The sequence below is a fragment of the Sceloporus occidentalis genome, unplaced genomic scaffold (assembly GCF_023333645.1).
Source record: "Sceloporus occidentalis isolate IW3139 unplaced genomic scaffold, rSceOcc1.0.p SCAF_53, whole genome shotgun sequence".
NCBI classification, from domain to species: Eukaryota; Metazoa; Chordata; class Lepidosauria; order Squamata; family Phrynosomatidae; genus Sceloporus; species Sceloporus occidentalis.
In genome coordinates, this window is record NW_028317033.1 from 6,058,585 (window position 1) to 6,202,763 (window position 144,179).

The window sequence follows — 144,179 nt, forward strand, 5'->3', positions numbered from 1 at the left end:
TTTAAAAGGCTAATTGATCGTTAGCAAACCCTTTCGCAATGATGTGACAGCTAGAGGTTTCTTTCCCAGAAAAACAGCTAAGTGACATCAAACTTTTGAACAGTAGTATATATATATATATATATATATATATATATATGTATATACAGGGATAGACAAAGTGTCAGTATAAGGACACTGGTGTCTGTGGCAAGGTTTGTGAGGTCCATAGAACTTCTTTAATCAGTAAATGTCCACCATAAATATTGTTGGTGCCTACAGATGCATATACAGTATCTACTGTATATAAAATACAGAAGTGGAAGAAAACACATGATTAATAGGTGGTCAAAGGCATTTAACACTTTAACTAGTTGTGGCTGGGTGCAGGACATTAACCAGACCTTTTTGCTTACTATGGGACCAATTGATTGAGTTGTTTATGCAACTGACCATTCGAAGAAGAATAATGTATTTTTTTAAATTACCACATTTTCGGTTGTTTATACACATGATTGTGACATTTAGGGCTACAGAACACTATATATATATAATACACTGATACTGAGCACCCCTTGTGAGTGAGAGGGGTTTGGGTCCCAAAGAGGGACTGACCCTCCTAAAAATGAACTCATGATATTGAATGGATTAATACATTGCTTATTGTTCACACTACACAATTGTATAACATTGTGTCATAGTTGTACTTGGATGCAGAATGGCACATTTTGGAAACATCATACATCATGTTGAAATCTGCATTATCATTTCATGCTATACAAAGAAGGATTGTCCATAGAGATTGATATGGCTTTCTTCTACTGCTTTGAGAAATGTGGATCCATGGACCATTTCTATTAAGCAAAAAAATCTATACTTGTTTCTAAACCTCTTAATAGCTAAAGATCCCATCCAAAAGAACCGTCACCAATTAAATCCAGTTATGTATGAAATAATGAAGCTCACTATTTTCTCCTGACATGCCCCAGAATCCTCTTTTACATTTTGTCTGCAGCTGTGCTGAGAAGGGGAACCAGATGAGCGTGCCAGAGCCCAGTGAATGGCGGGGGCTTTTGATGGGGGCTTGATTATGCCTAATTGCACACAAGGCTTGATAGTTTCTCTAGACAAGAAGTCATAACCCCCTCTAGCAAGTACCCCCAAGTTACTATGGCAACAGGGCAGTCTTCGTCCCCAAAGGCACACACTCCCATCTTTGTCCTGTTATGAAACATGCTGCTGTCTATCTCATGGGGGTGAGGAAGAGGACATGAATGTAGGGAACCCCCCAGTGAAAGAGCTCTGGTGATAGATATATTGCACTGCTTAAACCAGGGACTGGGACACTTAACCATCTGGCAATCTAAGAAAGGGAAGAAGATCAGCGCCGGAGAGCACTGGCTTTATCATTAAGGCTGAAGTAAGTAAATATAGCATTTTAGCGTATGTTCTCTTTATGGTAACACCACTAAACTTAACCCTGCAGAAATTATGATACGAGAAAGAACATTTCAAGAACAGAAACAGAGAATTTGATGACAGATACAAACTTTCTAATCTGACCATTTTCCTGATGTAAAGACCTTAACCAGTCTTTGGTCTTAGATTCCTCTTTACATTATATCTAAGCCTCTGACTCTCTAGTTTTAGAATGAGGGTGATATATGTATACGGAATGTGAGTTTATGCATAGAAGTGAAGTGGTGTGTGTTATGTCCCTGAACCTATATATAATTTATTGTTATTTAAGTATTTATAGAGAGCTGCCCGGCACCTCATTGGCTACGGTGCCCCCGACAGGTAACTCACTTCAGATGTGTGGAAGGAAAATGTCTGGAAAGATATTAAAGATAGTAGTCAAATATTGATTTAGGTGAGACATTGTGCAGTACACGTGTGTGGCTGCTCTGTATACTGAGTTTGAATGAGAGCGACATGTCACATGCTGTACTTGGTCAGGTTAAGAAGCACTCATGCTAAGTCTTATTCTTGGCTTTAAGAAGTGCACACTAGTGTAGGTGATTATTTGAGATGCTGAGGGTTGATGATGTGTATTATAAATGGGTTATAAAATATATAGCATGTTATATCTGATCAATTACAGCAGATTTTGTCTTCACAGCCCTCATTGTAGCCACATGCCACTGCAGAAATGCAAACTATTACCATTCTTTACATATATCATGGTGTTTTGGGCAATCACATGGATAGCTGCTGAGACCCTTAATGTAGACTAGTTGTGACTGTCTACAATCTCTCTAATTTCAGTTCTTTATCTGGTTTTTTTTTTAATTCACTTTCAAATATCTTTTCCTTAGCGTACCTCCCATATTCAATAAAGAACTGTATTGTTGGTAGGCAATTAAAGTTTATGAGCAAGACAGTATCTACTTTATGGTCTAGGAATTTAGTCCAAATTCCAACATTCCAATATCCAGTGGTAATCTGAGCAACTTCCTTATCCTATATGAACTCACAGCATTAAAGTGCCAAAGGAACATTGTATTATATAAACCGCCATTAAATGTGTAGATCGTATTACGGTATTTGCAATAACTCCTAAACGCACAATGCTGTTCTCCAGACAGAAAGGCCACATGTAGAATATTTACACAAATATTTCTTTATCATTGTTCCTTATCCTATATGAACTCACAGCATTAAAGTGCCAAAGGAACATTGTATTATATAAAACGCCATTAAATGTGTAGATCGTATTACTGTATTTGCAATAACTCCTAAACGCACAATGCTGTTCTCCAGACAGAAAGGCCACATGTAGAATATGTACACAAATATTTCTTTATCATTGTTAATAAAAATGTGTCTTCATTTAAAGCAGATTAATATAATTATATTGCTTACATCTTACATATTGCCAAATCCCCAGCATAATCATTTAAGGAAGAACAGTGTTTATCTTGATTAACTAAATTTCAACACACTGTGGTATTTATTTTTCACTATTATGTGAGTTTCTGCAGGAGGTTTGGAGATCCAGCTGCTTGACATCTGTGATTTTGGAAGGGCCAACTAAAGTGACATTCTTCAGCTAGAATGTCTTGGATGTCTCTTTATAATGCATAGTTAAATCAGTGATGTTTCTAAGAAGTCATCTGGCCAATTGAGCTATCCATTATGCCGTGCCAGCTTGCCCCTTCTGGCAGGAGAAACTTGCCAGGGTTGTCCTTGATAATGCATAATGTATCTAGTGAGCTAGAACAGTAGCTGGTAGTCCCCTGGGGAACTTGATCCACTGACCATGCTCTGCTAACCTACAACATGTTACCAATAAATCTCAATACTGGATGACAATTCAAAAAAGTAAAACAATGGCTTCTTTTTTTACATCTTCATTTTTTGCATGTATACAAAGTCATAGAATCGGAAACTAATTGATTTACTGTGTTTTTGTCATATCTCTTCCAGTCCTACTACCAAGGTGCCATGAGTAATCCTGTATTTCTCACAAACACCTCCAGTTTATCTTGGGTGGACCCCTGTGTCCAGGAAACATGGATTGAGAATGTTCTTCTGTCTGTATGCTACATCCTGGGCCTGCTTGTAGGTGGACTAGGAAACATTTTGGCTCTTTCACTGTTTCTCCGTGACCGCCAGCCTCACTCACCCTCTGATATTTTCCTCCTTCATCTTGCCCTGTCTGACCTCTTTTTGCTCCTTACTTTACCAACCCGTCTATTTTACCACATATCAGGCAACAATTGGCCTTTTGGTTCCATGCCATGTCGCCTGTCTGGATTTGTTTTTTATCTCAATATGTACGCCAGTCTTTATTTCCTGGCAGGCATAAGTATTGACAGGTACCTAGCAATTGTGCACCCACTCAATTCTATCAAGTTCCGCAGGCCTTTGCATGCCCATGTGGTATGTATATTTCTCTGGGCAATTGTTGCTTTTGCTACAGCACCATTGCTATTGGGTCGGCAGCAAGAAAAAGATGAAGGGGGATGTCGGCTACTCTATCGGGAGACACCATCATTGAGGGCATTGTCGTCTCTTAGTGCTGCATTTGCTATACCATTCCTGGGCACAGTCACTTGCTATGGGCTCATTTTAAGGCGACTCAGAAAAGGAGGTGATAGAAAGCCCAAGGAACGAGCAGTAAAGATGGTGCTTCTGGTTCTGACAATATTTCTTATCTGCTTTGTCCCATATCACCTAACTAGAGCTCTCTACCATGTTCTAATGCCTGGGGGTGAGGATGCAGCCACATCTTCCTGTGTTTTGCGCCAAGGGCTAGCTTTGGCCAATAGATTCACCTCCTGCCTAAGCACGCTGAACGCTGCTCTCGATCCACTGGTATATTTCTTTGCTGTGAAGAAGTTCCGTCAAATTCTGATTAAGCTTCCATGTAGACGTCAGGGAACTGTGGCAGGAAAAAACAGAGAGGATGTCCGGACAGAAGACAGTTCATTGAGTGCCAAGACAGAAGTGTGAGAAGGACGGGGGTTTAAGAAAGTTTAAAGATCAGAATGATGTTAAGGAAAACAGAACTGGTGGGTTCCGACAAGGACGGCTTGCCAAAAGTCTGCTGACAAAAGTTTGATTATAAAGCTGTAGATCTAAACTTGAATCTTTAGAGGTCAGTCTATTGCTTTAGCTATTCACTATAATCATCAAAATGGCTAAATTGTATTGAAAATAAGGAATACTCCAGTATTATTTATTCTGCTCATTAGTCATGCCTAAGCTTGGTTCACATTGTATCTAATTCATACCGGTCTTTGAATGGAACCTTGTGATGCATTTTCATAACAAGTAAATCAGCCCCAAGTAAAATCTACACATATTGGACTTATGATCACATATCATCACATTTTGTTCTTTCACTGATGTATATATTTAAGAACTCTTAAAGTTCATAGAGAAGATACTTAAATAATGGACATTTTAATACTAAACTTGCAATCAACTTAGATTTATTGTTAAGTCATATTAAATTTAGAGTCACACAGACGGCAGACCTCTAAATATTTGTCAATATGTGTGTCTACGTTAACCTGAGTATTTCTGTTTTGCCTCTAACGTGCAGTTCCGCGTACCGTGCGTGAGAAACAGCATTCTAGTACTATTCCCTGAAACAATTATTTAATCTTTTACCATTTTGTATTTTTGCTGTAGCACTTAATTGTCATGTGACAGAAAAGCAGGCACTGATTGGTTATTGTTATAAAAGCCAGCAAGGTTTCTAATGATGTGCTTTTTGAACCTTTGTTAATAAAATGACAGATCTGCTAAGGTTTAGTTGAATAACGTTTAAATTAATGTTTTGTCTTTCAGTTTAACTGCTACTTTAATGTCATTATTACCGGTCACATTATTGCAGGTGATAACATTTGCAACTGTAACTTACAAGAAAGCTCTGGAAAAGATGTAACAACTGTACATGTACTTAGAAACATAGAATGTGCCGGAAGATAGTCTGCCCAATTTCTGAATACGTTACTTAGTCCCTTATAACTCTTTCACTGTGTTAAGCTCTACTGCTTCTGTTGGAAGCAGTAGAGCTTAACACAGTCTAATTTAAGATTGTGTTCTCTTGTTGTGGTAGTTTTCCTTCTTTTAAATATAGTGTCCTCCTTTATCGTGTTGATTCTCTTTATGTATTTAAATGTTTCTATCATATCCCCCCGTCACGTCAAATTCGTATCTGAACTTGTTTTTTTAACAAAAACTGCACTCATACAAATCTCGGAAAACGAGGGCAATCCCAATCAAAAGTCTCCAAAATGAATTGCAAAAGTGGCAACATTGTGGTAGGATTCATCCATTCGTTGCCATGTGCAGCCGCTATGATTACAAGCCATTTTGGTGCCATTACATGCCATTTTGGCGCTCCTTGATGAGGTAAAGCGGGATGGACTGTGTGTAGGAGGGTACAATTCAATGACTGATAGGTAGAAGTAACCAAAAATGGTTATGGCTGTGATTGATGGGTCCAACAACCTGTGGGAGTTTCGCTGAATTTACCAAAATTCGGTAGATTTGCAATTTGTATGAATCCGAAAACACAAGTCTAGTATGTAGAATATTTATATATCACTTTCAGGGACTCCAGCAAAATTTTTTCACAACCTCTCATTTGAGGACAACACAGATTATTTTGTTGGATTTTTCTTCATCTTCATTTATAACTATTGAGGACAAAACACAGCATTTGACTGTGCTTGCTTACAGTGTGACTATTTTTTATTATCTTCAACTCATTGCTGAATAATAAATATTGCTGGAAAAAATCTGGCAAAAAGGGGTATACCTTTTAATTATTTTTTCATTTTAACTGGCTAATATATAAAACATTTAGAAATGTCCTTGAGAAGGAGTGTTTCTGGTGTTCGTGGCTTGGGCAGAGCTGGCAGACATGTACAAAAATGTAGTAGTCATGTGACTCCTGTTATCCCAGTCCCTAGTTGGCACAAGCCTTCTTGCACGCACTACCACGAATATCCTTGATCTACTACTAGTGCTAAAATTTGTCCACCTACCAAAGCAAGGTGTTACTCCTTACGCTCTGCAGAATCAAAAGCAGAAACAGCAGCGTACCTATGCCACAGTTTTACCTACATGCACTGGAAGCACTCCCACCACCATCACAAACACAATTATGGAAAAACAACAACGAAAAAACTCTTATACCACTGCTACCTCGTCTGGAGGGCAACCTTGTACTAAAGACTTCGAGCATTTTGAGACTGTGGACGCAGATGGACGCAGTGAGCAAGGGTAAGTTGAAAGGACATTTCCCCAATTCTGGGATGAATCAACACATACGTACACACCACAGTGCAGCTTTGCTTCAGGGGGAACAGAAGGCATTGGCGACAACAGCAAACTCACAACAGCCACCAGCAGCTGCTGCCAGAGCAAAAGGGTATGGTGAGGCCTCAGCCTTCTCAAGGAGTGTGACTGATTCCCAGAGACAGGTACACAAAGCTACTGCACCAGCCAATCCTAGGGCACTTTCCATTCAAGGGGCATGTCAAAGCAGCAGTTGGAGGTGCTTCAACTGCTCAGGCAGACACTACAAGCAGACACAGCAGTAGAAATGGGAATGATGGTGACTGATGGGGCAGTTAGAGATGGGGACTTTGTGGGTTTGTGTTGAGCATCACATAAGCTACACTTGGTGGTAGTGGCAGCTATTCCAACTGACGGGGAGTGTATGCTTCCGAAATTGAAAATCTGCAGCGTGAAGGCAAGCCAGTAATTGGGGAGGAGCAGGCACGTCTTCCCCACTTCAGGATGTAGTCAGGTCATCTCTCTACTTACGTACCTTAAACATGATTACATGCGGAGGTTGAGAAACTAGTCAGTAGGCTGATAGAGTAGCGGAAAGGTCGCATACAAACCATCATGTATCCCAGAGTATATGCTGGCCACCCTCTGTGACCCAAGGGTTAAGGGTAAATGTGCCCTTAAAAATGCTTGTCCATAGGGTTCATGAGATGCAGCACAAATGGGACACGCAAAGCGAAGAATAGTTGCAGGAGTTGGAAATGGAAATTCAAAAACAGCTGTGGCAGTAGTGCCAGCAAGATGTCCAATTTTCAATGCCTTGCACTAGTGCAGAGCAGCTGCACTAGATCCAATGGAGCATCAGCCATATAGATTTTATTTTTTCCTTGCATTATACATCCCATCTTGGGCCCCCAAACAAAAACGCTATCCACCTCCATGTCTAGCCAGGAACAGAACGTGACTCCCAACATGTCAATTATCTACATTCTGTATTTATCACACCCTGCCACCACTTCTCCCATCATCATCCAACAAACCTATTGTACAGTGTGCTGATCAGAGCACTGGATGTTTATTTTGTGGGAAGTATTGGGTGAAAGATAATTGTTAACCAATTTGTCTGTATGTATGTATATAAACATGTTAATATTTTCCCTTCTTTTATAATCCACCTCTTATCTCCTAATCCCCTTTTCTTCTCATCACTCCTCCCCACCCCTCTCCTTTCTTCTAAAACTTTGTTGAAAGCTATCCTCCTGTTACGTTGTTTCTTGACTAGTCTCTTTAGGTAGGTCCTAGGTTATTCCTGTATAGGATCTTGTTGCTGGATTATTTCTGTTATTTACCAGGAGGTGTTTTGAAATGTTTATTTTACTGCTTTACTTGTGTGTGGTGGAAGGGGATTAATATTTTCTTGCCACAGTGTGTGTCTCATCTGTTTTTTTTGTGTTGTCCGCCACAACATTCTAAATAAAAAAAATTGTGTGGAAAAGGGGTATTGGTGGTGGTGGTGGTGTTGGCTCAATCCGGTGACGGAGAATGTTTTTTTAGTGCAACTGCCCCTAAAATGCGTTACAACTGTGCCCTTCCAGTGTTCGTGAGAATTCCGAACCAGGCGTATTCAGGGCTTAGGTTCAGTGGGATTCTAAGGGTGGACATTGCATATCTTTGTACCTGTCTCCAGAGGGTTTGTATGTGGGAAAGTGCCATAGGGTCTTTTTAGGGCATTTGTCTGAAGGTGTCCAGCCCATCTTGTGGCTACAGGTGGGTGAGATGCAGACTCTGTGCATAATCTTGCAAAACATTTCTCTATGTATCTAGGCAGAAACAGAGTCTCATTTGTGTGTATGCCTTTAGTATGTCTGCGATTGTTAGATTTTGGAAGTGCACCAGCTAATTTTTGAGACCTGTTGTATGCAAATAATTCAAATAGAATATCCCACATCGGGGCATTCTCTATTAGGTTGTCTAGGGGATTGGACCAGTCACTGTATGTGAGTGCTTGAATCTGGGTGTGGATGAAGTGCCTGACTTGATGGTAGGTTAAGTATAGCACAGGAAGATCAGGGAGTTTTTGTTGTATTTCGGTTAAAGACCAGATAGATTTAGCTTTGCAATTCAGGAATGGTGTTATATCTTTAACGTTCATACGTGATCATTGCAGAAAAGGATTAGTGTCTTGGCCCTCCTGGAACGTAGGATTAATGGGAAGAGAGGGACAGTTTTGATCTTGTTAGTTACCAATAATCAGTGATAATCAGTAAGGGGTTTGAATGCATTTCATTTGTGAGCTGTCCTATTGGAGTGTGTAGTAAAGATGTGAGATTCCTTGATTCGTCTAGGGAGGGTATCGTGTATTTTTGGGTCTTTTATTGTTCCACATAGATCCTGCAACTGATGAGTTTAATGTTTTACAGTCTTTGTGTTTCAAGAAAAGGAGGGGAACGTTTGCAGGTTGCATTAGTTGAGTTGGCATTAGAATAAGCCTATCAGGAAAACTGGGAAGTTGTACAGTAGGTGAAAGTGAGGTATCTGAATGTAAAAGCCATACAAGTTGCTTTCCAATTGGTTTTCTGGGGCTCTATTTGAGTATTTTTTTACTATCTGTGTGTTACTTGGACACAGAAAACTGATAAAAAAATCAAACAGCTGATAAGGAATGATCAAGTGATTTGAAATCTCTCCAGGAATGGAAACCTCCAAGAAGAGACTTCTGTCTTATCTTCTGGACATCTTCTGCTATAAAACCCATCAACCATCTAGAAGGCCACATCCCAGCATACAGGTAGCATAGATGTTGGTGGAAAGACATGGTTGGAGCGGAGATTCAGCATGTAGCAAAATGATTTCTGCAGCATGGAAAAAAAATTACACCAGAAAGAATGGAGTGAACTTGGTGTTTAAGACTGAGTGTTTTTTATTTAAGTAAAAAAGTGATGAAACGAGGCATCACAGGATATGTTTCCTCATTGAGCACCAGCTCTTAAATGAGAGCAGTAGCTGCAGTGTGACATATTGTTTACAATGTCACAGAGGGCATGATGTCATAATTGCTTGGTATCCAAGGAGCATGTTTCTCTTGAATAAAAACAAATGCTTATGCTGTCACAATGGTTATGATGGCAAATTTCCTTGGAATGGGCAGTGCAGTGCAGACACACTACTTTTAAGCATTCAAAACTGACCATGGTCATTACTGACCATCCTTTAACCATTCACTTTTCAATAAAAGCTTTGTTTTTACAACAATATTACGGTTTGCATTAAGTGGAACAGAGCTAAGTATGTACACTCACATATGGGTAAGATTTACAAAAACATCAACCTGTATATCGAAGATCTTGTTAAAATAAGTATTTTTTATGTCTTAAAGGTAACATTGGTGTGTTTCAGAAAATTATCAGGTGTTTAAGTATTTCAACAGACTTTACCCATAAGAAAACATTGCTGGGAAGCTGTCTGATGGGTGAAAGTGAAGTATCTGAATGTAAAAACCATACAAGGTATGGAAACCTTCAAGCAGGGTCGAGTGTCTCTTCTTCTGGACATCTTCTGTTATAAAGGCCACCAACCATTTAGAAGACCACATCTCAGCATATAGGTAGCATAGATGTTGGTGGAAAGACAGAATGGATGTTTTCAATTCATAGACATGGTTGGAGCGGAGATTCAGCATGTAGCAAAATGATTTCTGCAGCACAGAAAGAAAATTCCTTAGAGCAAAAAGAATGGAGTGAACTTGTTTAAGGCTCTGAGTGCTTTTTTATTTAACTAAAAAAGTGATGAAACGAGGCATCACAGGATATGTTTCCCCTTTTAGAACCAGCTCTTAAATGAGAGCAGTAGCTGCAGTGTGACATATTGTTTACAATATCAGAGGGGTCATGATGTCACAATTGCTTGGAATGGGCAGTGCAGACACACAACTTTTAAGGATTCACAACTGACAGTGCTCATTACTGACCGTCCTTTAACAATTCACTTTTCAATAAAAGGTTTGTTTTGAGAACAATATTACGGTTTGCATAAAGTGGAACAGAGTTAAGTATTTACAGTCATATATGGGTAAAATTTACAACAGCTTCAACCTGGATATGAAAAATCTTTTCAAAATATATATTTTGTATGCCTTAAAGGTAACATTGGTCTGTCAGAAAATTAGCAAGTGTTTAAGTATTTCAACAGAGTTTATCTGTAAGAAAAGATTGCAGGGAGGTTGAATGATGAGTGAGAGTGAATTGTCTCAATGTAAAAGTCATACAACTGGCGTTACATGTGATTTTTTGGGGCTATATTTGAGAACATTTTTAACCTCATGCTGTCACATGGAACACATAAAACTGAAAAGACAATGGAATAAAAAAAAAACTGATCTAGAATGATTGAGTCATTTAAAATTTCTGTAGAAATAGAAACCTCCAAGCAGGGTCAAGGGCCTTATCTTCTGTACGTCTTCTGCTATAACAGCAACCGTTTAGAAAACCACATCACATAATAGATGTAGTTTAGAAGTTGGTGGAAAAATAGAATGGATGTTTTAACTTATTAAAATCATCTTTAAATAAGTATTGACTTTGTGGTTACATCTACAGGTTGCAGTAATTGAGTTGGCAGAATAAGTCTATCAACAGAGTTTACAGATAAGAAAAGATTGCAGGGAAGTTGTACGATGGGTGAAAGTGAAAGTAAAAGACATACAAGGTGTTTTCCAAATGATTTTCTGGGGATATATTTAAGTATTTTTTTTTACCATCTGTATGTGACTTGGACATGGAAAACTGATAAAGAAAATCAAACAGCTGATCTAGAATGATCAAGTCATTTGAAATCTCTCCAGGGACGGAAACCTCCAAGCAGGGTCTAATGTCTTATCTTCTTGACATCTTCTGCTATAAAAGCCACCAACCATTTAGAAGACCACCTATCAGCATACAAGTAGTGTAGATGTTGGTGGAAAGACAGAATGGATGTTTTCATTTATTAGACATACACGTAGTTGGAGTAGAGATTCCGCATGTAGCAAAATCATTTCTGCAGCACGGGAAAGAAATTCCTTACAGCAGAAAGAACAAAGTGAACTTATTGTTTAATATTGTTTTTTTGATTTAACTAAAAGAATGATGAAAAGAGGCATCACAGGATATGTTTCTCTTCGAGCAACAGCTCTTAAATGAGAGCAGTAGCTGCAGTGTGACATATTGTTTACAATGTCACAGGGGTCATGATGTCACAATTGCTTGGAATCCAAGTAGCATGTTTCTCTTGGAATGCTGGCTCTTGAATGAAACCAATTGCTTATGCTGTCACCAGTGGCGTCTCCAGCTTTCTTATTTAGGGGGGGCACATGGGGGGCCAGGGACCAAAGTAGGGGGGCAAATAAAAAAACGGTACATATACACTATGTATGTATATATATATATATATATATATATACACACACGTTAGACGTGCATTTTTAACTACATAATATGTATTTATCTCTTTGAAGTAAAGACCGTGATTGAAATATGATTTCAAAATAACAGCTAAACTGGCAGTTATTTCTCATTCTTTAATATTAGCCCCTGCTGACGATATATATAAATATTAGAACCTGCTGCCGATATATAGAAATATTACACCCTGCTTCTGATATATATTAATATTAACCCCTGCTGCGGATATATATTGATATTAGCCCCTGCTGCAGATATATACTTATATTATACCCTGCTGCCCATATACATAAAAATTATACCCTGCTGCCGATATATCTTAATATTTGACCCTGCTACCAGTATATATTAATATTAGCCCCTACTGACAATATATATTATTAGTCCCTGCAGCCAATATATATAAAATTAGCCCCTGCAGCCAATATATATTAATATTAGCCCCTGCTGCCGATATATATATATATATATATATATATATATATATAAATACTAGACCCTGCTGCCAATATGAATATAAATACTAGACCCTGCTGCCAATAAATATTAATATTAGCCCCTGCTGCCAATATATGTTAATATTAGCTCCTGCTGCCAATATATATTAGCTCCTGCTGCCAATATATATTAGCCCTTGCTGTCGATATATATTAATATTAGCCCCTGCTGCTGATATATATTAATATTGGACCCTGCTGCTGATATATATAGTATTAGTCCCTGCTTCCTATATATATTAATATTAGCCCCTGCAGCCAATATATATTAATATTAGACCCTGTTTCCAGTATATAAATAAATATTAGCCCCTGCTGCCAAAACATATATAAATATTTGCCCCTGCTGCAAATATATATATAAATATTAGACCCTGCTGCCAATATATTTTATAGTGAAAAAATTGGACCCTACCCAAGCATTTCCTTGGGCCCCGCTCAACGCTTCCTTGCATGCAATCACTCCTTCTGCTACCGTACTAAAAAAAAAAATATTTCCCACACTGACTGCAGATCAGGGGAAGACAGTGAGAGTCAGTCCTGCACCGTGACATTGAGAGGTCCTCTCCCCTGTAATCATCCCCAGAGTCCCTTTGTCCCCTCATTCACTAAACCATAGCGCTCTTTTACTTACACCCTGTAGTTCAGGTATAGATCAAACAACATGGAAACAGCACATGCAACTCAATGAGATTAAAAAAAACTTGTATTTGCAGGTATACATAAATAATGTATGGAAACATAGCATTGCAGGTATAAACCAACAGAACACACAAACCCAGCATTGCAGGTATATATCAACTGGAAATCACATGTACACTCAGCACTGAAGGTTTAGATCAAATAATCAACACATGAAAACAGCACTCCAGGTATTGATCAACTGAATAAGACATGCAAATCCTATATTTGCAGGTAAACATTAATAATGTATGAAAATATAGTCGATACAGATGAACAGAATGACACAAAACCCAGCTTTGCAGATATAAATCAATTGGAAATTACATATAAACTCTGCATTAAAGGTATAGATAAAACCCCCTAAATTACAGGCATAGATCACTGGTCACACACCCCAAAGCCAGCCCTGGTGTCCACACTGCCCACATAGAACCTGACCAGCACCTAAGTTACACATTATGTCAACTTTGTCCCCAAACAGCTGAACGTACGCCGTTTTTGTCCCATAAAGACCTCTCCCTCCCAATCTATCCTATCTACCCCCCTCTCCCTCCCAATCTATCCTATCTACCCCCCTCTCCCTCCCAATCTATCCTATCTACCCCCCTCTCCCTCCCAATCTATCCTATCTACCCCCCTCTCCCTCCCAATCTATCCTATCTACCACATCTGCCTCCCTATCTACCACATCTGCCTCCCAATCTATCCTATTTACTCCCTCTCCCTCCCAATCTATCCTATGTACCCCCCTCTCCCAATCTATCCTATGTACCCCCCTCTCCCTCCCAATCTATCCTATGTACCCCCTCTCCCTCCCAATCTATCCTATCTACCCCCTCTCCCTCCCAATCAATCCTAACTATCCCCTCTCCCTCCCAATGTATCCCATCTACCCCCATCTCCCTCCCAACTATCCCTTCTCACTTCCTATCTACCTCTTCTGACTCTCTAACCCCCTCCTAACTTTCTAACCCCCCCTTTGAAGTTCACTTACCTTGGGCTTGTCCAGCGGTGAGATCGCGAGGTCTCTGTATCCCTGGTTCTGCCGGCTTCACTGCTGGGCGCCGGATATGACGACATATACCGGCGCTCGGCTTGAAATGCCGGCACTGCGAACCAGGAAGAGGCCTCGCGGTCGCGGAGAAGAGTGAGAGGCGCCGAACGGTTGCTGAGAACTTATTCCTCAGCAACCGCTCGGCGCCTCTCACTCTCTCCTCCGGGTCTATAAAAAAAAAAGAAAAAAGACGGCGTTTCAATTGGGGGGGCACACCGGGGGGCACAGCATGATGTAGGGGGGGCCATGGCCCCCTCTGGCCCCCCCCTGCCGACGCCACTGGCTGTCACAAAGGTGATGATGTCACAATTAGTTGGAATGGGCAGTGCAGAAAAACTACTTGTAAGCATTCAAAACAGACTCTTGGAGAATGACTCTTTGTGAGTCCAGAGGTAGCCCCTTCTCCGACCTGCTTTAAGGTTGATTAAATAGAAACAATTTGATTAAATAATAAGTTTATTATTATTCTCATAATCGTTGTTTGAAGTGTTCTTCCAAGTAGTAAAACTGCTTTTTTTTTTACCTTCAATTGTTGTTTTCCAATTGACGGAGGAAAAACAAACTAACTAAACCTTTAAAGGGTCTTCTGTAAGACGTATTTTGTGAGGATCACATTACTCACAAATTACTCTTCACAGTGCAGATATATTTCAGTTATTAAAGTCTGATAGTGAAGTGATAGAGCAGCAAATAAAGGAAAAGCTACATTTTACATGGCAATAATTTTGTGACTGGGGTGAGTTTACAAATTGGGACTGACTTGTACTGGGACTTTTATATTAATTTGGGTGCTATTGATATTTAGTTATATAAACAGGTAAAGCATTTAGACAAAGCAAAAAAAAACAGATGGGAAGAATTCATTCAAACCATTCAAACCATTCCACCTGTTGTGGTATCAATACCCAGCCCAGACTGAATCTTTGGCACATTCCAGGCGGTCGCTGGTTGGATAATCCAGGTGGCACAATGCATGAGTGTAAAAGCATATAGTGCAGCCTCTTAGATTCAGCCATCAGCTGCTCTTGTGTCATAAGCGACTACTGGCCTTAAAGTGCCAGTGCAGCCTTATTAGCCTTAATCTGGCCCTGATCAAACCATGATTTACTTTCCTTGTAAGGGTCAACATGTCTAATTTTCAATTTTTCAGTTTTTTTTTTAACTCAAAGTATGCAGTTAAAAACACAAACTGAATCGCCCACCGTTATCATTGGTCAATGGGGCATCAAGCATGTAGTGAAAGGTCTTGTTCGACAGGGTCAATCAATACAAACATGGGGAGCAGAGAAACCAATAGGGAAAAACCAAGTGTCAGCCAATAACTATCCATGTTTAACCATTAACAGCCTTGTTGTACTTGCTACATATAATACTTTTAAAGGCACACTCCCACCATCATTTACACTTCAATGCATACGATAACTGTGTGGCCCACAGTTTCATGATAGTTTCCCAAATGTTCATGACGTCTCCCTGCAGAATCACCCCACATGCAGTTGTCCCTCTCCACACCCTCCAGCTATTTTATGGACAGGAAATGTGCTCTGCTGAGCGTATCTCCTTGTCTGTGATAAGGTTAATTTGATTAAAATTCTAATAAATATTCTGTGGACGTCAGCGGTCCCAGTGTGGTGCCCTCAGCTGCTCCTCAAAGTCGTCATTCTAAGTTCTCTCTTTAGCCCCTTTCAGGGACAAAGTAGGATTTTGATGTTTGATGTCAACATGGGCAGAAAAAAGACACCACTGGCTTGCAATTGAACATACTTGTAATTTTTAGTTGAAGCTACATCAAAACACACCTGAAAATAAAATGGTTGAGGGGCAGAAAAAGAAAAGTGAAGAGAAGTATGAAATGTACCAGTAGAGAAAAAAAGGTGGCCGGGAAAAAATGGATATCACATAAAAATGGATTTCACATAAAAAAATTGGGAGAGGGGCATACACATTAATTGCTAAAGAAAAAGAGGAAATACCTGTAATTTTTAAATAATGTATTTTCAAATATTATGCAGTGGAGTGAATGTGGAGTACACTGCTGGTCTTACAGCTTTTCCAGGTAAGCGCTTTCTTTCCTTACAGGTAACAGAACTTCCCATTTATGTAGAAGCCGCAGAGCTAACAATATAACATAAACCGGGCCTTTTTCATGAAGATCGACACGGTGCACGTCATCCTTAAGGCTTTGTGTCTTTGTGTGGTTAGGTTAGTGTGTGTCTGGGTCTTTTATTGTGTAAACATTGTTAGTGTATGTTAGTGTGTGTCCAGGTATGTTAGTGTGTGAACATATTTTTGGGTATGTTAGCTTGTGTGTCTTGGTATATAAGCATCCAAACATATGTCATTGGGTATGCTAGTATGTCTGTCTGGGCATGTTAGCATGTGATCATGTGTTTGTGTATGCTAGAGTGTGCATTTGGGTATGGAATTATGTGCTTGTATGTCACAGTATGTGTGTGAGTGTATGAGGGGGAAGTACAAGAAGTGGCAAGAGAAGAAGCAGAGCTATGAGAAAGTAGACAGGGACACTGAAGTAGTCAGCAGGAAGGTAGAAATATGCAAAGTGAATGCGAGCCTGAGGGCGTGAGCATTAAAAGCAACCCCTGGCTATGATTAAACTAAAGTATGACTGTGGCGTCTCCATTTGTGGTGTGTGCAGGTTGGGGAGGCAGGAGCAGCCCCACGTGTATCTGCAGGGTCATGTGAGCAGGCATCATGTGACCTTGAGGTTAATCATGAGGCTATTTGCTAAGCTTGTGGCCAGCCAAGAAGATCTACAGACTGTTGCTGAGCAAAGGGTGAGAAAAGGAGGAAGAGCGTAAGGGGGAAGGAGGAAACAATGCATGTGTTTGTGACCATTCATCTATGTATGTATATATTTGAGCATGCATGTGTGTATGCAAGCACAGATGTGTAAATGTGTGAGTATATGTGTGTATGAGCACATAGTGAATGTTTAAGCATGGATGTGTATTTGTGTTTGTGAGCAAAGATGTGAATGTGTGAGAATGGATCTGTTTGTGTGTGAGCATATATGTGTATGTAATTTAGTAACACAAATAACCACTCGTTACAACCAAGGTATGCAGAATTCCATCTCTGAATGCGCAACACGTCAAACCTTGAGGCAGATGGGCTACAGCAGCAGAAGACCACACCAGGTGCCACTCCTGTCAGCTAAGAACAGGAAACTGGAAGACTGGAAGAACGTTGCCTGGTCTGATGAGTTTCAATTCCCGCTGCGACATTCAGATGGCAGGGTCAGACTTTGGTGTAAACAACATGAAAGCATGGATCCATCCTGCCTTGTATCAAAGGCTCAGGCTGGTGGTGGTGTAATGATGTGGGGGACATTTTCTTGGCACACTTTGGGCCCCTTAGAATCAACTTAGTATTGTTTAAACGCAACAGTCTATCTGAGCATTGTTGCTGACCATGTCCATCCCTTTATGACCACAGTGTACCCATCTTCTGATGGCTACTTCCAGCAGGATAATGCACCATGTCACAAAGCTCACATATTCGCAAACTGGTTTCTTGAACATGACGAGTTCACTAAACTCCAACGGCCTCCACAGTCACCAGATCTCAATCCAATAGAGCACCTTTGAGATATGGTGGAACGGGAGATTCACATCATGGATGCACAGCCAAGAAATCTGCAGCAACTGTGTGATGCCATCATGTCCATATGGACCAGAATCTCTAAATTTCGCTAGTTTTTACCAAATTTCTCATCCTAAATTTTCAGCTAATTATCTAACTATGGTATCAAAAGAAAGCTCTATCTCACCTTGGGAAAAAACAATATATAGTTTACATAGGTACACTATTTGCAGGAAAGGAGAATAATCTCTAAACCGACATACCGCAAAAATGGCAAAATTGCTCCGGGGTTTTAGGTACCAAAAACCCCTGGGACTGAAAGAGTTAAATTGTTTGGAAATGGCCTTATAACCCTTACAAGAAACAATTGCTTAAGATCATTGCTCATGTCTTTCCTCCTTGGCACTGCGTTAACACACACCTGAATGCTCCAGAACAGCAAACTGCTAAAATGTTGGCTTTTATAGAGGCAGTGACTTGGTGATGTCAATTAATCAAGGGCATTTGATTAGCAGCACTTGTCTGCTAGTTAGCATGTTAATTCCTATGGATGCAGTAAGGAAGTACTTCGTTTTTCACACATGGCTTCTCCATTTTGGCTTCATTTTTGTTGAATAAATCATGAAACAGTGTAATTATTTAGCTATTTTTTAGAGCTGCTAAGGGACAGATAAATGTCCTGATATGCAAAACCATAGTGTGGGTGTATTATCTTTTTCACACGACTGTATATGTCATATTAAAGGGACTAACGATGGTTGAGCACAACATTAAACAGAAGGGACAGGGGCAATACGATCAAAACTTTTAATATATGAAAATAAAGGCATGATTGAGAAACTACATTCTTGGGCCGGCTTCTATATCAAAACAAATTTGTCGATCCCTGATCTAGATTGTTTGGGGGGTGTGTGTATATATATATATATATATATATATATATATATATATATACACACACATTTTTGTTAAGTAGATGGCCATTTTGGACTGCTCTCACTCCTTTTTGGTTAGTTGCGCACCAGTGAGGGGCAAGGCAGGTGCCTATGAAAGGTATTGGATCCTGGTGAGCTGCAATTTTTGCCCCACTTTGCAGACAGCCTTGTGAGTGGTTATTTTCATGACTCACAGTAGAATATGGATTTTTGATCAGTCCCTTGTAAAGGCAAAATGCCGTTTAGTAGAGTGTGTATAGCAGCAAACACAATAGGGTACGCGGATTTTCAAAAACACTGATGGCTTTAACAAGCAAGGTAGGTATAACGTAAACATACAAACATGCAACGGTTCATGAATAGGTTACAGCAGATGTTTCAGACTGCTTGTCTTCTAGCTAATGTACAAAATACAGCGCTAAACTGACTGTTTCGTTGGACAATGGCAGAACTACAGTCGCATAGAAAAATTACTGAAGACCATATCATTAGTCATCTTTCAAAGGTTATAAAGATTTGTTTAACCAATATCTGATATCTCTCACCGTTTACAAAATACAGAGGTTAGTTGGGTGTTTGTAGTCTGTCTATGTGTCAAAGTAACTAAACAGGCAGGAGACAATGAAAAGAGTCGGTAAAACAGAACTGAAATAAGCACTCATACTCCATGTTGCATCTTTTTGCAGTATGTTAATATCAGGTGTGCTGGCTGCAAACATAATATACAGACCTAAAATCCAGGAAACCTTTCCTATATACACACACAACAGAATCTTTCATATTCAGAATGTAAAATAAGGTCTAGGCGACTTTCTTTTTCATAGTTATTTCTTACATTCGGCATTGCATACAAAAAAAACACAACTCAATTCCTGACAACCTGTACAAATAGAAAGATCGTATATATTTTAGTTTTAAGCATCTCCCCACTGGTGCACAGAGTGATTGGAAGTGTGGATGTTTGCACTGTAACACCAGAAAAAAAACTAAACTAAAGAAAGGGGGGGGGGGGAATAAAAATAAAAATGTTGGTTTTGTTTGGTTTGTTCTCATTAAAGGATTCTTGTCTTGTGAAGGTGATTGATGCTTCCAGTGCTCCGGGGGTCATACATGTTAGAACCACAAGCAGGACTCCTTCTTTAGCACTGATACTGTTGTTGAATCCCTCTAAAAGTCCAAGTTCATTTGGTCCAATATGGACTTGAGGACAAGAGAGACTGTTACAGCTTGTTCAGGGTTTTCTACCGGCTCCTTCCACCTCCACTGCTTCCACTTGCCCTCGGACCTCCTCGCCATGACTGGTTTGAGTTCATGTTGCTGTTTGATCCAGAGCCACCTCGGCCCCAGCTTCCCGACCCTCGTCCTCCTCTTGAACCCTCGTCCTGCTCCAGTGAGCTGGAGCGACTCGGTCTTTGTGATCTTGAGTGGCCAGAGCTTTCACGACCTGTTTGTAAAAGCAAAATCCACAGTGTTGTAATAACCAAAGATGTCCAATTTGCATCAAATATCTACTTTGTATATTTAAAACAAATGCCTTACATGCCTGTATGATAACCGAGCTGATGATGAATTATCATGCATTGTACAACTCATTTCCATTGACAAATTTACAAATTTATCGGAAGCTTTGTCGTTTGGAGGCCATTTGTCCTTCCATGCTGCTCACTGTTCTAGCACTTTAATACTAAAATCTATTGAGGATCCTAATCTCAGCCAAGATAACTGTAGTGGCAATTTCAAATATAATGTGTGTTGCATACTATATGCCAGTTTACATGCACTAACCTTTCCCAGTTTCCTCAGGTAACCCGCCTGATGGGTCTATATCCCTGGGGTCTGGAGTACCTGGCCCATCATGCCAGGGTCTCTTGCGTGGTGGAAGAGAAGCCATATCCATTGCTTGTAATGAAGACGTACGTTCCCTGCTTGCTGGGGAGTGACTGTCAGGTGTTGGGATATCCCTTCGAGGGCTGCCATGAAAGTGTTCCATTCCTGAAATAGGATGGAGAAAGCGTGTGTAACAGAAGCAGCAGGGATATCACAGAACGTCCAAAATAAATAAATAGGAGTGAGAAATGGGAATGCTCTAATGTGCATGTTTTTTAAACTAAAAACTAAACCAACTCTTACTTTTCCATAAAATCTTGTTAAGAAAATGAGGTTTCCCTCTATTAGAGAGTTATTGTGATTTTCAGTAATAGTACATTTTGTTCTTTTTCCCCCATTTACCCTTAAATACAGTTAATGATTCTTCAGCCAACTGTCCTGTGCTAGGACTACTCTCTGAGGATGCTCAAAATACCTATATTATTATTGATGACTTAAAATTGTAACGGGATGAGGATGCAAAATTTGGCCTGGTCACACAAATTATGGATGTACTTCAGTTACTTTGCAAAAGAAAAACATGATTCAACGCACTTTTTGCTATATATCGATATATTTGGCGCATTATAATTTGAATTAAGATTAAGATATGCCCTGATAGTAACAGAAGCCATTTAAGGTTACACACATTCACTAAACTACTGGACAAAATCAACATACCAATTTCTCTCCCAGAATCTCGGGATTGGTGGTTTGGTCCGCGGTCAGAACTAGAAAACTGCTCTGGAGTGGGAAGGAGCCCCTTTCTTGCTTCTGTGAGACAATGCAGACAACAGGCATTCTTAAATATTTAATTTTTTTACCTTACAAAAGACTTCTAAAACAATTTTTTATATAGTCTAAATTAAATGAAAAAAAGATGCTGTAAGCTCATTAAATGTAAGCTATATGGACTCTAACGCTGGACTCTTACTGTAAATAAATTTAATCTTGACTAATTTGTATTTGAACAAAAAAAGGGTCGGACTGGGGATGATTAGGCGGCCTTGGTACTTTAAAGGCCAGCAGCCGCCAAATTACGCCAAAGTATGGATACACGAGGCAGCATGTTTTTATGCTAACACAGCATATGGCTGGGCATATCCAGCCGTTGACGGCACAATGATCTGCCACTAGGACAGCAAATCAGGTGAGTACGGAACATAGTTGGCCAGCAGCCCCCAGGGCATTTGCCCTGTGCGCCAGATGACCGGTCTAGGCTTTCCAACTGGCATTTAAACAATGCAGTAAATTTTGGGATTTAAAATGCTTGCAGGTTCAAATCACTGCAAATGTCCCCACCTCTGTGCGAGGCACGTCCACGTCCTCTGCCCCCTTCTCGCCCTCTTATAGGCTCATCCTTAGGATCAAATATATCATCTGTAGCAAACTCATCAGCATTGGAAAAGCTGTCTCTTCCTCGTGAACCCCGTCCTTCATGTCTCTGGGGCCCACCTCTACGGAAACTAAAATAAAATTATCGCAACATTACCGAGGCTGGCTGGTAACAACATTTAGCAAGAATTAGATATATCCAAACGAATGTAGTCACTGTGATTATATAACGACACAGAAACAATGCATTCAGAATACTGTTCATGCCTGGGACTCTAACTTGAGTGCAAAATCCCCAGTTGATTTCCACAAGGTAAATATTCCTCCCCAATGTTAAAACAATGCACAATAAATCAAATGCATTCTGCATCCAAAAGGAGCCACCCAATGTCCCCTCGAAATATAACTAGCAACTCAGACCTTAATTTTTAAAGATTTCATAACACTTACAGAAGTTTTGTGGGGAATTGGGGGGGGGGGTAAAAAAAATAAAATACAACCTTGCCATATGGTGCCTGCTTCACACATTATTTTTCAAACATCCATTGGCTGTGGGTCAATATATTTTAAAGCGAACACAGACATAGTTGGCGATGGAGGCGCATTTAGAAGAGTGTAAAAAAGTTTCGGTGAGAAACATGTGCCATGTAGCAGAGCCTGGTTTTTGATGGACAGCAAAGTTCCATTTTAAGACAGATATCCAACCCAAAGCTACTAAGTTACAGCGTAGTTAAGGGATTTGAAGATGAGAAACCATATTAATGTCAAAGTATTGGCACCTGGGCATAACGATATGTTCATTTAATGAGAAACCTTTAAACATAAAATATATTGCACTTAGATCTTCTGAAATCTTACAAGTTAGTTGCATATTCATTGTAAACACACATTGCAAAAAGTTAACTTGTGACTTACTGACCTCTCATCTCTCTGTCCCCGAAACCTCAAATCCTCAGAGTCTCTTGAGTATCTCTCCTCTGAGTGTCTTCTACCCTCCCAGCGGTTCGAATCTCTGTCTCGATCTGGAAAATCTCTATGATTGGAAGGATATGCAGGCCCAGGACCCCCACGCCTCCATTTCTCATCATGGGGTAGAGGACCCCCACCTCTTCCATCAAACTCTCGAGCCCGAGGACCATATCGATCATCTGAGTGGTAATCATCAGGGTGCTCGTGTGGATCAGTGTGCGGACCCCGCCTGTCAGGAGGTCCTCTACTGTCACAGGAGTCATTCCACTCTGGGCCACCTCTGTACGGACCACGCTCTGGGCTTGGGTCTCGTCTACGGTCAGGTTGTGAGCCTAACTGATGGTTTGTGGGCCCCCGTATATCACCTTGAGAATGTGTAAAAAGAGGACAGTTAGGAACTGCTTTTGGGAAAAAATACATATGGCACATTCTTACTTATGCGTTACTCTTTTGGGTCAGGTTTGTTACATAGATTGACAAACATACAACAAAAGCTCAGTACAATTAACTTAGAATTTACTGGTTAATTATACAAAATTACTAAACGTTTACAAAAGAAACATTGACGATTCACTAAAAGAAATAGTTACTAAGAAGAAGCAGACTGCACCTTTGTTGGGACTGGGCCCTTGATGACCTTGGTTGAGTGGTGGGGCACGTCCTTGTGGGCCTTGTTGCCCTAAACCAGGGAGCAGAGGAGGAGGCCCCTGGCTTTTTCCAACCTAAGAGGGGAGGAACACTGATAACTGAGAATCACAAAGGCATATTTTCAGACGGAAGAAAATTATCCTACACTGTGTGAGTCTATATAGATCAGTCTCTAGTGCCTTTAGCCTATTTATTGTACCTTTGCTGAGAGGACGCAGGTTTGCTGTGGGGCAGAAGAGCTTCAGAAAAGGAATATTGAAGAACTCTGTAAAAGGTACTCATAGTCAACTAAACGCGGTAATACTTTCTCTATACTTAAGTTTACCGACAAAATAAATGGATGATGCCCATGGGACAGACCGTTCCGTGCAGCACAATTATAATTGTAGAAAACAAACAAAAGTTTAACTATGCATTACCAGAGCTGTCCGAGTAGATCATTTATATGAACATGCAGTGTCTGCAAAGAGGCTGGCCAACAGGAGTAGTGTTTTGCAGACATGGATTAGTAAAGCAATCATTCTTTCCCCCCTTTAAACGCAGAAAGAAATCGGCACTACTGACCATTTTAAAGAGCTTTGCTGATGTTTATCAACTTATGAATGGTCTGAGAATACGCACTCTATTGTTACAGAGGGGAGACATGTCTAATACTACATTTTCTTGGTAGTTGCAGTGGAAATTGGTCATTAGCATTGCCCCGTAAAGATGAACTATAGGTACAGGTACTCGATTGGAACGCAGAAACGTATTGAAAAGATGCTTTACTTAAGCTGCATATTTTAAAATGACATTTTATTTCTCACGTGGATAGTGATGGAAATGTCCATAGAAACCGTCCCTTTTGCCAATATATTTAGTTAGTGTGAATATAACTATGTTACATAAAACTAGCTACATATGGAGCCTTTGTATTTGCTTGCTGTCTATGCTTTACATGGAATATAGGTTACCCTATAAGTTTAGTGAAATTTCAATTGTACGGTGTGTATTATTTTATGATTAATATATATTTTGGGAAAGTGAACCTTGTTTTCTGGCCAACAATGCGATTCTTGACTTTAAAGCCAAGATTGCCTAATTTTAACTCCTTCAGGAAAACACTACAGGAGGCAATGTTTGTTCGTTGTGCCCTTTTTGGTTAGAGACTGTACCCTATGATTTGCACAGAGCATCCCTCCACAATGTATTCATTAATTTGGCACACAGCAACAGTAAATAGAAAAAAATAGCAGCTTGGCCCCTTTCAAAACTCTTATTCCTGCAATTTTAAGCATACACACACTATATACAAACACTATTCTACGATGCCACCTATTGGTAAACATGCGTGGGGCGGGAGGAGCATTGAAGCCTTGGTTTCCACCAAAAGGACTGTAAACATTACAGGAATATTCAAATTAAATCTTTGAAATCTAGTCTGCGTCGGTGCCATTTTTCTGTACAGTGTTAACTTAATTTGTAACAGCCGGCTGTAACTACCAAAGTATGCCGATCATACACAGCATTTCACAGGCAAGCATTTCTGAAGGCAAAAGGCATACACTGCTTACCCGGACAAGGAAGTTCACATTCTCGGCAGCTTGGGACTTTTATTTATTACAATTAAGCCAAATGTGCCTCTAAAGCGGCTGGCCAGTGAGCAACATTTAGAGAAGCAGTGAAGTGATTTATTTGAACATTTTTAAAGATCAAATTTCACATTTCTGATTTACTTTCTTACACATACGTTTGCATATTCTCTTTTCCCATTTTTTTCTGCAGCGCTCTATGTGGGAGCTGCTCTATTAATGCCAAGATGTTGCTCTGCCCTTAGGTAGTCGTGTTAGATTTACAGAGCAATCATGAGGTTATGAACCGTCCCTAGCCGTCTTTCACGTACTCACAGAGTGCGGGGAATGTCTTAACGCTTCCTACTTCTACACCCAAGAGACACATACACACACAAACATATATATATATATATATATATATATATATATATATATATATACACACACACACATATATATATATATATATACATATATATATATATATATATATATATATACACACACACACTTTTGTTTTATAAAATCACATTTCCAAGGTGCAATAACCCAATAAAATAAATTTTTTTTCCTGAACAATTTAATTGTTAGAAAGTGAATATGTGTGACTGTTCAGCTGAATGAAGGCTCACTTTAAAGGGAAATGTTTGCTGGTGTGTAGGGGACAGGAGAAAACGTTCATTCTATTCAATTAATCAAAATAGTTTGGGCTACGCTTCTCGGCTCTTATATAACAAAATCCACAGGCCATACACACGGTCTGCTTTACACCACTGGGTACGACGTGCCGAACTACTGTATAATCTTATGCCGACCGCTATTCACCTCCGCTTTTGTAAGCGGGATCACAGATAGTCTTACTCCCACCAGCAACAATATACCGGTTAGTAGCAAGCGCCTAATCTCTCCTATAACAACTGGATTACAGAAATGAACTTCAATTCTGCCACATCGGTTAACAAAGCCACTGTAATGAGAAAGGAGCAGTCCAATGAAGTGCCGTGCCATCTAGTTATTCAGATACAATAGCACCATCTACGGTGGAAAAACCACCGGCTACAACACTACCTTCTGGGATTAAACGTACGTTCATTTATTTTAGTCACTTCAGTCTTTTAAAGCGTTTCTATGGAGATGATTAAATAGTGAAAAAACTACCGGATGCTGCAAGTTTGTTTGCCTTTTAATAAATCTCATACACACAAACATCATATATATGTATACACAAGGTACAAGCCCCAAGTAAGTATAAAATCCACAGCTTGTTGAAAAATATTTCTGTACAGAAAAGTGTGCACACTCAGCTTGTAAACTTTTTTTGGGAGCTAGTTTATTTCCCGATAATCATTTAGATTTGGGAAAATAGATGCAGTAGAGATTTTTTCTTTTATTGTCTGGCAGAGCATTTTAAGATAATACTAAGTCTCATTCCACGGGCAGCAAAACGTTTTGCTAAGGTAAGCAGTTTCCAATCCATCTCAAATCAACACGTTCCCTTAGTATTTATGGATTGTTAGTTAATTTTACACATTCCCTGATTAACCTGAACATAACACTGTTCCTTTCAGTCTACCTCCTGCCAACACTAAAGGCAGTTACCTGGTTAAAAGGCCTGGGCCCATCACCCAGTAATGCAGCTTTTTGTTGTGTTGGTTGAGATAATCTTGCTGGGTTCTGCTGACTGTGAGGTACCGGCTGGTTTCCTTGAGCTCCATGTGGTCCACGAATTTCTTGAGATGATCCCCCCCTGTTTTGAGCTCCTCTTACATCCTGATGCCCCCTTAATTCATGAGGTCCGCCAATGTCAGGATGTCCCCTCATTTCTGGAAGATGCATATCTTGGGGACCTCGCAGATCTGGGGGTGCCCTCATATCTTGAGAAACATGCAAATCAGGTGGGCCCCTCCCATCTTGAGAATTTCTCATATTTTGAGGACCACGTATTTCATGTCCACTTCTCATGTCATTAGGTCTTCTCATTTCCTGCGGTCCACGCATTTCAGGAGGTACCCTCATATCTTGGGGGCCACGCATTTCAGGGGGACCTCTCATATCATGTGCACTACGCATATCTGGTTGTCCTCTCATGTCAGGGGGTCCACGCATATCATGGGGGCCACGCATGTCATGGGGGCCTCGTAAATCTGGGGGGCCACGCATGTCTGAAAGCCCCCTCATATCCTGAGGGCCCCCTCTCATATCCGGAGGCCCGCGCATGTCAGGGGGTCCACGCATATCCATAGGACCCCTCATATCCTGGGGCCCACGCATGTCTGGAGGGCCACGCATGTCATGATGACCACGCATATCTGGAGGGCCACGCATATCTGGGGGACCCCTCATGTCTTGAGGGCCACGCATATCCGGGGGACCACGCATGTCTTGAGGGCCACGCATATCTGGGGGACCCCTTATATCATGATGACCACGCATGTCCTGAGGGCCGCGCATATCTGGGGGCCCTCGCATATCCAGGGGACCACGCATGTCAGGGGGGCCGCGCATGTCTAAGGGCCCCCTCATGTCTTGAGGCCCACGCATTTCTGGCAGACCTCGCATATCTTGTGGTACACGTATATCTGAAGGACCCCTCATATCTGGGACACCACGCATGTCTGACGGTCCTCGTATCTCCATGGGTGCATGTATATCAGGACCATGTCCAACCATTACGCCTGAGGGCCCTCTTATATCTTGTGCTGGATGTCCCATTAGCATGCCCTGATTAGGCCCTTGATTGTCTCTGAGTCCATGGGGCATTTGAACTCTTGGAGTAACTCCCATAGGCGGGCCTTGTGGACCAAGTGGTCCCTGTATTCCATGGTGAGGGCTCACTCCCTGAACACCTCTTGGACCTGCAGGCCCTTGAGGTCCCAAGTGACCCTGTGATCCAGGATTAGCTGGAGGACCTTGGGAACCAACTGGGCCATGCGGACCGGAAAGTCTGGGCATCCCAGGATGCATCTCTTGAGGTCTTATTCCTTGTGGACCTGGGCCCATGAAACCTTGCGGACCTGCAGGTCCCTGGGGCCCTTGTGGTCTGAACTGTCCCTGAGGGCCCTGTGGCATATTCATTGGCATCTGCTGGGTAGGAGGAGGTTGCTGGAATCCTTGGGGTGGCTGAGAATGAGGTCCTGTACCTTGAAAGGCTGGTGGCACATGGGGTGCTCCTGCCAAAGGAGAAGCAAGCCCCTGAGTCTGCCCTGTAGACTCCACCTGCTTCTGTGCTATTCTTTCAATCTTCAGTTGCTGGAAATATTACAAAAAAACATGAATGAGAAGTAGTAAAAACATACACTTAAAATTGACTGCACATATTCAGTAAAATAGGTTTTAAAGATACACTTAGCTTAAATGTGTACATTGTCCAAAACCTTAATTTTAAAAAGGACTTAAAAAAATTTCTTTTTTTAATACTGTAAAATTTGGTATAATCCTTGTGTATTAAAATGGTTTTATTAAAGTTACAGAAAAGCCAGTCATTCTCTACCTTAAAAGATCATTTAGAGTAAATGTTAATTCCTGTAATACCAAAATTGTTTGATCTAAAATATCTTAGGTGATGGGTCTACTTTAACCGGTAGTAAAGCACTATAATTTTAGGGGAGGCTCCTGTTAAGGTTAAAAGAAAAGTTGGTTGAGCACCTTAAAATACAGCGTATTGGACTGTAGCTATACATCAGAGATAAAACTGTACTTTTAGAGCAATATAAAAAGGGCCTGAACCTGCCTGCCTGGCTGTATGTCTCTAATGCATTATGTATTTATCTAAACTTTCCCATGTATGTGACTTCTATCTATATTGCGCTCTATTTCCATCAAAAGAACAGATGTTACACTTTAATTGGTTCTAGAATTATTATAGATTTTACAAAGTGGAACTACCACCAAACAGATGGTACATGTGCTCATGACCATTCAATGCTTATTATTGAATAAGTATTGGGAACTTCTTAGCTCCAGCTACCTGGAGCCTTCCCTTGCGGCTGACGTCAGCAGGAAATACTATTTAAAAGGGAAAATGGGCGTATCAAGACCCCGCTCCCGCGACCTGGGGGATTCGGGTCTTGACACAGAGAACCAGAGAAGAGGTGCTTCACATGGAGATCTCTGGGTCAAACCCGGAGAGTTCCCAGATGCTTATAATATTCTTTAAATGTCATCAATACCTCCAGCAACTGGGGATTTGTGTATTGCAGAGCTGCCATTTCCTGCTCAATCTCAGCCTGGTTCTTTTTCTTCTCATCATGTTTAACCTCTTCCTTCCGCTCGGGAACAGCTTCTGCTGCTGGTGCGATAGGTACCTTATTTTGCATCCAGGCCTTAGAGAGACAGAGGGAGAGCAATTATGATAAAGTCATAACACAGACCTACAAAGGTATTATTACAAAGTCAAGAATATGAACAAAGCAGGGCTATAATAAAAAATAGGCTTATGAAGAAGGTATGCTATTTAGGTAATTTACGTCTAAGGGATTTTTGCTTGTTCAAGCTCTGTTTGGCTTCCTATGGTAAATAGAGTATGCAGACTGCAACAACTTTGCATACAAGCACAAATCTCTTTACATGAATTCTTAAGTAAAGGAATTTATTTAGAAATTAGAAATTTAGCTAGCCCAAAATACAACTTAAAGTACCAATGGATATATATATATATATGTGTGTTGCACACCAAGTGCGAATACTGAAAACAAAGAAAGGAACAGAAGATACATATTGCATGGTGTATTGGTGTTTTTCTCCTATCGCACCTGTTGGAACTGCACCGGTATAGGTTTGGCATAAGGAACTTTTTTCTGGGGTACTTTCTTTTGATCCTTCTGCATCACCTCCTCCATTCCCCAGTCCAGCCCAGGAATGGTCATTTCCACGGCACTAGCTTCCTCCTTGCCTGAAGCCAGAGCGAAGGAAAAGATTAGGAAACACATGAAAACATTTAAGAAATGAACAGTGAAGATTCTGATAACAACTAACCCATCTGTTCCTGTTCCATTGCCATTTTCAGCTGTTCTGGGATTCCCATACCAGGAATAATGGCTAGATTGTTGGGTTCAACATCATCTAAAATAAATAAAACAAAAATGAATCCAGTATATATATATATATATATATATATATATATACATATATATATATATATATATACACATATACACACACACCAAATACGAATTCACTGTGTTATCCATTCATCATGGTTATCCAGCAGCCCTAAATAAATAGTTTATATGTGCACCTAAGGTCAGTGCTAAAGTGGGAGTGAGCGGACATACTTGGGCCAGAAGCCAATTGCTATCATTTGACCTGTATAAACCTTGAGTGCATAAAATTAGAGCTATTGCTGCCACCGATGTTAGAGTTAGATAACTCCTTTATCGAAAATATTCACATATTGTGTTTCTTGTTTATCGATCTGTGTGATCATTTTGGAGACATTTAGGAGAACTCCCTTCCTGATGTATTGAAGATCAGCCGCTCTTTATTTGTATTCCATTGTAAGGGTGGTATGTACAGATGCCACTTCATTTGCATATTTGTACTAAAAGTTTTTGTTTGAGCAATCACATTTTTAATTTGTCACAAAGCTATTTTTGCTAAATGTACATTGTTACTGAGTGGATATACAGAGGGTAGCGAGCACTCACATGCTTTAAGGACACATGTTAATATACATAGTATAGATAAGAGGGGGGCAAAAATTACCATATTCTACACCATCCTCTGACATGCCAGGCAGTAGATTCAAGTTGTAACGGTCACGCATTTTATCTCCAGGGCGATTTCTTGTCCAGAATTTGCTTTAAAAGAACAAAAAAGTTAATAAAAATATACAGAGGCTGCTGTATAATAAACACAATACAAAAATTCAGTTACCTGGTGTGATCATTAGATCCTGAGCACAGTATATGTCCCAGTGGATGCCAAGCAAGGCTCCAGATCATACCCTCATGAGCAATCTCCATGCCACCTACCTCCTTTTCTACCCTGTAGAAGACACAGAGATTATATCACAAATGTATATTAGTCCTAAAGCCTATAAATAGATTAGCAAAACTAGTACATACCCGACGTGCCAGAACAGAAGAGAGCCATCAGAACCCCCACTGGCAAAGAGACCCTCGTGCACTGGATGCCAGGCAACAGCTGAAAGAAAAAGAAAATAATAAGCATGTGAACGTATTCAGACAGGCCCTCTCGGAGAGAGAAAGAAGAACAAAATGACACCAAGGCTAACCAGTGGCTTCTTTTTTGTGGCCTCTGAAAACTTGCAACTCTTCACGAAGGTTGCGGATGTCAAACAGCTTGCAGAGATGGTCTCGGGAAGCAGTGAGCAGCCAATTTCCATTGAGGTTCCATTTCACTTCCATTACTGTGTTCTTATGAGCATGTCTAGCACAGGAAGAAGAAAGATGAACAGAAGTCTAGGTACTGACATTATTTTTCGCAGTTAAACACATTAAAGTAAGCTGAAAATCCCACCAAGGGAACAAAAACCTGGCATCAAACATTTATAGTACCAGGGATCATCGTTTGATAAAATATGAAGGAATAAAAAAAACTTACAATGTTGCAAGACTCTGCCCATTTTTTGGATCCCAGAATTTAATGGGCTGTTGGCTGTCCTTGCTTCCAGAAACAAGAAGTCCTTTGGTAGGATGCCAATCAACACATTTAACATCTGCACCATGCCCTGAAAAGAAGGGGAAAATACTGTACTGTCTACGTAGATACTGGCTGGTTTCATTCTTCAAAGTTTACATTTCAAGTGGGGGGGGGGGGTCACAAGCAGATTAATGATTTTCTCTGTTTCTGTGATGGAATTAGCTGCATTACAGAAAATGTCACAAAACCAAATTAAACTCTTGTGAAGAAATCCACCTGCACTTTGTTCCAGCAGCTGCTCCACGCTTTAAAAGTGCATTATGTCTCTTTCTACCTCTCTCAAAATATTGTGTTTCAGGATTCCAAGCAGGTACTGAAAGTAGTACTCTGGTCGGAGGGATGCTTAACCTTGGAACACCAGTTAAGACCTCGAAATACCGCAGGGTTAAAACTTCCCCCGTTGCAAAGGTGCCTCATCAACGGTAGAGACCTTGAATTGCAGGAGGGTCTCTAAGTTAAAGTTAATGCTTATTCAGTTAGGATAACTTTAGGGTTAGATAAGACTTGTTGAGATTGGGGTAATGGCGGGCAACATATGGCCATATAGTGTTATGCAATCCCCAATATTTATACTCTCATATGTTCGTTTACATGGTAATTGCTGGGTGCCCGTGGATTTCTTGTTTTGTTCTATGTTCATTTTAGTCATTAAGACAGAACCCCAAACTTGAATGTAAATGATTTTTAGGGCATGTTTACTTTTTTGTATTTTAGGAGGCTTTGACCAGACTTTAGCGTTAAGCACCCCACCTACCATACAGATGCTTCATTTATGGTGTCCACAGAGGGCTTTAAATTGCAGAAGAGTATCGGTGGGTTAAATGGCAATGCAGTCCCACTGGTTCAGCTCCATGTAAGCAATACCTTGCTTTGTTGTATGTACTTATTGGTCATTTCAGCAGCGCCCCAATTTGTTTTCATACTCTTGTTAGTGACCAATGGTACAACTTGCATAGGTTGAATGAAGAGGAATGGTATGCTATCCACAGGACAGTGCTGGCATTCTCAACTACTTCTATATAAATCAAAGAAATTGGGTATATCCTACGGTGGAGTTTTCTAACAAAAAATGTAAACTCAGGAAACACTGCCTCGTTCTTCCTATCAGCCACTGGTACAATATGGATCAATATTTTGGTTAATAACCACTGTTTTTTTTGTGACGTGTATGTTTTGCCTAACTGTAACTAGTGATTATTCTAGATTGACATATACTTTCTTATATTTCACTTTTGCAGTGCGAACTGTTAAATTATCAGCAATTTATGTAAGGTTTCCCTGCTCTACGCTTTCACTAATGATTTATGCGCCATCAAAATCAAAATTGTATTCCCGAACAGCAGCGGCAATAAAAATAGCCATATTGTTTTGAAATATATCCGTGTCTTTTGCGGAGATGCCATGTGTAGTTAATTTGCATTTCACAGTCATTCTTGAATATGAAGTTACAAATACCTCTTAATTTTATAGCACGATAAAAAAAAAAAAAAAAAAAAGACATGTAAGACCTATATTTAAACACCGATCCAACATATTAGCATTGTAACAGGACCTATGAGCACCTGGATTTGCTGATAAGAAGAGGTTGAGTAGTGTTTCCTTCCAACATGGTTCTTTATAAAATGTCTGTTTTATGTAAGAGATCTATTTTTCTTGTAGCCAGCCATTTTGTGTACCTCTTTTCACTTTACATCAACTTTAATAAATCAGGTTTACTTCTCAAAGTTAATTACATGTTTGTTTTTATTGGAAAGCTTCATACACAAGCTTATACAAAGTACTTTGTAGCTGTATTCACTCCTCCACTCAACCTCCCCACATTTTATATCATGGAAATACAACATACAGTGTAACTATAAGGCCATTGTGTCATGTGTAGCCACAACATATATTTGCACATATGTTACCAAATCTGAGAATAAAAGAATCGCTGTTAGAAAAATATGAAAACCCAACATGAAGGAGACATGGCAAACATATGGCATACGGTTCCACGCATGATCATTTGGTCAGGTGACAATGGATGGCAGTAGTCTCGAGTCTACTGGTAAGGATAAAGCTAGATACAGGGCAATTTTAGAGGAAAACTTGTTTCAGTCTGCAAGGAACCCAGCATTTAAGTAAAGGCTCCACATACTGAATGTGCAGCCAAATTGTTCTAAGAATTTAAATCAGAATCTAGAAGATTTTGGAACGGCTCAGTCAAAGCCCAGATTTGTAATAATGGTCCCATGAGTTCTTGTATTTTCCCCATTTGAATATTGCAGGATCCAGAAATGAAAGGCCAGCAAACGTACATGCTATCAAAAAGGTACTTCTAATAAGTACCAACTCTGGGGTGAATACTTGCATAAAGAAAATGTACAAAAAATACCTTTTAATTTGCATGAAATTAAAAATAAAAACGTAAGTGGGATAAAAAAAAGTTCTACTATAGGGATGCACCGAACATATCAGCCGAAAATGGCATTATCTGCAAAATGGCGAAAAAAAATACACCCAAAAATAATCTGGTGTATGAACGAGTATGCGTGATGGAGGGAATGAACGAGTATGCATGATGGAGGGAATGAACGAGTATGCGTGATGGAGGGAATGGATGTTTGTGAATGACTAAATTAATGAATGTGTGTGATAGCATGGATGTGTAAGTTGGGCAGCATTTTATCTGTGCTAGCAGCATCAATACACAAGGGGGCAGCTAGCCAGGTTTCAGTATGTATTGGCTGCTTGTGCATGATATTAGTGTGATTGCTATATTAAATATACCGTATTAACCCAAATATAGGCCACACACCCCCACACACACACACTTTAGCGGGGGCGCGGCCTACGTGCGGTTCTAGGCACCGGGCGGGTGTTTTAGCCCTGCTGCGGTGTCATAGAAGCCCCGGCAGCGGAGGTCGTCTGCACGTATCGCACAGACGTCCACCAGCCGGCCCCACTACACACTTATAGGAAGCAGAGTGGCACATCAGGGGGGCAGAGTGGCACTTCTATGGGGCATAAAGCATATATGGGGGGCAGGTGGGCATTAAGCATATCAAGGGGCATAAAGCATATCAGGGGTTATAAAGCATATTAGGTGGCATATCTAATTAAAGTGCATTATGAATTAAGGGGGAACTTAAAATGGCTATTGGTTTTCTGACAAACTGTATAATAGATTCCAAAAATGTTAATACATGTATTCCTGTTCATTGGATAAAATACTGTTTTACCATTCCACTGTGTATTTTTTCTTTAAAATAGCACCAAACTGTAAGGGTGCGGGCCCATATTCAAGCCAATATGGTATGTGATTGCTAACAGCAATCATACTCCTATCATGCCCAGGTTCCAGCATGTACTGTTTGCCTGGGCATGATAGGAGCGTGCTGTTACCAATCATATACCTATTGTGTGTGTGTTCTACATATACATATATATATATAAAATACATGGTGTTGGGGGGGGGGGGGGGTCATTTCCGGTTTCCGTTTTGCCCAAGTGCATCCAAAATTTTCATTTCGGTGCATCCCTAATATTTATATGTAGAGTTATTGTCTGCAAAGCCTATGGAATCTCTTGGCAACAGCAATAATAAGATTGTACCAGGATAGAAACTAATTACTAGAAAAATATAATTTGTACTTCAAAAGATGTCACTTTACTCTCTATTCGACAAATGTAACCAGAGTTTTCACAAAATTACCTACCTCTTAATATTCTTTCCTCGTGACAACGCAGAAAATCCCAGATCCTAACTGTGCCGTCGTCTGAGCAGGTGGCAAATTTATTGTCCGTTGGAGAAAAACTGTTACACGGAAACAAGCATCATTGGAGAAGTCAGAAATGCAATCGGCATGCAATCCTCCCCTTTGATAATATTACACTGACAACTTGTAGTGTCCTGAAAATCGGGTTAGACAGACCTAGGTAATATTGTTAAATATTGTCTAAATTCTAGACTCTGCAACTGTGTTTACAGAAACCTTAACCAGAGGTCTTCAGCTTAGTCCTCAGACTAAAACAAAAGCCCTATCTGCTTACAGTGGATCTGTTGAGGATGTTGCAGATAAGAGAAGCCATGTTAACTTTTTGTTCTTAGGAATTACTCCTCCTCGTTCATTTCTCTACCCTACCATTGTTGCTCGGGTCAGGCAGACTTTTTAAGCAAGGGAGGTGAAAAAGGAGATGTTCAGTGCAGTAACGACTAGATAAGCTAGTTTGTCCACCGTGTGCCAGAGTCTTCGCTTCCATGTTATACTATTAAACTAAATGTTCCATACAAGTAGAACGACTAAACAAAAATGCACAAGCTATTGGATATGAATTTAGTGCTAATAAGTGACAGTGGTACATGCCTTTTAAGCTTTTTGCCTATTTAATTACAAACAACCAGTCTCACTTTATGGTAAGAGGTTTCAGCTCAACATACAGTCCAATTTATGATTTAAGTCATATAAACCAATGTCAAAAATGATTTAAAACGCCAATTTTCTAGTGCAAACAGCAATCATGTGATCTTTTTGGTTTCGGGGGGTGGACATTCAACTTAAAAACGCCTGAAAAAAAAGAGAAACCTCAGAAAAAAATCCAATGCACACTAATAGAAAAATTGCTGAAATGTTTCAGATCATGGATTAGGATTAAACCCTTTGCTTCTACAGTCTGGGGAAACAAATAACCAAAACATTTGATTTGATGAGTTTGTAAACTTCCTCTCGTTCCCAGTTTCTTTATGAAACTTTCTTCATAATGGTAAGTTACAGAATTGATATTTAATTTTACTGAAATTTTTTATGCCAAATCTACATTGCCAAGTTTCAAAGAGCAAAATTAAATTTGTGGAAGAACAGTGTATGCATCGTCACTGCGGAAGGGGTATTTTCTTGTTGAAACCATTAAGTTGTTGATTTACTCGTGGTCTTTAGGTAGTTGCCCTGTTGGATCACCCAACTTCTATTTAGCTCCTAATGGGAGTCAGATGGCCTAACATTCTTACGTAGCATGTCTTCATAAAATAATATATTTTCCTTTTGAGGTAAATTGTCTCCATTGACAATTGTTTTATAGTCAACATCAAGGCTTTTAGAAATACTTCTGTAACTAACCCTTTACAATCAGGGGCAAGCTGCAGCGGGTGCACAGCACCCAGGCACATGGTAAATGAGGCGATAAGCAAGGTCATGTAACTCCAAGGTCATATGGCGAGCAGAGAGTGCAAGGGGCATGGAAAACAAGGCTCCACTAAGGGTAAGAGCGATGGGGAAGGACTGGGAGGGAGACGTGTGTGAGCCACATGTATAATGGGAGAGAGAGTATGTCTGTCTGTGTATGGCGTTAACCCCGTCACGACCAATGATGTACCAGGTACAGCATGAAAGATGCCCCTGAAGAACTGATGTACCTGGCATGCCAGTCTACAGCAGATACCCCGCATGTCAATGCATGTATCTCTACAATAAAATCACATGCATGAATACAAACAGATGCATGACAAAGCAAAGTCTTAGCCTCTATCCTCTTTCTTTATATATTATTTACAATACAACTTTTTTTTAATATATTTTTTGAACCCTCCTTTTTTTATATATTGTGTACTTGGCAGGGTTAGTTAGTGCAGACTAGTGCAGCAAAAAGGGTTAGCTATACAAAATCAAAATCTCTCATAATATATATATATATATATATAAAGAATACAGGGTTTTTTGTTGTTTTTTTTAAATCAGGGCACGTTAAAGATATATTGGTATTTCCCATTTATACTAGCTGTATATAATTTATATATCTGTAAAAAACTTAGTTATTCATGAAAAATAAACAAAATTTTGTACGCTAAATTAGAGAGGTAAGGAGGACATGGGTAACACGAAAAACTGCTCTGGTCCTGTAGCATAAAGTAGCCTCAGTACTTAAGGGGTTAAAGTAAGTTTGTGTAAGTATGGTATTATTTAGAGGTTTAGATTTAATGTAAGGACATTTTATTTTCCAGAGAGGTTGGTAGATAGAAGTGGTAAAGTGATGTACATTAAACATGCATAGGACAGGCATAAATCCATCCTGAAACTATGGCAAGACCAATGACTGATTAAGTTACATCAGGAAAAATGGGTAGACTAGATAGACTTAATGATCTCACCTGCCGACAATTTCTAAGTGTTAGAGAGTGTATGCATGGACGTATGTGTAAGTATGGTGTTAAAATGAGCATGTGCCACTGTATGACAGAGTATCAGCATATGGTACTAGAGCATCTTGGGTGAGCCTGGGGTAAGTGGTGTGAGGGAGAGGAGGGAGACCGTGTGTAGTGACTTAGCTGAAGATGAGATCAAATTTAATGATGAATATCTGCAGAAATCCAGGTAATTCCAAAGGGTTCATACTTTCTCCTGCAGCTGCATGTGACAGAAAACAAAGGCCACTTTCTCTAGTGACCTGTCTAAAATGCTGTGGATTGAAATATATGTTGGATACATTTGTAATTACTTCATACATTTTTGGAAACTGAATTTAGAGTACAAATCTTCATTTATCTTTCAAATCATGCATATTGGATACAGCCAGGTCCATAAACATTTGGACAGTGGCACAATTCTCATAATTTTGGCTCTGTAACATCACAACATATTTGAAATGAAGCAGTCGTGTGATTGAAGTGCAGACTTTCAGCTTTAATTCAAGAGGTTTAACAGCAACATCATAAGAACCATTAAGAACTACACCAATTCACGCACATAGCCCCCCCATTTTCAGGGGCTCAGAAGTAATTGGAGAGCTAACATAATCAAACAAAATGATCATTCTGAATACTTGGTTGAAAATCCTTTGTGGTAACGACTGCCTGGAGTCTGCATCACATGGACATCACCAAATTCTGGGTTTCCTCCCTGGCGATGCTTTGCAGGCCTTTGGATTTAGTAAACGAAATGCATGTTCAATTGGGTTGAAGTCAGGTGACCCGGCCATTGAAGATTATTCCACTTCTTTGCCTTTGGTTGCTTTCGCTGTATGTTTTGGGTCATTGTCCATCTGTGAAGCACCGGCGTATAAGCTTTGAAGGATTTGGCTGCATCTGAGCTAATAGTATAGCACTATACACTTCAGAATTTGTCCTGCTACTTCTGTCTGCAGTCACTTCATCAATAAACACTAGTGACCCAGTTCCATTGGCAGCCATACATGCCATAACACTGCCTCTGTGTTTTACAGAGGATGCAGTATGCTTTGGATCATAAATCATTCCTTCCCTTCTCCTCCCATCATTCTGGTTTAGGCTGATCTTAGTTTCATCTGTCCAAAAAATATTGTTCCTTCCTAGTCTCGAGGGTTATTGGTGGTTTGCCCCTTGTGGTATACCCACAGGTATTTATTTTCAAGTCTTCACTTGATTTTGGACAATGATATGCCTACTTCCTGGAGAGTATTCTTGAAATAGCTAGATGCTAGGAAGGGGTTTTCTTCCCCAAGGAAATAATTCTGCCATCATCCACTACAGTTGCCTTCTGTGCAGACCTTTTGGTGTGGCTGAGCTCACCAGTGCGTTCCTTCTTCAGAATGTACCAAAATCTTGATTTAGCCACTCCTAATGTTCATGCTGCCACTTTGGTTTCTTTCAGCATAATGATGGCCTGCTTTACTTCCATTAACAGCTCTTTGCACCTCATATTGAGTTCCCAGCATCAGTTTCAAAATGCAAATTCCACATTTGGAATCAACTCTAGACCTTTTAACGGCTTAATCGCTAATTAAATGGGGGAACAGCCCACACCTTGCCCCAAAATAGCATTTCAGTCAATTGTCCCTTGGAGAGAACTACATATAACAAGTGCTATAATTCCTAAACTATTCAAACTATTGGGCTGTAAAAACTCTCAAATGAAAGCCGAAAGACTGCACTTTATCAATTACATCTTCATTTCAAATTCACTGTGGTGGTGCACAGAGCCAACATTAAGAAAACTCGAAAAGCTTGGTACCTTACATTACTATCTACAAGTCAAACCATGGGATTTTAATGCCAAACATATGTTTGCATATTTTATTTTAAATATTTTACAAGATCATTTGCTCTACAGTTCAAATGTAGTTCTCACTGAATCAAAATTCAAACTGGTAGCCAAAGATTTTTCTGTGGGGAGGGCAATGTCTTACATTTACACAGCAAAATAAACATTTCCAACGTATGAACTGCATTCAAATATGCCTTTTATGTCAGTCCTCTAACTAGATATCTAGCAGCAAAACCTAGCTAATGGGGAGAGGCCAATAACCTTTCTCCAATCAATTTCAGTCTTTGTGGGTGTTTTGGTTTAGGTTAGAAATTTTAATCAAAATATGTCTAAATTTGCTTGAGGGCACATCATTTTGTTAAGGGCACCAAGTACAATTTTAAGCTTTGTTGAGGTTAAACTGGGCTAAACCCACATCCAACTAAGCTCTGTTGTGATGAGCTATTGAAGAATCCACAACTTTTCTCTGAAGAACATGAAAAAAACATTAGAAGTTTAAATTTGTGGTTACAAAGGGACAAGACTGAAAAAAACTATGCTCAAGTCGGTTAATGATTTTGGCTAAAAGGCGGGAGGCTATGCTTGCTTACCCCTTTAATCAATATGCGCTCTCTCTAGTTGCTGCTTTGTTTTCAAAAATGTTCATAGCTTAAAAAACAAAAGTATTCTCTTATTACTTTTCACTTGCATAGGTGTCAAATAGGAATGAGTTTCTTTTCATATAATTTAAAATTAGAAAAAAAAAAAAACTATGGGCTTCAAGTGTTGGCTGTGTACTTTATATTTTCCAAGAAAAACCTTCAGCCACATGGATCCACTCACTCAATTCACAAACTTTCTCCAACTTAAGCTATTTGATGACATCAAAGCAATTGCTGGAAGCAGCCATCATGGGATTTTTACTTGGTGATAAACTCAATGGAAGTGATTTGGTTTTGCCATTTTAATTGTCACAAGAAACTGTCTACATAAACACACAGATACGTTGAAATATTAGCACACAGTTGAATGGTGATTTCAAGGTTCCAACACATGAATTTCTTCTGCGAGGAGAAGAGTGTTTGTTCTTTACAATGCATACTTTTTAAGTAGCGAGGTAAAATGTTTCATGTCATCGCCGCTTACTGGGGTCTATTCACTAAAGATAGAGTTTGCAGGAGAGTTGTGACTTCACTATACATTAGGAAGAGCCAGCTCCAGTGAGCTTCTGCTGGAGGAAGAGGGTTGCTGGCCCTGTATAATCCATTAAGGTTCTTGACTAACTTGCTAGCGATGTATTATGCATAGTGACATGAGTTAAAACCACAGATCTCCTTTCGGTGAATATGCCCTAATGTCCGGTGAGCACCTGAGTGCTACAGGATTCTGCTGTCACTGACCATTTTCAGGGGGAGGGGGGTCAATGAGAAGTGTAATCAGAAAATAGTCTCGACAATCATTCATTGCTACTTCAAAACAGTTTTTAGTTATTGTATCATATTAACAAACTATATCTTAAGGCCACACAATTAAAAAAATAGTTTCTATTGAAGACCTTTTTTCTCAACACATCCTAGGCTGTATCCTTATTCTGGCCTACCCATGTCCTGTCTACCTCCATTTCCCCCCCCCCCACTAAAACTATGTTTCATTGACACTTCAGGTTAAGAGGCCATGTAGAAGAATCCCATGATACTTTCATATGAATTTGTTATTGTGCTACGGTTTTTAGGAATATGCAATGTTTATCACAAAGTTTCATAAAATAGCCACTATCTGTATATTTCAAGTGAGTACTCACCTATCCTTGATCCTCAAGGATTGAGTTATGACCTGGAACCATCTTGGAGATCAGAAAAGAGCATTGATCGCATCATTGGATGCAGCAGGCAATGTGATATATATATTTAAACAGCAAACATCATCAAACATCCTTAAGCGATGTAGTGTATTGTCACAAATTGCAAAACCGGTCTATTTTTAACAATATTCTCCTTTCCTATACCAGTGCATCAGGCTAATACCGCCCCTTGTCCAAATCTCAGATAGAAAAGGTCATACTCAGCCGAAGTAAACACTGGATATACTGTCTGTAAACCACACTTGGAATACCAGACATATCCATGTAATAGAAAGTATTAGTAAGTTTCCCTGCTCTTCTGTTACAAGAAACAAAAACCAACGTATTACTTACAACAAAATTGCAAGATTAAGATTGTGGGATTTATTCTTCAGCATCATTGCACCCCCTTACTCCCCTTACTATTTGTGAAGCGGTTCACTATAACTGGGGCACTTTTAGATTGAAACCTCACGGTGTCATCCTAAAACATTGCTATAAGGAAATTAGGAAAAGGCAGGATTATGTGCTGGCATATGTTTTAATACATCAGAAATTAGCTGCATGCATTGAGTAGAATATTAGCATAGGAATCTTCTGAAACAATTTCTGTGCGGGCAATCAAAATGGTACAGACATAACATGAATTATATGTACATTTGTTTTCCCTTGGAGTTTCTGTGAGTTATAGAAAAGGTACAGAAGTTATTAGGACCAAGAGAACCCCTGTCTGATGCATGTTCCACAAAACAAAAGAAATTAAACCCCTCCCCCTGCTGGCAGATCCTAAATTGTCCAATGGGCGCTGGTCTGAGTTGGACTGGCCCACAATGTACAAGATAGTAATGCATGAGAGTGTGAAATCTCTCGAAAAAGAACTGGGCATAAAAAATAAAAAAAGTCTATACAATTGGTCTTATATCCAGGATAGCCATGTGCACATATCTCAGTTACCTCTACCACTTATGTTGCAAAATTTTTCCACTTCTGAATCTTGGTGCCACGTGTTCCCCAGGTAAGCAACGAACACACATCCAGACGTAAAATAAATTCATCAGACCAGGCCACCCTCCGTGGTCCAGTACTTATGCTCACATGCCCATTGTATGTGCTTTTGGTAGTGGAGAGGGGTCAGCATGGGCACCCAGACTGGTCTGCAGCTAGGCAGCCACATATGCAACAAACTGACGTACAGTATGTTCTGCCACCTTTCTATCAGAACCACCACTTTTGCAGCATTTTGAGCTGCAGTAGCTTGTCTGTTGGATTTGACCACACGGGCCAGCCTTCACTCCCCACAAGCATCAATGAGCCTTGGCCGGCCATGACCCTGTCGCCGGTTCAACGATTTTCCTTCTTTGGAACAAGTTTGGTAAGTACTGACCACTGCAAACCTGGTGCTGCAGTTTTGGAAATGCTCTGACCCAGTCATCTAGCCATCACAATTAGGCCCTTGTCAAAGTGGCTCAGATCTTTATGCTTGCCCATATTTCCTGATTCTAATATCAAATTTGGGGACTAACTAACTTACTGCCTAATATATTCCACTCACTGACAGGTGCCATAAAAACAAGATTATCAGTGTTATTCACAGTCAGTGGTCATAACCTTTATGGCTGATCGGTGTATGTAGTCATGTGACACAAAGGAGGTTTTGTTGCCTTAAGAACAGAAATGATACATGTTCCAAATCAACACACAATTCAGTAAATACCTACAGCTTGACTTGTTTTTGCTTTTTTATCAGTGCCATTGTTCTGGAGACATTCTAGTGCAAAGCCCTATGTTATTTGAGTGAAACTAAATACAGTGAAAACAAGAGCAAAACAAAAAAAAAAAAAACAAACATGGTCACTTTTTTAGGTACACCTTGCCAGTACCGGGTTGGGCACCCTTTTGCCTTCAGAACTGCCTTCATTCTTCAGGCCATACTTTCTACAAGGTGCTGGAAACATTCCTCCATATGCAAATTTCCCGTTCTATCACATCCCAAAGGTGCTCTATTGGATTGAGATCTGGTGACTGGGAGGTCATTGAAGTACAGTGTCTTGGTCAAGAAACCAGTTTGACATTTTGAGCTTTGCAGCATGGTGCATTCATTACCCTGCTGGAAGTAGCCATCAGAAGATGGGCACACGGTGATCATAAAAAGGGCCATCCCTGGTCAGCAACAATACTCAGCAACGCTGTCACGTTTAAACGTTGCTCAATTGAGACTAAGTGGCCCAAAATGTACCAAGAAAATGTCCCCCACACCATTACACCACCACCAGCCTGAACGATTGATACAAGGCAGGACGGATCCATGCTTTCATGTTGTTTACACCAAAGCCTGACCCCTGCCATCTGAATGTCGCAGCTGGAATCGAGACTCATCAGACCAGGCAATGTTCTTCCAGTCTTCCATTGTCCAACGTTGATGCGCCTGTGCGAATTGTAGCCTCAGTGTCCTGTTCCCGCTGTGGTCTTCTGCTGCTGTAGCCCATCTGCCTCAAGGTTTGACGTGTTGCGCGTTCAGAGATGGTTGTAACGAGTGGTTATTTGAGTTACTGGTGCCTTTCTGTCATCTCAAACCCGTCTGCCCATTCTCCTCTGACCTAAACAAGCCATTTTCGTCCACACAACTGCCGATCACTGGATATTTTCTCTTCTTTCAGACAATTCTCTGTAAGCCCTAGAGATGTTTGTGCGTGAAAATCCCAGAAGATCATCAGTTTCTGAAATACTAAAACAAGCCTGTCTGGCACCAACAACCCTCTCTTCTCCATTCTGATGCTTGGTTTGAGCTTCAGCAAGTTCTCTTGACCACGTCTACATGCCTACAAGCATTGAGTTGCTGCCATGTGATTGCTTAAGACAAGTAGCTAATCTGCCAATTAAGCAGGTGTACCTAATAAAGTGGCCAGTGAGTGTATACATACACACACACACACAAAATGTTTTCTCCTTGATCCTTCTAAAGCTCAGGTTCAGCAAAAGGTGCTGAATAGATTAGAAGTGACAAGAAAATACAGCGCTACCAACAAAGTTGACAAGACACAAATATTAACCCCTTTGCAAATGCATAAGGGGTTCTTCAGAATCCCCCACATATGCATTTGCCATGGAAGAGATGTGTTTGGCTGAACACACCTCCTGACATATGGTTTACTTACTGCCAGTCAACTCCATCGTCAGCTCAGTGATCATTGAGTGTGTGTGGGGGGGGGTGTCTAATGAGACCCTCTCCCCAGACCTGTGATTGCTATGAGAGAGCTTTCCTATCACTTCCAGCCAATCAGTGCACAGAATCACCAGAGCATGTTATACTGCTGCTTATACAGAATTGCTGTTTGGAATCAGTGGCTGACAATTTCAAGTTCTTGTATTACTAGAGATAGAATTTAAATCTATGTTTCCAGTTAATATGTTAAAAACTGCACATACATCCCATTACTAAGGAAGTTGAGGTTATTTACACACACACTAATATATATATATATATATATATATATATATATATATATATATATATATACACACACACACATATATATATACACATACACACATATACATACACACATATATATACACAAACATACATACACATATATATACACAAACATACATACACACACACACACACAGTATATATTTTGAATAAAGACAGCAGAAAAATTATTTTTTTCACAAAACAGGTTCGCTATGGCAAGGACTACCTGGCACATAGCAGAAAGTTATGTTACAAAATACAAAAATATTTAACGAAGAAAATGGTTGTTCGGAACATTGCATGTTCTTTCTAAAGCAGCCGCGTTCATTCCAGAAAAATGGAACATTAGAACTTTACATTTTATATAGGAGCTTGGATTTATAAGGAAAGGATTTCAGTTTTGATTTTCAATTGCAAAACAGCATTGTAAATAAAGCAATGAGCAGCGTATCAGACATCTTTAAAAGACACATTGCAATTTCCAGTCAAAATAGCGATAGAATGTCTAAAATCACATAACTGAAAACTACTCATTTATTATTTTACTTAAAGTTCCAAGGGTACAATGCAGCAACACATCCTTACTGTTGCCCCTCGTATCTCCAGATGTGACGGCTTAGGCAGCTAAGTGAAGCATCACTCCCGGTGTCCAAGCGGCCGTCAGAGAATGGGGGCCGCACCCCGCAGTTGACTACCTCACTGAAAGGTGGCATGGATGTGAATGTGCGGTAAGTATTTTCTTAGGTGGTTTCGGAGGGGGACATCGTTCTGTACGTATTTCATGAGTTTAAAATAACTACATGCCTGGCATTCTTTAGAAACATAAGCGCAATAAGTATTGGAAAACGAAAGACAGCCGAGGCAGAAAACCATATAGTAAATACAGGAAACAAGAAGAGTCATGACTACCAAAGCAGAGAAATGACTTGTCTCTGATGGTGAGCAAACAGGTGGTTTAAATAATAAACGTAGCGGATACTGATGGCATGAATTGCCTGTGCTTCAGAATCATTCTATTCAGGAGTCCAATTCTAAATTTGGATGTATTCACAAACTATATTTATCACTCATCAAGCCCAATACTAACTGGAAAGTGATGCAAAACAAAATTTTTGAATATCTGATAAAGTGCACCCTGCTACTTTCATAGATAGCAAGCCTAGCCTAAACTAAGACTTCAGGAAAATAAACCTGTTTTATAAAGTTGTCAGCTATTAAGGCCAAAGACTTTTTGTTTGTTAGCGCTTGTCAATACGGTCAAGTGCTGCCAGACCAGGATTGACCCCTCATTAAAATGTCAGTGTCACTTTAACAGGCACATTGTAAAGTGAAAATGTATGCTTTAACCCGTCGATTATTCCTGCGCCATCAGGAAACCAGGATAGAGATAAAAACTACAAATATGGTTGCTGGGAGGTCCGTGAGTTTATGCCACAGGACACCCTTAGAAATTTAGTTGGCACCATGTATATAATAAGAAAAAACTAGTAAAACATTTTAACTTATTGGGACCCCCAGTGATGCCACCATGAAATAATCAGGGGTATTCCCTGCAGTATTCCCTGCAGTCACTTATCTTTGAACTGCTAAGTTTATTCCTCCAAAGAGGAAGCTACTAAACCCCCCAACTCTGCCTTCAAACTGCACCCTTCTTAAACTTTATTCCTCACCACTTACTCACCTCAACCATCCAAACTGACTGGCGTATGTCTTCTATGACCTTCCTTCTCCACACCGACCAACGCTGGACCCTTGCCCTGATTTATACACTTCATTTAAATTTCTGACATTAGTAGGACAAAGTGTGCAATCCGTATAAAGTCCTCGCAGAATGCCACAAACAGGCAGAGGCAGCGCTAGCTGCTAACAATCCACACAGAAAATGCCTCAGAACCACCACCTAATGCAAGGAGAAGGTGGAATCTAGTGTCTGCTAATGCTCCACGGTGAACATGGACCTGCCCGCTCAACAGTCAAGATGTAGCTTCCAACCTTTAATCTCAACTGCTGTGCCTGCCAACATCCAGCTCTATTTAATTATTTATTGACTTGTATAATGCCATCATATTACACGGTGCTCTAAAATCTGCCGGTTTATGTTCATGTAGCAAAGTATGCCCTGGAAGTCATTATGTCAAGAGGAACACGTACAAGGATAATATCTGCAGAGCTGAAACAGTCTTTGTGTAAAGCATTAATACTATAATTCAAGGGATTCTTGTTGAGATGTGTCAGAGAATTGTCTCCTCATGTCATTTATGAATGTAAATATCCAGATGTATATGGATATGCCATACTTTCAGATTGTGGTGGCATTGTTGACGGAAATCTGTTAACTATTTTGATGCAAACACGGTGTTACAAGAGAAAGGTGAAATGGTAATTTACCAACAAAGGGGCAGTATTTTTAAGACATTACTAAAGACCTCCTATAAACTTTCCCCGTGTGTGACTATTTTCTCAAAGCCTTTGTACTTAGGGAGATTTTTTTCTTTTATTAGCATGTGCATGAGAAGGTCAGCTTTTATTACTTGGATGCGCGCTTTATTTAGCATCTCCGGACTATTAAACATACTGAACTCTTTATTAATAAAGAAAAGATCTCGGCATACACAGTGCGAGTGAAAAATTATATACATTGCTGCATTAGTGCAAGAGGTAGAGGAGAAATAAATGTTCAGAAGATCCTGCACAAGGCTGGTTGAACCCTCCCACCATAACATCCTAAAGTGAAACCCACCACATTTGTTGGAAGTACATATAGACCACTTGGGGAGGATACCCATAGAAACTATGCAAAAGTGTAGAGTTGTTATAAACCTGGCTTCTCTAATCGCCTCCTTATGCGCCTGGAACATCTTGACGTTGTTCATGTTGGACTGCCAGTATTTCACGTAGCCGCTGTGGTCCGCAGTCAGCATCCACATGTCATTGTGTGACCATGTCATGGCACGGACTGGGCTATCGTGAGCCTGTAGAAGGTAAACAAGAGGGGGACGCCGAATTTACTAATACCATAGAGTCTACACATCTCTATAGGTAGCACGCTTGTACCTTCCAAACAATCGAAACCCATAACTACTAACCAACATTCACCACGTAATTTTACGTCAGGCCCAGAACACAATCGAAAGGTAAAATGTTCCGCAAACGAAATAATCATAGGACAATGTATGGCCTAAAGACTGTACACACAAGGTATACATTTGTCAGGTCTGCAAATTCTATTGTGAAATAAAAGTAATGTGAGACACCAATGCCTAGTGCTAATGTCAGCACTTACCTGTAAAATAGTTTCAAAATTAAAAGTGAGCCCATTCCACAAAGTAAATTCTCCACTTGATGCTCCAGTTACCAAGCGGCGGCCTTCAGGGGTCCACTAAAACACAGAGAAACATTACAAAGTAGTATTACAACACACTTCTTCCCAGAGCGTACACTCAATTAGGACACTGTGCTCACGAGAGCAGTCACATTCCTAATGCTGGATACTCACTCTGACTACAAATACCGGACATTTCACTTTGTTGGTAGATGTACGCACAAACTTGGTTGTCACAGCATTGAGTGGGTTGTTGACCATCCCAATGGGAGGAACCAGCTGCAAAACAAGACAGACTGAACTTGACCAACAGAAAAATTTAAAAAGTAGAGCTGTTTGCATAAATTGTGCAGAAATATACCATATATAGATCTCTATAGATCACGGGCACGCTGTGATGCACGGCACACAGATATCATTACAGAGTGGTTGGAAACAGAAGCCAGAAGAGCAAGGTTTGTCCACACTCTGCAAGTTACCAGTAGGAGAACCCAACAAACCAAACATTCAAATGCAAGTACACCTGTATAAATGCTCCCAAGGAGCATAAGATAACCAAGAACTATTAAACACAGTATATAAACATTTAGGAAACCCCGAGCAGATACTCACATCATTGTAATAGCCACCATCAGGCTGGATGGCTCTCATATCCCTTTGATCTCTCTGCCACACACGATTCTGAGAAGAAAACAAAACTAAGACCTTCGGTAGGCAGGCTCGCAGAATATACCCACAAACATTACTGCTTTCAGAGAACGCAAACCTCAGAGATAAGGTGTTATGATCTTTCACTCTAAAATATTGTGAACAAGAAGATTTCAATTTTGAGTAGTGGCTATACTTTAGTTAATAGATGTCATATAAATAAGCTGTAAAAAAACAAAAAAAACAACCACAAACCCCAACATGTCCCAGAATTAACCACTCAAAATATGTGATAGAGGAACAATTATAATGCCCACCGCACAATAATTCCATGTACTTTAGCAATTTAGTGTAGTGCTTACATACTTCACAAGCAGGTGGAATAGTAGACCAGAAAAAAAACTAGAGATTCGCACTCCGTAAGAAGTATAGTTATTAATGTGCACGGCACAATCCACACCTTAAAGTAGACACAGAAATCTGTACAGAAAATAAAGTACCTCGAGGTATTTGATGACCGAAGGGTTGTAGTCTATGGTCTTGCGGTTCACAGCCTTGCGCATGCGCTTCCCATCGAAGGTGAGCTGCTGCATGGCCTGTTGCTGCGCATAATCAGGGCGCTTGTAGAAGAGCTGACGGGGAGCCTGATGCTGGAACCGTGGCATGTGGAAAAACCGAGGTGGAGAACCAATTTCGGTTGCCATGGTAAAGGCGGACAAAATGAGAGATATACGGAAAACTGTAAAAACAAATGTGTATTTCGTTAGAAGACATGCATTCCATTTCAGATTTTCTAATATATTATACTGAAAGATGTACAACTATTTCCAAAACACACATGCCAGAACCCACTGGCCCCTTCTGACATTTGCCATATAATTCAGTGTATGTTACTTTAAGGTTGCAATGTCATGGTACACATTCCACTCCGCGTGTATGCAGATGACAAAATCACGGTATTATATAACTTCTTGCTGCTCAACCACATTATGCCACAACAATCTGCAATATAGCGGCAAAACATTGTTGTAAATACCTCTTGTACTGCTGATTAAAGTTAGGATTACTTTTGTTATTTAAAAGGCTTTTCCCGGGGGATGAGTCTGGAGGAACACATTTCCTGCTAGCCACTGCGCGGTCCCAGGGGTCTGCCGAGACCACCATGTGCATGTTCAGAAAGCACACCTACTGAGTTCAGGGCTGTTTTTTTAATCAATGATTGGCTGCACTGAGAAGCCAAGACCTGAGCGATAAATCAGAGCGCTGAAGGTCTGAGCACTGCAGCTTCTCCTTAACTGTTTATTAAAATTAAAGTCCTTAAGAGTACTTGAATATGCATTCTTCAATCGGTGGAGCTGCGTGGGACACTAGACTGCCTAATAACATATTTCATGAATGTTTACGTTTAACCTAAAGCAGCATTTTCTTACTAGGGCACCATGTATGACAGTAGGTTGTACAGTATGATGCAAACAACCTTCCCTCAATCGAAAAATGCTCATAATGTAGACGTGTAAATATGAAAGAGCAGGAATAAAAGGCAAACAGGAATAAGAACAGCGATTCCTATTCCAAATCCAAAAGTGGCTCAAGTTTTGACATCAGCAGTTAAATACAACATACATTGGTTTTCAGTGATGCTTATTCATTCATAAATTTATTTTAAATCATTGGGTGCAAATATGGAAAGCCGTTGATATTCGTAAACACTTAATTTTTGTAGGCAAGCCATACCTAACCTTCCCTATAGTAAGCTGGAACACAATCACATGTCGTCATCATACCAATCAGCATAACAAAATATGTGGAGACCAAATAACCTTCTCCCCTGTCCCTGAAGCTGCCTCTGGCAGCTGGGACTCAATTTCTGGTCTATAGACCAGCCATTGCAGGGAGGCGAGTCTTTGATGACTGCTGTAGGCTTCCATGCCTACAGGAATCAAAGGGCTTGTGGGGGCTCATTTTTGCTGTTGCTGGTCTGCCTGGACTTCCAGGCAGACCACCAGCAGCAGAGCCCCGTACATAACGGGAATTAACCCTTAAATGCCGCGATCGCGTCATTGAAGGGGTTAACGCTGCACTGTCGCTCTCATGGAGCGATCAGGCAGCAGGGGGTGTTGGGTCAGGTCCCCACACCAATCAACACACAACCCCCTTCCCTGAAGCTGCCTGTGGCAGCTGAAAACATGGAAATACAGCATCTTTCGGCCCAGGAAGTGGAGCCCGCCCTAGTAGAGTGGGCACGGATCCCCACAGGAGCAGTTTCGCCAGCCGCAGAACACGCCAAGTTGATGGCCGCAACAATCCACTTAGCGATGGAAGACTTGGAGATGCCGACACCCCTGTTGGGCCCTGAAGAGGCCACAAACGAGAGGACTGACGCAGTGGCAGAGCCCGTTCCAAATAGATGGTGAGGTATCTCTTCAGATCGAGCAGGAAAAAAGGTAGACAGCACGATCTCCTGGTTCTTGTGGAAAGCCGACTGAACCTTGGGTGCAAACTCCGGTGGTAAAGAGAGAACCACCTTATCCGGGAAAAAACGGAGAAACTGTTCCTTCATAGACAGAGCCTGAAGTTCACAAATCCGAAGTAACGGCTACTTAAAAGGCTGTCTTCAGCGATAGAAAATACAGAGAAACTGACTGAAGAGGTTCAAAAGGAGGTAACGTGAGTCTACGAAGAACGAGATTCAAGTCCCATGGAACCATCCTGGTGACAGAACGAGGACGCATCCGGATGATGGCCTTGGTAAAACGTCTAACCGCAGGCAGAGATATAAGCTCGAACCCCAGGAGAGCACTGATGGCAGAAAAATGCACCCTGAGAGTGGAAGGTTGAAGTCCACTGTCGAATGCCTCTTGGAAGAAGTCCAAAATGGAGGCCGAGGAACAGGAAGATGGCAAAATTCCCCTGGAACAACACCAACTGTGAAATCTCTTCCAGATCTTAATGTATCGCAGAGAGGTAACCTATCTACTCTGCAGAAGAGTCTCAGCCACAGGAAAACACGCGCTCAACCTCCAGGCCGTCAGGTGGAACACAGCAGGGTTTGGGTGCAGGAATGAACCCTGATGCAGAAGGTCTCTCCAAGTCGGGAGTTTCAGACGGGGAGAGAGGCCTAGAGTGATCAAGTCCGAATACCAGATACGCTTGGGCCAGTCTGGTGCTATCAGGATCACGGAGGCATGGTCCTTCCTGATCTTCTGTAGGACCCTGGAGATCAGAGCAAACGGAGGAAAAACGTAGGCGAGACGGAAATTCCACTCCTGGGCGAAGGCATCTATCGCCAAGGGATGATCCTGAGGATTGAGGGAAAAGAAGACAGGAGTCTGAGCATTGTCTCTGGATGCCATCAGGTCGATCTCAGGTAAGCCCCACTGTTGGACGATGAGGTCGAAGGCTGTCGGATGCAGAGCCCATTCGCTGCTCAGCACAGGAGTTCTGCTCAGGAAATCCGCTTGAGAGTTCAGAGAACCTCTGAGGTGGATAGCGGACAGAGTCATAAGACGGGACTCTGCCCAAAAGGAAATCCTGAGCGATATACGGAGAAGTCGAGGACTGCTTGTGCCCCCGTCTGTTGATATAGGCTACCACAGCCTGATTGTCGGAGCGAAGCAAAATGTCCTTGCCGGCGAGCAGATGTTCCCAGTGATGCAGAGCTTCAGACAGTTTGAAGGAAGAAGCTTCGCAGCTGGAGACCAGAGACCCTTCACAAACAGGTCCTGAAATGTAGCGCCCCACCCCTTGATGCTGGCGTCGGTGGTGAGAAGAACCTTGGAGACAAGAGACCATCTTCTCCCTGCAGCAAGGATGTTTTGTTGGAGCCACCAGGCGAGGGAGGCTCTGACATGCGGTGGAAGACAGACAAGCCTGTCCAAGGCCAAAGGGTTGTCTTCTAGATGGTTGAGGACAAATCCTTAAAGAATTCTCATGTGGGCCAGGGCACCGCATACCTTGCAGAGACCATCTTGCCCAGTAGGGACCTGCATAACCTCAAGGAGTTTCGGTGCGCAGAGCGAACCCTGCGAGCTAGGAGCCCTGGCAGGAGGAAGGAAAGCTTTCCCGGAGCAGGAATCCAAGCGAAGACCCAGAAACATCAGTTGTTGAGAGGGAATGGTGCAGGATTTGTCCCAGTTCAGAATCCAGCCGAGATCTTATAACGTGTCGACCACCGTGGAAAGGTGAACCCGAAGAATCTGCGCCATCCAGGCATGGATAAGCCAATCGTCCAGATAAGGAATGACTGAAATTCCCTGAACCCGGAAATGTGCTGCTACAACTGCCAAAAGTTTTGTGAAGACTCTTGGGGCCGCCGACAATCCGAATGGAAGGGCTTGAAACTGAAAATGCTGGACAGCCGAACCTCAAGGAATCGCCATTCTCAGAAAACGTTGATGCGATGTATGGATGGGAACGTGGAAATATGCATCCTTCAGATCTAATGAAGCCATGAAATCGTTGAGGCATAAGGTTTCCATCTTGAATCGGACAAACTGGAGGTGACCGTTCAAAAAGCGTAAGTCTATGATGAGACGAAGACCTCCCGTCTTCTAGGGGACCAGAAAAACGGAGAATAAACCCCCTGGCCTAGTTCTGGCCAAGGAACAGGAACCAGGACGCAGATCTGTCAACTGCTGAATGGTGGATAAAAGGACCGACCGTCTTGCCTGGTCTGGAGGAAGGTGGGAGGTCAAAAACGCTCTGAAGGTCTGGTCTTGAATTGAAGACGATAGCCGTGTGATACAATGGCTCTCACCCAAGGGTCTCGGGTGAGCGAGAACCAATTGTCCCTGAAAAATCAGAGCCTCCCTCCCACCGGAATGGAGGAGGCGTCATGCAGAGTACTTGGGGCCTGGATTGTCCCGGGAAGAATGGCCGAAAGGACTGCCGTTTTTTTTAGAAGGAGGCTTTCGCTGAGGCATCCAATGCTTGTCCCCTGTGGTTCTCTCCAAAAGGGACTCCAGCTCTTCCCCGAATAAAGTCTTACCCTTAAAAGAGATATTAAGAAGCCTGTTTTAGAGGCATTATCCGCCGCCCAGCCCTTAAGCCACAAGGCCCTTCTAGCTGCCACTGAAAGCGCCGAAGCTCTGGCTGTCATTCTGATGTTCTCAATGGAGGCATCACAGAGAAAATCCACGGCCAATCTCACTGCAGCAATATTCTTGAGAATAGTCTCTCTCTGGGGGTCTTGGCAGCAATATCCTCCTCAATCTGGGAGAGCCAAATCTTAACTGCTCTGGAAACTGAGGCAGAAGCAATACCTGGTTTAAGGACGGCAGCAGAAGCTTCAAAAGATTTCTTTACTGCAGCCTTGGCTTTCTTTTCCATCTGGTCAGAGAAATGAGAGCCATCCTCAAGCGGTAAAGCAGTCTTCCTGGAGACCCTCATAACAGCAGTGTCTACCAGCGGGGTAGCACAGAACTGAGTAAAGTCTTCATCAAAGGGAAACATGCGTTTAACCCTTCTGGATAGGTTAACCCTCCTTTCCGGGTGCAGCCATTCCTGCTTGATGATTTCAGTGCAGGATGAACAGGAAGGGAGGCGGACTGCTTGGAGAAGCTGGCACCAAAGAAAGGGTCACCCTTCTGGGTGGAGGACTCCTCCAAATGCATGGCTGACCTAACAGCGGTAATCAAAGTCTCAATCTCCTCCACCGGGAACAAAAAGGAACTCTCCTCCCGGATCTCTCCTTCCTCAGAGGAACCTTCCTCAACCTCTGGATAGTCAAATTCAGAGTCAGAAAACCAAGGCAAACGTCCCAGGAGAGCGGGGTCTTGCACTGCTGGAAGGTGGTGACAGGCAGGAACAGGAACGGTCTGACGGAAGGCAGAGAAGGTAGACTGCATCTCCTCTTTAAGCCAGGTCAGGAACTCTCTACCCCCAGACGGCTCAGAATCCGCTAAAGATCTCAGGCAAGCGGAGCAGAGCTTCTTTCTGGAATCCTGCAAAGCCTTGTGACACCCGGAACATTGGGCATGCTTGGCTTTCTTAGGCTTGTCCTCAACAGAGGGCGGCTCAGAGTTATCTGGGGCTGACATGACTAAAGATGCAACAGCACCCAGCCAAAAGCAAATAACAGGATCCTTTCATATATACTGAAAAAGGGGGCTGAAATCAGGCAGTAATCCGCAACAACGGAGGATTGGCGCCAAAAATTCAAATCTCGAGTGAGAACGAGGCTTGGAACGCACTACAGGAAGTGCGAGAGCCCGGACCGGAAGTCGGCCGCCGCCATTATGGCCGCCGTCAGCACGCCGCAACAGCGGCGTAAAACAGCCGATTCGGAGACTAGCAGGCCTCCCAGGAAGCATGAGGCTCACCGGCTCTACCCTGGGGACTGCAACAGCAGATCAGGATGACCGGGGGGGCGCCGCAGCCACGAACGTCGCAGGGACACGGGCGCTGCAGCCAGGACGAGGGCGCCACAACAGCCACCGGGACGAGGGCGCGGCAACAGCGGACGCCGCCGCGGACACAACCAGGATGAGGACGCCGCAGCCGCGGACACTGCCAGGACCGAGGTACTAGGGAAAAGCGCTGGGCAGCGCAGCACCAGCCACCCGGCTTAAGGTGCAGGGTATCCCCCAGGAAGGGGGCTTAGCCCAGGGAACACGGCTCCACCTAGAGCCGGAGAAAACAACAAAAGGGATGACGAGTCCTCCCTACCTGATGTAGGGCAGGAAAAAACACTGGGGTTAGTAGGAGGGGAGGGGCTATTAAAGTTTGAGTCCTGCCCTATCTCAGGTACGGAGGAGGAGTCTATCCTTAGTGTCACCTGGGATGGCAGGGAAAAACAGTTCATGTTATACAGTGGCAGGAGCGTACTGTTATTTAAAGGGACCGTCCAATATCCCAGACACTCCTACTATAGATATACTCTGAGTAACCCAATCATCGGAATACTTTAATATGCATCAGGGCAGCCGACACGGAGGCTGCAAAATCTTCTTTAATCCTCTATTATCTGAAATGTATGAATGTATCTACTGCGAGCCAATGAGCTGAGTGGGGGAGGCAGGGATATAGTATGGACGCACTGGGGAGATTAAGATAAATCCTTCCATGAATTTGCCAAAGATAAAAAATTATCTTAAGGGGGACACTCGTGCTATCATACATCTTAATGGACATGATGATTGGAGGGTCCCTTTCATAACTTCATCAACATCAACATGGACAGTACCAGAAATCAAAACAAGAAATTGTGTCCAAAAAGGTATGCACAAGCAATGGTCTGAGGAAGCAGCAAGGCTTCTGGGCAATTTTTCTCGGCAGATTTGCTCCAGGTTGGACAGACATCATTTAAAATGCTCAATTGCTATACAGCACCAATGGGATCAAGATCAGGACTTTGACTGGGCCACTTTAGGATATCAGCTTTCCTTTTCTTGAGGTACATCTGGATCTTGTACATTTTATGTAATATATGCATGTGGATTACTTTATTACTTTTGTAGAATATAGAACTTTGGTCTTCATGTCCCCTCAGACACACAGCATGACCAGTAACCTTTCAACAGTATCCTTAAACTGACAGCAACCTGTCAAAGAGGAACCCAAGGTTTATAGTTGAAGGTCAATGGCAAGGCAACTTTACCCTCAAAGCAATTCCTTAATCTGTGTTAATTGAGAACTTTGTTATATATGTCACTTTCCTAAACATTTAAACAACTTCTTTACTAAAAGTATAGCTTTCCCTAAATCCTAAAGCACCAATCTGTTCACATTTTTACTATATGCTTGTTCAACGGTTTGTCTTACGCACTCACAATTGATATAGGGTTTTTCTATCTACACACACATCCCAACTGTACAGCACTACGGAATATTGTAGTGTTGTATAAAAAAAGGTATATATATCTATATACAGACACTTTGCGATCAGCATTGGCGCTTCATGTAAATTTAAAGAGGAAATGTTTTGGGGACAATGCAGCCACTGTGTTAGGCTGTCAAACTGGATGTTTTCAGGCGGTTCGAAATTGACTGTAAACACAATGGCTGTGGCCTCCAATGAGTTTTTATTGCTTGAAAGAGGTGACATTTCTGAGCGGGGCAATTCTAGACCAAACAGCACCCCAGGCAGGATACCCTCTCTGGCACCCGTCCCCCATTTTTGCCATTTTAATGTATTTCAGTTTCTGCCTTGGTCTGATGTTTTAAATATACATTAAGGTTATTGGGGCTGTAGGACACTTCAATGCTTATATACACATTCTGAGCTCCTACAAAGAGTGATTTGGCTCAACAGGGCAACATGCTTCTATTAAAGCAGCCCAGAGGCGGCCAACACTTTGGACCTGATCCAGATGTACAGGACACCAGGAGCTAAGAGCCTGAGACACTCATGTCTCGTTACCTCAGTACCAACATGCCCCGACCCCTGACTAAACAACCGAGAATAATTCGATGATTCTGAACTGGGTTGCATTTTGTTTAAAATACTTTGGTTAACCTTTCCATCCACCCACTAAAGCTCAGTGCCAAATGTTCAGAGGTTACATGGATGCTTAGTTTTGTAACACTTGTAAAGAACACGTGTAAATAGACAAACTGTTTCTCAGCAAATAAAAAGTGAAATAAACCAAACAACCCAGAAAACAAGCAGAAAAACGTAAACATTACAGCTGGACCAACAGATTTATAAAACAAGCATGTGTGCCCCATGACACTAGCTGTAGCTAATACAACTGGGAACGCAAACCTTTTGTATTTAAATTAGAAGGCTTTTAAAGGGACACTCAAGCACCCCATGCAGCCTCCAGAAAAGCAAAACAATGCATTTTAAAGTACTTTGTAACGACTAACAAGGACTCCTTAAACCTTCAAAATAAAATATAATCACCTTAGGGAAAAGATGTACATCCAGAGCTGCAGTAGAACAGCTACTCTATGATCTGACATTTCACTCCATTGATTGGCCGCTTGAAGCAGCCAATCAGTGGCAGAAAAGCTCTCCTCTTGATAGCAACAGCAAGCATGCGCGCAGACACAGCATTCCTCACCCTCAAAGAACTATAGGGCCGAGTTTAACCCTAAACCTAATACCGCCTTATAGCCTCCCTCTTGGCAGACTAGCATTCCTGAAAAGTACCAATTATACAGCAGATTCTCACAGAAACCCTATGCTTTGCTGATATATTTAAAAAAAATGTACTGATTTTCTATCTTACAATAAGGCATGTTATAATGAATACACAGTGAATATGTATGTCTCTTTAGTGGCACCCTCATTAAATGAAAAACAGACAGTACTCGTAAATTCCACATTATGGTACAAACTACAGCTAGAGGATTATAGCTTGCAGTCCATCTCACTAAAATCTAAACATTGTACTGATACACACAATCCCCCCAACCCCTAGCTGAAATATATGGCACCTCATGCAAATGTGTGACACCGAACTAGATGCATTGTAAGTATATTAAGCAGCAGAGTAGGCAAACACAGACCTCCATCAACTGTTCTGTTGCAATACAAACTACCTGCTAACAGGAACAAAGGACAACAGCTTTGTCACCATGCAGCACAGAGATACCTTCCTCCTATTAGCAATCAATTTATATTATAAGTATGCATTTGTCATATAATACATATGTATATATACATATATATGGCTCAACAAACCCAGGGTGCTAGGTCACCCTGTTGCGACTAGAAATCACTCCCTGGCGCCCGAGAGGTAGAACTGGTACTGGGGTACTAGGCTTGAATTGCCCTCCCCCGCTTGGCTACAGGGGGGCACGGAGGCAGACACGCACATTACGTGACCCCCCCAGGGTGGTAGGGAGGCATCGGCATGCAGCACACACTGCGGTGTAAACGTGTCTGATGAAGTAAGATGGAGTAGTGCGTTGGTGAGTATGCATGGTGCTAGAGTCAGTGTGTACATGTGTATGAGTGGGGTTATTGTGTATGAGCATACAGGTGTGTGTTACTGTATAGAATTAATGTAAACGTACATTACCATATAGTGATGAGGTGTGTGTTACTGTATGGTGGTAGAATGTGTAAGTATGTTTGTTACAATTTAATATTTACTTAATTTACTAATCTATATTGATTTCAGATTATTAAATGGATACATGTTTTCAATAATATATTAATTCTTTATTAAATGGATTATTTATATATGCCAAACATTTAATGTATTGATTTTTTTTTATTAAATATATTTTGTGAGATATCTATCTTTATCTTTCTTAATTGTGATATACAGTATATATTTTATCTAAAGAAGACATGACAGTGTCGCATCACCTTAAATATATGAAAATAAAAACACGATTGGGGGAATTGCGTATGTTTATATAACAATAGATGAAGCTTACAACATTCGTTCAAACTACTTCTAGTCATAGATAGTGAAGCACAGCAGCCGGTTTAATCACTCAGTAAATCAAGCTTTCAATCAGTTGTGATGCCGGTTACGTATACACAGAATAATAATGACTGATTTTCCCTTCTGGAACTTGTTGGTTACGCAAAGTATACTTGATGAAAAAACCAAAATCTTAAGGCCGTAGGTTTTGCTCCAAAACATTCATGCTCCACATCACGTGACGTAAGTACTACACATTGCACACGGAATACATGTATTTCAGCATCAAAACGTTTATCTTGTGGCCTAGTTTTTTTTTTTTTTAGCACTTAACTTTCCCTTCACACTGGATTGTTAGCTCTACTATTTACACGGGTTTGTTAACTGCTTCAGCACCAGTTTGGGAAATTAAAAATCACTAAGTGTAAATTCAGAAAAACATCCCCAGTGTAGAAATCTTACAGAGAACTACTTTGTTAAAATGTTGTGAAAACAAATGACAGACATGTTGTCCCCACCCCATCAAAACTTGTAAAGTAATATAATGCGATGAACATGCAATTAAAGTCCCACTGACATATTCACAGCATAACACAGCACTAACGCTCGCTATCATTTTGTTCCAATAAACATGCTTCATTTCCGGACGCCGTTTTTTTTTTTTAGACAGCGGCTGGTTTTTTTTTGAGTGACTTCCCCGGCTCAAACAACACACTTTACAGCCATGCTAATGAAGTCCATTTCTCCATTTAATTTCATTAGGCGATGGCCGTCTTTTAGTCAGTACACAGAACATATGTACATGGATAATATTCAGACAACAGGGAAAAACGAACTTTTTTTTGAAATATATTTGAAACCTTACTTTTAAGTTCAATACAGGAAATAAAATTAGAAAATATTGGGAGTTCCTTTAAAGATGATAGTCCAGCAGGGGATTCTACAAACATTGCACAGGGCCTCAGAGCAGTGAATGTAAAATGTTCTTTTTCTCCCCAAACCAATCCCAAAGCCTTTTAAGTAAGTTGTTTATACAGCTCTTCGACGTATTAACTGTACGTATTACAGCTTGTTGCCTCAAATGTATCGGGGTATTTACACCGCACGCGCTTTGTAATAGAACTAGAACTACCAAATGACGAGGATACGCTGCAAACCCCCTCAATTACACGGACGAGTAGAAAATACACTTTCAGGCTGGAAAAGTGATATAAATGGTCTTTACATATAACAATAAGGGCGTAGTAAACAAGTTGGGAGAGAGGCAATAAGCATTTCTCAGGTATTAGGAAGGCCTTCTCACCTCCGGCAGCCGCGACACTTAAAAAAAATCAGCGGCGTCTCTCACAGACCGGATAGACCGGTCACGTTATTCCTAATCTGTGACCACCAGTCCGAAGGATCGAAACGTTCCCGTTTCAAACGAGCCCACCGCTCCAGGCCTCAGTGCCGGCCGCCATCTCCCTCACACTGCGAAGCGCTCCAAAACGCGCGATGACGTCAATACGCAACTACCGCACGGAAGACGTTGGGTAAAAACCTTCCGTTTTTTTTCTTTTTGTTGTTGTTGTTAATAACAATATAAAAAGTGCCTTTGTCAATGTAGTATAAACATATCGATACATAAGAATTGAATTCTGGTTATTTTGCTCAATTTTAATAAAGTTAAGAAAAAAGGAAGCTGATTGTTTTATTGAGCATGCGCGTCGGCCATCTTCGTTGTGGCAGAGATTATTTGGAATTGGAGCTCGAGGAACGCTTCTCGTTGGTTGGATGGCCATGTTTGCTCTGTGTATAATAAAATATATACCTCCATTACAGTGTGCCTAGCTGATTTCCCTTGAATTAGCTAAACGATATATGTGGATACGTTAAAAGGTGGATGGTGCTGTTCTCCTGGTAGACCAAGGGAGGGCTGGCAGCCTAAGGCCTGGGGGGCAAGTCAAGTGAAGTGGCTCCGCCCCCTCGCACTCACTTTTCACCCCTCACGCTGCTCCCATCACTATGCGGCCATCAGGCTGCTGGAAAACTTATCTAAACGGCCGCTGGGTGCTGATGCCACCGGCCGGAGCTACTTTAATCCTTTTTTTTATTTATTTAATATGCCGGATCGGCTTGCCATATTAAAAATAATTAAATAAAGTATTAAAGTAGCGCCGGCCGGCAGCATCAGCACCCAGCGGCCGTTTAGATTAGATTTCCAACAATCTGAAGGCCGCATAGTGATGGAGCAGCGTGAGGGGTGAAAGGTGAGTGCGAGGGGGCGGAGCTTTCACCCCTCACGCTGCTCCCATCACTTGGTGGCCATCGCACACGGCCGCTGGGTGCTGATGCCGCCGGCCAGCGCTGCTTTAATACTATTTTTTTTAATTTAATAGCCCGATCGGCTCGCCATATTCAATTTTAAAAAAAAAGTATTAAAGTAGCGCCGGCCGGCGGCATCAGCACCCAGCGGCCGTTTAGATTAGATTTCGGGCGGCCTGGGGGGCAATTGCCCCCCGGCCCAGCCCGCCCCTGTGGTAGACTGCACCACTTTAATCACAATCGCTTTTATTGGGGACACTAGGAAAATGTAAAGTGCCCTTGGATAAGGTGACACCTGCTTATCATCCTTTAAACAAACACCAGTTTCAATAATTAGTCGATCCAAAACTAAACATCATTCGGAATTAGTCCAGCTATTACACATTCAATAGCAGGTAATTTCTCTTGTATTACAGTTCCTTTTATATATAGAACCTCTTAGTTTATGTTTTTAGCATTTATTTAAGTATTTGATGCCACTATATATTTCTGACGTATGTCTGAGGCTGGAAGCTCATGTCCTCAAAGCTTTTGTGACATCTGATGAATGTGCCTCAAAAGCAGGATTTAAAATTATTTCAGACTCAAGCGCTATAATTGGATTTTAGCTTTAAGATCCACCTAGATTAATAATAATTTCCTTTAATACGTTTAGAGATATAAATATCCACTTAGTATTTAAAGCTACAAAACAATTATAACATAAGTTTTGTAGACATATAATTACCATGGAGTATTTTGGCCTAGATCAGCCAATCCAAAGGAGCAGCAGCCCCTCTGCCGAGTAACAGCAAGCCGTGTTGGATGATCAGACTTCATTGGGGACGTTAAAAGGGAGATCACTGATCTCAAAAATCGGCCCATTAACACCGAGGACTGCAGTAATGATGGACGTGGGGATAGTGCTGCTGGTTGCTGATTGGTCCAGGTGAGAGTTTAAAAGAGAGAGATACCTTTAGGACAGGAAGCTGGGTTGATGATGCTGGGTCTCTTTGGGACACAGCTGTTAACTTTTACCTCTAAAGCCATTACGCTGTTTGGAAAACAAGTCGCACAGGCTATAGAAAGTTTTATTTAATGCATTTAGTTATACTAAAAGCTGTAATGGCAACAGTTCCCCTTTAACTATGCAACATAAACGACCAAAGCAAATGAGATCCTACTGGAAGAAAAACGACTTGACTTTACATATTGCAGTTAAATCAAGATGGTGGTGGATAAGTGGAACAGCCTCCTAGCAGAAGTGATAGAGGTGAATACAGCGAGAAATTTAGACATGCGTTGCATAGGAATGAAGCTATCTGGAATTGAAGAAGAGAATAAAGACTGAGGGTAACGATGCCTAAGCTGGCTCTATAACAACTAGACGTAACTAAAATCCCAAAAGCTACAGCTAACTGAAACCGAAGGGGTGGGGGAAATTAATAAAACTTTTAGTTAAAGTAAAAGAAAATATCATGAAATATCTAACATAGAAACCCCTTTCCTTCCCCATTCAGTGTAAATGCAGTTGATATTAATATAGAAAGTGTATAGTGGATACATTCTACCAAACTAGCCATTTTACATATACTAGTTTCAAAGTATCCAAGGAGTACTCCTATAACAAGGATGGATTCAGATATTATCACCCAATAGTTGGGGACCCTTTTTAGGCCTTTAGTGTTTGTTTTTTTAGTTTATATAATGGTCTTTTTAGCTGTTTTACCAATACTGATCAACTGCATTTCCACTGAATGAGGAAGGAATATTCCACTTTTTTAGTTTGGATTGTTTTTTTTTAAATGCCCCTCCATACCTACACCACAAACCTCTCTCACTGCCCAAGATCTTGCTACCCACTTCAGAGACAAGATCAAAACTATTAGAGATGACCTCTCTTCTTTACAACCCCCTCCTACACCGCCCACCACCACTCTCTCCGCTCATCTCATACTAACCGCCTTTCCCCCTACAACTGAAGAAGAGATAGCCACTTTTCTTTCTTCCTCTCACCCAACAACCTGTCCCCTCGACCCCATCCCATCACACCTCACAAAGTCTCTATGTCCGTCCCTTGGTCCCTCACTTACCCACCTATTTAATCTTTCTCTAACTTTCTGTAACTGTATCAACAGCCTTCAAGCATGCGCTAATCACACCCATTCTAAAAAATCCTCAGATCCTGTATGTTTGACTACCACCCCATCTCTCTGCTTCCTTTTCCCTCTAAGTTGCTTGAACGGATTGTGTACAATCGCCTTACTAACCTCTGCTGCTTTCGATACTGTTGATCACCACCTTCTTGTCTCACTTGCTTCTACAGGCATTCAAGATACAGCTCTCTCCTGGATCTCCTCATTTCTGTATAACCGTTCCTTCTCTGTCAGCTTCTCTGGCAAGACATCATCACCCCTTCCGCTTTCAATTGGCGTCCAACAAGGCTCTGTCCTTGGCCCTCTGCTATCTCTCCTACTAACCAGGCGTGATGCCTTGGGGGTCAAACCTCTCCTTCATCCCTCACATTCAGTCCCTCGCCAGATCCTGCCACCTGCACCTAAAGAAACATCTCTCGCATTTGCCCATTCCTCTCCTATTGTCTCACATCCCCCTCAACCACTGACTAGATTGTAAGCTCGCAAGAGCAGGGCCCTCTTCTCCTTTGCACCAGTTTGTTATTGTATGTGTTTCTAAATTGTTCTTCCGACTGTAACCGCACTGCGGAATCTGCCGGCGCTTTATAAATAAATGCAATGTAATGTAATTCCTCACCCAACAATCCGCAAAAACTTTGGTTCATTCACTTATCATTTCCTGTCTTGACTACTGCAACACTCTTCTGGTTGGCATTCCACTGTCTCGACTCTACAGTCTGCCCTAAATGCTGCCACTTACAACCTCTTCCCTTTCCCGTCAAGATTTCACTCGGGCTGCCCTATATCTCCGTAATCTACTTCCACCGAACCTTCAGCATTCACCCTTCTGCCCAACATTCAAGAAACATCTCAAAACTCACTTCAGAGAAGCTGCACCATCTTAGCTGCTAGAACTTCCTTGTCATTGATACAACCCCACACTATCGCTCACCCTTTCTCTGTGCCTTATGTTTGTCACCCCATTCCCTCAAGATTGTAAGCTTGCGAGCCGGGCTCTCTCCACCTAATGTATCGTTTTTGTTAGTCTGTCAGTTCTCGTCTTGTCGTACCGCTCGTATATATGTATTGTTTTGGTGCTTTTTAAACAAAAGATAATAATAATAAAAACAGGACTTTCTTTTGAAAAGCTGGTCCTACTCCTATCATTTGTATCTTAAGATGTTTAGAGAAAAGCTCTTAACTGAACAGTACTAATGAAATGGTTTCTGTCACTGATCTGTGGCCAGCAGGTGCCACATACTTCTCATACTTCAACTTGTGTCAGTGATATTAAAGTAGTTTTTATGTATAAAGTAGTTTTTATGTATCTTACTGATACTCTTTTGCTTCAATCGGACAGTTAAGACTTGTGAAGTGAATCTTGCCTACTTCAAACCTTAAGCATGTAATCTATATGTTCCAATAATTATGTATTTTTTTTTGACATTGCAATGTTTGATTTGAATAAAGTATATTTCAATCAAATATTAAGATTTCTATTCAGAATTACTATTCGATCTCGGGAAGAAGCCCCCCTAAAAACATACAGACCCGGACTGTCCATCTCTGGCACACCAGGCTAATTCCTGGAGCGCTGCTGGTGCTGCAGTGTCCGACCACTTGCCGTCGGCTACGTATACATCATTAGGTGGCCACTGACCTTAAAGTGTCAGCGCTGCTTATCATACCCAGGTAAGTTTGTCTTTTGCATTTAACACAAAAAGTGGATCTAGTAAAATCGGAAAAATGGGGACTGGGTGAGGATGATTTGATTGTAGAGAGGCTGATGTAGGACTGCTGAATTTTCCAGGACGCATGTTGAGGGAATGAGGATATATTGTATGCTTCCATGAGTAGCTAGACTATTAGTGTGCATTACAGTTGGGATATGTAGGCAACTGTCCCCACAAGGATATTTTCTTGCATACTACTTAAATAATATATCTGTCATTTGATTTAAATTACTTAGTAAAGTTGCTAGCTCCCCTGATCGCAACATGGCGCAATTACCATTTTCATTTAAGATGTGTGTTTTTTCTTATTATATTCCATTTATATAGTGCCAGGAGATTCTGTAGCGCTGTTATAAAACGATATAAAAGTCAATGACAATTTAAAATGACATAACACGTTGGCACATACCAGTACGCCTTGCGGGCGTACAATATTGTTGATTATATAGTAAACAGTATGACAATATACAAATCACATCATATCCTGTTAACATTTAAACGCCATGTAATATATATATATATATATATATATATATATATATAAAAACGTAAGAACGGCCTGGCACTGGAAGTATTAAGAGATAAACCATATTTTTACCGTTAAAGGGACTCTTCAAGTGTCCTAGGGTGACTCTTAAACAATGAACTCGATTACATACGTCTTGCTTACCGACAGGGTGCTGAAAATGAAAGTATCAGGCCTGGTGGGGACCACTTTACGAATAAAGCCTTTAATATGGTACAGACCGATTTCACCTTCATTAATTCCTATTAAATCTGTTATTTTGTGTCGCTACCCGTTAGTAAAGATTCATAGAAAGAAAAGTAAAACGTTAACGGCGTTAAATCGGTTATAATGATGCAGGGAAACAGTATGCGTCAAAGCAACGCTCTATGTAACCGTCGCCAACAAAATGGCTTCCGGCTTAACGACTCGCAGAAACCACGTGTCATCTTGCGTGCTTAGCGCTCTGTGCTGAGTTGCTACGGCTGCCGTTTGGTTAGCAGCCAAGGGGGTGGTGCTTTACGCAGGTCACGTGATTGGTGGCGGAGCGCGGTTCAGTCAGACTGAGGTGAGAGAAGGACCGAGACCGGAACCGGAAACCGAAAAATACTGCCGAAGAACGGATCCTTCATTTGAAGTAAAGCAGCAGAAACCGAAAAGGCATTAGTGGAGCCGACGTGGGTACGATTTGGCTGGTAGCAGCACCCCGTATGTACGTGTGAGATATTTATATTTTCACTCTGTAGGGATTGTTATTGTGCCCGATCTGGCGGTTAGGAGCAGCAGCCTGTGCAAAACGTACACAGCAAAATAATGTCTTTCTTTCCCAAAATAATCTTCCTCCAATAAAGCGCTATCGCCGTGTAAATACTTTTTACGCTGTAAAATATTTGTGTACCTGACATATGCACTTTACATCGGACCAAAGCCGTTCCCCGCTGGTGTGCGCACACAGGCGAAGGGAGAATATTCATTATCGGGGAAGACTAAAGGATGTCAATGTGTGGAGCTTACGGAGAGGGGATGTGGTAGACGCATTTACATACTTACCGGGGTTTAACAGGGGCGAAGTTCATTTCACAGGAGAAACGTTAGAACAGGAGGCCGTAATCTGAAACTAGAGGGGCTGAGGCTTAGATGTAATATTTGTAAGTTTTACTTTATAGAGAGGGTGGTAGATAAATGGAACAGCCTCCAAGTAGTAGAGGCTAATACAGTGAAGGAAATTCAACATATACGGGATAGACCTAAAGCTGATCTAAGATAAGTCTAAAGACTGATTCAAACTCAGTGCTTCCATTCTGTGCGTATCCATAACTTGATACAGCATAGAGCCAGCGTGGTTGTCATCTTTTACCTGTTTCACATTAACATAATATATATATATATTCCGATAGCATATAATATATAGATATAGCATATACAGTATTATATATATATATATATATATATTATGATAGCATATACAGTATTATATATAGTACAATTTGTCTATTGACAAAAAAATGTGGATGTGCGACTAAGACGTTTTGCTGTGTGCTACAGTACTAAACCACTACATATAGCTCAGTTATTTAGACACAGAAGTCTGTTGTTGGGTTTAAGATACTGTAATATATTATGTTGATCTGCATCCCATGCCTGACTTTTTTTTGTTCTTGTTCTCCAGGTTGATATGAGCTCCCAGCAATTCCCCCGCCAAGGGGCTTCAATGCCCCAGTCCCAGGTGCCAGGCGGTGGAAATGCCGTGGGCCAAAATACCCCAGGAGCAGGTAATACTGCGGCGTCTTGGAACCAGTAACAGGTTTATAACGTAAAAGTTACCGCCAAATACTTGAGCTAACTACGCAGTGGATTTGAGTCTTCTTTTTATGTGCAAATGCTGCAATACATTGCCATCTATTATGCACGGTCACAAGTGTTTATACTTTTGTCATTTTGTCCGTAGAAATATTTAGAAGTTTCAGTAAAACATTTTTCTCCCAATGCGCATGTAGGAGGGGACGATTCCGCTCGAGAAGTGGAGGTCCAGCCCCGGGACCCCATTAGTTCCGGCACAGTCCTCCCCGCCCGTGACGAGAAGCAGGAACCGGTGGTGGTTAGGCCTTATCCCCAAGTCCAGATGTTGACTTCACATCACCCTGTTCAGTCTGCCACCCCCCTCGCGATGACGGCTCAATCTCCTCACCTCACCCCCGCTGTTCCGCTGTCCTTCCCCGAAGGTATCCTGAAGGTAAGATGGAGAAATTTGGGGAATACTTAATATACGCTTGAGTATAACGTGCACTGTAGGGAAGCACGTTGCTGTAACTACGTTCATGTAAAACAATAAGCCCCCCTACTAAATCGCCGGGTTTCACTGTTACGGATGTTGCTGTTTATGTTGGGGGAAAGATTACCGCTGAATGTTAATTTATGTTGCCGACCATGTGTGCTAGGGTTTCAGATGTGCCATAGCAGGATTAAGTCTGTGTTCGTTGCTTTTTGTGCTGATATAGTAGGCTGGTCTGTGTTCTTGAAAACGCTCTTTTCATAGTGTGCTCACAGCCTCCTTTTAATTTAGTGGGTTGTAGAAAACATGCAGACGCTCATACATATGATCAGCATATTATTTATATAGCACCAATGATTTAGGCAGCTCTTCTTACAATACATATACTCAATACATATAAAACAAATGCATTTCTGATTACTCTGATGAATTATGAGCATGTATATGTGTAACGGTATTAACATTCCCGGTGGAAACAAGTGTTACGGCAAACTGGCGTCTCTTTAACTAAAAGCATCTGTGTATGATTTCTGAGCTATATTGCAAATGGTTGATTTGTTACACGGCTCAGTAAATATATTTCACACCAAGCCACGAACCATAGGGGCTGCTAGACTGCGCTACAGGGGCCCGTTACATTGTGTTATGTTTACTAAATAAAAGTAGCTTTTTTAATAGCATTTCATTAACAAGAGCTTACTTATACCAGTAATGCAAAGCGATATTTTGTGAATTGTTGAAGATTATCTATGTATTTATTTATATAGCGCCAACAATTTACGCAGCCATTAATACAATACATATATTAAAGGGGTCTGACAAGACGAGAATTGACGGACTAACACAAACCGATACATTAGGTGGAGAGAGCCCGGCTCGCAAGCTTACAATCTTGAGAATTTGCTGTTTACTTTTTTCAAGAAGCATTTACGGATTTTATCAGTACTAGGCTTTTTTTAAATCAAATTACATGACCATGAAGCAAGTCTCACCAAAAAATAAATATTTTTTATGTATCATGAAGGTTCTAATAAACTTAGTTTAGCCACATCGATGGGATGCCAACTTAAGAAGTAATTTCATATTGTGTGGCATTCCTCTACGTAACACAGCACTGAGCTGATATGCTGGAGATCTCCAGATCTATTGAGGTTTTTCTTATATTATTTTAATACTCCGGAGGGCCCTTCATATATGGATATATAATGTTGTTTACCACAATGCTTTATGATAACTTTTAGATAACAAAAACAACACATATGCATATAACTGATAAACAGTCAATAATAGTTAGTGAAAAGCTAACTTTTAAGACAGAAAATGGCAGCGTAGGGTCTGATGTGGCTCTAAGAAAGTTCTGCCAAATACATCTCCTGCGAATCAAGGGGCCGGGTAACATTGCAATTACACAGACAAGATTCTGATGAATCCCTCCATGCATAGGCAAAAAAGGGGTATAAAGAAGCTAATTTAAAGACGTGGCTACTAAATGCATTAAAGTGCAACTATCAAATACGTCTCCTAAATTTAAAAAAAAAATCAAGACATTGTCTTTGGAATCCCATACTTGAGTTTGGTATTTTGTCAAGTGATCGGTGCATAGTTAAATCTACCGTGTTTTGGCTTTAATTCTCACTTAATATAAAACAACATTGGGTATATTTTCAGACAATGACAATTTCTCAATCCCTTCATCGTTATTTGTGGGTTTGACATGGTGTGTCGGTTACTGCATGGTGACGTGCTAAACAATAGTATTCCTAAAATGATATGTGTAGTTTGTGGGTGAGATCGCTGTGTTAGTCACCTTGCATCGTGAATTCCACCAATGAATATTTAATTAACCATTTGTCCTGATTATATGCCGCTCCCCTATAGTTTGGTGCCACTTTAAAGAGAATTCCCCCAAAAATACACATTAGCAGAAGAGTTAAACAGCATTTTCTTACTCTCTCCTCCTCATGTTGTCACGCTCTCTCTCAATGTCCCCTGCCTTCGCCACCAGTCACTTCCCTATATCTCATTTTCTGGAGCTATTACTCTTTGTTGTCTTCATCCTCTTCTCTCCGGTATCACCTCCATGAACCAGGCCTCCCGGAGCGCTCAGAGAAACGAGGGACGCTGTGGTGTGGGCTGTGGCTCCACCATTTTGCCGGAGTAATCCACAAAGCCAGAATATTGCAGACAGATACGCGGAGAAAGAGAAGCATTTCGGCACCTTCCTCTCCGAATCTGTCTGCAATATTCTGGCCTCTTGGGGGACTACAGCACCTACCACGTGGACAGCCTCTAACCCGTTCCTCCAATCAGGGGAGAGGGTTTGCAGGGAGGCTCCTTCTGTCAAATAAGACTGAAGAAGCAGAGCTGCTGAAAAACAGAAGGTAGGGAGACATTGAGAATCTACCTGATTATAGCTCACACCCCAATTTTAAAGATTCAAATGGGGGGGTGCAACCTATGGTCGGGGCAGTATGGTATGTTTGATATGGTGGCTGAAAGTGTGAGCCTTGTTAAATATCAACACCTCAAAATGATAGAACTAAAAACCAAATACCCCCGAAGAACACTTTGGTGCTATCTACCCATCAACTTGCATAGAAGAGTGTAAAGACTTGGATCTGTTTACACATTTAATGCATGCTATTGATTAAGGGGACCCAGATCCGTAGCTTCATATCTGCTGTTATGGAGAAAGTAGGAATCATTAAGTAATAGATATTAGAGCACTGTGAGCCTGCCAGACCCGGTAAACGGTTACACACAGCAGATAAACCATCGCTGGTAGGAGGCTGCAAACTAACGTTCCCTCAAACCATCTATTTTACATCGGCGGTTACTGTAGAAGAAATGAAAACTGCACATCAGTAATGCTTGCTGCGTGGCTTGAGAAGGCTGCTTTCGTACAGCTTTCTCTGTAACGGTACTCCGCTCTGAAACATTTTGCCAAATAAAGAAGGTTGACCCTGGTTAAGACCCATATTTCATCAAGCTTGTTTGGTGACTGCCTAAAGCTGCTCAGCGCTGAATAATAGGCAGGATGTAGATTGTGTAAGAGAGGCCGCTGAACTTCCTATACATAACGTATAATGTAGATTTCTTATAACCTACAACTTCTGTCTTCCAAGTGACTGCTGAAGGGAGTCAGCTGAATCCTTTTGTCTTGACAGAAGTTCACTATTGATGTCTTCCCACAGCCACCTCTGAAGCCCACTATTCCCAGCCGCCCTATTGCTCCAGCACCTCCTTCTGCCCTGTCAGCTGTACCAAAGGTCTCTGGGCCGGTGACAGTCACCATGGAAAGTGGTCTTCCACAGGCTTCAGCTATCCCTGTGGCCACTATCAGTGGGCAGCAGGTCGGTGCCTAGTATTTAATCCAGCTGGTGTTTGTGTTATATGTTCATCGTTTGGGTGTAGCTTCGTTGGCCCGCACTGCTTAATGGGCGGTCTTGGAGAAGCGACTTGCAGACTTTTGTATTGGACAAAGTGGGGATGAGCCTTGTGTTTAGCGATGGAGAGCCTGACGTTGTTTCATTTTTATTGGTTAGTTGACTTAGGCATCCATTCCTGACAAATCAGTCCTAACATGCAGGTACCTGCTTATCAAAATGTGAATTGGACCTGTCTGGCAAAGAGGATTCAGTAGACTTCAGATAATAATCCTGAACTATTTTTGGTATTTTTTGCTGTTTCTTTAACGTCTATATGTTCTCCTTTTTAGGGCCATCCCAACAGTCTTCATCATATCATGGCTACGAACGTCCAGATGTCCATTATCCGCAGTAATGCTCCGGGACCTCCCTTGCACATAGGGGCCTCTCATCTTCCCAGAGGTAGCATAAACTAAAAGAACGTATTCTTATTATTGTCACTTCTTTTCCAAACACATTTCTTACATCTTTATTGATGTTTTTACATTAGGAGCTGCTGCGGCTGCGGTAATATCCAGTTCTAAGGTGACGACTGTCCTAAGGCCTGCCTCTGCTCCGATTCCCAGTGCTGCCCAGTCAGCAGCTCAACACATTATTCATCCTCCTATCCAGGTAAGATATGAATTAATAATGTTTATTTGTAGCGGTAGTTAATAGGAAAATGTGTATGTTGGATTAGAGGGGCTGTAACTGTTTTACATGGTAGTGAGACTACCTATGGATATTTTGGTGCCTTTAATATTTTTTCTAATATTGGCTTGTCTACTGTATTGTATGTATTATTTCCCTTAAGAACTCGCCTATAATGTGATGTGCCTGATCGTAATATTTATTTTATGTGTTAGGGACTGATGAAACCTCATGCGATGTGCGTCTTAAGCAGGATTTATTCTTCTCGTTAAAAGATGATGTTATGATAATTTAAGTTGTCAACCTCCCAGTTAAATTTCTCATTTCGCAATCTCATGCTCGTTATTTGCAGTCTCGCCCTCCGGTGACTACTGCAACATCCGTGTCACCCACTGTAGTAGCCACTGTGTCAGCTACACGAGCCCAGTCCCCGGTCATCACCACTACTTCAGCTCACGCCGCAGAGCCAGTGTTAAGGTGAGCACGACTAATATGTCCAAGATATCTTGTGAGAGAAAACCGCTGTGGATTAAATACTTCTCATGGTGCATAAATTATAATAGTGTAGTTAAAAACATGCAGCCTGAATATTTGAGGTCAACCAAAGCCTTGATGTCCTAAATACTAGAAACCAGGGGAAACATATGCCTGGACCTCTCTGTGGATAACTATAGTGATCAGCAAGCTTGTACTCTCACAATGTGCACAATAGCCTTAAATAAAACTTGGAAGGCGGGAGTGCCAGAGATGTCTGTGACAAGCATCCTCCTCCTTGCTGTGGATGTAGGAACTGCTTTCGTCAGGTCCTTCTGTTTCCTTCTTAGACCAACCCTGTCCATCCAGCAACACCCTCCTCCTGCTACCATCAGCATCCAGAGACCGTCTCAGGCCCGTGATGCTACCACCCGCATCACACTTCCATCACACCCTGCTTTGGGAGCGCAAAAGCAACAACTGCATGCGATGACACAGGTAACACAATTATTAATTAACATTTAATACACTTGGCGTAAATACACAGATCGTGTTGTCTGGAAGCATGGCTCGTTACGTATGTTATTATTTTTAACATACACATGTTCAAATGCAGAACATACAAAAATGTGATTTGAACATCGGTTGTGTTTTAATCTTAACCAAAGGTGCATTCTTTTCTTTGATAGAAGACTCTCTTTGGTGCTGGTAACCCAGTAGCAGCAGCCACAGTGGCTCCGATTCTGGCAACAAACACTCTGCCTGCGGTGACTACATCAGGTCAGAAAGACAATATAAGCTTTGACTCTGTAGTCATGTGGGCACTTGAATTAATGTTCAGATTGCGATGGAAAGGTGGATGAGAGAGATCTTATGTACATAAATGTTTGGCTTTTTCACTTGTGTTGCAGGTTCTTCTCATGCACAAGTTCCCACCAGCACCATTGTCACGATGACCATGCCTACTCATTCCTCACACGCCACGGCTGTCACAGCATCCAGCATTCCTGTGGGTATGTGAAAAGGTTTCCTAGTTTAATGCTTTCACATTTTAAAGGGGAGCTCTTGCCACCTGTCTTTATTACTACAATCACATTTAAAATATCTACTAAACTAACATTCTGACTTCCTTATAGTATAAAAGTAGAATGGCTATGTCTTAAATCACCCAGCCCCGCACTCTGACTAATGAAAATGTGTGGTGGAAAGGACTTTGTTGGATAGACAGGTCTCCATTAGCATTGCCAGAAAGCATCAGCTCAGTGTTGTGTTTGAGCGGGTCAAGTCATCCAACATATCACTGACAACAATGGCAGCCTCCAGGTCTGCTGGTAGTTTTGTTCTAATAAACATTTTTAAGTAAAAATCCATTTTCTCAGTGCTACAGTACTGTGTGTAGCACTAAAAAACACAAAAAAAAACAAAACAAAAAACATTCATGGGACCTCTCCTTAAATCCTCTAAGAGCTGGGCAATGTATGGAAATGGCATTTTTTGACTTGGACTGTTCTGATTGTGGCCCTGGTCACTAAAGTTTAATAACCATATATTGACCTAATGTTACACAATTGGATTGTGTTCAGACAGCTTTGGGCTTTATCTGCTGAATGTATGTACTAACTTGTCGCACCTGATCAAATATTGTTTTTACAGCCAAAGTAGTCCCACAACAAATTACTCACACTTCCCCTCGGATTCAGTCAGAATATGGAGCTGAACGGGGCAATCTAATACCCATCCCAGGTCATAGAGCCTCTCCCAACCCCATGACTATGGAGGCCAGGAGTGAAAACAGGTAAGACAGTGATGGTACCGTTTTATAACGTAGCTGTAATAGGCAATTCATTATTACCTAGTGGCACCGCATTGGGGGATTTGTGCACCTGCACTAAAGGGATAGTTTACAGGAGAGATGTTTCAACTCTCTGACTTCATTATACATTATAATGATCTTCTTTATTTAGCGCCAACAATTTACGAAGAGCTTAATACAATACATATATTGAAGGGGTATGACAAGACGAGAATTGACACAAACTACGGTGGGAAGGAGTGAGGCTTGGCAGTAAAGAGTAGAGCTTGTCGCAGAAGAATCATGGCTGGCTAAAGGAAGGGGTAGCTCAGTGGTTTATTACAAATGATGTCAATCAGAAAGCTGTGACTGTTCCTTTTTCATAATGCAATCATTAAACATGTCCATCTTTATGGTTCACAGGCAGCCGGTTCCTGTGCAGCTGCAGTATTTCCTACCCACGTATCCTCCTTCTGCATATCCATTGACGGCACATACTTACACGCCAATAACCAGTTCGGTGTCTACCATACGGCCGTACCCAGGTCAGTTTCTGTAAAGGAACACAGAGTGAAAACTTTGTTTTTGTAGAAGTAACTGTTGCTGGCGTAGTATTTTTAATGTAAATCTATTAATGGTGTCACTTTTCCCTCCCATTGAATTGATGTTACTAGAGCATTCACAAAGCTGCATTGTGACTACTACTAATTAGAAACCCACATCCTATTTGAAATTTTAGGTGTTACAGAGGAGAAAATCCATAGTTTGTGACTGCTTTATAAAAAAAAATAAAAAAAAAAATGTTTCAGTTTATATGTAACTTTCATCAGAAAAAATTCTAATTGTTCTCACATCTTGAAAGTGAAACTGATGTTTTCTTGGTGATCTCATTTGTGTGTGTGTGTGTGTGTGTGTGCGGGGGGGTTCGCAGAGCAGCATGTTGGAAACTTCATGGTTTCAGCCATGTGCATTTCTTTTTACTTCACAATTTTCAGGCTCTGCTCAAGCCCCAAATTCAGCCATCACAGCTCAGTCTGTTGCTTCTACCGTCCACCTGAATCCAATGCAGCTGATAAACGTGGATGCTTCGCACACGCGTCACATCCAGGGGATACAGCCCGCTCCCGTCAGCGCACAGGGCATACAGCCCAGTTCATTCAGCGCTCAGGGGATGCAGGCAACATCAATGAGCGCCCAGGGGATTCAGCCTCCTTCAATGAACACGCAGGGGATTCAGCCTCCTCCAATGAGCACGCAGGGAATCCACCCTGCCGCATCAATAACCAGCCAGGGTGTTCAGACCTCATCTGTTGGCTCGCAGCAAGCTCAAAATGAAGGAAAGGCTTCAGGTACTGGCATATGTCTCTATGGAAGAGGCAGTGTCCGCTGAGACAGGGTTCTTGATTGAGTGGGAAGGACAGAGTCTAGGCAGGAGCAGCCACATAGTACGTGGTGTTTGAGTTCTGATCTCTGCCTGTGTTAACTTGCAGACACAGCTCAGGAGCCAATGGATAGTGAGAGAAGACAGCAAGCCACTCTCCTACGTAGAAAAAGTAAGTTACTTCCACAGAGTTTGCGGCATGCGAACAGCAGTGGGAGGTATGGTGAGCACGGTAGAGGATCGCTAGCTTAGATGATCTGTTACACCTCTCTTCTTGCTGATCTCTTCCGTTGCTGAGCGGTTGGTGCAGACTCTGTGGAAATAGACGCCAGGGCAGTGAAGAGAACTCTAGCTGTTGAGAAACAAATAGTATCGTTTCAGCCAGCTGTTTGCGTAGATACATAGCAATTGGTGCATGTAATCTCCTCTTAATAGCTCTATGAATTTTCAAATTCATTTACTGTGTCTTTAATTGCTTAATGTCTCCACCATGGTTCTGACACTTTTATTTCCCCCCACACTTAAAATGGAGTTTGGATGCATTGACTGCTGATTTGTTCTTTGAAGGTGCTGGTTTAGCCATTGTGCTTGCTGTAGTCTTTAAAACCCCCCTGCCAGCTGTGTGGCCAATGGCAACCTGTTCAGTTTCATGTTATCCTCTGATTAGTTCTCTTTCATCATCAAAGTTGTATATATTTGAGTACAAAAGAATGAGCAGGAAAATGCAGCACAAACTTTCAGAAAAGGCACAAAAATAACATGGCCACCTAAAAAGCAATATAATACCTTCTAACCACCCCGTACCCTTTTATCTTTTCTTTCCAGTGGCTCTTGCTGATGGTGCTACAATAGTTGCCAATCCCCTAAGCAGTGCTTTCAGCACAGCAGCGGCCGGCGCTACGGTGATGCAGACCCAAAGTCAAAGTCCAGGAATGGGCGGTGCGCCGGCACAGGGCTCGTCCCCTCGTCCTAGCATCTTGCGGAAGAAGCCTGCCACCGATGGGTTAGTTTTAAGACTACCTGTTAACAATGGGGTTTAACCCTTTCAGGACCGGCGTTTGCGTACTGCGTCTTCCCTTGAAGACAGCAGTTTTAAAAAAAATATATTTTAATTCTGTGCTCGTGATTCGCTTCAAAGCGATCACGTGCAGGGAATTGAGGGGGAGTGGCTGCTACGGATCGCTGGGGACACCCAGCGGTCAGTAGCAGCCGCCCCTCGCGATCCCAGCGTTCATAGCGACAATGGATCGCGCATCATCGATGACGTACCTGGTACGTCCCGGTCTGGCGGTGACCTATGACCCGGAAGTACCAGGTACGTCCCGGTCTTGAAGGGGTTAAACTTAAAACCCTTTATATCACCTGAAATCGTCAGTAGTTTGTGTGGCTTTTAACATTTAAGTATGGCTATCTTTCATATTTATTTTTTAGGACAGTTTGATCCAGAATACCAAGTCATTTAGTTGTCCGACATAAATATAATGGCAACTAACATGCTTTTAGCACAACAAATATATATACCGTATTGGCTCGGATATAGGCCGCCCCCGTGTATAGGCCGACCCCTAAAAGTTTGGTGCTTTTTTAAAGAAATTTTTTTTTTAATAGACATGCACCCCCCCCCCCCGAGATATGCTGCCACTCTGTCCCCCCTGAGATATGCTGCCACTGTCCTCCCCCCCCGAGATATGCTGCCACTGTCCTCCCCCCCCGAGATATGCTGCCACTGTCCTCCTCCTCCTCCCCCCGAGATATGCTGCCACTCTGCCCCCCCCGACTTACCAGAGCAGACTCCCGGGTGTCTTGCAGGGCCGGCGGGGGACATCTACGCAATACGCGTATACAACTTCCGGTGCCGGGACTCAGCGGATGTGCCGGCACCGGAAGTTGTATACGCGTATTGCTTAGGTGTTCCCCGCCGGCCCCGCAAGACACCCGGGAGTCTGCTCTGGTAAGTCTTGGGGGCAGAGGTAAAACGCATCGTGCGGACGGTCACCGCTGCCGGTGAACATCTGCACGATGCGCTTAGACAATCTCCCGTGCCGGCACTCCCCCCGTGGGAAGTGCCGGCAGGGGAGGCTGTCTGAGCGTATCAGAGAGTAGGATACGGGTCCCCTGCACCGCTGCGTGGGATCTGTATCCTAACCCTGCTGCCTGCCCGGCGCCCGGAACTGCATGTCCCGGGCGTCTGGTGCTAGACCCCGAATATAGGCCGCACCCCCACTTTAAAGACTTAAAGTGGGGGGAAAAATTGCGGCCTATATTCGAGCCAATACGGTATATATTTTTTTTTGCATAAATGACAGGTAATTGTAGCTGTGATGTTTTGACAGCTTGCTTAATAAAATTAAAACCTCTGCAGTTTTTGCTCTTTCCATGCTGGCTGGCACCTTTTCTGCCCGTCTTATAAAGTTTGCTCTCGGGTTTTATTTTTTAGTGGCATTTGGTTCTAGGAGTTTTTTTTTCTGTAAAATGTATATAGATATGGTTTTAACTTAAATTGTTATTTTGTTTGCAGACTATCTGTAAGAAAAAGCCTTATTCCTGCACACCCAGATGCTGTAAGTCCACGTCAGGACACGTCGCTACGCAGCACGACTGCTTCACCTCGGCCTGCTGGGCAAGTACATTTTTGTTTCGTGTTTTGGTCATTTTCTGTTTTTTTTCTTTCCCCAGTAAATATACCAATAGAAAAAAATGCTACACTTCGGGTTACATTTTTAAAAGCGTACAATTGTATTAGTTACATATACATTGGGATTAGGGAAGGGAGTAGGGAAGGTTGCACTTGGGGGCATTTCAGAAGAAAGTTTCATTTGCTTGGAACTGCAAATGTACCTGTGTTGCCATGACGTGGTTGTAACTTGGGTTAAGTAATACCAAGCGAAAACATTTCGTTACTAAGGGTGCCTTTTAACCTGCACAATTACTCTATTGGTCCAAGGGGGGTCATCACAGATTATATATATATACTCATACACTTGTGCTTCTTGGATGCATGCCCTGTGAGTTGCATGGTTTGGGAGGATTGCATAGATGTGTACATGCCACTCAATTTCTTATCCTTTTTATTCTATATTTTGCTATGCAGGACTAAACCCAAAGCTGAACTTCATGTGTCTGTGGTTCCGGGAGTGACGGGGGATCCTGGCACAGGTGGCGAGCAGCCAAGCGCAGCTGCATCTCTCCCATCTTCTCATCACCCTGCGGCTGCCGTGCCCAGTCCTCCTTCTCAGCCTGTGCTGGGACCCCTGCCGGGCAATATTCATGGACCCCCTGCTGCTGTTCCTGCCTTATCTGCTCCTCCGCCTCTTCTGAGTAGTGCACCCTCTGGAGCAGCCATCCCTGAGGCTAAAGTGAAAGAAGAGGTGGAACCAATGGATATAGCAAGGCCTGTTTCAGGTACGGACCTGCTGCTATTCATCAGTCCTTACTGCCTGAAGCCTAAACCACCTTCCCCTCTTTGACTTGGATTTTTACTAAAGTCCTGATATCTTGTTTTCCCATTCCCAAGCAGTGCCTCCGCTGCCATCCAGCGCCATCGCCTCTCCCCTGTCCTTACTGGCAAACAATGTTTCTGTGCCTATTGGAGAATTGCCTCCGGGAGCCTCCCCTCGCAAGAAACCTCGTAAGCAACAGCACGTTATTTCCACGGAGGAAGGTGATATGATGGAGACCAACAGCACAGATGAGGAGAAGTGTCATTCTATGAAGCCTCTGACATCCCGGCCTGAGAAACGCAAATCGCCTCCAAAAGAGTATATAGGTATTAAACTGTACTGTGTACTATGTACTGGTTGAGGTTAGGGCAAAAGCCTGGTAAGCTACAGAAATCTGTTCTTCTGCAATCATCAATTTATATGTGATGAATAGGGATGACTATCATCTAGTAACGTGTCATTGTAAATACTGCTTTAGGTAATAAACCTAAACGTTACATCTCATGATGTCCCTTATTTGCTATGTTTGTAGAACTTATACATTTTTTTATTTTTTTTTTGATGCAATCTGAAGGCACATAATAATCTGCTGTCATATATTTTCGTAATTTTGCATCAAGTATACACAGATTTATAGCTTTATTTAAATTTAACAGCTCTACTGGTTTGTACATTTATACATTTTTAATTGTGGTTTCAGATGAGGAAGGAGTGAGATATGTTCCAGTCAGGCCAAGGCCTCCCATCACACTCCTGCGCCATTATCGCAACCCCTGGAAAGCCGCTTACCATCATTTCCAGCGTTACAGCGACGTGCGGGTGAAGGGTGAGAGAGCACTGTGTTTAAGAATTTGTATCATACCCTAGTGTTTCTTTTTAAGAATGTGGCAATGTCACCTGCATACTGTATACTTGATTGTGCTTTTAGTTTACGCAGCGTGTTAATGTTTCCGTTATTTCACTTCAGAAGAGAAGAAGTTGACGTTGCCGGACTTGGCCAGTCAGAAAGGGATTTCGTGTCGTGTGCAAGGCTGGAAGACTCATCTCTGCGCGGCTCAGCTGCTTCAACTGGTACCTGTTATTTGCTTGGGGTTTTGAATTACATTTCAGGGTCTTTCCTCCCCTGGTGAGTTGTGTCATTTTATTTGTTTGTTCTTTTAGACTAAATTGGAGCAGGATGTTTTTGATCGGTTAACTGTGTTGCAAGATGGACTCATACCCAAAAAGAAAACTGCTACAGATGATGACTTACACAGAATCAACGAGCTTATTCAGGTACAGATCTTATTTATAAATTGCTTCATTGTTCAAGTAATCTGCCTGTAGTTTGATGGATCACCGGATAAGCACACATAGGGATGAATACTTCTTGTAGGAAACTTTGTATAATGGTAACATCCAGAGAACTGTTATATGCACATAATATGGAAATGCGAACCTGCACTGGCCATTTAATAAAGGGCCTTAGATCCAGCTTTATTGCGCCCAGGAGGAGGTGTGTGTGTATATATATATATATATATATATATATATATATATATATATATTAATTTAGATTTCTATAATACAGCGAAAAGGTGCTTACATTTCATTATTTTCAGCTTTCCATTAAAGAATGGATCTTGGCATCCAAGCGGCTGCACTAATGAGTTACGTTGAAGCTCAATGTGGAAAGGGACACTTGTATACTACTAATTTAGCCCGAATGTCAAGTTGATGCACTATCCTATGTGTAATCAGTGTTTGTGATTGACACTAATCTATTTTAATTCCTTGACAGGGCAACATGCAGAGATGCAAACTAGTGATGGATCAGATCACAGAGTCCCGGGACTGCATGCTTAAAGTACTTGAGCACAAGGATCGTGTTCTCAAGCTGCTCAATAAGAGTGGAGCATCTCGCAGGCTTTCAAAAGTGAAACACAAGGACAAAGTGTAATTAAGGACTTCTTTCCATTTCCCCGAGACAGTCTGCATTCCTGCATCTGTTCAGCAAAATACCTTAGTATCCATAGCAGATTTGCATATATATATATACTTTTTATTATAATTTCCTGGACATTTATTTACTCTATTTCCAGCCGATACCAAGACGTTTGGCCTGCTAATGGTGTCCCAGATGGGGATTCAGCATTCCCCTCCTGCAAAGATGGCTGTGTGGAGTTTGATTTTGTTTCCAGGTGCTGCCTGTGAGCACTGTGTTCTCTGTGGCACACACATGCTTGTGTATAGTGTTCTTCACCCCTCCATGATAACACATCATGTAAAAGTAATTTAATATTTCCTACCTGTATGTATTCATATCCTGTATTATTGTTTTTAGGTACCTCTCTCCCAGAATTAAAGCAGTCAAGTCCTTTCCTGTTAAGGGTTTTATTTCAGTATCTCTGAAAAGTTGATGTAACTGACTCTTCTGTATGTTATGAGGAAATCATGAGGGACTGGAGATTAAGTCTTGGCTAGTTTCTTATCGTTCCTATCAGCCCCCTGTTTGTGTTGCGGTTTCTCTCAATACAATACTGTTTATAGAGATGTTGCCTCGTAAATAGTCCTTACATATAAATACAATGCAGGCAGGCCCGGACTGGGACAAAAAAGCTTTTTTAAGCCTGCGCAGCCCATATTTATTTATTGTTAAAGCCCACCCTTCATGTACCATCTTTGCATTTACTCATTCACACAAATCATTAACACATTCATTAATGCAGTCTCACAAATCATTCAAGCAATTCATCCACACATGAATTCATTAATTGTCATACGCATTCACACAATTCATCCACACATTTATTCATTCTCATACGCATTCACACTACCCCCTCTCCCCATCTTATCTGACCCTTCTCACTATGTTCCCCCTTTTCACTATGTACCCCCTCTCACTATCTATCCCCCTTCCCATTTCTCACTATCTAACCCCCCTCTGCCCCTTCTCACTGCACCCCCCTCCCTCACCCTACTTACCTTGTTGCCGGAGCAAGCAGCAACTGCGGCCGGGCCCGCGGCAGGACCGGACTGACTGGGCCTATGCGGCCGCATTAACGCAGGGCATAAGGGGCCGCACAGGGCTTATATTAAAACATCGGGGGGGGGGGGGGTTTAACTTTATTTAACATGGAGGATGTTAAATAAAGTTAAAAAAAAACAAACCCCGATGTTTTAATTTAAACCCTGTGCGGCCGCAGACCCCTAAGGCAGGCCCTGGTGGGGGCTTCCCGGCCCCTTAGAGTGGCGGACCCGGTCGCAGTTGCGGCGGGCTTAAGGGGCAGGTGCCCCTTATGCCCTGCGTTAATGCGGCCGTAGAGGCCGCATAGGCCCAGTCAGTTCGGTCCTGACTGGGCCTATTTTAAGGTAGGGGCCTGGAGCTGCGGTGATTTTATTGGTGCTGTTTTACTTACTGCTGGATTTAACACTTTTGTAACGAAATGCAGCGTTATAAACAGAATTCTTAGTATTTTTGGATGTCCAGTAATTTCCTCTTGTAAATTGTTGCCTCATTCCTAATTTTTGTTGGGATAATTTGTGTCTTGATATAAAAAACAAAAAAAAAAAAACAGACAGGAATGGGTTGTTTCTATACAAACTGAGGTTAATTCATTCTTCCCAGGAAAGAATAGAATGGCAGATCTGCTTAGGTTCCTTTGGCTTACATTTGTCTTAGATTCACTTTTAGGAGAGCCCTATGGAACACATTTTTCTGCTTAGCAAGACATTTTAGTATGTGGGCAACCTATGGGTTATATGAAGCCCAGTGTGAGGAAATGCAAGGGTAAAAAATGTCCAGCAGCTGTTAGGTATTCTCACGTGCGATTTTACTTCTTCCCACTACAAGAGGCAAATAAGTGATTCAGCTCCTGGGTATTTACAGAGCACTGTGTTATTTATTCCATTCATGGATGAGGTTTTGGACCCAACATTATGCTGGACAGAACCATGCTGCCTACAGAACAAATGCAGAGGCAGCTATGTCTGTCAGTTGTATTCCACTGGTTAAAAAGAATGTTAAATATCCATCCTCCAATATACAGACAGCTATTTTTTTTTTTATATGGCCAGCTGGTGATGTCAGTTAGATGCAGACTAAATGACAAATCCAATCTGCATTTGATTCCCTATCCTGCCTCCCGGTCCCTGCATGCATGTTGGTCACCCTGCTGCTGGTGGACTTATTACTGTTGTAGGACGACTCTGCCCCGGCGGTGACTCTGTAGGATGTCCTGTGGTATATTTGAAATGTTTTTTTGTAGGTTCTGATTCTGTCTGGATGCTGTACTCTATGTTCTGTGATTGTGCTACAGTTCAGGTTGTGTATTGTATCAATAAAGTTGCTTTAATAGGTGTCTAGCTGGAGGCAGGCCCTCCCTTTAACTATATGTTCTGTTATAGGTAGCTAGATTAAAGCCATGTACCTGCGTGTGATAGACGTGACACAGCTGCCATCAGTGGGAAAGAGAGTTTGTTTTGCACCCCCTGGTAGTAGCTGTGTCACATGACCTTCCTTTTCTCCCATACATATTCTGACCCTTTGGATGATGTTTATATTCCCTGTGATACCGTGATACGCTGTATGATCAAACGTATGCAGACATCTCTCCTAATTGTTGAGTTTAGCTGTTCCGGCCGCACTCATTGCTAACAAGTGTATATAACCAAGCACATAGACATCTCCATAGACAAACACTGGCAGTAGAAGGGGTCGTACTGAAGAGCTCAGTGACTTTATATGTAACGCTGTCGCAGGACCATCTTTATCACGAGCACCTTCGTGAAGTTTCTGCTCGATCGGTCCTTTCCACTATAAGTGCTGTTATTGGGAAGTGGAAGCATCTAGGGGTAACAGCTCAGCCATGAAGATGTCCAACAAGCAGAGATAGGTGTGATGGCCAGGTGTCCGCATACTTTTGGTCATAGAGTATATTAGATTAATCGAACTTGTAAAGACACGCAGCAAGTAAAAAATCCTGACATACAAACAAGAAGACTGAGAATTTAGGTGATTTCTTGTTAAACCGCATTATACCTTTGCCGGTTATGCACCTGTAGTAAGGAAGATTACCCACAATACACCAGCATCTGTGTTTGCTCCATTGCTATGATCTGTTATCTAGTCTGACCATTTTCTGCCTGTCCTAACATTGTTCTGTCTGCAAATCTATGACCCCCCCCTGAAGCCCCCCCCACTCTCATTCTTTGGGTCATTTGGCAGATAGTCAGACACCTGTGTGAAGGTACTCAGGGTTATGGGGCGCAGACCTTTCCCTCATCACCCCCCCCATCTGCCTAATATTTATTTACACGCACTTATTACATACATTTCCAGACTGCACAGACACAACCAAGGAAGGTAGGGAGGACTGTATGTCTATCTTAACGCATCACTATCCATATTAAAAGCGCTGAGTTCGTGCTCGCATCGCTCACGTCGCCAGGCCTGTGGTGACCTCACATAATGCACAATTTATAATTTGGGTGTGCTGACTTAGGACTGACTCTGGATTGCTTGTGCTCTGCCGGCCCTAACTTCACAGTGATGGTTAAGCTTCACAATGACATAAATACTTTCCTTAACGTCACCCATGACTTAAATACGCTTGGTTGTTGTGCCATGAACATGCGCCCGGATAACCGGCCCGTTTACTCTATGAGGGCTGTGGTGGGGTGGTACTGTCTCCTGAAAGGTGTTGTGTGCCTTTAAGACCAGGACAGCTGGGATATGATGTCATATCCTGGAGCCATGTAGTGGAGAGGGCGGCTGCAGGGCTGGGGTTGTGACCCTGGGTCGGGCCTAGCACAGCGCTGAAGGTAAATACACCGCTGTCTATTACATAGTTAATTCAATTGGGAAAAAATAACGTATACTCCTATTTCAACCGTTCCACAAACCCACATTGGTTGCTCCAAAAGAAGGCAAAAAAACCCCACTGAGGCAGTGATGTCAAAAAATTCTTGGATCCTTTACTCGGGATAACCTTCATGTTCTTCATATCCAGAAGAGCACCTTGCTAGACACATAGAAGCAAAATATGTCAGAAAACTCTGGACTACCAACACAACGCGGCCTAGATCCTTGGCGGAAACACCCGCCTGTGGGGTAAATACCGCCAACACCTACCTGCCCGTGCGTGGGCAACAATGAAGTTTGGTGAACCTTCCCTATGTTTTCAGATGCGTAGGTGACTGCACGGGGAACATTCATAATCCGTGTTCCTAACATGACACTCAGGACGAGTCCATGACGAGAGGAGAAGCTAAAACCCGTGTTCTTAACATGACACTCAGGACAAGCCCATGACGAGAGGACAAGCTATAATCCGTGTTCTTAACATGACACTCAGGACAAGCCAATGACGAGAGGACCTTGTGGGCCACACGCCTGTTATCTGCTGTCTCTCTATGTTTTTAGTCATCTCTTCGTATGTATAAAGCGTACGATGAACACTCCAATTCATTTCACTTTTCACGGCTTTACCAAGACTTCATGTGACTTTGGTGCCTCTAGACATATTTATATAATAATATATATAATTATATAATATTTAATATATTAGTATATATATATTATATAGTATTTATTATAATGTGTAATATTTATAGGTATTTAGTTATTTCTGTAACCTATGAAGAATAACGGTTTGTGTTATTGTAACTGTTGGAGCTGCAGAACACTCACACCCAGCAAACATGTTAACTTAATGCAAAAGACGGCTGTGTGGGGGCGATGTGGGCACATTTGTTTTGGGGGGCATAGGGGGACTCACAGGCCCCGCCCCCGTTGTAATGATTGCCCCTTCCTGCCCTGATCTCAGATCTTTCTATTAATAACGGAATCTTAAAGCACGATCCTTACTCAAGAACGGATCGCTGTAACCCCGCCCTCTGACGCCTGATTGGTCAGTCATCACCAACTCTTGAGTAGATATTTAGTTCGATTACCGCTTCCACTCCTCCCTTAGTCAGAAACTGCAGTGACGTAGCCGGTAGCTGCTTTCCGGTTCCGGTTGGGTTCGGCCCGGTTCGGTTCGGCTGCGGATGGCAGAGTCCGGGCTGCGGGCTGGAAAAGACCGGAACCGGAACCAGCACCGGGAACAGAAGGTGAGCTTAACTGCATTATTCTACTAAATCTTACTGTATATAAACTAAGCTCAGGGAGCAGTGTACATGTGTCATGTATGTTACGTGGATCATGTATGTTACGTGGATCATGTATGTTACATGGATGAGTACCGGGGAGGGCAGTGTTTTTCTCACATCTGGCAAAGGGTTAATTGACTGAGGCATTCCCCCAGCTCTATTTTAATTGGTTACTTGCCAGCTGGCTATTGCCTGTGTCCTACCCTGACCCTGACTGCCATATGTATTTACTATACATTACATAGGATGTCAGGACACACACAGCTTTACACATATAATAACATACATCCCACCCATCAACCCCTTAATATAAGCGTGTAACGCAGAGGGTGATACGAATGATATCGGATACGCTATACCGATGCGAATACGGGATAGATGTTCCCACGGGCATCACAAATAATTCACTATATTCAAACATCACGTTGTTATAGGGTCTGCTGTAACCTACCTAATAAACTGCATTTTAATGTGTAATCAGAGGTTTTCATGCAAGACAGAACCAGGTGATTTACAGGCTCAGGAGACATTAGAACCAGAAGATGCTTGCAATCAAATAACACAATTATATACCTATCTGAGGCTGGCGGATTTGTGTTGGTCTATGAAATCATTAGTCTAAAAAAAACAAGGGAGTTCTGGCAACATTCAACCCCAATGGACGATTTCAACATGCTGACCCAGCCATAAAACGGCGCAGATCACATTAGGAATTTATATATATATATATATATATATATATATATATATTAGACTTATTTTAGTTTAGCATATTTAATGTGTTACCGTTACTGTCTCCTTTTGTTATTTGAAACATTAAGGGGTTGTTGCCCCTTCTTTCAATGATCTGACACAAATGATAAAAAAAATATATTTTTTTTAAGCGGTCGTCTGTAATGTGAAATAATTAAGGTTATCGTCTAGTTACATTAAAGCTCACATAAAGCAATGCCTTTTAATATTTGCCATGGACAGATGGAAATATTCTTCATTAAATGCATCCATGCATTGTTCCAAAAAGAGGAGTTCAGGCATTAACATATATACAGATACCTATGTTCTCTACTGAAGGTGTTACGGATTTACCTGTATCACCCATGCTTTGTTCCAAAAAGAGGAGTTCAGGCATTAACACCTATCTATCTATCTATCTATCTATCTATCTATCTATCTATCTATATATATATATATGTTATTTGTGCATTCGCTAGTATACTGCGCAGCGTATAGATAGATTCTCATATTTGTTAGGACCAGGCTGGTTCCTCGGTTGTTCTTGCAGATGTCCCTAGTGTTAAAAGCCTGAGAGCCCCATCGAAGTCCTGGTGTGGAAAATTAGAATTTTGTATGCCTATAGATAAAATATGTATAAAAAGACAGTTATGCCCCTTTAAAAAAAATAAATCAGTGAGTCTTAATTGTATATTCATTAATACAATTAAAAGAAAATGGGGAAAGCCCAGACATTCTCCTAGGTGAGCATCTGTTATCATATTATCTAGAATATCTGGAAGCTCAGTGGAAGGAGGTTTTAAATATACAGAACGATCGAGAAACACAGAATTTGACAGCAGATCCGACCCATTCTGCCCACATAGTCTGCCCGGTTTTGATGATGTAAAGACTCAGCCCTTAATCAGTCTCTGATCTCCTCTTAGATTCAGAGTATCATGAAAGTAAAATCTGGACTATAAGTTTCTTTCATATTGTTCTCTTAATATACCGCGTGTTGTTCACAGGGTGTGCAGCAGTATGGGGAAGAGACGCTGCGTGTCGTCTGCTGAGAACAAGCCATCTTCAGGGTGCTGTGGAGTGAAGAAACAGAAACTGTGCCCTTCTTCTGCAAGCAGCATCCAGCCCTCTGCCCAGCATAACTGCCAGCCTCCTGAGGACAAGACGGTGGGGCCAGGCGCCCTCACCCCGCTCTCCCGGCCCAACGGGACCACAAGTGGCAGGGAGCAGTTGGTGGTGACAGCTGAAATGGGATGCTACTGCTTTGATGTTCTCTACTGTCACCTGCATGGCTTCCCACAGCCGCGCCTGCCGCGTTTTACCAATGACCCCTAGTAAGTGACCCTCCGTCCTGTAATGATGAATAGCATGTGTTCCTTTCAATGCTTCAGATCTGTGAATGGACCAGGATGATCAGAATTGGATTGTAGTCTTTAAAATGATCAAATTAGGTTATGGTATTGATAAATGTATTTACAATTTTTATTATTAGGTCATCATCTCCAGGAGTTAACTGGGTTGGGTGGATGTCCACTGGTCCATTCCATACTTAGGTGTCTACATACCTGTGGGATGACCTCATTTGAATCCAATATTCATTTTCACTTTCCCTTAGTGACTGTAACCCTGTGTAATATTGATAAATAATAGAATGCACTCAATATTCTGGTGCTCCATTTTGTCTTTTTTTAGCCTTTAAATTTTTGTAAAAAAAAAATTGAAAACAAAAAAACCCTTTATTGGTACAATCAAGGGTACAATAAGCAGTATCACGGTATGATCATTGAAACGTTAGGGAATCAAGGAAACCCTGTATGCCTTTAGTAGAACAAAACCATAAATAAGAATACCCAGCCTTTTGCCCATCGTCCGCCATGCTATACATATTCAGTATCTAAAGCATATATTAATTTGCTCATCGTAATTCTCTGTTCCAGTCCTTTATTTGTCACATGGAAGGCTGGACGTGACAAACGTCTCCGTGGCTGTATTGGGACATTCTCTGCCATGAACCTCCACTCAGGACTCAGGGAATACACCTTAACCAGGTATCGACAGCTCACACTTTCTGAGTCCAGCAATATGATGTTTATATAGTCAAAGTAGAGATTCAACAGGCAACTATCACAATATTTCCAAACTATAGCGCACATAATGCTCAGTCAGATATAGGCACACATGTTCAACCTAATACCAGAAGGTCATACGCAGTGTTTTTACTCAAACTGTCACCAGATACAGGGAATATACACACACACTGCGTGTTTATATATTCATACAAGAAAGCACTCCCTACCCCCTAAAAATCACGCATTCACACTAACACCTCAGCAATATGATTTTATACACATTTTCGCTGAATACGGTGAGATACACACAATGACGGCACCGTCTGTGTAATTATGTGAAGGAGCTTTTGTGCTAACTTGACATATGAAATAGTAAATAGTAACCAAGCCTGTGTATAAATAAATAACCTATAGCTGCCATCCCGCAGTGCACTTAAGGACAGTCGCTTCCCTCCGCTCACCCGCGAGGAGCTGCCCAAGCTGTCTTGCTCAGTCTCTCTGCTCACCAACTTTGAGGATGTTGGCGATTTTCTAGACTGGGAGGTGAGTCTTTTAAAGTTGTTCCTCTTTCCATTTGCATGGAACATAGCGCCGAGTGTCTGATTAGTAATGTAACTGCTATATCAGGATTAAGGAACAAAAGCTTCCCTTTTTGTCAGGCCAAGAGACTGCTGGAGTGTTGAGTGAGCAGCACTGTGTATGGTTAGCTTGCTTCTTGTTTAAGCTACCACTGGCACTACAAAAAGATGTATAACTAAACATATTGAGCAAGTAGAGCCTATACTATATCTTATGTGGCATTAGATGCATTCAGTTATAGAAATGCCAGTAGTCATATTGCAGAAGGAATGCTATCCTCAGTTACAAGCTGATCTTTGAGGAATCAGGATCAGTAAATCATCAACGTATCTATAAAAATGTAGCAGCATCTATCAACACATCCGTTACATTAGCTGGAATCTTAATGGAAGGAAAATGTATACATAAATACCCCGTACAACCAAAAAGTTCTGATGTTACATTAATGTTCATTTTGTGTTGACTAGCTATTAGTTAAAAAATGGCAATTATGTAACCTACCTAATAGCTATTTTTAGGAAAGTTTCCTTTTTTTGTTAATGAGCAGAGCTTTTGAATGCTGATTCAGTTTTACTCCTCACGTCACCACCTGGATCGAGATATTCTGTTCTATAAACAGTCAATTTATTCACGTCTCTGGCTTCTGTTTGCTGCTCTTCTCTCATTTCAGATTGGAGTCCATGGGATCCGAATTGAATTTGTTAACGAGAAAGGAATAAAACGCACAGCCACTTACCTGCCAGAAGTTGCCAAGGAGCAAGGCAAGTTTGTACATGTATAGCCCTCTCTGCACCCGTGATCTCCGCCGTTTGTTTAATACTAAGTAGAATAAAGGGATTATTGGTAACAGGAGATACTAGATTTTTAAAGAGATGATCAAGACAGGCTCTCTAGAAAAAGGTGCCTATGCAGGTTCCTTAGATATAAAATGGAAACATTCAACTTATTTCAGCAATGAAAACAAAATAATGATGTACTAAACTCTGGGCTTATTGCCAGCAATGTTACATTCCTGGTAATTATATATGTGTGTATCTACCTACTAGCCAGAGCTACGGGAATATTTATCCTACGAGAAATCAAACCACAAACAAACTGATCCTAATGTCAGTACTATGGAATAAGAACCTATGGGTTAACCCATGAGTTACTATGCATATTAATGGATGTAGCACTAAATCCTGATTATGTAGCGTGACCCATTTCACTAATCCAATCTAATCTTCATAAAGGGAGAGAGATGGTCCCTCCGAGCTTTGCTGAAGCTATATGGTAACCTGCATTGCTGTATGTATTATTTACACTTGTTCTCTCTCAGACTGGGATCAGATACAGACAATAGACTCTCTGCTCAGGAAAGGCGGCTTCAAGGCTCCAATTACCAACGAGTTTAGAAAAAGCATCAAACTCACAAGGTGAGCTCCAAACATCTCCTTTAACAAACACCCTGTGATATCCCACTTACATTCCCCATGTCTGTTACTTTGTAAGTACTTTAATATGCATTCTTTACCTGTAAGAAAACAAAACCCCACGGTGTTTACCTGGCGAAAATGCTACAGCTCCAGAACCGCAGTGTACTGTCCACTACGCTATACACATTTGGCACCGGTTTTTGCAAATGTAGATACATTCGGCTGAAAACAGAAGTAGAGGGGAATCTTTTAAATCAGATTCATTAAAGTGGAGTAATGAAACCTAAAGAGCCCTTTTTTCTGGCACAGGTACCGCAGCGAGAAGGTGACAATCAGTTACATGGAATATATGGCTTCTCGCCAGCCAGCACAGCAGAACGGCACTGTGCACGCACCATCTCTTTATACTCATTACTCCTGACACGGCGCGGCCTCCACCGCAGCCCCATCCCACGCTCGCCGGCAACGCCTGTGACCTCTTAACATCGGACACCTCCTCAGCACCCTCCTCCTGGTCCAGCTATCTGTACTACTGCACCATCTTATGAGCTTCTCCGGAAGACGGGGGACAGTGCCCAGAGATCGGAAGAAAAACCCACGGCCTTACCTCATCCCCACGCTGTCCACGGGACAATGAGTGGGAGAGCTAAGGAGGTGTCATTGCTTCCTCCAACTCCTCCAGTGTACGGGGTCAGTCGCCCCGCCAAAGCACTTTTAGGTTTTTACATTCTGAACTTCTGTTTATTATAGTTTTTATATATGTATATTTTTTTTAACCACAAGAAAACCCTATTTCCTGAACCTGGTCCACCGCGGTTATTAAGCTTGCCTTGAAAGAGGAGACACATGCTTAGACTGCTTTTCAACAGGAAGACTTAAGATGCCCAAACCCTGCAAGGGCGGTTTATTTAAGTGAAGTAGTTTAGACAGGTTTACCACTGTACAAAAATCCCATTGACTACGACGTGTTTCCGTGCGGTATTGCGATTAACCCGAAGAAGCCCATCTCTCTCTTTTTGTTCATTCCACTGCACTGAGCCACTGAGGATTGTTCCGTACCATGTTCTAGAGCAGGAGCACGCACGGAAACCACCGAACAAGTCAATGGAGGCTTGACTGCAAACTGATTCCCAGCTTGATGATACAGGCATAATCGTACAGGCGTACCATGAACTGTGCATCATATATAGCATTTTGTACGACGTGACCATGCCTATAGGCAAAATGGAGAACACCGCCTAGGGGAAGAGCCTTGTACGGGAAGCACAAGAGATGTCAAACTCCCCCATATCAGCTCTGCATTCATCCATTTGTTACCTGGAGGGCCAGCAGCGGATACCTTGCTGGCCCCGCTGGCTGTAGAAGGGTGAAGACCCCCCATTCGCAATCCTTTCCATTCCCCTGAGGAATTACGGAGATTCTTGTTCCTTTCATGCTGCTGAGAATAAATTGAATTGATTGAATCAGGGGACTGACTCTGCGTCATTCACAATGCATTGTCATTAATGGCTTTAAGGATGACCCGTTGTCCTTAAGGGGTTAAAAAGGTAATTGCGCCTTTTTACATGTTTAGTTAAAGTGCAGGTAATTTACATAACTGTACGCAAAATAATTATAGTAAAATTTATTCAAATAAAAAAACCAAGATATCAACAAAGGGTTACTTAACCGATCAATAGTGAAATAACTTTCCTAAACTAGAACTAATTAGATGTTAAAGATATCATACGTCGCCGTCGGAGCCAGAAGTTCTCAAAAGACAGATTGAACCTAATTAGTAATAGATGTAACGACCAAGTGGTCACCGTTCTTATCTAATAATAAAAATATAATAAAAATCAAATGAGCAGACAACCCTGCTGCTGCCGACACATCTGCCGGGAATTCTATGAAGGAGCGCCGGTGTTACATTACCTTCCGGTGCTCCACCTTAGATCTACATCTAAACCTCAGACCTCTTGTGCTAACATTTTTCCTCTGAAGCAAGCGTTTCTCCTGTGTGTAATCGTGTCATAAGTTATACATATAGAGTTCCCTTAGCTGTTACTGACTGGTAAGTAATGTGCATTTTGGATAGCTTCCTTGCACCGTTTTTATACACAATGACTATTTCGGTGCTGTAGATACCGTGATACCCTCGTACCCTGCTGATATCCTGGCTGCTATGATGGAAAGAAGGGACTGTCCCTCCTAAACAGGGAGACTTTGGAGGTATGGAAATGTAATGCAGTTAGTTTTTAGTGGCAGGAGTATAATGGCGCGGAGCACTTCTTTTAGAATCTATTTCAATTCCAAGCACCTGTACCGAAACAAAAATGAGAACACCCTGAAAACACCGACAAACCGGAACCAGCACACGGAGGGGAGGGGGGGAAGAGACTAACCATAGAGTTTATCAGTGAAATAGAGCGCACCAATACAATGGGTGCTCGTCATTTACGTAGGAATCTATGGCCCAGTCAATTTCCGCTTCCGGTTTCAAGTGTAATTCGGAAAAATAAGTTGGAAAAATGGCTGCCGGAGGTACGGAGACCCGAACCGGAGACGTCGAAGAGGATGCCTCGCAGCTGGTTTTCCCCAAAGGTAAGAGATTAGAGGCGGTAGTAGCCTTGAGCACGTTTGCGGCAAACATCTTGCTTTAACGGGTAACGTACAACGTTAAGAGCTATCAGTCTCCCCGGCATGTGGCCCCGTGGTTGGAGTGAGGGGTATATCGCATGCGGTACGGTTTGTATGTTTTGTGTGAAGCTGGTGAAGTGTTTAGTGCTTGTTTAGTATGTCATTAAAAGCAGTAAGTAACGGGTGAGGGGAATGGCGGTGAGTACTTACTCTGTTATAGTCGCTACGAGTGTGTGGAGTATTATCATTTACTAACTTTTTGTTCCAATTGAAAGCATGAATATAATATACATTCCCCTCCGAGCTGAGTGCTGACAGACGAGAGGTAATTAGCGGGCCAGGCTGAGGGGGACTCGGTTGAGCTGGAGGTTAAATGCTTTAACTTATTTCATGTGATCCACGTATAAACCTGAGTGTCAGTCCCATGAGAGGAGGATACCCAGCTCTTCAGCAGCCTGACTGTGATCAGCGTCAGGGGCCTCTGCCAAATACATGAATGCGAGCTGTGAATGCATACGGTGTGCCGTTAGGGTTCCGCTTAACGATTATATTAGAGGTGAGAAATATTAAGCAAAGGACATGTTATTTCACTCTGACAGGAAAATACACCGCTAAATCAGACAAAAGCATTTAAATAAATAAAAAGCAGGCAGCTGGGATCCATCACTCCAGAGAGACAGCAGATCTAGGGAATGGGCATCGCTGGTAGATGTCGGACATCCTCGCTCTTACCGGCCGTCTGACAACGATGAGTTTGTGGCTGACACTGCTGGTGCAGTTCCCTAACCCGAGCCTTTTATCTCTTTATGCCCCTGTGTGCTACGTCTATACCACTCTTCTGCATGCCCAGAGAGAATGGAGCGCTTGTGTTTATGGAAGACTTTCTTGTGGAGTCAGGTTTCCAAAGATACTTGTTACTTTTATAGATATATACACCTATGCTTCTATCACAGCAGACTTTAATATGGATGTTTTTTCACACCTTGCCTTCTCTGTAGAGTTTGAGAGCGCGGAAACCCTTCTGAACTCTGAGGTACACATGCTACTGGAACACCGTAAGCAGCAGAACGAGAGCGCAGAAGAAGAACAGGAGCTGTCTGATGTCTTCATGAAAACCCTGAACTACACAGCCAGGTTTAGCCGCTTCAAGAACAGAGAGACCATTGCCAGCGTTAGAAGGTATCTTTTTATGCACAAAACATTTTACCGGGGCTGGTTATAAAATAGTATATCCAAGTAATTAACCAGTCATTCGTGATAACTAGATTTTATGGGGAAATCCCTTGGATTAAAAAAAAAAAAACACTGAAAAGAATCATTTAGATTGTTTGCTAACTTTCCTGTATTTACTCCAGCTAATAGATGGAAGGGGCATAACATTAACATATTACCGCAAGGGCCAGTGGTGCGTAACCGTGACCTTACATAGTGTCATTCGTAGCAAAGCTTGGTGTGTATGTGTATAAATGTGTGTGTGTGTGTGTATATGTGTATATATACACACACAATCACATTGTTTACAGTATTCTTCAATATTTTTAGGTGGTGGTTAGAGTGCATCCAGAAACTGTGTAAATGAAGATTTATTGTATGCCTTTGCCACTTATATCGTCTATGATATCACAGATTAGCACTATAAAGTATTTGTGGTAGTTGCATATGCATATTGTGTTCTTGCAGTGCCATTAATGTTACTGATGAAAGGCGTTGCTGATATATCTTAAACGTGTTTTTGCTTGATTTACGCATCGGCTTTTAATTCTATTAGAAACCTGTGTGTGTGTATGAGTATATATGTATATATTTTCTCCAAAACTGCAAAGACAAAAAAAATAATGCACACTCGCCTAGATTTTTTTCTAGTTCTTGAAACAATTATGGATGACAGAGACATTATATGACTTTGTTGCTTTGATTAAAGTCAAATTTGTCTTTTTTTTCTCAACAGTCTGCTCTTACAGAAGAAGCTGCACAGGTTTGAGCTGGCTTGTTTGGCTAATTTGTGCCCAGAAACAGCGGACGAAGCCAAGGCTTTGATTCCAAGGTACTGTTAGGAGTATACCTTTTGGGTATAAGTTTTTACCTTTTTTTTTTTTTTTTTTTTTGTGTATTCCTTTACTTCTGCTTCTGCCCATATTCTACCATTATATATAAAGATTTTTCTCTTATACTTCTTACGTTCTGGGGTTTACTCCCTAAAGGAGAAGTTGGCAGGTAGGCTTGTGGGATATTTCAGATCAGATACCAAGTGAATGGCAAACTGATCCGATGCCATATCATGCTTGGTTCCATTACAAAGATTTATTGAGTCACCTCACCTATTTAAGTATATTATGCAGGTCCTGCTCATTACTCCTTGAAGAAATGTGCCAGGCTTGGTCTCATTATACATAATGATTTCTGTGAGATTCCAGTAAATAAACCTGTGTGTGTCCTCAACATGTGTTCTTTCATTATAGTAATATGATTTGCACTGGCACTTTCACTTTGGGATTTGCTACAACCCTTACTCCTTTTTTTTACGTGGGAGTTAGAATATATATATAGATATATAATATGGCACCAGCAGATTCTGTAGCAATGTTACAATGGTGTACAGTGAAAATAACCCAATTTCAAGACCTCAAAGGGATCTCTAGTGTAAAAAGGGAAAAAACATTGAAAGACTAATGGGGGGGGGCATTAGGTGCCCAAAAATGTAGTGCCCCTCCCATTAAAAGTATACATTTAAAAAAAAAACACACACATCTTGCCTCCATTCAAAAGTTAAAGTAATACAAAAAAAATTGTATTGTGTAACGGAAAGTTTTTTGCTCCCTTATAAAATTATAAAGCACTAAACTTGAAAAGTGGCAATCATGGGTGAACAACAATATGCTATCACTTAGAGGGAAACCCAGTGTTACAAAGGAGTTAAACAGACATTAACAAATCCTGGTGCATAAGGAGAAGAGGGGTCTGCTCTTGTGAGCTTATATTTTTTATTTTGGTGACTTTACACCATGAAGGGTCAACCCCAGTTTCTGGTCCAGGAAAGCTTGGATAGACACACAATGCATACAAAGTCACTGAGAGTCCTTGAAAGTCAGCTCGCTGATTGCACTGTGCATTACACAAGCAGTCATTCCTTGAAAGAAACTTGCCAAGGGTGGCCCTTTTATAACTGAATTCAGTTGAAACCACAACTGTCCTGCCTACCCCCGCTTTAGTGAGAGTAACATTTTCATGTTGTGAACCCCGATGATTTTGTTTTTGCAGTCTGGAAGGAAGGTTTGAAGAAGAAGAACTACAGCAAATTCTGGATGACATTCAAACCAAAAGAAGCTTCCAATATTAAATTGCTGCCATTCCGTGTGTTAAATGGACATTACTGCCACATGTTGTCGCGTGATTTCTGATCTGGATTGGAACAAAGCGTTTAACCAACATGGTGACATTTTCTAATACATTGACTCTTCCCTTGGAATAGACTCTACAGCAGGGATAAACGTGTTTCCCTTGTTGTCTGAACGTTAATTTATGTAGGATGGTTGCTTTACCTTTTTTGACCATAAAGCGACAATTCATTCCCTGCTGGTAAAGTTTTGTATTGGTCTTACGTGTGTTTCATGGTGGTATATATGTAAAAATTAAAGTGTTGAAGCATTTTTTTATTAAAGGGTCATATGCACTTGGTATTTGCGCGGTCCCTTTACATTTTCATAGTGCCCCCTGGCAAAAACATTCTGCAGGATCCCCCATATGCATTTACCCCTTTCCCTGTCCTCGGCTGTCTTTCAACCAAACACATCATATTACATGTGATGCATGAACCGTCACTGTAATGCACTTCCAGTGATTGCAAGCAGTCAATCGGTGGTTCCACAGGTGAGGGCAGCAGCAGGGTTGCAGTATTTTGATACCTTTACTGGTGTAACATTGTTTTTATGAACAGTTAGGTTTAGGAATAAACTCCTATTTTTTCCCCCAAAAAACTTGTCACCAATAGAGCTGTGAACTGCAAAGAAAAGAAAACAATTGATTTGCAAAGAAATGAACAAGCTGCCTTAAGTATTATGCTCCATTGTTTGTTCATAACCAGGCAGACAAAAATGTGCATTTTTACAAAGGAGCCAAGAAAAACAAAGTGAGTACCATCTCCATATTTTAGCTATGAAATGTAGTGGAAGTTGATATTTTTTCTATGTTTGCCCAATAGAAACGTAACATTTCACATTAAAAGATATATTGACCCAATGAAAGATATCAACTTCAACTAAGGTTTCACGCATAGTTGAAATCGTTATATTACAGGTTGGCTTCCACATGCAGGGTAAGACAATTAAATCGAGGAATGAAAACATATCTATTTGATGTTCAGTTTTGTTCAGTACATTTTCTTTATTTCCCAGTACTTCTTACTGATGATTGCGCTGGGATCCTTTGTCAGCCAAACTAGAAAGTTGTAACAAGCCTTTAGAGCTCTGCCTGCGTTGTTATAGGCAGAAGACACATCTGCTTCCTTTGAACATACAAACAGTGATTTGATGAATAAACAACCCTTTGAATGTGATGGGGGAATTGAAACGGCTTTACCAGAATGCTGGAAAGTGTTTCTACCTTCTACACGGAATCCCACAATGTGTCCGGCCGAGCAATAGCTATATTTCAGTGGTTGCACGCTATACCCTATTTGCTTGATTATAAGACTACCCTCCAAAATCTGAATATTAATTTAGGAAAAAAAGAAAAGGAAAAAAAGCCTTATGCCCCCCATATTACACTCCCCCCTGACTTTCCAGTGTTTCTGGCTCCCTGGTGTCTGGTGGGGGCAGAAGGTGGAGGTCATGTGACACTGGTGTTCCGTTATAAAAGCCCCGGCAGAAGTGCCAGCAGTAGCGTGGGTTGTCTGCGTCCATCGAGCGGACGTTTGCCGGCTGCCAGAGAAGAGAATTCCCTGCAGTGTGGTTACCAGACAGGAGGGAGCGCTGCAGGGGATCTGGATCTTAGTCTCATTCAGACCTCTATTGAAAGCATTTGTTCTGAAAAAAACATTATTCTTATAATCGAGCTAATACGGTACTTATTACATTTGTATGTGACTTATAGCAGACTCTGTCTCTTCCCGCACTGAATGTCTGAATGTCTCGTCTATTCGGTTGCTGCCACGTAAGATTGTTACTGTAGTCTGTTATTGTCTGACTGCTAATATCTATCTCTTCTTGTTAGACGCAGTCAATTGCTTCAGCCTTATTAACAAAACTTAGACAAAATCACTGGTGTAGAAACAGATTGTTACATATTTCCAGGCACATTGCCAATCGTTTGCTTATTGTATGTAGTTCTTGTAAGCAATAATCATTATTTCTAGGTATGTTGTAGGACCAGCTGTACTTTGAAACCTAACATGTGATGCTGTTTGGCCATCAAATATCTAAAAAGGAGATGTCTCTCCTAACATCTCAGTGGTCAGTAATAAGTGAGAATATTACTGTTTGGAATGCTATATATTGCATAGTGTAGGCTTTGAATGATCAAGAAGCGTTACAGCCTGGACTTTGTTATAACCAGGCCCATCCCTATGTGTTGTCGTAATTTGCCAAGCAAAGGATGGCGGTAGTTAACCCTAAACCGCCAGGCTACCCTTCAGTTACCCCCCTTCACAGCCAAATGTTAGATCTGGCTTCTGATGTCATTACTTGTAGCCACCTTGATCTTGAGACCTTGTAGCCACCTTGATCTTGAGAAGTACAGGAGCACCAGTGTTACTGAATGTTAAAAGGGCTCCAGTTTACTACAAGACACAAACCAAGGATATGTAAGATTTATGATGGGGAGTATGATATTTTACATGAGCTATAAATTAAACAAATTCCCCTTTTAGCCCAGTGCCGGCTGAAGATACATCTAGTAATTACTTAATAATAGCCGAAGATCACTCTGTAACCATTACAGGACCTACGACTTGTAAAAAAATTTCCTTGGTTTTCAGGAAAACATCAGTGACCCCAAACCTCTGAATTGTAGTGTGTGTGTGTGTGTATATGTATGTGTATGTGTATGTATGTATGTATATATATATATTAGGGCTGCAACTAACGATTATTTTAATAATCGATTAGTTGGCCGATTATTTTTTCGATTAATCGATTAATCGGATAAAAAAAAACAATATGCAAATTTTTTGTTTATTTAAAATAATTTAATGAACTGGATGTTAAAAAACAACTTAAAATTTACATTAACATTCTTATTTTGTTATGATGTAATAAAAAAACAATATTTTCAAAGTACAAAAACCCAAACACAATATTTATGAAACAAAATAACCCCAAACATTCTGAAAAGAGGTGGACTATTACTGTTCAAGAAACTTTGCACCCAGCACTTTGCACCCACCCCTGGCACTTTGCACCCGGCACTTTGCACCCGGCACTTTGCCCCAGCCCTGGCACTTTGCACCCAGAACTTTGCACCCAGCACTTTGCACCCAGCCCTGGCACTTTGCACCCAGCACTTTGCACCCAGCCCTGGCACTTTGCACCCAGCCCTGGCACTTTGCACCCAGCCCTGGCACTTTGCACCCAGCACTTTGCACCCGGCACTTTGCACCCAGCCCTGGCACTTTGCACCCAGCACTTTGCACCCAGCCCTGGCACTTTGCACCCAGCCCTGGCACTTTGCACCCAGCCCTGGCACTTTGCACCCAGCCCTGGCACTTTGCACTGTGCCCCTGCACCCAGTCTCCAACTCTGCCCTGCACCCAGCCCTGCCCCCACATTCTGCCCTGCCCCCACACTCACACCCTGCACCCACTCTGCTCTGCACCCACACTCACACTCTGCCCTGCACCCAGTCTCCAACTCTGCCCTGCACCCCCACCCCCACTCTGCCCTGCACCCAGTCTCCTGCCCTGCCCTCACACCCTGCCCTGCATCCCCACCCCCACCCTGCCCTGCACTCAGTCTCCTACCCTGGCCTGCCCCCCCCCACCCCCACTCTGCCCTGCATCCCCTGAAACCCCACCCCCACCCCCGCAAATCGCTCTGTGCGAATGGAGCCACTCGCACAGAGCGGTTCGCTCTGTGCGAATGGAGCCACTCGCACAGAGCGAACCGCTCTGTGCGAACGGAGCCACTCGCACAGAGCGAATCGCTCTGTGCGAACGGAGCCACTCGCACAGAGCGAACCGCAACTAAAAGAAGGCGCGTGCAGCGGAAGCGGGGAACGCTCGCGGAGGTAAGTAAAAGGAGCCGAGTGCTCCAACAACGAATTGATCACTCGATTAATCGATAACGGAAATCGTCGACAACGATTTCCGTTATCGATTATTATCGATTTTATCGATTCGTTGTTTCAGCCCTAATATATATATGTATATGTATGTATATATATATATATATATATATATATATATATACCGTATTGGCTCGGATATAGGCCGCACCCTAAAAGTTAGGTGCTTTTTTAAAGAAAATTTCTTAGTACAAAAAAAACAAAACACAGTGGAACAGATATGCTGCCACTCTGCCCCCCCCCCCGAGATATGTTGCCACTCTATCTCCGCCCTCAGATATGCACTCTGCCCCCGAGATGTGCCCCCCCCCGAGATATGCTGCCACTCTGCCCCCAAGAGGTCGCCCCCCCCCCCAGACTTACCGGTGCAGACTCCCCGGGGTACAGCTACGCAGTACGCGTATTCAACTTCCGGTGCTGGCACTTCCGCCGTGGGAAGTGCCGGCAAGGAAGATTGTTAGCGTACATCGCGCAGACGTTCACCGGCAGCGGCGATGCAAGCGTTAACAGCATCTCGCTGCTGGCACGTCTGCACGATGTGCTTTAACAATCTCCCTTGCCTGGACTCCTCCCGTGGGAATTCCCGGCAAGGGAGATTGTGCCGGCAGCGGGGGCTGTTTACGCACATCGCCGCTGCCATTGAAAGTGCCGGCAGGGGAGGCTGTCTGAGCGTATCAGAGAGTAAGATGCAGGTCCCCTGCATCGCTGCTGGGGATCTGTATCCTAACCCTGCTGCCTGCCCGGCGCCCGGAACTGCATGTCCCGGGCATCGGGCGCTAGACCCCGAATATAGGCCGCACCCCCACTTTAAAGACTTAAAGTGGGGGAAAAAAGTGCAGCCTAAATTCGAGCCAATACGGTATGTATATATATATATATATATATATCACACACTTTCTTTCAAAAGGTGTTCTCTAATGTAAGAATGGTCAACCTCATAAGGATCGACCCCAGTTTATTCTGAAACAAATATTGCAGATTTTAAGTGCAAATAAAATACCCCCGTTACCCCTCTCTGAGCATTCAGGCAACCAGATTTGCTTTTTACTGAATCTCCAAATTTTATTTAATGGACAGAACCTAGAAACAGAATATCAGCCTCAGGACTCACGCTTTTCTTTACATTGCATCTCGATCACAGCACAGGTTAGCAATCAAGTAGAACAACGTGATCTAGTGATTTATTCTTTTCCCTGATATTATTTAAATGCACATAATATATTTTCCTTAGATTTTTTAACTTACTGACCTTAAAAGTGCAGTCTCTCACACAAACTAACTAACTGGGCTAATAGATTTCATGATCGCAGCGGCTTAGTGAGGTGGAAATGAGCTCCAATCGTTGTGCGAGTGCTTACTCTGACATTATATTGATGTGTGAGTGTTTGTAAGGACAATTAGTGCCTCAGTCCTCTAGAAACCAGCTCATGTCTAGTCTGGATATTACATTGCTTGGATTGTAGTCTGGTAAGCACTGCGTCTTGTACCATTTTATCCAAAATAAAGAAGCAGAGGCTCAGCACTTAAATGATAAGGTGAGTGCGTGAAATAAACTAACCTTATCATTTGAGTGCTGAGCCTCGGCTTCTTTATTTTGGATTTATTGAGGGACTTGGTGGTACCTTGGCTCGTGTACCACCTCACTACTGAGTGCTGCATTCCAACCTTTCTTTCTTTGTACCATTTTATGGCTTCTGCGACAATATCTTTCGACATAACAGACAATGAAACTTGTAAAAGTCTTTTACGTGTTGAGTTTGTCAACATGATATGAACTGCCTGAAACATGGACAAAAAAGGGGTAAGCTCCATAAAGAAAACAAAACCACACTGCGCTGATACTTTATGGCAATGCTAATGAAGTCCTGCTTGTGCAATGAAATCCTTTCCAATATACTCGTCAGATAGTTGGGGTAGGAGACCGAATCCTTTTCATTTTTTACAACAGGCAGTATGATGAGGAGTCGGGGGTTAGTCTGGGCTAAGATAACAGACCTAAAACACATACAACAGCCCGAAAACAATATATTTGGCATAAGCCAGAGATATTTAAAAACAAAAAAAAAACAGCACAATATGTTTTAGTGGTTTTTAATTTGTAACTAAAAATGAAAAATTGGGAGATCCCTTTAAAGTTTCACTTAATGAGCTTTAGCCAGATGAGTTATAAGTTCAGGGTGAATTGTACTGATTGTGGCCTTTCGCAATGGCTCGGAATTTAAGAACAACCTGGATGCTTGCGCTTTTTCCACGTATCTGGTGAGACAGAGACGGCCTCAACCAGAAACACTCTCACCATACAGACTTCAACAGCATATCATACCTATATATACCAGAACACCGTTCTGTAACAATCTCGAAGCTCCACGCATGGATATTTCCTTATATACAGATTCAGAGAGCGAGACGGACGTCTGAGAGAAGGCTGAGTGTCACCGTGACACGCAGCACAGTCCTTGCTTCCCAATACTAAATAAGGGGCACTTTGCGGAGGAAGTGTTAATGGAAATCGCATGCGGCTTTCTCAGTGCGGTCAGAGCTTATGCTATCTGGAATGGGGATGTCGGGTTCGCTGGGGGCTGTGGATCGTACGCATGCAGCTTCCTCTTCTCCGTCCGCCGTGTCATCATCATATGCTGGATACGTCTCAGAGGTCGGAGACAGGGGGAAGCTGAAGCCGCTGATGCTTGGATTGTCAGCTGTATAAAGAGACAAATAGCATCATTAAAACACTCCAGGAGTTTACCCCGCCATTCCATGTCATTCGGTACTAAACCGCTGCAGGATGACCAATGATGAAGTCTCAGAGATCCCTAAGCTATTTAATCAAATCTTACATTATAGGGTTTGTTTTCTTAAACAAAGCAATGTTCTCAAAAAGGAGGCTTGAAAGCCACGGTGACAAGTGAGTGACAAGTAGGACCTAGGATCACTAGCGCCCTCCAGTGGAAGAAACTAAAAATCACCCAACACCTAAAAACCTAAAATTAATCTACATGACAAATACATTATTCTTGGGAGACATTTTCATATTTGTATCATTTTGTTTTATAGATTATTTAAATATAGCTTGGAGGAAAGAAGAGAGGGGGGCCACGCAATGGAAACATTTAAATACTTAAAGGGATTTAACAAAGTACAGGAAGAGAAATGTTAGAACAGGAGGTCATGGTCTAAAACTAGAGGGTCAGAGGTAACGTAAGGAAGTTCTTCTTTCCAGAGAGGGTAGTTGATAAATGGAACAGTGCCCCGGCAGAAGTGGTGGAGGCTAAAACAGGGAATTTAAGGACTGATAGGGGTTAAAAGCCTTTCAATTAGAAAAATGGACAGAAGTTGGGGTAGTTCACCGTCATTCTGTGCCACAGTTTACTTACACATAAAAGACACCAGTACAGTACGTGTGAACTGTCTGTACGTAGGGGCTAAGAACGGCACACTCATTCTCAACATCCCGGCATCTTCACGTACCTGACGGTGTTAATAAACCAGCGTGATCATCCGACTGCTGAAACGCATCGCTGGGATCCACTTCTGAGATGTCCAGAGGATCTGACAGCTCCAACGAGTCAATATTCACCTCCATAGAGGAGACGCTGTCCAGAGGAGCTGCACAAAAACAGCAATCAGGTATATTCAGCAACAGCCTCTTATTTCCGAGCTCTACCCCGGTAAGCGCATCGCCGAATCCTTGCATCAAAACTCCTAGCGACTAAATGGGGGCACAGATCTACCCATCCACAGGACCCCCTGCATCCTCATATGTCTCTATGTATTATGTGTATTGGTTATGTATGTGTTCACTGCCCCATTGTACAGCGCTGTGTAATTTGTGGCCGCTTACTGAAAAATGGTAATAATAATAATACTAATCCAGGCAAAGGGTTGGGTGACAAGCACGGGCGTAGGAACCGGGGGGGATGGATCCCCTCCAGGAAATCATGTGGGGGGGACCGATAATAGAGAAATCCCCCCCCAGGGCTGTAAGTGGTGCACAGCTGCCCGATCAGCAGCTGCAGCGTGCAGGACTGGTTGGGGAGATCAGTGTGCTCTCTGTCACTGAGCGCTGGGCGATGGGATATGACGTTTATATCCCAGCCCCGGCGCTCAGCATAAACAGCTGTGCGCAGCCGCACTGCACTGAGAGTGAGCGGCAAACCAGAAGGAGAGGAAGAGAAAGGTAAGAGATGTGAAGAACGAGGGGGGGTCTGATGTGCAAAACGAAAGGGGGGGGTCTGATGTGCAAAACGAAGGGGGGGGTCTGATGTGCAAAACGAAGGGGGGGGTCTGATGTGCAAAACGAGGGGGGGTCTGATGTGTATGGGCACTTGGGCAGGCATATGTGTGTATAGGGCAGGTGTGTATATGGGCACGCGCATATAAGGGCAGTGTATGTGCATGCGTGTGTATGGACAGTGTTTATGTGTACGTCTGTATGGGCAGTGTATATGTGTGTATATAAGGAGTGTATTTGTCTTATAGTGTATACGTCTGTGTAAGTATGTGCAAGGGCAGTGTATATTTATGGGGAGGCATGTGTGTGTGAGCAGTTTATGTATGTTTGGGCAGGCGTGTATAAGGGTAGTGCATATGTATATGTGTTTTTGTGGGCAGGCATGCGTAAGAGCAGTGCATATGTGTGTGTATGAGCAGGGGCGTAACTAGACGCCTCAGGGCCCGGGTGCGAGAATCTGTTAAGGGCCCCCTCACCCCCCCACCCCCCCAAAAAAACATGATTTTTACCCAACAATTTTTTTTCAACTAATTCAACAAATTCAATTTACATATTGAATCATATCTGTAAAAAAATCAAAGAAAAATGGGGGCACATACAAAGGGCATAATCCAGGGGTGTCCAAGTTTTTTCTGCAGTGGGCCACTTCATCAGAATTGTATACGTGCGCGGGCCGCACTCATTTTTCACTGTGACAAAAAATATGGCCTTTAATAAAATATGCAGATTAAAATAAAGTAAATAACACAAAACCTTTACTCTTCCTCTCTGATTTCTGGGCCTTGAAAGTTTTGCGACTACAAATTCAGGATTCCCTAGATTTATTCTAGGGATGAACTAAAATGAAAATTCTGGACCAAAACATTCAGGGTTCACTTAGCCAAAACCGAAAATGACCCCCACCTTTAAAAATAATAATAAAAACTCACATGTTTAATAAAAGTAGGTAACACACAATTGGACAAAATTAGCAATATGACTTGGCATGATAGGAGTGTGATTGCTAACAGCAATCACACTCCTATCATACCCAGGCAACCAGTAAATGCTGGTACCTAGGCATGATGGGACTGTGCTCGCTGTGATTGCTGTTAGCAATCACACTCCTATCATGCCAAGTCAGCCAGTACATGCTGGTACAGGGTGGCTGTAAGTGATGTGCAGACCCCATACTGCTGGCAGCATCAATACACAAGGGGGGCAGCTAGCCAGGTTTCAGCATGTACTGGCTGACTTGGCATGATAGGAGTGTGATTGCTAACAGCAATCACAGTCCCATCATGCCTAGGTTCCAGCACTTACACATCCATGCTATCACACACACACACTCTCATTTATTCATATAATCATTCATTCACAGATTCAATCCCTCAATCACACACACTCATTCAAACACCCTCCCCACCCCCTTACCTGCACTGCAGCTCCTCGATGCCGCTCACAGACTTCAGCAGGGGGCGCGGCCTCCCTCTGCCTTCTCTGCTAAAGCACAGAGGAAGTAGGATGTCACGTGAACTCCGCTTCCTCTGTGCAGTCCAGAAGACCCTCCCACAAGTAAGTAGCAGGGCTTGAGGTGCGGCTCGTGTAAGATCGGTTGCCCTGGCTGCCGATCTTACGCGGGCAGCACCTCGAGGTCTCACCTCGGGCTGCATGTTGGACGCCCCTGCCTTATTTAAAAAAAAGATTTTACGGGCGGCCCCTTGGCTTGGGCCCCCCTGCCGCCGGGGCCCGGTCGCAGTCGCGACCCCTGCGACCCCGGTAGTTCCGCCACTGTGTATGAGCAGGCATGTCGTACTTAAAGGAAAGAGAATGATTCCCTGTAACACATGTTTAACTCAGGGGCACCTAGGGTTAAATCCAGGCCTATTTCTGGTTAAAATGAGTGTGTGTGTCACTGTATGTAGCATTTGGACACAAGAGAATATTGCGGGGTGCTACTTGGTCTAGGGCATCACTAATACAAAGCGCCACGTGTTAAATCTAGGGGTAGGCAGAGTAAGTGAAGGATGTGTTTGAATTGTGCACATCTGTTTTTATGGGTATGTTGGTATGTTTCCAGGTGTGTTATAGTGGGCATGTGTTTAGGTATATTAGGGTGGGATTGTTTTGGGGGTGTATTATTGTGTGTGTGTGTTTGTTAGTGTGTGCATGTGTATGTATGTTATTCAAGTGTTTAAGTATGTGGATATGTTCCTGTGTGCATGACGTGTTAGGAGTCTTAGATGGTTCCTTCAATACATCATAGTAGTCTCTGTGGCCGTATCCAGTGCGGTCCATCTGTGGTTGTAAGATTTTTCTGTTTCTCTGGGAATTTTCTCCTATTCATCTAGTAGAACGTTTTATGAGCTGATGGTGATAAACCAAGACATTTTGGACAATACTATGCTTTTAACTTTGTGGGAACAGTTTTGGGGACGGTCCTTTTCTATTCCATCATGACTGTGCCCCAGTGTCCAAAACAAGGTCCATAAAGGCATGGTTTGCAAAAATTCCCCACAGAAACTCTCCAAAATCTTGTGAAAGTCGTTCCCAGAAGAGTGGAAGCCGTTTAGCTGCAAAGGGGGACCAACTACATATTAATGTCTATGTATTTATAATGCAATGTCATAAAAGTCCCTGTTGGTGAAATGGTCAGGTATACCCTACCAGTAAAAATGCTACCCCGCCCAGATTTTTAGGGGTCCCTACGCCCATGGTGACAAGCACAGACAGATTGCCCTAAAATATGTGAAACACCCCAAAAAATTGTTACACAGCTGTCTCTTTCCAATGAGTAATATTCTGCAATATATCGCATGCTGGTTGTAATCTGAAACAATATTTTATAGGACATGTTCTGTATAATGTGATTAATTCACAGAATGCAGGCATCGCGTTACAGTAAAACTGATAAATGTGGGATTTCTTCAATTTCCATTCAATCACTGCTTTCAAAATCATTCAATTACACAATTTCCAATTATTTTCATATACTTTTTAAACCCATTATTATCTCCCTTATGTATGACAGCATCAGACGTCACCGTGGCTCAATTAAGGCTGATCAGTACAAATAATGAAAATTCAAAAATATCTGTGTGTATTAATACATCTACGGCCTAATGTATATTCTGTAACATGATCGGGAGACATGCGTATCTTCTAGTTGTTACAAAGTGTAAAAGAAAGAAATAATACTAATAAAACCCACTGAAAATTCCAATAAAGCATTGCGGAGAACGCCGGCTTCTCCAGAGGAAACAGGTTTATTTTCACAGATAACAGGTACTTCCTGACACGGCCGGGAGACACAACAGGACGGCAATCGTCCCAGAATTTCCATTCAGATTACCGGCCCTGACGGACGCACCAAACGCATGAAGACTGTGATTTATGGATACTGTGATATGCATTCTTTAATAAATAAAATACTTAAGTAGAAGCTGCAGCCAACCGTCCTCTCAGTGGTCTGATGACTGGGGGTTTGAAGCAGCAAATCAGAGGCAAGAAAGCAATCCCACTGAAGTGAATGGACACGTTTTCTGTGCATTGGGGAACGGGGGTCCTGACAGACCCCTACCCTCAGCCAGGGCGGGAGATGCAGCTGAACAGATTTCCTGCAGGGACAATAGCTGGGGGGTGGCTAAAGCGGCAAACGCATATAGGGGGCTTCTGCAGAATCTTAACTCTTTATGAACTATATATACACTGCCATTCAAAAGTTTGGGGTCAGCTGATTTTTTGTGAAATATCTTCATAGGCGTACAGAGGCCTTTATCACTCCCATCACTCCTTTATCACTCCCATCACTCCTGTGTTCCAATGGCACGTTGTGTTCACTAATCTAAGATTAAGTATAAAAGGCTAATTGATCGTTAGAGAACCCTTCCGCAATTATGTGACAGCTAGAGATTTCCATGAAAACAGCTAAGTGACCCCAAACAAATGTTCTGAAGTTGCTGAAGAAGTAGGTACGCTGGGGTCAGAGTTCACTTTTTCAGCTGTTACATTTGCTATGCATTATAAAGGGCCAACCCCAGCCATTTTCTCCTGTAGGAAGGGCCTTCTTGGACACATAGTTTAGAAATAGGACTTGTTTACCAATCCATTATGCAGAGCCAAAACAGCTCTCCTCCCAGGGTAAGCTCACAAAGGCTGGAGGTTACAGCAGAGTTGCAGTTTCAGCACCCTGACTTCATAATGCAGGGATCCCTGAAGGGGTCTCATCAGGGGGTCTTCATCTAACAATATTAATGTACAGGTAAATTCTCTGGCATTGAACCATGCGTTATACAGGGCCAGATCAGGCTTTACGTGCATGAGAAGCTCTCCAGGGTGGACAGTGACGTCAGTGAGCTGAAACTGCAACTCTCCTGCCAACTCCCACAAAAGAAATAGTTAAACCACTGACATGAAATGCCTTATCTCGCTGTAATTCTCCAGGAATCCAGTCTTTAGTTAACGACCGCCCTAAAATGTTCTTTCACTTAAGAAATACTTGTAATTTTAGAACACGCAGCACGAAGTAGTCGTAATATCCGACATGACTTCCCTTCTAATGCTAAAGCTGTCTGACTCCGAGATAAGAAAGATTACTGTCTAAGTCGTAATTACGAGTATTAGTAAAGTGGAAAGGGAGCGGATTTATACAATAAGCCGACTGTTCCTTATCTACGGCTGGAACGGGTTCCGCTGGGAATCTTCTGTGCACATGACAGACGCTCGGAACCTTTTTGTTCTCGTCACAAATGATAGGTATATGAGCGATGCTGACACACCTGTACTGTGTTCCCACGCCTGTCACCAGCAAAACAATGCAAGGAGTGTACGTATTGCCCCATAACACACACACATTGCCCAATACAAGACACAGGGGCTTCGTCACCAGAGACCCCCCCGGCAGTTATGGCCAAGATGGCCCTGCATAGTGTATAATTAAATCAGCAGACATTTCAGTGCACCATAAAAGGGCAACCTAGTTCTTGCAGGAGGACTATATCAACAACTGGGGTCATCTCCTGCTCCTCGCTGATATTAACATAAACTAAGAGGCACGCGTTGGCCTGAAAGAGTTAATATGATCACCAGCTCTCAGCGGCAAGTGACCAAGAAATAGAAACATAGAATCTGACGGCAAATAAGAACCTGCTGCATAACCTTCATTAGTCCTTGGTCTTATCTTAGATTCAGGGTAGCCACAATCCTATCCCATGCATGTCCCCTTACAGTATTAACCTCTACCATTGCTGCTGGAAGGCGGCTCCACCTATCCACCACTCTCTCAGTAATGTAAAATGTCCTTACATCACAACTAAATACTGTTGTCTTCCCGGTGCTTTTCCCACACACTCCCGCTCAGCAAGTGCAATATATATATATCTTACTTCACAACCATTAAATAAGAACACTCGACAGGTTAAACTTCACACTCTCTGCTTTGCTGCAGTCGCTGTTGGAAATTTGCACAAAGTGCTAATGGGAGATAATAATAAACCAGGGATAAAGCGGGTAATCGTGAATTACATTATTTCTATACGGCTGCCGGATGATATACGATCAGTCTTCTAACCTTTCCCGGGTCAAAATTGTTATGCGATGGACTACTTATTATGCCCTGTTGTACTGCGCTGCAGAATATGATGGTGCTATATAGATATTACTCACGCCGCCAATGCTCCCTCAGCAGTTGGATCTGTGGATAGCCCAGGTCCACGTCGTGTTCGAGGACATCTTCGAAGAACCTCTGGCGCTCTCGCAGGAGTTGCGAAGTTGGAGTCTGGGGCTGGAACTTGGGGTGACCCTTAATGGGGAAAAAATGTGGATGACACAAAACTTTGCAGTATCCAACTCTGGGATGGGGCAGACGAAGGGTCCGTACGGGGACACCGGAGTCCGTGGCGAGGTTTGTCATTAAATCGTCCACCACTGACCCCAGTAACTGTCCGCCATGAGCAATGTTGCTGCCTACCCCTGGACATGCCACGAAGGGTTACAGTACACTTTTTGCCCCTGGAGTACTTGCTGGGGTGTATATTCACAAAATGTCCAAATAAGAATAGTTCATTCTAGTAGCTAATGACGTAATGGAACAAAGAAAAAGTGAGGTCACTTCCTAAATCGGGAGCCGATGAAGAGGACTTGTTCCACTGAATGAAGCAGCGCAGAGTACGAGCCAGCGAGGATCGCGCAGCCCTTAATCCCCGAGTGTGCGATTCAGCAGAACCGATAATCCCCCGGATCTATGTCAGTAACAGTGACAGCGAACAAACAGCAAGCACACAGCGAACAAAAAGAGAACAAACAGCGGACACACAGAGAACGCACAGCTTTCTGGATTCGATGTAGAAATCAGAAGATCTAGAGTTTTGTGAGCCCCAGGAAGGGATCGGTGCCGAGGAGGTGCAGAAATCGGGAGGGTTACCTGTGATCTCGCTGTCATTTCCAGGCTGAGCCGCTCGCTGTGTTCTGCGGGAGTTTTCAGAGTTTTTGCTAGTTTCCCGACGAGCTGCAGGGGGGGGGGCATTCACATGTTCTTACTCATCAGAGGGTGTGTGTGTCGGCGAGACGGCCCCTCTTCCCGGCCACGCTGGGGCAGGCGGCTCATCTCGCTTTAGGCTCCTGCACTTTTGGGTACCACTGATGCTTATGGGGATTCAGTTACTCAGAGGATTAACCCTTAATGTTTAGCGAGTACTCCCATGCACAAAATATTCACATTTTCCTGCTAAACATTTTCGTGTGGCTCAGACAAAAGCTTTGAAAAGCTATTTCTGATCTGTATGTAGCCCCCACGTCCTTATAGTGAGACTCCCGGGGGCCGGACTGGCAATAACGAGGCAGCCCTGGCACTTTCGGGCTGGTGGCCCCCTGATGATGGCTGGATGGATATGAGCGACCACACGTTACGCTTTTATGCTCACATAGCGTGCGGCCGCACACTGCTGCACCTGGCCTGCCACTGGAGCTGCCGATCGGGTGACTATGGGCCATTGACGGCCAGTGGCCCACCATGCATTTGCCCGGTGTGCTAGATGGCTAGTCTTCACCTGTACAGCACTGAGTCTCTACATACGGGATGGGAAATAACCGTTTGCTAGGGGTTCCGAGAAAATGGAATGGGTCCATTATTCAGTAAGTCCTCCCCAGCCTGCTTCGTAGCCCTTAGCCTATTGGGATAGGACCATAAGAAATGTCCAAACAAGTTAGTGTCAAATTCCACGTCTTTCACTACTCTCAGAGGTGGCCAGATATTCTCGTGAATATTTGTTGCCATCTCTTTATGAGAGTCTTGACTTTCAGATCCGATCCAGATTCTTCAGCTCCATTAAATTAAGTGAAGCTCCAGGCCGCTCAGATGCTTTGGTACAAAATCCTGTTATTTTAGGATCTCTCAGCAAGAGCTTATGCTTCCGGGATGATCTCTCTAAGGATATAGACCCCTAGCAAATGTTTTTTTCCCTCCCCGTGCGTGCGGGTCAGATTGCAGGGTTATGAACACTGTTAGATGGCGTGTGCGTGTCACGTCTCATCTGTAGCTGTCATTGTATGTTTATATACCAGCCGACTTCCTGCCTTGTGTGTGAATATCTGTGTTTATTTGTACGTGAGAGTGGCTCAGATCAGCACACACAGGGTTAACCGTATGTTAGAACTGAATAACCATACATGGCAAATACACAATGTCTCTCCCCTCTCTCCCCCGTCCAGTTTACCCTTTCCTATCTAGAGACCTGCTATTTTAAGACCAGAGACAACTGTATATGTTAAGGGCACCTAGAGCGGGTCATACGGAAGGATTCGTACAGGCGAAGAAGACAACATACAGAAGTAAAAACACAAAGGTCCCAAGTTTCAACCCAAAAAGTTACAATTACGCTCTCAATAAGACACGCGGTTAGTGAAGTTCCAGGATCCCTACCGTTTAGAAGTACCTTAACCCTTTCAGGACTCGAGGCAAATGAGCAACACCCTTGGCTGTAAGAACGTAAAAATTATTTATTAATGTACATAGCACCATCCTATTCCACAGCGCTGTACAACGAGGGGGGTTTATAATCCAATGTCAATGACAATAGTTTTTTGCAGCATGTTATAGAGATCTATTTTTTTACATATTCTTTCATTATTTGATCTGAGTGTATACCGGTAGTTATAATTTGGATTACATTTTTCTGCTTTCGTGTTTCTAACTGATCATATGTACTGGCGATTCACGTATACAAACTTTTTGTACATCTTTCTTTCCTTTTATGAAGTTCTTTTATCTTGAAACTGACAAAAGTCATGCTAGCTTGTAATGCGATCCAATGTATAGTATGTGAAAGGTCTGATCAGAATAGGGGAATTTCCACCATTTCTTTACTTTCATATTAATTTTTTAAAGCACACGCATAAAGTGTTCCGGTTATCACCTACTTTAACGTTTCATGTGAGTGCTAACCTACCCCGTCATCTTATACTCGTGACCTGAGAGCCCACTGGAGATCAGAAGATTGCACATGTCATGCGCAACGAAGCATACGATGTGTGCGTAAATAGAAAAGCCACACATGAAGCCCCGGTACCCACGCACAAGCAGCATGTTTGCCTAAGCTTAGAAGCTAAGATCCGCCATAAGACAAATGTCATTCAATGGAGCGCACAGGTGTGGGGAAAGCTGGTCCCTGGTGGCCTAGCGGCAGGACGCCGGGGAACCGGTGCTTTAGCCAAACATTGGGGGCAGGGGGTTACTGGGCTCTCAATGGATTGTGACAGCTGCAGGGATCAGTGGCCCTAAGGGCCGGAGCCAGGGGAAAAGTATGGCCGGTGCGGTAGGTGCACGGCACCGATGCGTCCTAGTGAGTGTTACGCGGCAGTTTGCACACAGATTGTGAGCTGCGCTGACGGCAGGTGATGGAGAGCTGCAGCGAAGATAGATGAAAGAAAGCAGTGGGTGTGTTTGGTAATAAAGTGAGTGTGTGGTGTTAAAGTGAGTGTGTACCTGTATGTGTATTTAGTATGTGTGTTACTGTATGGTGGTAATGTATGGTGTTAGAATGTCAGGGGTGAGCCTAGCGTTACAGGGTGTGTGAGAGAGTGTGAGTCAGTGTGTGGATGTTAGTGTGAGTCCGGGTGTTAGTATACTTGTGTGTTTGTCTGGGTGGGTAGGGGGTAATGCACTCAGACACCACTAACCCAAGGCTCACCCCTGGACGGAGCCGAGCAACTCTACTAAGTGTGACTTATAGAAATATTTTAAGGGGAAAACGGAGGCCGACGATTAATGGACAGCCCTGTAAAAAAAGAGACTCACCAGGTAGAACTATTATAACTTACATGCATTATGCTATCTGAAACATTACTTATTTTGGGACATGTGCACCCGATATTTATTGATTTGTAACAAACACCTAACATGTTTTAAAATACAAAAAGAACTTCATTTCATTAATGGTTTTTTAGTTGGATATATAAACCCTCAGAACACTCTAACCCATTTACCCCATAAACATAAAGAGTGTGGCTAATGTATTACATCACTCTTCTGGCAATAAATGGTTTGGGTCCTAGCACTAAGGCCCATATTCGTGACGTCACTGCATCGAATTAGTGTGGTACAGAGGCGCACATAGTAATCAATTTACGGTAGCCCTTCCACCCTAAGAGAGTATGCACTTCTATTACGTTCGCTACGGTCACGCTGCAGTTTAGGTCACACGAAGAGACATGGCGGCTGAGATCCACTCCCGTTCCCCTCGCGGCCCGGTCCTCCTCACTAAGATCCCGGGGCACCGGGAGCACGTGACCTCCGCCTGTTTCATTCCGCGCGAGGACGGAGTTATCACGGCCAGCGAGGATCGGTAAGAAAGTACCCGCGGTGGGGAGGCCGATAAGATGTCAAGGGGCAGATCGGGGCATTAATAATAGCGCAGGTAGAGGGGACAGGGCAGGTAGAGCCTCCAGATGAGTGGATGGGCAAAACCGGACTGACAGCTGCACGGCGGTAGAGCTGGGGATGCGCGGCGTGACGGCACGGGTTACTTCTACATTCAGATTTCAGAAGTGACGTTTTCCGCGAGTATTGTGCTGTTTTGTGTTCCGGTTCCGGTGTCCAGACAGCTGTCCGTTAGCTGTTTGTTTTTGTTCTAGTTCTGTTATCTTGAATTACAAACACCCGACTCCTTATCACGCTGCCTGGGGTAAACAATAGAATGCCTCGGTCTCAATCACCCAGTCAGACACCCTAATGAAAGTCTCTGCGGAACGTCTGACAACAAAGGCAGCCTCCAGGCCCGCAGATAAAGGAAGCCGGCTCGTATTTAATGCTCCAGGATAATTGCTTTCTGTTGGGCCTGCCCTTTACTGTAGAACATCAGGTGCCCGGAAGGTTATCTCTGTACAGAAGGTTGGGCTGCCACAGTGATTTAAGTAGCCATGGCTAGCTGGATCATGGTGTATTCCTGTACTCGGCGCTGAACAATAACTGTACATGGATCAGGTACCCCGAAAACATTTTAGGGGTAAAGATTTATATCTGTGCCTTGTCTGGGCTGTGTGTCTGGGCAATCAATGCGATGGACTCTAGCCAGTTGGCTTGTGTATGAATTCCAGGGAGTCCCTCACACGCATGCACAGAAGGCATTTCCTCGTTCGGTGACCCCATGTAAGTGTCTTTGGAGTCTGCGGCAGTGGTGGGTCCAGATGATTGCCCGAGAAGGGCTGATTGTGTCTTCACAGTACTGAATGGCCTGCTGACTCGTCTTGGGCCAGCATGGCTCTTAGTGAAAAGACCCCATAGAAGAGCTATAGCCATGAAGGACTTCTTTCCGCCTCGGTAAAACTCATTGGCGGCTATTATAATATGTAGTTTAGGGAATATCACATTGTCTTAGAAGGTGGACTGAAGACGATATACCGGTATTTCATTGGATTCGTAGGATTACATGCAGTTCTGGGTCCGTGTCTACTTAACCTACATATGCGTGGACAAAAAAAATCTTTGCCAATGACACCTTCTGAAGGGTTGTAAATGCTGATCAGGATCTGTATTTATGGCGGAATGTTCTAAATAAATTATAGGTTTGGGAAGAAAAGTGGCAGATATGATTCAGCGCTGATAAAAGTAAAACGATGCACGTGGGAAGCTGTGTATGGAGAAAACATGGTCAGACTAGGGGGTCAGACCTCGCCTACAGTATGCGGTACGGTTTTTCACTGATCCACTAAAATATATGAAAGGTCAGTATAAAGCCTGTCAGGGGACTGCTCATCTCACAGACCGAGCAAATAATGAGAGGACATCTTCTAAGGGTGGTAGGACAACAGTTCCTTCTTAAAGAAGGCAGTTCCTTCCAGTAAGGGCAGGAAAGCTCTGGAATGCACTACCCAGGGGAAGGGACCCGTTCCTCAGCCCCATTAATATGGGTTTGTTCCTTCTGGATCCATATAGATTAAGATACCTCGGAAGAATTGCATTACACATAACAGTATGACAAACCTAGTAACGTGGAGACTGTTCATCATGGCGTTTAAGACCCTAAAGGCTCTGCAGATCTTCCACAGACATCCTAGGAGCGCCAAATGACTTCACAAGAACAAAGCCCTCTTTTCATTTGGTTCGTTACTCAGAGATGCTGTAGTTTCACTTAAGCCTCAGGATGAAGATGATGAACAATGTCCTCCCAGTGCTGCTTTCACGACTACTTGTTAATATCTTGAGAAACTCTGATAAAGGAGGAGCTGTGCTTTTATTTTCGGTGGACAAGGAACCCTTGTGTTCTTGTAGCGTGTCGCATGAGGAGCCATACTTAACCCCTCACCCTTCTCATGAGCTACTCCTTGGTGGATCTGAAGTTCCCATGGGCCCTGGATAAATAGCGTTTTTATATTTAATTACGCAAGACTTCCAAAGCAACGCAAGACTTGTTTCCATCAATATTCTCATAGATCATATTTCAGGTTGAGGAGAACATAACTGGTTAATGTTTGAGACGGGTGAAGTGCTCTTCATTGGACTAGCCTTGGTTTCATTAACACAGTTTAAAGAAAGCGTCACATTAGTCCTCCAGGTGGATTGTCTTTACTTGCGATCACCATTTAGCCGATAGGAATCACAAACTTACGGATTGCCGCATCCCGTATGCCTGCATTTCATATCGCTAAACAAATAGAAATGTATCCACGTCTCTAATGTAACATAACGTGTTTTTCTCCTCCTCTCAGTACACTGCGGGTATGGCTGAAGAGGGACAGCGGCCAGTACTGGCCAAGCATCTATCACACCATGTCATGTAAGTACAGCTCCGCGTAAACGTGTGAACATAAGAACGTGTATGCGCTCGTACACATCAACCATTTATCTACGTCTGTGGTTTATTTGACACGCAGGCCTCGGGCAAACGAAGCTCAGATTTAGTCCTGAAGCCCAGAGTTGGATAACTAGTTTCATTGTCAGCGTTGATCACGTGCCCTTAGTGAGTTATTTATGGTCACTCAGACTGAGTTTGAGTCCAGTCATAGAACCCATTAGAGACTTTCGAGCCATAGAGTTCTCCTTTTGAGAAAATAAAGGCAGTCTTTATTATTCTTTAGCCAAGAAATATTACTCCTCAGTATATATCATTGACTACATGAAGCCAGAACAATATGTTGACCTCATCTTTAGCAAGACCAGTTTCCTTCGTTATTCCTACAGAGCAAACCTCAGCGGAGATCGTTTTCAGAGCAGTGATCCACACGTCAGTCAGTCGGCGGTCTTCAAGAGACCCCTAGATAGGTTTATTAGTGTCAAATGTCTCGCATTACTGTTAGGGTGGTTGCACTTTTGCTATACTTTACATGACTCCCCCACCCCCCAGTTTTCTTAAATGTCTCATTGCACTGGGCACACTTGGCGCATGACATGAGCTCTAGTGAGGGTTAACAAATAGCAAAGGCTAATAATTTATCCATGGACGCCATTACTGCGGAATTTCTCGGCAGCATCTCGTTGTGATCTACTTTTTTCCTCCATGTTTAAAGCTAATTTCCAGTCATTTCCAGTACAGAAGGTTCCTTTCGAGCCGTGCAGCCATTGATGGGGTGGTGTGGGGGGCTACGGATGATATGCCACATGTACTTGAATTAAGTTAAACTTACTTTGTGGTTGTTTGGGGTTCAGGGTGTTTGAATACCTTGCTGGTTCTCCACTTTAATAAATACAAACTAAAAAGGGATATTTTGCTGAATTTCTCGTTTTAGCTCCTTGCTCAGCACTGAGATATCATCACGAGAGCCGAAAGATCTTCGTGGGTCAAGATAGCGGAGCGGTTGTTGTAAGTATCTAATTTAGATATATTATTAATATTAATAACATTTCTGGATGCAGTAAGTTTTTATTTTTTTTTTATCTTTTTTTTTTTTAATTTACTGATTTTCTCTTGCACTTTGTAACCAGACATTTTCACTACTGACGCAGCCACCTGCTTCATCTTAACACCCATTGAAATCCCTTTTCACACCGTCCGTTATCTTCAGCCTTACAGCTGCCCATTTACAGGAGGAGTAAATTTTTTAAAGACCGTTTCTGTCTCCCCATTGTACAGCGCTGTGGAATATGATGGCGCTATATATATATATATATATATCAATAAATAATAATCGTAAGGTGTATCCCATAACACTGTAGGGAGCACAGTTATATCTGAGTGGAACAGAACCTTTAAGTAATTAAAACCCTGTTTATCTTTTTCACATAACCTCATATTAGTGTTTGCTTTTTATAAAATACCTTGCACAAGAATCCTTTTTCGCAGGTTGCATATTTAGCGACCCTGGCCCTTTTGCTTTAATTCTAGATCGTTTCTAAATTCTGTCCCATTTAACCTGTAGCGTAACGTTCGAGAAGTTCGGACCACCCACGTACATTCTGCAGAATTCACGCTGTCTGTTTTGGTAACTTACATTTTAAGCTACTTCCACTTGGAATTTCAACCATTTTAGCAATGTTTTTTTTTTTTTGTGTGGAATGTTTGCGTATCAAACAATTTTTCCGTAAATGGTCTTCTTGTAGTCTTTAAGTAGAACTTGATGTATTGTTGGTGTGTGTTTTGTAGTTATTTATATGCTCCGGAGTGGCTTTGGTGTGTTTCCCAGAATTACCTGTTTATTTCCCTAACAACTCTCACGATCTATGTGATGTCATTAACACCGAAACACCTGGAAATTGAACACCTCCTCTGGTGGCCGGGCTAAATCAAATTACTCTGCATTCGGTGATCTGAAAGTTAAACTAACGTGGATAAAGATGAGTTGGATGGTTTTGGATAGACATCATAGTTGAATAGTATGGGGTACCTACCTTGTCCGCAAATCTGCAAAACATCACAAGGAAGAAGGGTCTTTGGGTTTTCACACGAGGAGGAGTCGTTGTGTGAGGCAGAAACCTGCAGCGGGAAAAAACGGATTAAATAGCCAAGTATGAGAGTATGTATAAAAATAGCACTAGCAAGAGACGATCTGGAGATATGGAGTGGTTGGACAGTCAGCTCCAGTAGTCTCTATCAGGGAGGTATTTCAACTCGCATACTTCACTATGTAAAGAAAAAGGAGGTTTCCGTAAACACACAGGTCTTTTTTCAACCTTATGAACTATGTAACTAAGTCCATCAAGTTCAACCCTTCTATCTAACCTTCCTATTCTTGATCCAAAAGAAGGCAAAAAACCCTAATTAAGCTACTTCGAATTCTGCCATCAGGGGAAAAAAAAATCCTTCTTGACTGCAAGAGGCAATCGGATTTCTCCTTGGATCAAGAAGCTCTAAAATATTAATGTTATTCTATTTATATCCCTGTATGTCATGCCTTTCTAAGAAAATATCGAGGCCCCTTTTGAAGGTATCTAATGTATTGGAAGTGAATTCCATACCTTTATTGTCCTCACTGTAAAGAATCCCTTCCTTTGTCGTTTATGAAACCTGCGCTCTTCCAGTTTCAGAGGGTGACCTCTTGTTCTTTGTATATTTCTGTTAATTTCTGAACAGGTCACCGAAGAGCTCTTTATATTGGCCCTGCATATATTTGTATAATGTTATCATATCCCCTCTGAGACGCCATTTTTCCAGTGTATATAATTTTAACTTTTTTAGTCTCTCTTCATAACCAGTATCTCCCAATCCCCTTATTCATTTCGTAGCCCTCCTTTGCACTTTTTCTAGTTCCATAATGTCCTTTTTAAGGACCGGTGCCCAGAATTGTACCGCATATTGAAGGTGAGGTCTTACCAACGACCTGTACAGAGGCAAGATGATATCCTCCTCCCTTGAATCAATACTTCTTTTTATGCATGCCAAAACCTTATTGGCCCTCGCAGCCAATCCTTCTCATTGGTAGTTTCCCCCAAGGATATTCCATTTAAAGAATAGGTTGCATTTTTATTATTTTTACCATAATAACTTTGCATTTATCTATTTTGAACCTCATCTGCCACTTGCATGCCCAGTCCCCAACTCTGTCTAAATCTTCCTGCAATGAAGAAACATCCAGATTAGTCTGAATTACCCGGCCTAATTCTGTGTCATCAGCAAAAACTGTGACATGGCTCTCAATGCAGCCTGGGAGATCATTTATAAATAAATTAAAAAGAGGAGGACCGAGGACAGACCCCTGAGGCACTTAATACCTGCGTACAGGCTGAGAAACATCCATTCACAACAACCCTCTGCATTCTATCTTTTAGCCAATTTCTGATCCACATACAGACATTTGCCCCTAAGCCTATTTCTGTTAATTTATAGAGTAGCCTTTTATGTGGAACCGTATTGGCAAAGTCCAGATAAATCACATCTACAGCCAACCCCAGGTCTATATTTTTACTAATTTCTTCATAGAATGGATAGATCGGGTTCTCCTCTCATGCAAAATCCTGGGTCTCTAGTGTAGGCCAACTCGTCAACAGTGGATTACTAACCCAAACACCTCGCTTTTGTTTGGTATTTTGATCTTTGCATGGTCCATGTAGAGTTTCCTAATGTTGAGTGCCAACCCGGGGGTCTGTCTGGACCCCATCTCTGTGCCAGCCTCTATCATACAGATGGGCAGATAAAGCTCCTCCATATGTTTTTTAGGGACAGGATTGCATATAGGAGAAAATAAACATCACTTTGATTTCAGAATTTGGGTTGTTGTGTCCGTAATATGTGATGTATTTGTCTGTGTGTGGAAGTGACTGACTGGTATCTAATGCAGCTTATTGTAGGGCATGTGAAGGGATGTCCCCATAATGTCCTACAAGATTTACTTGCGTGTTTTGTTTTAATGTGTGACGGGGTGTCCAGAGCTCCCAGTCCAGTTGCCAGATGGTAATCTATATTTATTCCCAGTTGCTGTGCAGCGTAAAGTGTCATTGAGGTGTTATTTTGGCTGACATCAGATATTACATTTCTACCAACCACTAAAATTAGACTCCTAGATTAATGTTGATTACCATGAGTTTAAGGTGGTAGAAAAGGATGCATTCATAGCGGTATAGTTCATATATAGTAACAGAGATTTAAGGTATCATACAGCTTTAGGAGTCATGGCTGCTGGGATTTGATGGAGCCCCGGCTGATGTCGTAATTTTTTATTTCCGTAGGAATTTCTGATCTCGGACGACTTCAATAAAATGAACTTTGTGAAGACGTATCCAGGTAACGAGTTCTTGGAGCTCTATTTACCATGACCTTTGCTGCTGCTGCCCTGGTCAGTTTAATAAGACACGTCCGCTTTTACTTTACGCAGCTCATCAAAGCCGTGTGACGGAGATCATCTACTCCCCAGGCCCTGAGTGGGTGATCAGCACCGGCCATGACAAGTTCATCACGTGGATGTGCACCCAGAGCGGGTCTTTGGTAGGAAGACACAGCTTCGCCTCCTGGGCATCCTGTCTCCAGTATCCTTAATGTGTGACACGGGGGCTTTACAAGATATAAACTGTAACGTGCTAAAATACGCGTCATGTAGACTCACTAAATTAGCGTCATTCACAAGCACGTTGAGAGTTTCTGAGAATAACTTGTTTGATTTACTGAAGGTAACTGGTGAGTTTGGCCTTCTATGTAAGGGGGTGAACAAAGCAAATGCTGCTGATGGATATTCATCATTTTTAATAATTACATATTATATCAAATAATTAAAGCCGTGTTGGAATAATTGGTTTAGGGTAATCCCAGCTGTTCTTGTTTTCCTATTACACACATCTAGCACGTTTACACTGATATTTCTACCCGTTTTGTTCCCATGCTCTGCTGACCTTTTATTATTTTCCGTCCTTTTATGATGAATGTTTCATTCTTGCACTTAATCAAGTATTTGAATGGCCTGAGAAGGTGCCTCCTAGGTTTGATCTTGAACCCGGATTGAGCCCACCATTGCTGATATTTCTGAGCTCGGTTGGCTTTGATGATCCTTCAAGTTGCTAGGATATTCCTGGTGTTTTCCCAGCCACATTGGAAGTCATTTATGAAGAGATTCTTCTTCTTTTATGTTAATTTGATTCTGAATCAAATTGTGTTTTAAAGGGTAGACACTTTTTTTTTCATAGTGTGCGTAGACTTCATTACTTCCTGGTTACTCAAAACAGAAACAAACATTGCAATAAAAAGCCAGAAGCTTCCCATCATTACAGCATCTGCGAACATTACAGAGGAAGCTGAAGGAAGCTGAGGTGTTTTCTTCCTCCTTTACAATCTAATGACAAATTAAGCAGTTTTATTTAAAGGAACAGCCACGGCCTGTTTTTCTGTGCTTTTTTTTTTTTTTTTTTAATAGTATTAAATGAACTTGTATTCTTTTGCAATTACCTCCTATTCCCTAATATTATCAAACAGTTATATTTTGTTGTGTTTTTGTCAATGGGGTGTGTAGCTACTGTATAAATAGAGTAATAAATCTCCAGGCCTGCATGCACACCGCGCCTGCCTATAATACCGCGGAGCTGCTAAGCCTCTCCGGTTTCTACCCATGTCAGCCGGTCTAGACTCCGAGCTCCGTCATTAGATGAGAATGAATCGGGAGCTTGGCATGTCTGGCCCTTTGACGCCTTTAGTATCAACCATGTGTAAGATTGGCCACAATATGACCCACTCGTTCTCCGTACCAAGTTCTGTGTGTCATGTGGCTGCCAATCAACCGTGTCCCTTATCTCAAGACGTTGGGGTCTATTCACTAAAAAGTCGAGTGCTTAGTCAAGTAAACCTTTTAGTCCTTGCAAGTCTCTAAACAACTTCACCAAGTCCTGAAGACCCCACCTTTAAACAAAGAGCAGCCGTCGGCTTGTACTTTTGCATAAAAATGGTTATGGAGTAGGTCGGTGGAGGTTTAAAGGGCAATTCTTGGACAGAGTAGTATAATTGGAGCAGACGCCAGGAGTATACCATTACTTTGTATGTTTACTGCACCGGTAGTGGTGTGTATGCTTTATCCCATACATTTATTTTTATGACTTGGGATCGAACACGTAGCTCAACTGTTGGAAAGTGTTAAACAATTCTTGTGGTTTGGCCCAACATGACCACCAGTGACCACTAGACCATAAAATGTTCATTCGCTGGGTGAAATTTTATGTCTGAAGCTATTTTGATTACCTAAAACAATCTCTGCAAAATACTATATTATTTGAAGACTAAAGTGTGACAAATTGTAATAGCCTCCTGCTTGTACTCTCTAGTTGCCCTTTTTCAGGAATATTAAGTATTTTTAAATCACCTTTTCGTTACTGTGTCTATTCTGTATTAACCCTCAATGAAGATGCAATTCTCAAGTGGTCCTTAACTAGTGTCCCCTCAGGTATGATGAGGATACTAAATATGCCTTTGTGGGAGACTTCTCTGGCCAGATCACTCTGCTGAAACTGGAGCAGGGAAGCTGTTCTGTCATCTCAACACTTAAAGGACATGAAGGTAATCATACCGGGTCTTTACCGACTCCTGTTGGGTCTTAGAAAACTTTGGAGAAAGGGCCCAGGGACTCTTAATGTAGGTGTCTTGGCCAGGTTTCTGATTATTAGTAAAGGCTTGGTATTGCTTGTCCCACAGCAAGATATACACTTATGCTGTTCTTCACACCTCCTTCCTAGGCAGCATCTCCTGTCTCTACTGGGATCCTGTCCAGAGGTATCTCTTTTCTGGATCCTCCGATCATAGCATAATCTTGTGGGACATCGGAGGGAGACAAGGGCGTACGCTCATTCTCCAAGGACACCAGTAAGTATTTCGCTAAACACTTTGTCGCGGCCATAATCCAGAATGTCGTCAGCCAGTTGCCCAGCATGCAGTGGAATACGGTGGCAGAGTCTGTCTTTTTATAATTTTATATATAAAAATGACGTTGGGCGTCACAGATGTGTTTTTTTTTTTCTTCTGGCTTGAGGCCAATAATTATTTAATCTTCTAAAGTGCTTCCTTTGAGAAGATTGAATGATATTGATTTGGTGCTTACGTGTTCGTGTTGGTTGAACGGTCATCTCAGAGGCGTAAAAGAAAAACATATAGACTACAATAGAGGAAAAAGTGAATTATCTCTGGAACGTAGCCATATTACTAATTAAATGACTTGCTGTTGCTGTACATAGGGGAAATAACTTTTCCTCCTGTAATTTAAATGACATGGAAGCGGCATATTTTCTTACGCATCAAGATGACGTACATTGAAGAGACTTTGAGGTCACAAAATATTTCTCAATGCCATGTCTTGTGGAAACGTGTGCAGTAGTGGATCATTTCAGCCGTATATTTCAGCCTAAATAAAATGCGGTGTCCCGGCTCAGCGTGGTTATGAACAACCCATTGCCTGTACATTTGAGTGTAAGAACACAGAAATTTATTATATTTTGAGTAAATACTGAAAAGTCTAATGCAGATTCTGTTCGTTACGCTGAACCGTATACCTCTTCGTTATTCTAGTGACAAAGTGCAGGGTTTGTGCTACCTGCAGCTCACACGGCAGCTGGTTTCATGCTCAACCGATGGATGCATCTGTGTCTGGAACATGGATATTGACAGAGAAGAGGTAATAATATATATTTTACTATATAATGCACATAGTAAAAAGTGCTGTTCCGCACATCGGCAGATTTATGTGCTCAGAATACTGAGGAATACAAGTCATATTTAGTCTAAGCTCCTTTTAAATAGTGCTTGCGTTAGCAGGATTATAAATCAAAGTAGCTGAAAGCATTGGTGTATATACAAGTAATACGGCTGCCTGTTGCTTTCTTACATCAGCATTTACCACCATAAGTTATTTGATTAACAGACTCTTAACATCAGCCATTCCACAAAGGTGGAACGCTATAGGGTTCTATGGCATCTTCAAACACCTGTCATATTATGTCAGGCTCGCTGTCTTGTCTGCGAGCTGTATTGTTAGGCTTGCTTTGGCTACTTTCACCAACAAAGAAGAAGCAACTCATAAATTGCCATGTTTTAGCTTACCAGAAGGGTGCGAAATGTGGTGAAATAAACTGAAGGCTGTCCTGACAGTGAAGGAGATACATTATAATGCATTGCATTCTTTATTATAAGCTATTATTTGCTGGCCTGGAGGCTGCCATTGTTGTCAGTCATGTGATGTTTTGGGTGACTTTCTCTGCTCCACCACACATTGCTGATACTTTACGGCAATCCTTACAAAGTCCATTCCTACAAAGACTGTCCAGTTGGGTGATCTACAATGAACTAGAGCACATACAAATAACTGTTATGCAGCTGCATGGAAACATTAGACAGAAACTATGATGTTTTTTTAAAAAGAAAACAATATTTTCAAAACCTTGTTCTTCAGTACCATATGGACGTAACAGTACGTCCTAAAAAGCTATGGCGAGATTCTCACTAGGGCGTAGCGGTAGATCAGACGGCCATAACTCCCCCCTGTCAGAAGAAGCCGTCATTACTGGTATCCTGCCAACCAATCTCTAGTAACACCATTAGACATCACTGATGACTTCACCGGAGGGTTACTGGAGCCTATGATATATCTAACAATTATCTGCAATTGCTCCCCCTGCTGGCTAATTGCATGCATTGTGATTAACAAAGGGTATGGAGCCTTGCTTGCTGATCAGTGTGATCAGTGCAGGGGAGAAGGGCAGAGGTTTTTTTTTTTTGTTTGTTTTTTTTTAAACAAAATAAAAATAAACAATACAGTGAGCTCAGTGATGTCAAAGGGATCTCCATATTGCACCATTAATAGTGCATACAAATAAAAAAAAAAAGCCCTCCCCCCAAGTAATTCACTACGCCAAACCCCTGAAGCCAGAACTATTAAACGTATTACCCTATAAAGTACTATGTGAGGGATTGATGTGGTCCTTGTTATATATATAAAAAAAAATAGAATAGGGTTTAGTTGTGTTAAGTCAAAGAGAGAAAAGGGGGATTAAGCCCACGTATGGTAAAAATGACAAAAAACATATGTACATAGCATACTACAAACACTGGTACTGAAGGGGTTAATCTGATACTAGCAATTAACCCCCTCCATTTATTTTTAATGTTTAGTCTGAAATAGCACACCCGCATCTGTATTCGGCCGGCCAGCTACAATATCCCAGTGTTTTCCTTGTCTGTCTATCTCATTAATATGGTGATATTTTTAAGGCTCCGCAGTGGCTAGAAAGCGATTCCTGCCAGAAGTGTTCCCAACCCTTCTTTTGGAACATAAAACAAATGTGGGACACAAAGACGGTTGGGTTAAGACAGGTGAGAACGTTTGGAAAAAGTTCTCTGCTTTCACGTTACCCGCTCGCCAGTTCTTGTTGTTTTGTTAAACTGTTATCACGGCTTACGTCTACCTGTCCACGACATTGCATCGGGCGCGATCTGTCGGTCATACGGCTCACGTCCCCCATGTTTCTTGTTCCCTCAGCACCACTGTAGGAAGTGTGGGAAGGCTGTGTGCGGGAAATGCAGCTCCAAGAGATCCACCTACCCCATTATGGGTTTTGAGTTCCAGGTGCGAGTCTGTGACGCCTGCTACGAGACCATCAAGGATGAGGAGTGAGTACTAGAGAAACTATTTTTTTTGTGCATAATCATTTCTTTGAGAGAAGTGTAGGAATCCATCTTTGTACAATGTGTGTGTGTGTGTAGGTTAATGAACTCTTCACGTGCTGGGGAAAGTGTGATTTCTGACCCAGTGCCAGCTACACACGCTGCAGTGTTCCAACCGGAAGATGTTGGGTAGGATTTGATATGCACGCCGCCAAACCAAAGAAGCGGGACGCATAAATATTAAGATGCTATGCTTTATATTTTAATTGGGAGTGGTGAAGTAACTACATAGCCGAAACAGCTGTTACTTCGGTTATTCTCAAAATTGCCTTTTTTGTCGTCATCAAGTCGCGCACCACTTGCTACGTTCCACGAGGGCAAACATAACGTCTGCTTCATGACCATGGATATCTCTAGAGGGCTTATGGTAACCTGCGGGACTGACCGGCTAGTGAAGGTATGACTTTGCATCTCTCTAAAACGTGGGTCTTTACTGGCTGGAAACTCTAGGGGGTGCTCATTATACACGTATTTGGGGGCAGCGTTTAAAAGGACACTAAATTGCAGCATCAGCCATTATTTTTTGTTTCATTGTCACTTTTTTAACTGTGGTTTTAATGAATATATCTGAGCCCACTTGAAACATCAGAAAACATCTGCCCTGGGGTACGTCGCAGAACAAGCATCGTATGTATTTACAGCCCACAGACATAAGATATTGAGGCACCATGTGCTGTCACAATGGCCGGGATATGTCATTTAAACATGGCTCAGATATACATGCAGATAGTCAACATGCAGCAGTGATGAATACTAAGAATGGCATTTTACAGTTAAATTGAGATTAAATGATGTCTGATAAGTGTACATAGGTCCAGATTTCTTACTAGGAAAGCAGAAAGTTCAATCTATACGCAGTCTGTTTAAAGGATCCGGGGTTATAAGTTTTTATGTGTAGTTTTTCTTTCTGGTTTGCTTTGTGATGTGCATATTTTGTGTAACTGACCTATTCTTTCCTTGTGCGTTCCAGATCTGGGACATGACTCCCACAGTAGGCTGTAGTTTAGCCACCGGTTTTACTCCTCGCTGAGCATTTGACTCCCTTCTGTCCCGAGCAATGCACCTTATGTACAGCCATGCACACGCGCACTAACACTTGATGGGCCACCGTTTCCAATCTCTCTACTTCTACATGCCACATGGAAGCAAAGCAATGGACCAGCAGGAGATGCCTTAATTGCCAAGGAGCTGTCCATCCGTCGTTCTTGTCTGATTGTTTAGCGTACTTCATCACAGTGCTGGAAGCATTCGAGGGGTTTTTATTTTACCGGCCATTAGTTGGAAAAGACAACAGCGTATAAATTGCCACAACAAGCAAAGTGCAGCTGGTGAACCACAAATAGCTGCTCGGTATTTAGAAGCAATACAGCTCGTCTCCCGAGAGCACTAAACCCACATATAATATTAATAATAAAAAAAATAACATTCCTCTATTTTTCGGTAGCTAGCCCTTAATAATAATCTGTCGCGCACATCTGACCAGGTCTTCCGTTTAGAATGCTTTTGTTTTGTATATTTCTCACCACAGTGCTACCAGGATGGTCTGATAGTTCACATGCTGGCTTTTGGGAGGTGTACAAGTAGTACTTGGTAGTTTTAAGTGTGCCGCGTTAACCTTTAGTCTTCTGACCAGCTAATATACACTTATCCATGTGGTTGTAACCAGCCAGGATTTTCATGTTTATTACTGTTTTTCCAAATAGATCACAGTATTATATTCTCTAAAATCCTTTTACGTGTCGTATTTAGGAGATGCTACTTGGTTGACTCATCAAGCACCCAGTGTAGTGTGTTTTTTTGTGTGATGTCTTTATGTTTATATGTGTGTATCCCGTCCATTGCTTGTGGTATGACCTGGTTGGGATCTACGTACATCTAGCTCATGACCTTCGTACTTTAAAATTACAAGCCTTCCAAGAGGCGGAAATATAGCTGGATTCCCTTAGTGTCCTCTCGGCCGCACAGTACCTGATTGTACTAAAGGGCTGATTTCCAGACACACAGATAAATTGTTTACAAAAGTAACTTGTTCGTGTGATAAATGTAAATGTTCACTTATACATGAGCAATGTAAATCTCACAATCTGAGCAAATGGTTTCAAATCTGTTTCAAGTCTCCAAAACAAAATCCATATATATAATTTGTTAAAATGTTGTTGAATGAAAAGCCTGAGGCAATTTAACCGGTTAATTTCCAGGATTCTAGTAGGTGATTTGTAGAGGTTTCCAAACTAACAGCGCTACCTAGATCCTGTCCGTGGGGTTGTGACTGAATTATAATCCTTTCTACTTTCTGTCCGCTTTGTGTGTAAGGATTCTCCGATTACGGACTGGGATTACTGACAGTTACTGTAAATGCGCAGGCATAACTTGTTGGTAGTGACCTATAATTTAGTGTATTACCCGGTGTGTCCTTTGCCTTCAAATAAAGTTCTCCCTGTTGGTAAAATAAAGCAGTGGAATGTCAACCAACCTTCTCATGAAAATGGTGCGGAATACAAGGTTTACTATCTAATGTTTTAGGGTGAGACCTAACAACGATAAATGTCACCTTCTGTTGTAAGGATTTGGATTTCCATAATATTAGACATCAGTTAGTGATACATTGATGATGAACAATTGTATATTTGCAGTGAGAGACAACTACTAACCTTCTTGTTGGTTGCAGCCTTAAAGGCTGCCGTTTTGATGAGTAAGATGAGATCAGTAAAAACAGCACATTTCATTAGTTATAAATCAGCTTTTAGCAAGTTATTCCGCTCTGCAACCTGCAAGGCTGGGGCTTACGTTACCCCGACTTACTTTGCTGCAAGGTAATGAAAACCACAAGCGTAATGTTCCCTCTGAATGCTCCACTTTTAATACTTTCCACCATACTTGCTGTTTTTTTTTCTTTTTTTTGTTAAATAGATGGTCCCCTTGTACACAAGGCACTGAAACCTCAGCTCCTTAGTGTTTTGATTAATAAATACAATTTACGGACAAGCTCCATATGACGTATTGTGACAATTGGCAGAAATTTTTTCTGCCTGCAAAATAAAAAAAATACTGGACAGTGGTTCACAAAAATGACTTTTGTAAGAAGTGAAGACATTCTATAGTTGTAGGTCCCCCAAGGATCCTCACCATGCGGTTTAGTTTCTGGATTATTCCGTTGTAGAATTACCATCAGTTGCACTCTCCAGTTCTATCATTACAAAGCATCTCACACTTTAGAGCAATACTATCATTGTGCAATAGTTGCTAGTCCTGAGCCCACCAGATCATTCAAAAGTCTTACTGTTCTTTATTGTTTGTGTTTTTTGTTTTTTTTTTACATCTGGATGTCTTTTTTGTAACGTACTGTCCTATTTAGCCAAGCACTCTAATAATTATTGCCTTTTTAAAGAGTGTTCTTTAGTCAATGTCAGAATATTTTTTTCTAATAAATTCATTATGGAAAAAACCAAGTGTCTTATTTTTTCCGTGTAGATTTGGATTCATTACAAACTTGTTTTGCAAAAAATTTTTTTCTTACAGTAGCATTGACAAGACTTGACATCATAAACCTTTTATACTTGGGGTAATCCGCAGTAGAGGACTGCACTGGGATGTGGGTCCCGCCAAAAAACATGCGGGCGGTTTTTCGGGAGATGGGGGCGGTCAGATAATGTACCTGCGGGTCCCGGTAATCCCGCAAGGCTGCCTTCGCGTTGCTCCCTCACAGCGTCTCTTCTCTTGTTCCACCCAGGAACCCAGCAACCCAGCGGAGTCACGTGATTTTACATCACGTCACATGACTCTGTTCCTGCTTCCTCTGAGCGGGACATGAAAAGAGACGCTGTGTGTGAGCAACGCAAAGGCAGCCTTGCGGGAGTGCGTGGGAAATCTACAGTTCATGTAAGGGGGTAGGCGGAAGACACATATTGCAGACGGTAATGGTCACAAAATCAGTGGGAGCAGGATTAAAAAAAACAGGGCCGCGCAGGGATCTAGTCCGCAGTTTAAAGAGATTATTTACTGGAAGGATGTTTCATGTACTGAATGAGACCATATGCTGCCGGTTATATTATCTCACCATTTTGATAGCCAGACAGCATCATTTAAAAAGCAAACCATGAGGAATTGTGACCTGCAAGGAGGTGGGGTCGACTGAACTAGCGAGTGGTTTACAAAAAGTTATCTGGGAAGGCTAAGGATCCCAAATGTGTAGATTGGAGGAGATGGGATGTGAAACATTTTAATACTTGAAAGTAGGGAGGTTTATTTCAAAGGAGGAGAAATGTTAGAACAAGAGTTTTTGAACTATAATGTGTTGCTCAGAGGCTGTGATTAATATATCATCATGTGCCACTATTTTGGGTCGGCTTCATTTGTTAAGAGGCTAATTGAAGCTATGAACTTACAACACTTACAACACTTTTTTGCTACCTGTGTCTTGTGGCTATTTGCAGCATGTACTATTCCCACTGCTGCCGGATGACCCTCTAGTGTAGGTAAGAAATGTTTGACTATGGCATAATCCTATTTACTTTGGAGAGATCTTAAGATCCACAGATCAAGGCTGCTAAAGGATGTATCATGTAAAAATCACCTGTCCTCTATCATTGCTCACCACATCGCTCCAAACTGCCTCTGAAAGCAACATCGGCACAAGCATTGTGTGTCAGGAGCTTCATGTAGTGGGCTTTCGTGGCCGAGCAGCTGCACACAAGCTTAAGATGACTGCGCAATGCCAAGCGTCAGCTCAAGTGATGTAAAGCCACCACTACCGGACACTTATAGTGCATGCTGTAAAGTTTGATGGACTGGGGCTCTTTCTAGTGAAGGGAAATGCTACAGCATACAGAGACATTTTGGACAATGCTATGTTTCCAGCTTTGTAGGAACGGTTTGGAGAAGGTCATTTTCTATTCCAGCATGGTTTGATGTGATTGGTGTGGAGAAACTCAAGTGGCCTGTACAGGGCCCTGACCTTAACCCCATCGAAAACCTTTGGGATGAATTGAAACACAGATTGTAAGTCTGGCCTTCCTGTCCAACATCAGTGCCTGACCTCACAGGTGCTCTACTGGATGAATGGCCAAAAATCCCACAGAAACTCTCAAAAGTCTTGTGGGAAAAAAGAGTGGAAGGTTATAGCTGCAAATGGTGGCCCATGTCCATGCTTATGGAATGGGGTGTCCACATACTTTTGGTCGTATAATGTAGCTAAGGTACATTTCAATGTAACACAGGCATCTATGCTGTTAAAGGCAGATCCAGTCCAAGCGTAGTAGTAGTAGTAGTAGTAGTAGTTAAATTACTCGATCACTAAGGTTAATTTGCAAAGCATTTGTATGTACATTGGTGAGACACTACAAGCTTGTTTTCTGCTTTTTAGTTTGTGGCACAAAGAATAACAGTATTTTTATACAAAGGGTTTGCTTTTCTAAATATACTTTGCATGGGTTTTATACCATTTTCAAAGTCATCAGATGAGCCGTCTACTATAAAGGCTATTTGGAAAGTGTATGCCATTGTGCTTTAATTCAGGTTTTCTTAGAATTCTTTTGTCGTTGACATATTTTATGCTCAAAAGCAGAAGTTGGTGCTGTGTCTTTAAATAGCATTTCATAGATTTGCTTAGGTTTTTCTATGCAGCACTGAATAACCCTATTTGTCGTAATAAAAAATGGACAATAGCAGCATTAATAGACCTAAAATATACCTGACTGTTGAGCCTATACTAGTTTTGATAAAACTTTAGCAACTATTACATAGGGGTTCACGCAGAAAAATGCCCTGCACTGTAGACTATGGGTCTGCCATGATCCCTACAGACCCCAGCACTGGTGGGGTGGAGTGGGGTTCAGAGTCGACTCAGCTATGGCTTGCACTCCAAAATATTATGAGCCCTATTTTTTATCTGTTATATTTTTTTATATTCCTGACCTCTAAGGCTCAACCCTTCAGACTATTTAGTGGCACAATAGTTTGGATGTTTTGCTTGGCGATACACGCAGTAAATTTAATTAGATGTTATTAATTTAAATCCCCATAACCGGGCATTATTTAATAATTTTATATCTGCTTTACATTAAGTTGTTATTGCAAGTATAACTTTAGCAGATCTAAATTGACCTTCATAATTACCCCATGTTCTAAAGAACGCCTGCACTTATGAACTAACACATGTGCATTCAATTGCTGACCAGTATCCAATCTTCAGACCATCTCTTGCACTCGCCTTCCCCGTCATACTAATATGGAGGACATGTTTTAGGATAGGCCTCATATCAGAGGCATTAAAGCAGAGAGACTGAACTTGCCCGAGGGACAGGAAAGAAATACGGAAGAGCAACTGAGGAGGTGACCTACTTGAGAACTTTGATGAGCTGAATGATTCTGTCTGCCTATGAGGGTAAGAAGCTACCCCATAAGTAACAGTGCCATGGTCAGCATCAATTTTGATATTAATCGTGAACATTTTGCCCTATTTTGCAGCTTTACATCTAACATTTCCATGCTGTTGATATATTTATATTCACCATGCAAAACTGGAAAATATTAATTTACAACTATTACCCACAGACAAGGCAAACATATCATTTTATAATTTTTTCCATGTAATAAATAGATAATGTCCCATGGATGTGACATCAAAATTAAGCCTAATTATGGTTCATAAAAAAAAACCTACATGAAACAAAAAGGAGAAATTAATCATCCTGCAAAATTCTCCATTTTAAATTACCGTATTTGCTCGATTATAAGACGACCCTGATTATAAGACGACCCCCCAAAATCTGAATATTAGGAAAAAAAGAAAAAGCCTGACTATAAGACGGTGCTTCCAATTTCCTGCTGTATTGCCGGGGCAGCGGGTTGACGTCTCCTTCCGCTGCAGCCGGAAGGAGGTGGAGTTGGCAGCGGGGGTTTGTCTGCGTCCGTCGCGGATACCTTCCCCGGCTGTCAGAGATAGGAGTGCCGCACCGGTGCGGGGAACTCTGATCTCTGACAGTCGGGGAAGGTATCCGCGACGGACGCAGACAACCCCCGCTGCTAGCCACACCTCCTTCCGGCTGCATCGGACGTTGTCTACGCGCATCGCGTAGACGTCAACCCGCTGCCCCGGCAATACAGCAGGAAGCACCGGTAAGTGGGGGGGGAGACAGGAGGATCCAGGTCCCCTGGAGCAGTGCGGGGGATCTGGATCTTAGTCTCATAATCAGACCTCTATTTGAGGTCTGATTAGAAGACGACCCCGATTAGAAGACGAGGGGTATTTTTCAGAGCATTTACGGTAATTAAGCCAGCTATGTAGGTCAGAAATGTGTCTCTTTTGTGGAATGTCTCATTATCTCAGCCTTTTCTCTGGTGTCTTGGGGTAATTTATCACCTTTCATTCCCTGTGACTGAGGTGCTCCTGAATAGAATTGATTATGTTACATGCATTTTGGACACTTGTCTAATATTCCTGCTCTCCTGATTTCTGCGCGATTTATAAAGTATAACTGGATGCAACGGGCACTATGAATCAGGAACAGGAGATCAGATTCATGGAGTGGAAGGATCATGGATGCCAAGTTTCATTCTAGTGTCCATGCCCCAAAGATCTCAATAATGTTCTTGCTCAAAACTTATTAAAGTTAACTAAACGTACACTATTAGTCAGTGCTTCTCAAAGTATCCTATAGCCTTTAAATTAGAGCAAGCATGGGGACAATTGTCTACTGTGCCACCTGTCAGCCCCCTTCGTGACAAGGGTGAAAGAGAATGTTATCAGCCCCTAACAAATGATCACCAAATGGTTCCCAGAAATTTCTATGGACCACAAGGTTATACTTAAGAGTACAATACAAACTTTAAGTTTCCCAGGTTTTGTTGAAGGACATCAGTTGAGTCACCCTTGAGACAATCTTGAGATACATGGTAGATTTGTCACTTTTTCCATTATCCATGTAATTATCTCCCCAAATTAAAATAATGACTATATTAATTATAAACCTGCCTCGTGTGCATAATGGTAGGCATGTTATGGTAATAGTTGCTCTCAGGATCTGCAATGATTATTGCTCACCACAAAGCCATAACTAATTCACCTAAAGTATATGCAAAAACAACAATATAACAATGAAAATAAAACAAAATAATAGAAAAAAATTCTTTTGATCACAGCTTGATTTATGAGCTCTAATTGACTTAGTGTTTTTGCTAAAATCGGACAATATCGCCCCAACACTAATTTCCTCCATGAAATTTTTTTTTTATATAATTTTAAGTCATCATATGCATTAAAGTGCATACAATGGCAGGAGTGTCCCTTCTAATGACACAGAAGCCTAAATTTCGGACTATGATAAGTATTCACGCTCCAATTTACATTTGCTAAACTGCATTGGCGTCCATGCAAAATTATCTCTGCCGTGCACTAAAAAATAAAAATGTAACTTTAAGGCTGCTCTGTTCAGTTAACGATAGAAACATTTTCCGTTCTGTTATTTCCCTCTTTCAACTTTAGGTTAGCCACACTAATTCATTATTATTTTTTTAGTACTGCCTTTTGAAAACATTCACAATTGCAACACAATATCTATTAGAACTAAAATATAAAAATGTTGGGGAGATTAAAAAAAACAACAAACAATGTAGACAGTTAATGGAAATAAAACAACCTTACTAAATATATACATTTATTTTATAACAGATATTTCGGTAGGTGAAAGTTTGGGATCTAGTGATCATCAGTCTGTGTGGTTTAATATACAACAAGTGAGTCACACCACACAAAAACAAAAGTTTTAGATTTTAGAAAAGCTGACTTTTCTAAAATGAGAATATGTATAGAGGAGTCATTATCAGACTGTGACAATTTAAATGGCGTTCAGGAGAAATGGGATTTTGTAAAAGCTGTATTATTGAAGATAACAGAAAACTGAGGCTGTAAGAGTAAAAAATTTAAGAAACCGCTGTGGTACTCTGCAGAAGTGGCCAAAATAGTAAAAGACAAGAAGTTAGCCTTTAGTACAGGGGCGGCCAACATGCGGCCCGTGAGCCAAATGCGTAAGATCGACAGCCAGGGCAACCAATCTTACGCGGGCCGCACCTCGAGCCCTGCTACTTACCTGTGGGAGGGTCTTCTGTACTGCATAGAGGAAGCGGAACCTAGCAGAGTTCACGTAACATCACATGACTCTGCTCCAGTCCTGCTTCCTCTGTGCAGTACCAGAGAACGCAGAGGGAGGCCGCGCCCTCTATTGAAGTCTGTGAGCGCCATCGAGGAGCTGCAGTGCAGGTAAGGGGGGTGGGGAGGGTGTTTGAATGAGTCATTCAGGGTGTTTGAATGCACATCACTTACAGCCACCCTGTACCAGCATGTACTGGCTGACTTCGCATGATAGGAGTGTGATTGCTAACAGCAATCACAGTCCCATCATGTCTAGGTTCCAGCATTTACTGGTTGGATGTGTAAGTGCTGGAACCTAGGCATGATGGGACTTTGATTGCTGTTAGCAATCACACTCCTATCATGCCAAGTCAGCCAGTACATGCTGAAACCTAGCTAGCTGCCCCCCTTGTGTATTGATGTTGCCAGGGGTCATTTTCGGTTTTGGCTAAGTGAACTGTGAATGTTTTGGTCCAGAATTTTCATTTTGGTGCATCCCTAGAATAAATAGAAGTATTTCATTTTTAATTATCCTGAATTTGTAGTCACAAACCTTTCTAGGCCCAGAAATCGGTGAGAGGAAAAGTAAAGGTTTTGTGTCATTTACTTTATTTTAATCTGCATATTTTATTAAAGGCCATATTTTCTCACAGTGAAAAATGAGTGCGGCCCTCGCACGTATACAATTCTGATGAAGTGGCCCACTGCAGAAAAAACTTGGACACCCCTGCTTTAGTAGATACAAAAATACCCAAAGTGTGGAAGATAGACAGATCTATAAAATTAGGCAGAAAGAGGCAAAGAAAGTTCTAAGAACTGCCAAATCACATGCAGAAGAGCGAATTGCCCTCTCAGTAAAAAAATGGAGATACAACATTTTTTAGATCTATAAATGAGAAAAGGAAAGTTAAACAAGGATTAGTTAGACTAAAAACAAAAGGAATATATATAGAAGATGATAAAGGTTTAGCTGACTGCCTCAATGAATATTTCTGTTCAGTTTTTACAAATGAAAATGATGGAATGGGACCTCAGACAAGGCAGACAATGCAGTAGAGCAGCAGGTAACGCTAGCAGAATGCTTGGTTGTATAGCGAGAGGTATTAGCAGTAGATAGAGGGAAGAGCTCAGGCCGTTGTACAGATCACTGGTGAGACCTCACTTGGAGTACTGTGTACAGTACTGGAGACCGTATCTCCAGAAGGATATAGAAATGTTGGAGAAAGTGCAGAGAAGGGCTACTAAAATGGTTTATGGATTACAAGATAAACCCTACCAGGACAGGTTAAAGGATCTTAACCTATATAGCCTGGAAAAAAGACGGGACAGGGGGGATATGATAGAAACATTTAAATACTTAAAGGGAATCAACAAGGTAAAGGAAGATAGTTTATTTAAAAGGACAAATACTACCACAACAAGAGGACACAACCATAAACTAGAGGGGCAAAGGTTTAATGGTAACATCAGAAAATATTACTTTATGGAAAGGGTAGTGGATGCATGGAATAGCCTTCCAGCAGAAGTGGTAGATGTTAATACAGTAAAGTCATTTAAGCAAGCATGGGATAGGCATAAGGCCAAGCTAGATATAGGATAAGGGCAAGTACAAAAGGAAAGTACTCAGAGGTTGGACAGACTGGATGGGCCTACTGGTTCTTATCTGCCGTCACTTTCTATGTTTCTATTTGTCTTGAGTTTGGAATAACCGTATCGTATGTTTGCAATTTTCTTCTATCAATCAGTTTTTCCAAGCAAATACTAGAAAGCGGACATCACTTTTTGCAAGCAGTTGTTTTATTTATTTTGTAAGTAGCTAGTCATACTTTCCCTACCTGTGGTTGTACACACTGTTAATCCTAACCAACACATACTTCAAGGTGTGGTGGATGATGGATATGGACAATAAAGGTTTAAATAAATGTAAAATGTATATTTGAAACCCATTATGCAGTGAGGGCTATTATGATTTGCTGATACTGTAAGATTAGCCTTTTCAGAGAACAGGGAACCATTGTAGAGGTTATGGAAGTACTGAAGGAAATATGATAAATACTTATTTTAAATTTAATTTGTTACTTAAATATAGGGTTTTGGACTGGATTGACAAATCGCAGAAGTCTATTGGCCTATTCTCCTTGTTTGCAAAATGACTGTTCTTATTCCCTTTCTCCTGTCACTGTAATTACTTCCCTATACCTTCTTTACCAACACCAGTTATCTACCAGCAAAACATGCTTGCTAAATATTTTGGTGCTCAGGTCCTGCTCCAATGTTTATGGGTCATACCACTACCCCCAACTACAGGGATGATTCAAAGGTCTGTCAAAAGTCAAACTTTTTCACATGTACCCACGTGTCTACAGTAACATCCGCACAGGACTGCCAGGACTGCTAGGATAACTAGATCCTTTGATCCTGGATCCTTTATGTTGGACAGGAGCAGCCATTGAGCTTGTTTGGTAGGTTATTCTGACTATATGTGTCACTTTATGACTAGGCCATTTGCTGTCCCATAGTAGAAAGATGGCAGCTTCTCCAGGAAGGGCTTTCTGCATGTGATGAATGTAGTTACCACTGAATGTTGAATGTATTATTGCAAACTGTGACAAATAAAAGTGTCCCTACTTTGCCATTAGAAACATTGTGAGATATGGAAACTGCTGTCTAACTCCTGGTAGCCGGTAAGGGCTGGGGTACTTTAAGGTGGTCTCAGGGCAGTTGCCTTACAATAAGAAAAGGCCTGTGGGAGGGCCAGGTCATCTTGGTCCCCCTTCTGAAGAAGAGGACCACTGGAGTCTTCAAGAAGAGGTAGGAGACCAAAAAGGGTGACAATCTACTAAAAAACAGATCTAGACATCCATCTCCACTGTGGTGATTTCCATTGTACCACATCAAAAAATCAACAAAATATATTTCAACAGCAACAAAAAAATAATATAGACTCATGGATTTTAGGCCTGAGACAAAGATGCATCTATATGTTACATTACTCTTCAGACTCCATGCTGCTATTACAATAGGGGACTGACATTTTAGGCAATTAACAATAACATGAATACATGAACATGAGTTAATAAACACTGCTACAGGATGATATGAGGGCTCTGTTCCTGTAAGCTTACACTCTATTATACTTCTGGTCCTGACAGCTTCAGTGCCAGTACTCGCCCACCATTGTTTCTCTGCTAAATCATCACAGCGCTGAAACAACTAAACTACCTTCTTAGTGGCTAATCCAAAATAATTCCGTTTACTACAATTCCCCTTCCTAATTTCACCGCGCACTCGACGGGGATGTCTATTCAGTGACGTCAGTCGCCATTTTTAATAACAACCGAAACAGACCAGGTTTGGACTGGAAATTGCACCTAACAATACAGGTATATTTTGCGCATGTATGTAACTTGTGTAACATTTTGTACTCAATATCTGTGATATTTCAGATGTTACTGAAAGAAAATTGAATGAGAGGAATCTTTCAAATGTCCAGAGTCACAATTTCAGACAAAATATTTTACATTTCCAGTAGGAAAGCTCCATGCATAGTAAATTATATTTATTTACATTTGCCAACTTGATTAACATCAAGGGAGCTTTTTGTGAAGGGATACATTGTCACAGAATGACTGGCAAGATTGAGAAGGCTTTGTTGTTGGGTTCAGGTGGTCTGAGGTTTCTTGCAGTTCATCATATAGCCACCAGGGTGCCTGGATCATTTTTGTGCAACTGTTAAGTGCAATTTTGTGAAAGTGTGTTGGGTTTAAAAGTAGAATATTTACTAACTGTGTTTTCTTCCATATATGTTTGGGTCATTGTGTTACTGAACCCTTTAGGTAGCTTTGATAGAGAAAGTTTGGCACATAGCTAGGCAAGCATGCATTTCCCTGAAGCTTTAGGGTAATATGGCAGGGCTGGCCATGAGGTTCCTTGTCCTAACTCCACATAAAGGTATACCAAAATGACAAACTCACTCAATCCCATACGTTTTACAACTTTGTAACTCTTATTGAATTTTATATAGCGCCATGAAGAATGGGGAAAGTGTTAAAATGTTAGCTTAATGAAACATATTTATAAAACTTTATATGATGTTCTCTTTTTGTCAATCATAAATAATTTGTGAATTTATGAAATAGCCCACAATATTTTCCACAATAAGTGATTATAAACCCTCGCAAAGACAGGGTCACTGATGCTTGCAAATATTATTTAATCTCATTGTTTATATACAACTGCATTAATAATTAATAGTTAACCATCCTTGCTGCCAACTGTCCACATGGTGCACTAATAACTAATAAAAAACCTAGTTAGGGTTTAACTCTGATTCATGTAATCTTGTGTGTTTAATCTGTATTTTCCAAGGTCAGGCATGCATTGGGATACATGCACATTGAACCAGCCGAATCAGAACAATACAAAATAGGGCAACACGTCATCTTATTATCCAAATATATTACACAGGCTTGGGAAAAAACGGTTAAATATACATTTTAAGAAATTAGAGAAATATTCCCAACACAGCCTTTATACCAAATAGATTCTGTATATACATAGAAGCACAGGACAAAGCATTGAGAGTAAAATGCATGAAACACTAGGAGCCAATTTAACCTATTAGAATGTAGCACTGGTACATACATTATTATTATTATTATTATTATTATTATTATTATGTATTTTTTTATATAGCGCCATGAAATTCCGTAGCGCTGTACAATAGGTGTACATGTGCATCAAGGACACACTTCAACGGCAACTGTCACAATTGCATACCTCCCGAGTATGCATTCTTTGATGGTGGGGTTGCATGGCACATGACTCCACCAACAAAGAATGCATATTAATGTAGTTTGGAATTACTTTTTACTTTTAATTATCCAGTTTTTTATTCTCAAGATTTACACAGCTGCTACTTAGGAAATTTGCAGTCTTTGGTCTTGTCTTAGATTCAGGATACCATATGCCTATCCAGTGCATGCTTAAATTCCCTTTCTGTGTTAACATCTACCGCTGGGAGACTGTTCCACGTACCTACCACCCAGCTAATTGGGTGGTCAGCAGAAATACTATGATCTTCCTAAATTTCTGAGACAGTTGGGACGGTTCCTTGGAATTGGGACTTTAAGCAGGACACTTGGGAGGTATGAAGTTGTAACAGTTCCCATGTAGATAAGCATTTTTAAAACAATATTTTAATAAGCACACTAGGTATTAAATCCACTTAAGTGGCTACTTTACCACACCCTTTGCTTTAATTCCATGAGCATACACCCAAAGGGAAATATATTATTGCCTTTAAAACCAGTGTTGATTGTTTTTACTGAAAACATCCAGTGATTCATTAACACACCAGTGTAGGTCAAAACAATCAAACACATGTCTAACGTAATCTGATTTCAAACACATAAAACAAGTGCGTTTTACTATAGGGAAAAGGGGTTGGTTTTTCTAGTTGCTGGAAGAATATAGAATTTCTCCAATAAATGATGTGCCATGGCTGTTTTCATTGAAAAATCTATTATGTACTGGTTTATTCACAACAGGTTGAGACAGAACAACGGCGCCTCTAAGGTGAATTTCTCGGGCCAAAGGTTTTACGTTTTTCATTTCACCTTCGTTAAATTGAAGGAAAGTGCATGACACGCATCCAGACAGATGAGGCAATACGAAGATGCCACCGCTGGTCTGTGAGGACATTTCCGCTTAGGGTTGTGTCCTGATTGAAAAGTCATGTGATGACGCAATATATGAACTTTTATTTTTGACTGAAATCAAGTTGGCAGGGGTTCTAAAAGAGGGCTCCAACGTGACAAAAATCAAATAGATCATCAAAACCAAGCAATCTGACCCAGAACTCCATTAAACTAAACAGCCCTACCCATATCAACAAGCAACTACAGTATACTAACAACTACTGTATACCGACCGACCTGCCGGCTTTCAAGTACAGCTCAACAGAAGACTTGTAATGTCCAAATATTTGTGAATAGACAAGTTGCTGGTCTTAATAGTCATGGCTGGGATTTTGAGTTATAAATCTAGTTACTTAGTGACGTTTCCTGGAGCTTATATGTATAAATATATTTATATATATATTTTCCACACCCAATATTCAGTGTATGTGTCATTTTTCTTCCTGTGCTTTCTACATTAACTGGTTGTGACTGAATCTGTCATTTATGGGTTAAGACTCTATTGCCACATCCACATAGGGCCTGCAATCAGGGACAGACGTCTCCTGGTCCATAACAGGACCTGATGATTCAGTCATTGGCAATAATGGTTCCTCAGATTATTTAGAACGTGTGTGCAAGATGATTGTGAATACATACATCGAACTTTTAGCCCAAATGCAAATAGTTCTCTGAATTTAACAACAGGAACTATGTATAGGTATTTCGCAATAATCCCAGGTCAGAGGTGAATATTTACCTTGCCTCTCCCAGGCACCAAACAATGTATTGACTATTGCCATGGCCACTATTGCCACTGCTTGTATTCAAAGTGCAGGAATTCACTGACATACCAGACGTCCACACAAAAAGGCGACTTTCGTTGCCCCCTGGATAACAGGTATCATTACTTATTACCTTCGATCGATGTGCCTTGTACTCATTCCAAGCTTTATTCATTTTTACTTTCAGGCAGACCATTTTGGTATGATACCATTTAACTAATGCCAGCGTCACACTACCTCTTGCAGTTAAAAGACAATAAATGCCAACACGTACATGGCCGCTTTGCTGTGATTGGCTGTTATTATTGATCTTTCAAAGTCTTTTAGTATGGTTTATAACAATATTAAAGCTAAAAAAAACTTCATCCAACAATGTCCAAGCATAACTGAATAATTGGACAACACATTGAGGTTTATTCATGTAGAGTTATGCTCCAACTCCTTGACTTCACTATTCAATTGCTCTGTATAGTTAAATCAGTGAGATTTCTTCAGTCTCCTCATCCATTAAGTTATACATTATACAGGGCCATCCAGCTTAGCCCTTCTAGCTGGAGGATACTGTCTGTATTGGCCTATAGAACACTGAAGTGTGTGAGTTGAAAACACAACTTTCCTGCAAGCTCTTACCTTCACGGAGTACACAAAAGAAGGGGTTAAATTTCATAATAATGTTTGAAGAAACAAAATAAATTCAGAAAATACACATTTCCAAAAGTATGACATTCTTTTTACAACCCCGGTTCACCTGCTTTGGAGGGCTACAACTCCTATGATGCTCATCATCACCATGGCCGAGAGGGAAGGCACTTATAGCCCATAAGCTCTCATCAGCAGTTTTCCATTTAAAAAAAATATTTATAATATTGTATATGGA

At 41.9% G+C, this 144,179-nt stretch overlaps 6 protein-coding genes across 7 annotated transcripts; 5 read left to right on the forward strand and 1 right to left on the reverse strand.

Moving 5' to 3' along the window:
• The first annotated feature begins 3,426 nt into the window (after nucleotides 1–3,426).
• On the forward strand, nucleotides 3,427–4,437 carry LOC149288285 (uracil nucleotide/cysteinyl leukotriene receptor-like). The gene has a single exon (XM_089492016.1). The coding sequence runs from the start codon at nucleotides 3,427–3,429 to the stop codon at nucleotides 4,435–4,437; it is 1,011 nt and encodes a 336-aa protein (XP_089348142.1).
• Nucleotides 4,438–20,187: 15,750 nt separating this feature from the next.
• Nucleotides 20,188–49,942, reverse strand: LOC149288286 (pre-mRNA 3' end processing protein WDR33-like). The gene is made up of 21 exons (XM_089492017.1): nucleotides 49,739–49,942; nucleotides 49,203–49,271; nucleotides 48,765–48,869; nucleotides 48,552–48,647; nucleotides 48,089–48,240; nucleotides 35,679–35,776; nucleotides 31,882–32,008; nucleotides 31,553–31,707; nucleotides 31,383–31,461; nucleotides 31,192–31,302; nucleotides 31,021–31,115; nucleotides 30,292–30,378; nucleotides 30,069–30,208; nucleotides 29,487–29,639; nucleotides 27,975–28,566; nucleotides 26,917–27,779; nucleotides 23,727–23,838; nucleotides 23,067–23,481; nucleotides 22,115–22,278; nucleotides 20,732–20,938; nucleotides 20,188–20,390 (listed from the first exon to the last, which is right to left on the reverse strand). The coding sequence occupies exons 1-21, from the start codon at nucleotides 49,940–49,942 to the stop codon at nucleotides 20,188–20,190; spliced, it is 4,227 nt and encodes a 1,408-aa protein (XP_089348143.1).
• Nucleotides 49,943–55,547: 5,605 nt separating this feature from the next.
• LOC149288287 (histone deacetylase complex subunit SAP130-B-like) lies at nucleotides 55,548–81,572 on the forward strand. Its single transcript, XM_089492018.1, has 23 exons — nucleotides 55,548–55,759; nucleotides 66,388–66,514; nucleotides 67,886–67,988; nucleotides 68,214–68,449; nucleotides 71,683–71,841; nucleotides 72,207–72,318; nucleotides 72,407–72,528; nucleotides 72,899–73,023; nucleotides 73,371–73,518; nucleotides 73,710–73,800; nucleotides 73,932–74,033; nucleotides 74,674–74,815; nucleotides 75,236–75,357; nucleotides 75,808–75,989; nucleotides 76,050–76,161; nucleotides 77,019–77,196; nucleotides 78,712–78,813; nucleotides 79,285–79,595; nucleotides 79,711–79,959; nucleotides 80,334–80,459; nucleotides 80,601–80,704; nucleotides 80,795–80,908; nucleotides 81,414–81,572. The coding sequence occupies exons 1-23, from the start codon at nucleotides 55,548–55,550 to the stop codon at nucleotides 81,570–81,572; spliced, it is 3,438 nt and encodes a 1,145-aa protein (XP_089348144.1).
• A 6,944-nt stretch (nucleotides 81,573–88,516) lies between these two features.
• Nucleotides 88,517–91,980, forward strand: LOC149288288 (AMMECR1-like protein). Of its 2 annotated transcripts, XM_089492064.1 has the most exons (6): nucleotides 88,517–88,830; nucleotides 89,434–89,544; nucleotides 89,994–90,108; nucleotides 90,815–90,905; nucleotides 91,463–91,559; nucleotides 91,869–91,980. In XM_089492064.1, the coding sequence occupies exons 1-6, from the start codon at nucleotides 88,517–88,519 to the stop codon at nucleotides 91,978–91,980; spliced, it is 840 nt and encodes a 279-aa protein (XP_089348190.1). The 2 variants fall into 2 exon arrangements, with proteins under 2 accessions (XP_089348190.1, XP_089348191.1); XM_089492065.1 differs by lacking the exon at nucleotides 89,434–89,544.
• Nucleotides 91,981–94,069: 2,089 nt separating this feature from the next.
• LOC149288289 (DNA-directed RNA polymerase II subunit RPB4-like) lies at nucleotides 94,070–97,515 on the forward strand. The gene is made up of 4 exons (XM_089492072.1): nucleotides 94,070–94,142; nucleotides 95,177–95,357; nucleotides 96,127–96,222; nucleotides 97,437–97,515. Exons 1-4 carry the CDS (start codon nucleotides 94,070–94,072, stop codon nucleotides 97,513–97,515), a joined length of 429 nt encoding a protein of 142 aa, XP_089348198.1.
• A 17,853-nt stretch (nucleotides 97,516–115,368) lies between these two features.
• On the forward strand, nucleotides 115,369–128,742 carry LOC149288290 (WD repeat and FYVE domain-containing protein 1-like). The gene is made up of 12 exons (XM_089492030.1): nucleotides 115,369–115,502; nucleotides 117,865–117,932; nucleotides 118,882–118,955; nucleotides 122,255–122,309; nucleotides 122,401–122,551; nucleotides 124,447–124,559; nucleotides 124,736–124,862; nucleotides 125,562–125,667; nucleotides 127,260–127,361; nucleotides 127,528–127,658; nucleotides 128,001–128,109; nucleotides 128,683–128,742. The coding sequence occupies exons 1-12, from the start codon at nucleotides 115,369–115,371 to the stop codon at nucleotides 128,740–128,742; spliced, it is 1,230 nt and encodes a 409-aa protein (XP_089348156.1).
• The last annotated feature ends 15,437 nt before the right edge of the window (nucleotides 128,743–144,179 follow it).

Bases quoted from the DNA above. Each gene is read 5' to 3' on its own strand.
- LOC149288285 (XM_089492016.1), top strand. From the start codon at position 3,427: ATGAGTAATCCTGTATTTCTCACAAACACCTCCAGTTTATCTTGGGTG.
- LOC149288286 (XM_089492017.1), bottom strand. From the start codon at position 49,942: ATGGCAACCGAAATTGGTTCTCCACCTCGGTTTTTCCACATGCCACGG. The intron at 31,303-31,382 runs GTATGTACTAGT...TGTCTTCTACAG, and splicing joins CTTCTGTTCTGGCACGTCGG to GGTAGAAAAGGAGGTAGGTG. The intron at 31,116-31,191 runs GTAACTGAATTT...GTTCTTTTAAAG, and splicing joins GGATCTAATGATCACACCAG to CAAATTCTGGACAAGAAATC.
- LOC149288287 (XM_089492018.1), top strand. From the start codon at position 55,548: ATGAGGCTCACCGGCTCTACCCTGGGGACTGCAACAGCAGATCAGGAT. The intron at 72,319-72,406 runs GTAGCATAAACT...TTTTTACATTAG, and splicing joins GGCCTCTCATCTTCCCAGAG to GAGCTGCTGCGGCTGCGGTA. The intron at 79,960-80,333 runs GTATTAAACTGT...TTGTGGTTTCAG, and splicing joins GCCTCCAAAAGAGTATATAG to ATGAGGAAGGAGTGAGATAT.
- LOC149288288 (XM_089492064.1), top strand. From the start codon at position 88,517: ATGGGGAAGAGACGCTGCGTGTCGTCTGCTGAGAACAAGCCATCTTCA. The intron at 89,545-89,993 runs GTATCGACAGCT...GCCATCCCGCAG, and splicing joins AGGGAATACACCTTAACCAG to TGCACTTAAGGACAGTCGCT. The intron at 90,109-90,814 runs GTGAGTCTTTTA...CTCTCATTTCAG, and splicing joins GCGATTTTCTAGACTGGGAG to ATTGGAGTCCATGGGATCCG.
- LOC149288289 (XM_089492072.1), top strand. From the start codon at position 94,070: ATGGCTGCCGGAGGTACGGAGACCCGAACCGGAGACGTCGAAGAGGAT. The intron at 94,143-95,176 runs GTAAGAGATTAG...CCTTCTCTGTAG, and splicing joins GCAGCTGGTTTTCCCCAAAG to AGTTTGAGAGCGCGGAAACC. The intron at 95,358-96,126 runs GTATCTTTTTAT...TTTTCTCAACAG, and splicing joins ACCATTGCCAGCGTTAGAAG to TCTGCTCTTACAGAAGAAGC.
- LOC149288290 (XM_089492030.1), top strand. From the start codon at position 115,369: ATGGCGGCTGAGATCCACTCCCGTTCCCCTCGCGGCCCGGTCCTCCTC. The intron at 118,956-122,254 runs GTAAGTATCTAA...TTATTTCCGTAG, and splicing joins AAGATAGCGGAGCGGTTGTT to GAATTTCTGATCTCGGACGA. The intron at 124,863-125,561 runs GTAAGTATTTCG...TCGTTATTCTAG, and splicing joins CTCATTCTCCAAGGACACCA to TGACAAAGTGCAGGGTTTGT.